General features: G+C 35.6%; 9 protein-coding genes across 11 annotated transcripts in view; 4 read left to right on the forward strand and 5 right to left on the reverse strand.

Moving 5' to 3' along the window:
- The first annotated feature begins 4,123 nt into the window (after positions 1-4,123).
- LOC134844338 (uncharacterized) lies at positions 4,124-14,991 on the forward strand. Of its 3 annotated transcripts, XM_063860973.1 has the most exons (4): positions 4,316-4,715; positions 5,078-5,152; positions 13,891-14,103; positions 14,529-14,991. In XM_063860973.1, exons 3-4 carry the CDS (start codon positions 13,907-13,909, stop codon positions 14,950-14,952), a joined length of 621 nt encoding a protein of 206 aa, XP_063717043.1. In that variant the 5' UTR covers positions 4,316-4,715; positions 5,078-5,152; positions 13,891-13,906; the 3' UTR covers positions 14,953-14,991. The 3 variants fall into 3 exon arrangements, with proteins under 3 accessions (XP_063717044.1, XP_063717042.1, XP_063717043.1); XM_063860974.1 differs by lacking the exons at positions 4,316-4,715; positions 5,078-5,152 and adding an exon at positions 4,124-4,285; XM_063860972.1 differs by having other exon boundaries at positions 4,315-5,152.
- Positions 14,992-31,022: 16,031 nt separating this feature from the next.
- LOC134843543 (protein PFC0760c-like) lies at positions 31,023-37,804 on the forward strand. The gene is made up of 4 exons (XM_063859651.1): positions 31,023-31,167; positions 36,361-36,619; positions 36,941-37,126; positions 37,302-37,804. Exons 1-4 carry the CDS (start codon positions 31,107-31,109, stop codon positions 37,696-37,698), a joined length of 903 nt encoding a protein of 300 aa, XP_063715721.1. The 5' UTR covers positions 31,023-31,106; the 3' UTR covers positions 37,699-37,804.
- Positions 37,805-37,819: 15 nt separating this feature from the next.
- On the reverse strand, positions 37,820-68,541 carry LOC134843540 (transient receptor potential cation channel subfamily V member 6-like). The gene is made up of 18 exons (XM_063859649.1): positions 67,730-68,541; positions 65,789-65,921; positions 65,111-65,313; positions 59,404-59,502; positions 58,961-59,107; positions 58,080-58,214; positions 46,590-46,759; positions 45,525-45,737; positions 45,244-45,306; positions 44,477-44,647; positions 43,945-44,004; positions 43,563-43,670; positions 42,811-42,965; positions 41,428-41,662; positions 41,142-41,189; positions 40,768-40,884; positions 38,080-38,340; positions 37,820-37,995 (listed from the first exon to the last, which is right to left on the reverse strand). Exons 1-18 carry the CDS (start codon positions 67,902-67,904, stop codon positions 37,945-37,947), a joined length of 2,544 nt encoding a protein of 847 aa, XP_063715719.1. The 5' UTR covers positions 67,905-68,541; the 3' UTR covers positions 37,820-37,944.
- A 172-nt stretch (positions 68,542-68,713) lies between these two features.
- LOC134843541 (ciliary microtubule inner protein 2B-like) lies at positions 68,714-75,911 on the forward strand. Its single transcript, XM_063859650.1, has 8 exons — positions 68,714-68,905; positions 72,107-72,300; positions 72,390-72,465; positions 72,663-72,816; positions 73,627-73,854; positions 74,429-74,606; positions 75,194-75,312; positions 75,558-75,911. The coding sequence occupies exons 2-8, from the start codon at positions 72,197-72,199 to the stop codon at positions 75,695-75,697; spliced, it is 999 nt and encodes a 332-aa protein (XP_063715720.1). The 5' UTR covers positions 68,714-68,905; positions 72,107-72,196; the 3' UTR covers positions 75,698-75,911.
- A 10,310-nt stretch (positions 75,912-86,221) lies between these two features.
- LOC134843896 (beta-hexosaminidase subunit beta-like) lies at positions 86,222-88,131 on the forward strand. The gene has a single exon (XM_063860234.1). The coding sequence runs from the start codon at positions 86,370-86,372 to the stop codon at positions 88,068-88,070; it is 1,701 nt and encodes a 566-aa protein (XP_063716304.1). The 5' UTR covers positions 86,222-86,369; the 3' UTR covers positions 88,071-88,131.
- Positions 88,132-91,264: 3,133 nt separating this feature from the next.
- LOC134844448 (clathrin heavy chain linker domain-containing protein 1-like) lies at positions 91,265-99,480 on the reverse strand. The gene is made up of 3 exons (XM_063861143.1): positions 98,833-99,480; positions 97,915-98,127; positions 91,265-92,742 (listed from the first exon to the last, which is right to left on the reverse strand). Exons 1-3 carry the CDS (start codon positions 99,335-99,337, stop codon positions 91,646-91,648), a joined length of 1,815 nt encoding a protein of 604 aa, XP_063717213.1. The 5' UTR covers positions 99,338-99,480; the 3' UTR covers positions 91,265-91,645.
- A 438-nt stretch (positions 99,481-99,918) lies between these two features.
- Positions 99,919-104,402, reverse strand: LOC134844452 (integrator complex subunit 13-like). Its single transcript, XM_063861149.1, has 6 exons — positions 104,310-104,402; positions 103,291-103,375; positions 103,142-103,218; positions 102,747-102,898; positions 100,795-100,944; positions 99,919-100,337 (listed from the first exon to the last, which is right to left on the reverse strand). The coding sequence occupies exons 2-6, from the start codon at positions 103,370-103,372 to the stop codon at positions 100,013-100,015; spliced, it is 786 nt and encodes a 261-aa protein (XP_063717219.1). The 5' UTR covers positions 103,373-103,375; positions 104,310-104,402; the 3' UTR covers positions 99,919-100,012.
- Positions 104,403-122,058: 17,656 nt separating this feature from the next.
- LOC134844952 (uncharacterized) lies at positions 122,059-136,529 on the reverse strand. The gene is made up of 6 exons (XM_063861778.1): positions 136,437-136,529; positions 136,284-136,383; positions 135,421-135,504; positions 123,698-123,832; positions 122,815-123,311; positions 122,059-122,378 (listed from the first exon to the last, which is right to left on the reverse strand). The coding sequence occupies exons 1-6, from the start codon at positions 136,527-136,529 to the stop codon at positions 122,259-122,261; spliced, it is 1,029 nt and encodes a 342-aa protein (XP_063717848.1). The 3' UTR covers positions 122,059-122,258.
- A 4,849-nt stretch (positions 136,530-141,378) lies between these two features.
- The window catches only part of LOC134844449 (26S proteasome regulatory subunit 4), a 3,689-nt gene continuing 888 nt past the window's right edge, over positions 141,379-144,179 (reverse strand). The window contains exons 3-4 of the mRNA XM_063861144.1: positions 143,383-143,895; positions 141,379-141,893 (exon numbers count right to left, since the gene is read on the reverse strand). Of these exons, the coding sequence (XP_063717214.1) occupies positions 141,549-141,893; positions 143,383-143,895 (858 nt within the window). The 3' untranslated portion in view covers positions 141,379-141,548. The remainder of the gene's footprint in view (positions 141,894-143,382; positions 143,896-144,179) is intronic.

Below are 144,179 nucleotides of genomic sequence, written 5' to 3' on the forward strand. Positions count from 1 at the left end.
GCTAGCGTTTCCATACACTGTTGTTTACGAATTTCTCCATTCCGTATGTTGAAAATAAACACGTCTCTCACTATAGACTCCTCTTTCGGACCAAAGTCTCATCCTCGGAATAAATAAGTTAATGCTCCAAAGAACTGTTCCATCCCCTCGTTTTCTCGTCGTTTTATTCCGAATAAGATAAAACTATGGTTTGTGACATTTGGTTTTTTTTTGACAAGCCTCCACCGGCAACATCCATAACTCCGTGAAGTTTATCTTCACAATCGGCTTACTGGGATATTTCTGGTAAAAGCTTCCTTCTCCCTGTTTTCCCAAAGACTTCAACGTTTTGTCCGATTATCCCCTGGTACTTCCCTGAAAAGTCTTTACTCTTCGTGAAACCTACGGGTTTCTCCTTCTCACCATACTCGTGCAGCCGTTTCAATCGGGCTTCCATTTATGTTCTCACTTGAGCTTCCTCCGTACCAATAGGTTCTTCCAAGGTCAGGTAAATATGTTCCGGCAACGAATTTTCAGCGAATAGATCGTCAATATCTATTTATGCGCCAAATTTTCCCAGGGTAGCTGCGGATCTTGAGTTGGTCCGTTCCAAAAAACATCTAGGCTACGATTGTTTGCTTCCGTTTGTGACTGCGCCATCTAGAAGTATATTTATTGGTTGCCTACCGACGTACGTTGTTTACAAAGAAACGTAAATAAAACAACTTGAATTTTTTTTAGGTCACCAGCACCAATGGCTGAACACACAGCACAGTTCACGACCTCTACCATAATGACCTTGATAGCATGAGTTAATAATATAATACAGAATACGTAATGAACATAAGTTACATAACACTCTCCACTACAAGGTCAATTATGGAACTCAAGGTACCTGCATTCTTGAGAGAAAACGGTTTCTCGATTTAAAAATCGACAATGATGTTATTCGAAAAAAGCTTCTTAGTTTTATAGCATGACTTTTTGAACCGCTCAGTAAATTAGACTCATTCATTTTTCGTCTACGAAAACCCTTTCTTCTGCAGCAATGGACCCAAAAAGGAATCATGTCCCAGATTCTTCCTTTTTGGAAGACTTCTGTAGTGGAAAACGGAATTCGACATGTGACACTGAATCTGTCATTCGCCGAGAAAGGCAAAAACTTTTTTAGATACAAAACTTGAAATAATTAAATGATTTGCTACTTCGGCAAAGTGAACAAAAAATTGTTGTATAAACTTTGATTTAATTTTTTTGTGTTTACCTCAACATGTACCTGATCTTTCCTCTTAACTTCAACGCTAAATAATTCTCTAAAGCTTACGCAAAAATCAATTGGTAAATAATTTTTTGATAAAATTTTTTATAGTTCTTTCGAATTCATGATAACCAGTTTCTGTTTTCGTATCGGACTTGTTCAACAAGCATTTCTTAGCAAAAACTACGACTAGTTTTCTTTGTTCTAACATTGACCATTCTGCCTATAAAATCTAATTACTCTTAAAGTTATAAAAAAAATCAAGAAAGCAATAGAAAAAAACGGAAGAAGTAAAAACGCATAACTTTTCAACTACAAATCATGTAGAAAAATTCTGTTTACAAAAGGACTTTATAAAATCGAAGGAGCCTCAATGATTTTTGGTCTGATCGTCAAAGATGACGAGAATCTGAAGAGAATTTTGGTATGTGTTATGTTTTTTTTGTCAAGCATAATGAGAAACTACCAAGGCTTCTCGTATAAAGTTGAACGACGTATGAAATGAAACCTTTACAGTTTATTTGATACCAATTCGAGCGAAGGTGGGCTTGAGCAAAGAATTTGACTAGCGTTAGATATTTTAAAGAAATTTTTAACAGATGTTTTTTTTGAAGCAAACACTCTTTATTTTTGCCGAAAGAAATGCCGACAATGAAAAAAGTTTGCTTGGATCTGAATCAACCGTAGGACTTGAACACAGGTTTTTCAGAGTTCCCTTTGAGGACTATATAATTTGATTTATTGGCAATAAAAAAAATGTTTTTTTTAAGCGAGTTAAAATTCTATATCCTATCAAATAACTTCTAAAACAAAATATTCGATGAATTTCTAAAACGCTCGTCATTTAACAATTTACGGGTAGAAGGGATAGGAGGGGGGAATCTTCTTGGTCTTTTTGTGTATATATCAGGAGGTCTGAAGTGAATGGAAACAACATTGACAACTCTTGTTTTCCATCATTGTGAGGAAACTAAGGGTTAGTTTTTGTAAAATAAAGGTAAAACAATAATAAAAAAGATTGAAATGGACCATCAAGTACCTGCTATTATGTTTAATTAAGTGATTTTACTTTAGATCTGACAAATAACAGCAATACAGATACAGGACTGTTCTTAGTTAGTTGCGCATTTGCAAAAACAAAAGTATTTTGACTCACTTGATAACCGCACTCAAAATTGCTTTGAAATAGTTACTCTTTAACAAAAAGTCTCAAAGACAAACAAGGATAGCCGGTTACTGTGCAAGTAGCGCAGGATATACCGACCATAATCTTAAAAAACACAATTTTTTTTTCAAGTTAGTGTCGTTTAGCGCTGCTTAGTGTGATAAAAGTAGCCGAACGAAAAACAAGAGATTAGGCATTGTAAATTTAGCAAATTGAAAAACAACTTTTGTAGAAAAATGAGTAGAAACACGAACAAAAATTAATTTTTTTTATTTTCTTAAAAGTTTTTTTGAATTTTTGAAGTTTTTGATTCCAAAAAGTCGCTAAAATACTCATAAAAAACTAACTTTACTTAAATAAAGCCTAAATTTTTACGTTTTAAATTAAGCTATTGTAAGCTTTCAAGCTGTGATACTGCTACTGCTACTGAGAATTAAAAACTCCTATTGTTATTATAAATTATTCCTACATTATCGAAAAAAAATTTCACTCGAGGTGGTATGTGATACTTCTACTGCAATAGCAGTAATGTGATGTAACCTTCAGTGAACTATTCTATTTATATTATACCATTGTCCAAGGTCACGGTATCTAAGACCTTCTGTACACCTCTGAGAGATCAGACGAACATAAATCTATGTAGATCTCAGCAGTTCTTAAAAAAGAAAACTATTCATTCAAGAACCAATTTAATTCTTTGGAATTACAAATTAATTTTCCATCAAAATACCTCGTAGAATATCACACAAGCCATTAAAATAAGCTATTGTAAGGCTGCTCGTTCGCTATATTTGCTCGAATTAAGACGAAAAACCAAAATTTTTAACCAAATTTCAAAAAAAATGCTTTCTATAATATCTTACTTTCCAAAATGAGGTAAATTTGTTTTGTTTTTGCGATCTTCTGCAACCCGTAATGTGATCAATGAACGCATGTTGATAAAAAATAGTTTATGGCAATTAAAAACTTCTTTCATAGCTGAAAGGGATTTAAAATAGGAATATGTGTACTAAAATTGAGGAAGAGTGGGCTTAATTAAATTCATTTGGAGAGGAAATAAGGAAAAGCAGTAGAATATTAAAGACTACTTTCTCTAATCGCATCCTTATCATGAGGTATAGAGAGCCGAAAAATTATCTTTAGACCATCAGTCTTCTACATCATTATTGCATTATTTTTAGACAGATAGGAAAGAAATCTGTTCTTCCTGGCATTAAATCTGTGCTAGAAAATCGATTGAATTCAGCTGAGAAATCTGGCATTTTGTTCACTTTAAGCTTTTAGCTTCAAAACCGAGCAGTGTCAGTGTGCGAAGAAACCACAAGCCGACACGAAAAAAGCGCAGTCGACAATTAACAGTAGTCAAGCAATCGGAAAATTCCATGTTAAATCGTTTAAAAAACAGATAGCGTATGGATTGTATGATTAAAGGTAGAAGAAAGATCGTGATGTATTGAGCACAGCTGGATGCTTTTTGACGATTAAGGGGGATGCTTTTTAGAAATCTAAATTTTGCAGACGGCTTCGATCAATTTTTCGGTTGGTCAGCCCCCTTTAAATTTATCGCTTTAATTTATTTATGTCTGAAAACCCTAGATTTTTTTGTGCTTTTGTTTGGTGAAACTCATTGAGACATTTACTATTTCTTTTTTATTGGCGCTTACCTTAGTTAATTTCCCACAAATTGCATTCTGTGTAAGGCAGTTAACCTTTATTTTTAATCCCACGCGCTCATTCGTAGCGTCTTAATTTCCCTAAAAAATTTACCTAATTCCTCTGTTATATATTTTATTAACTGTGCATATATGCTTTCCTGGGGGATTTCAGGCGCTGTTGTTGTCACAGGTTCCCAGGGGAAGGAAAAGTAAAGAAAATCTGAAAAGGTGAGCTAGATTCAATCATTATACACCATATAAATAGTTTTTTCTGGCCCTCACAAAAACAAACCACCCATTTCTAAACTAACTGAACGGTGACTGGAGAAATGCATCCCCGTAGTGGTAAACTGAGCGTAATTTCTTTCTTTTTAAAAACCGGATTGTCTTGAGCATACCGTAACTAATCTGAAATAAGTGAGTGGGAGCAATTTTTGTTTTCTGTGGGTTGTTCATTTCAATTGCGGTTGTCTTTCGATTTATCTTCATTCCATTTTTCTTACTCCTGTTATCTGCTTTCCTTCTTAATATTTTGACTTCGACCGGCTTGGAATACTTTATGCGGAGGTCGATTTAAATTTGCCTTCCAAGCGAAAAAAAAAACCTTTTTAAATTAGTTCTCTTTCATTTTACCGGTGTGATTTTTGTACTGAAATCGGTGACATTGAAGGGAAAAAATAATAGCAATAACAATACTGAAATACTGAAAAAAATAATACTGAAAAATCAACACGCCTTCTATAAATAACGAACAAAAATTAACACCAAAATAGAGGAAAGCTTTAAAAGGCAATCATTCATTACGTCAATAATTAAATAGCTTCACTATTGACGCAGGTAGTTTTAAAAATAAACTTAATCATGACGAAAACAACGAAACGCTCTAGCGCTAAAAAGGTTCAAACGTCTTACAAGTTAATATGTCTCTAAATTTTCTTACTTAAACATAAGTGGGTTTCGTTTTGCCCTGATTAATCCAAATGCATTCCCTTTGATGACAAAATCCTTTCATTTGAGTAGAGAAAACGACATCGATTATAGTTTTGAGTCAGAAACAGAGAGTGAAAACCAAGTATTGTTGCTGTATTGTTGCAAGTAAGTAATAACGGATGATTCCGAGCAGTTACATTTTAAAACAAATTTTCAAGTATACGAAAAAAAAACTAAAATGTGACCTTTCCAAGCAATTGTTCATTGTTAACAAATGTTAAATGGGGTGATAATAAATTTGTTTTTTTTTCAAGTGTTTGTTTTATGGAATATTTTCAGTTTAGTTAACCTCAATTTAGTCTCAATTGAGTTCTTTCCAAATGCAGCTTGAATTGTTGCTTAAAATTCTTTTGAAATCAAGGCTCTGGAGACCAGCTCAGCATTTTTAGTACATTAAATCCAATTTCGGAATAAAATTTTTCATTTCCATTTTCCATCATTCAGGAAAGCATAACCTAAAACGACCGTTTTATGTAAGATATCAATTGATGGAAAAGGTACTAGAAAAGAACCAAAATAATTTTTTCATCAAAATTTTATGAATGTTAAACAAGAATAGCCGGTTGCTGTGCAAGTTGCACAGAATGCTTTGACTATATTCATTATAATAACTACAAAATTTTCTTTTTTCCCAATTGTATCTAAACAAAAACCTAGAAATTTGATAGTAGAAAAATTGACTAAGTTTGATGACAATTTTCCACATAAAAATAATAAAATTTAAAAATCAAAAAATTGTAAATTCTTTATTTTTGGAAAATGTTTTCAAATTTTTGCCGAAAGTTTTTTGCTCGTTCTCAAAATTTTTATTTTCAATACCTCGCTGAAAAAACCTTTCAAAGCAATTTCACTGGAATAAAGTTAAAATTTCTTGGCCTATCCTTCTATAAAAATCTGCCCGTTTGCTTTACTCGCTCGAAACTGAATTAAGGCTCAAAAATTTCAAACTAGTTTTTCTCGACACTGGGATTTTTTTTGGAAACTTTTTAATGTCATTCGAATAAAGATTTTAAAAGTTTTTATATGATATATCACTTAACACAGTCAATGATTGTTTGTGGTACATAATTTTGTGTGGAAAAAAAACAAGAAAAAAAAGAAAAAAAAACACTAAAACACACCTGAATACAAAGTTCCTACTCATTTTCAATTGTGGGGACAAAACGGGCTCTTACGGTTGAAAAAGTACTTAATTAAGCTTGGTTTGTGCCGAGTTCAATTTGATTATGCGCTAACATCATCGAAGATCGAATCATGGTAAAAGAAGTTTTACTCAATCCTTGAAAGGAATTAAGCCCAATCTATCAATCAGGTCCTTAGGAGATTTCGCTGTAATAATTGAATTTATGTATATAAAAACACTCCAGGTTCCAAAACGTTTTCATATATCAGGTGCTCTGAGCATCAAATAAAAAATTTTGGGCCGTTTTAGAAATTATATTGAAAAAAATGTTGAATTTTTCACGACATTTAATTATTGCGAAACGTTAGGCGCTGATATTTGTTATATAAAAGAAATTTGTCATTTCTGTTGAAAATTTTAAGTGCAATTGGAAGTTACCCTGAACGATTTAATACACTTGTGCGAAGGGTTCAATTTTTCAATACAATAATTTTTTTTGAAGTTTGCTTAGTAAACGTGACAGGTCGTGTCAAAATAAAGAAATTTTCATAACTGTTATTGATTATGCTATTTACTGACTCAAATTTTTGACTCTGGGAGTATTTTGTGGCAAAAGAAAGTTGAGTTTGTAAAATAGCTCATCAATGTTTTTGACGTTTTTGAAGTATTCGACGTTTTTGACTCTTTGTTTTGAGATTTTTTTTTTGCGAAGGCATAATTTTTATCAAGTTTTATGCAAAACTTTTATGCACTTTTTTCACTCAATTTTTTTATTTTGGGAGTATTTTTTAGGAAAATAAAATTGAGCGCCAGAAAAAATACAATTTTAAAGGCTGAATTTTGTAGCAAAAATCAACATTTAAATTGTTCCAATTTTTCTGTTATAAAATCTTCAAAACTGCGTCTATCCTTCTGAAAATATACCGTGAGGCGAGTTGGAATTCTTGTTTGATCCTCGAGCTTAAGTCAAACATGAAATTCAAAAAGTGCCCATTGTGATTGACTAAAATTGAACTACAAAAAACTGGTTAAGTTTACTGAAAACAGGTCATGTCGAAGTCAAGTTAAAAATAGGTGAGACGCAAAGGTAGGATTAGGCTTTTTGAAAAAAAAAATTGATCGACTCTTATTGACTCTTAACCAGTTTTAGTCTACAAATTACCCTCAGAATTCAAAGTTGTGCTAAGCAAAAGCAGAATTAACCATTAACAAGACAAAGCAGAATTAACCATTAACAAGACTGCTCGTATCAGGGCAAAGCCCTGAATGTTCCGACTGCATTTTAAGGTCTATTGAGCAGTAATAACATGAAACAAATTGAATGTAATGTAATAAAATAATTTTGTTTTAAATTGAGGTTTTTGTGAAAATAATTTCGCTACACGCCATTTAAAGTACAAAGTGAGAGATTTCGCTCCCATTAACTAATCAATTTGGCAAATAAGCTTCCTTTAACCAATTTGGAACGATTTTTAAGATGGATTAATTCTCCGCTTACGCGTTAATAGCGCGAAATATATCGCGCGTTAGTTGTCCCAACTCGGCCGAAATGGCAATATTTAAACCCCCCTAACTTTGCGAAATAATTTTTTCAAATTTAAGCTCAGGACAACAATACCTTTCGAATGATCTAAAAAAGTTCCGTCAAAAATGGCTAGTTAAAATGTCGAAATTTGTCTGAAGAAAAAAAAACCCACCCGAGCACAAATATTACTTTTGTTACGAAAGTCGAAACAACAACAAATTTAATGTTGAATACTGGCAGTTTTTTTTCTTTGAGAAAATTATTACAGAACTTATTTTATGCTAAATTCACCTGATTTTGACAAGCTGGACAAAATATGAGTTCGGTTTGCATACAATGGTATGTAACGAATCAAAACTAGCTGTATTTGGACTGTGTTTCAAATTTACTCGAGAGAATACTTGCGAACTCCCAGTCGCCCAAGTGCAACAGTTCCCAAGTGGAAACATTTTAAATCAATTATCCGACATTCTGAAAAAAACTGTTTTGAATTCAAAGTTCAACAAAACTGCTCGTACCAAGGCAAGGCTCCGAATGCCGTTGTTTTTTTAATGTTGTAGTTTGAACTCAAACAATTGATGAATTTTTCAAAAAAAGAAAAGTTTCAAGAAAAAAAAATGTCAGTTTTTTTTTTGAAAATCATCCTCTCACACGCTATGGAAAGTACAAAATGGTACATTTTGCATATATCAACAGAACTGTTTGTATCAGAGAGAGTGTTCCAATTGCAATATAAGGTCTATGGTGTAGTGTTCGTTTTTGAAAAATGGGTGAAATTATTTAAAAAAATGAAAAAAAAACTCAAAAATTGCGTTTTTTTAAAATCATCCCCCAATTTGAAGCACAAAGTGATATATTTTGCATGTAGCAAAGCATGAAATAGACTAAATATGATGCATTAAATTAACTTGGAATGGTTTCTAAGACGGTTAAATCTCCGTTCCGCTCATAGCACAAAATATATAGCGCGTTAATTATCCAAAATTGGCCAAACTGGCATTTTATAAATTTCCCCAACTTCACAAAAAGATCACAGGTGAAAAATCTTTTTGTATTGAGCTGAAGACAACAATACTTTTTGAATGATATAGAAAAAAAATCAGGCAAAAGCTGCTTGTTTAAAGTCGAAGTTTGTCTTGAGAAGAAAAACCGCCCAAGCAAAAATATTCCCTCATGTCTTCAAAAGTAGTCAGAAAAAAAAGCTTAAGTAGAGGAAACAGCATGCCTCTATCCAATTTTGGTCGAATGTTCAAACGGATTATATCTCTGCATACGCGCCAAATCGCGTTAAATAGGAAATATATCCAAATTATATAAATATAAACATACTTTGAACCCCAAAATTTTTCGAAAATTTATCTAAGGTGAAATATCCACTTAATTTTGAGCTCAAGACAACAGTACCTTTTGAAAGATTTATCAAAATTCCATCTAAAATTGCTAGTTTAAAAAAAAATTTGTTTGAAGACAAAAACCACCCGAGCACAATTATTCTATCTTTTTCTTCGAAAATAGTCGGAACCAGGGGTGGATTTAGGGTGGGGGGGGGGGGCGGAGTATGCGGACGCTCCCCTGGCTCAGGCATTCGACCCTCTACCGACCCAAAGGGTCCCCACTTTGTACTATTTTGAGATATCCATTTGGTGACGTACCCTAAAAGTTTTTTAAAGGCCAAGAAATACTAAGCGCGCGCCAAAAAAAGGGAGAGCGCGCGTCAAAATTTTCGAATTTTTTTTGAAAATCCGCCCCCTCGAGAAAATCCTGGATGGGAACAATAAAACTTGACGTCATTGAATGAAAACAAGTATTGCTGTTCTTTTTTCATTGTGCTGAGCTCCGCTCGTATTAAATTTTTCTTGCTGCTGTGAAACTGGATTGAAAACAATTTGCCGAAAAAAGCGAGCAATTGAAATAAACAAGACATCAAGAGGAAAAAGGTTAGACGAAAACCTAACTTTACTGAATTTTTTTATTATTAAAAGTCTGCTGTAACATGTCCCAGCTGATCAACTTTACCTAAACTACCTATTTACTTTTTTAAAATTCTATGCTGTTTTTCAAGAACTGCTATTTTTTGCGCTTTTGTCAATTTTTTTTGTCAGTTGAATCTATTTTTTCCTAAGCGGTTCTAGGCAAGCCTGAATTGGAGTAAAATAGGATTTTGGGGCGGTTCTGGAGTTAAACATAGGCGCTACGCGCAATACACCGAAGGCATAGAAACTGAAGCAAAAACCAAACAACTTGAACAACTAATAATTGAAGAATAACAGTTCTAGAACAAAAAATCGTACTAATACATGTATACACCAAAATTTTGCTATATCGAGAAAGAGCCTGAAATAACAGTTCTAGAACTAAAAATCGTACTAACACATGTAAAGGTTAAATTTTTGATATATCAACGAAGATCATAAAATAACACTTCTAGAACTAAAAATCGTACTAACACATGTATACACCAAAATTTTACTATATTGACAAAGAGCCTGAAATAACAGTTCGTGAGCTAAAAATCGTACGAACACATGTATACACCAAAATTTTGCTATATTGGCAAAGATCATGAAATAACAGTTCGAGAGCTAAAAATCGTACTAACACATGTATACGTCAAATTTTTGCTATATTGACAAAGATCATGGAATAACAGTTCTAGAGCTAAAAATCGTACTAACACATGTATACACCAAAATTTTGCTATATTGACAAAGATCATGGAATAACAGTTCGAGAACTAAAAATGGTACTAACACATGTATACAATAAAATTTTGATATTTGACAAAGATCATGAAATAACAGTTCGAGAACTAAAAATCGTAATAACACTTGTATACACTAAAATTTTGATATATTGACATAAATCATAAAATAACAGTTCGAGAACTAACAATGGTACTAACACATGTATACGCTAAAATATTGCTATATTGACGAAGAGCCTGAAATAACAATTCTAGAGCTAAAATCGTACTAACACATGTATACACCAATATTTTGCTATATCGACAAAGAGCCTGAATAAACGTTGTAGAACTAAAAATCTTACTAACACATATATACACCAAAATTTTGCTATATTGACAAAGAGCCTGAAATATTGACAAAGGACCTGAAATAACAATCGTAGAACTAAATGTCGTACTTACGCATTGTAGATCAATTTCTATAGCTATAATAAAATACAAAAGATTGTGTTTGTATGTGTAGCAAAACGCCTCCTGTTTTACACCTAATACAAGTATACACAGACCAGTTAATTGAAACTACAGTGTACCTGTTACAAGTATACACAGATCAGTTAAACTAAAGAAACTGTGTACCTAATACAAGTATACACGATCAGTTGATTGAAACTACAGTGTACCTAATACAAGTATACACAGCAGTTGAAATAGAAAAACTGTGTACCTAATAGAAGTATACACAGACCAGTTGATTGAAACTAGTGTACCTAATACAAGTATACACAGCAGTTGAAAAAAAAAACTGTGTACCTAATACAAGTATACACAGACCAGTTGATTGAAACTACAGTGTACCTAATACAAGTATACACAGCAGTTGAAATAGAAAAACTGTGTACCTAATACAAGTATACACAGATCAGTTGATTGAAACTACAGTGTACCTAATACAAGTATACACAGCAGTTGAAAAAAAACTGTGTACCTAATACAAGTATACACAGACCAGTTGATTGAAACTACAGTGTACCTAATACAAGTATACACAAAAGTTGAAATAGAGTAACTGTGTACCTAATACAAGTATACACAGATCAGTTGATTGAAACTACAGTGTACCTAATACAAGTATACACAGCAGTTGAAAAAAAACTGTACCTAATACAAGTAAACACAGACCAGTTGATTGAAACTACAGTGTACCTAATACAAGTATACACAAAAGTTGAAATAGAACAAACCAAAAATAAATAAACATAAAAAAATAAATGAATAAATAAATACATACATGAATAATAAATAAAAGCAAAACTAAATGAAAGAAAATAATTAAATAAATATAGCAATAAATATCAACGAATAAACAAAACACACCTGATAAATAAATAAACAATAAAAAAATAAATCAATACATAAATAAATAAATACATACATAAATAAATAAATAAATAAATAAACGCAAAACTGAAATGTACAAATAATTAAATTAACATGACAAAATATATGTCTCATGAACAAATAACCAAACAAACAGACCCATAATATAAATAAATGAAAGTAAATGAATTAAATAAATACACATACATAAATAATAAAAGCAAAACTAAATGAAAGAAAGAATAATTAAATAAATATAGAAATAAATATCAACAAATAAACAAAACACACCTGATAAATAAATAAGCAATAAAAAAATAAATCAAAACATAAATAAATAAATAAATAAATAAATACATAAATGAATACATAAATAAATAAATATATAAATAAATAAAAGCAAAAGTGAAATGTACAAATAATTAAATAGACATGAAAAAATATATATGAACAAATAACCAAACAAACAGACCCATAATATGAATAAATGAAAATAAATAAATGAAATAAATACACATACATAAATAATAAAAGCAAAACTAAATGAAAGAAAGAATAATTAAATAAAAATAGAAATAAATATCAACAAATAAACAAAACACACCTGATAAATAAATAAGCAATAAAAAAATAAATCAATACATAAATAAATAAATAAATACATAAATAAATACATAAATAAATAAATAAATAAATAAAAGCAAAAGTGAAATGTACAAATAATTAAATAGACATGAAAAAATATATATGAACAAATAACCAAACAAACAGACCCATAATATAAATAAATGAAAATAAATAAATTAAACAAATACACACGCAGAAATAATAAAAGCAAAACTAAATGAAAGAAAGAATAATTAAATAAATAAGCAAAAAACGTGATAAAAATAAACAAAAATAAATATGTACATACATAAATTATAAATAAATATAAGCAACCTAAACATAATTAAATAAATAGAAGAACAGATAATTAAATAAATAAAGGTGAACAAATAAAGAAACAAACATACGCAATCACGTGACATAGCGCGATATAGTCCAGCCCACATGATAATTGATAACTGTGGACGTTATTTGTCGACACTTGACAACAGACAACATTAAAAAAAAACCACGTTACACGATACCATAACACCTTGACTAAAGTCTTCGGTGTAACTAGAGGAAAAGAAAAGAAGACTGCTCGTATATCGGGGCAAAACCCTGAATGTTCCGACTGAACCTGAAGCCAAATGGAATGTTTTTTTTTGGTGGAATAATTGACAAAATATTTGAAAAAAAAAATGTATATATATATATTTTTGTTCTTATTTTTACCCCCCCCCCCACATGCTGTGCAAAACACTAAGGGTCTGTTTCGCGTCTCGAGTTGTGATAATAAGATTAAATTGCTGGTCTCAATTCAATTTGGAACGCATTAACTCGCTTCTTACGCGTATTATAAGTACGCAATGTAACGCACTTTAATTATCCCACATTGGCCAAATTAGCAAGTTTCAAACGCCCGTAACTTAACGAAAAATGATCACTCACAAGAATTTTGTTTTAATTTGAGCTTAAGTTAACAATAGCTCTCAGATGGTATAAAAAGCTCCGTCAAAAACGCTTAGTAAACAAGTCAAAAATTGGCTGAATAAAAGAAACCACACCAAGAATAAATATTCCTCATTTTCTTCGAAAGTTGGAACAATTATATGTTGATTTTAAATGCTTCTTACAAAAATTTTACCTTAATATTCATTTTGGCATTTACTAGCTCAAATTTCAGGGAACGAACGATCGTTTTGCCTCTAATTAAAAAGACTTTTGGTGACTTGAGGGCTAAAATGCTCGCTGACTGAATGGGAGGCAACGGTTTTCAGCGCATAAAATATAAAAAAAAATTGCATGCATGTTTTGAATAGGGATAAAAACTGTTCTGTGTAAGAGCTAGGCAGCTAGTATTATGATACTTTTTCATATAGATCACCAACGTTAAATCACCAAAAAAATTTGTTAATTTCAAGAGGCCAATTTTAGCAATGAGCACCCTAAATTTGAAAATTTGCGATGAAGAATCTAGAGCCATTTTTCAGTTTTCACTTTAATGTTTATTGCCAAAAAATACCAGACGCTGGTTCTTTCAGGCCTCCTCAAAAAACAATGTCGCGAAAAAATGTGCATTCGAAAACCAACTGCACCAATTTCTTCGGGGTAAAATCGTATGTGCACAAGTTCTACGAGAACCAAAGTGCGGACCTGGATGACTCGGAATACGAGAGCACTCACCCGAATGGTCTGGAAGACGAACACGTGACCCTTACTCCCCTTCCAAAATATCCATGCGCATACTCAAAAAGGTAATGCTGGCATTCTCGTTCTATGACAATCCACATTGCTTTACAAAGTGAACTTTGCCGTAGTCCGAAAACGAAATAAAACGACCAAGAGTTCCGAAAAGAAACGAAGAAATTAGACAAAAATTAAAAATTAGGAGCAATAACTAAAGAGGAACAAAAGTTACTATGTCGAAGACAAGAAATTCGGCTATTTGCAAAACTGCATTAAAATTTTTTCCTCGCAGAATAAGATGCAAGTTGTGAAGTTGAGAAAGAAAATCGATAATTCCGAAAACCTTTCTTTTTTGATATTTGATAAATCCAATAATGAATACATTTTTTTGATTGTTTGCTATAAAATGTATTGGCTCATCGCCAAAAACAGGACTAAAACTGACTATTTAGGACTGCTATTTCTACGGAAGTTTAAAAATCTTTCATTTCAGGTGGAACAAATTTGTCTATTTTGGGACTGTGCTGTTGGTTCTCGGAATCCTCTTGTTGATTTTCACTCACTCAATTCCACTCAAGAAAGTCATCGTCGGATACCAAAACGGAGAAGCTCTTCAAGACAACAAAGCTGCTTTTTTCGACCGCGAAGTAGAGCTAGCCACCATAATCGGCCTATCCGTGGTTCTGCTAGGAGGACTCATACTCGCTTTTTCGATATTGCTTCCCGCTTTCTTCAAAGACGAAGACGAATACCCGCCCGATTACGTCATCAAAGTTCCGGCTGACAAAGTAGTCTACAAGAGGTTGTCCAAATCAGGAGACCAGATTATTCCACACAGCGGAAAAATAGAAAACGTGCAACCTGCACCGGCTGAAAATGCTGGCATAAAATTTTCAGTGAAAATAGAAGAAAGATAAATTGTTGAATACAGGGGCGGATCTAGGATTTTCTCGAGGGGGGGGGGGCGGATTTTCAAAAAAAAATTCGAAAATTTTGACGACCTTTTTTTTTTTTTAGGCCGACCAAATTGATTTTTCGAGCTCTCCCAAAGCACTGTTTTGCCCCTGTTTTGCGCCGCAGGCAAATTTTTCAAAAAACAGTCAAAAAAGCCGTTTTTGGGCACTTTTTGAAAAATGTTGACAAAAAAATCGCGTTTTTTTTTTGGCGCGCGCTCCCCCTCAAAGTTAGTATATATTGGCGCCAAAGGCGCCTTTAGAAAAATTTCAGGGTCGGTCGGCCAAAAATGGATTTCTGAAAAAGTATCAAAGGGGGAACCCTTTGGGTCGGCAGGGGGTCGAATCCCTGAGGAAGAAGCGTCCGCCCCCCCGCCCCCCCCCCCCTAAATCCGCCCCTGGTTGAATATATGTTAGTTTAAATTGATGTGACTGTTTACTACTTATTGCTTTTTGTTCCGCCTTCCGTAACGATAGTAACGGAATATTTGTGCTCGGGTAGGTTTTTTTTCTTCAGACAAGTTTCGACTTTTTAACTAGCCATTTTTGACGGAATATCAGTCAAAAGGTATTGTTGTCCTGAGCTTAAATTTTAAAAGATAATTCACCTGTGATCATTTTTCGTAAAGTTATGGGGGTTTAAAGATTGCCATATTTCGCGCTATTAACGCGTAAGCGAGATTTAATCCGTCTTAGAAATCGTTCCAAACTGGTTCAAGGAAGCTTATATGCCAATGCCATAACTGATTTGTTAATAGGAGCAAAATCTATCACTTCGTACTTAATATGACGTATGGGGGGATGTTTTCACAAAAAATTCCAAAGTTTTTTGAAAACATTTTTGAATTTTAATTTATAAAATTTAAATTTTTCATGTTATTACTGCTCCATAGGCCTTAAAAGGCAGTCGAAACATTCAGGGTTTCGCCCTGATACGAGCAGTCTTGTTTATTCTTTGTGTTTTTAATTTATCAGATTTTTGTTATTCAATTTGTTATTTCTATCATTACCCTGACACTAACACCTTTATCACCTTTTGGGGGAGCTAGCGTAAAAGTCTCTTAAATCGTTCCAGATATTCAATTCGCGCGTGCAGTTTGATTGCTTAAAGTTTAGAAATGCTCCTGCAATTTCTTATGAATCAGAAAAATTATTGTTTCCGAAACTTATGTGCTAGAAAAATAATCAAATCTTATTAGGGCAGTTCAGAAATCACTTTTTAAATTTATGTTCAATCAATCAATGGAAAAAAAATTAAAAATCCGTCATGGTCCAAGTTTTTTTCCGGTAGTGCCCTGTTTTTTTTTCGAATGTCCATAGTCTTCGACTGAATTTCGAAACGTCGCAACCCTATTTGGAAACATAGCAACCGAAACTGTAGCTTGGAATTGTGAATAATCAATAGCGAACGCGTCATCGTGTTTTATGGATGGATGATCTTTCAATATGTATTTGGGATAAGCTGAGTATTACAAACATCGCCTGATGTTATTTTATTGTAACACAGGAGACGAATGAGCCCCAAATTGCTATCTAATATTATGCCATCGATGGAGGTGAATTAGCTCGATCTCGAGGAAAATCGGGGCCTACTTTTCCGCGAACAATATAGGACCAATTGCCGTAAAATTCGGGCTGCTTCAACCCACTGAAAGATGTAAACAACAATTTAGATCCACAATATTGCAATTATGTTATCCAATTCCAATGATATGCAGGCTGTTGAGAAGAATATGTAACAAGAATGCTCGAATATCAGGGGGGAGCCCTGAATGTTCCGATTGCTCTATAATCCATAGCTATGAGTTTTTGGAAAAAAAATTCTCAAAAACTTTAAGCTTTGGACAATATCAAAGATTAATGTAAAAACTGAGGCGTTAAAAATTAAAAGGACCGATTAGCTAGCCTCTATTTAATTTCGAATCAATTTTTTTGTGCGGGAGAATTAGCCACGCATGATTAGTTCGAGTTACGCTTTCAGCGTTCTGAACAAAATCTTCAAATTAAGCCAGAGCATGGCTAAACTGGCAATTTTCAAACACTCAGAATTTTGTAAAAAAAATGATCGGAGATAGAATATGTTTTTGAGTTTGATTTCAAGGAGTCGATATCTTCATTGGGGTAAGCAACTGATTGTTAAAAGCTATTGCTTTGATTGCCGAAAATTGACTGAATTGAAAAAAAAATCACCCAACGCATAAATATTCCGTTTTCTTTGAAACGGAACAAAAAGACCTCGGGCATAAACAGGCAGGGGCAGATCTAGGTTTTTCTCGAGGTTTGAAATTGTCGAAATTTTTGTCGACCATTTTTTAGGTTGACCAAATTGATTTACTGAGCTCTTTCAAATCAAAATTAAGGACCCAATTTGCCAAATTTCCTGCACCGCAGGCTAATTTAAAAAAATGCCCAGAAAAATGGTTTTCAGGCACTTTTTGGAAAACTATGACCGAAAAATTGCGGTTTTTGGCGCGCTATCCCCTCAAATCTAGTATATACTGGCGCCAAAAACGCCTTTAGAAAAACTTTAGCGGTCTGTCACCAGAAATGAATAATTCAAACTTTGGGTCGGTAGGGGGTCAATTCCCTAAGGGGGATGGACGTCCGCCCCCGCTTCCCCTAAACCCGACCCTCGGCAAAAAACATAGCAAACGAACCATTAGAAATTGTCATTAAACTCATGAAAACAAAAAAAATTACAGTTGATCTTCAGTTATCGGAGAGCGCAAGTCGTCTCTTTTTCAGCATAAAAATTGAATTCAAATTGCAAAGTAATCAGAAGCCAAATAGCAAAACAATCGAACTTGAGCATAATAATTTTGAAAGACAATTCCTAGAAAAAAAATGAAAACAATGGAAATAAGTGCATTCACAACGTTCATTAACGTTTTCCTAAACAGGTTTAAGTGTGAAAAAAGTCAAATTATTGAACAGAAGTGTGGATGGATGAATTGACTCACGAAGAAATTATAGATCTGTTTTTGCTATCCATTCTTATTATTGCTACTACCATTGAGTTTATTGTCCATTTCCCCACTATGGCGTAGTTGAACATTCCAAAAATGCATCAGCAATGGTTCAGAAGAGGGAATTTTGAGTAGGATGCAAGCTATTCAATGGAGAATAACACGTTTTTCCATGCCATTCGATCAAGGCAGTATATGGGTTTGAAGCCTTCAGTTTTCAGGTTTGGTTCAACACAATCGATCCAGGGTCTTCTAGTCCTTCCCGCATGTCTTTTGTTGAGATAGAAACATGGTCTGTTGATTTTAGCGCGCAGTCATTTTCTTTTCGATGAAAATGGCTCAGTCATTGTAGCCGAGATAGGACTTGTAGCTTGTCCAGAGCAACAGAACCTGTCAAATTAATTTCGGCTTCTTCGGTTACGCTGTCTATATATGTGATCCTGTAATCCTGCGTGAAACTTTCCTATCAGCACTGTTAAAAGAGCTCGTTATTGCCGTGGTCTGCGCCCTATTTTCAGAACAGTACTTCAGAAGATCCGTTGATATGACACCTTGTAATCAAATCAGTACCTTTGTTCAGCAGCACAGGCGCAATTTGCCAAATTATGTCCAGAAAGTTGCTGTTCTTATCCGTGATGCATGTATTGCGTCTTTTCATGCGAAATCATATCACGCAGACAGCGAAACTCTTGACAGTTCTCCCGTATTTCCTTCAAAACTTTGCGTTTTTGACTGCATTTTTGGCCCAAAATTGACTGAATTGAAAAAAAAAATCACCCAACGCATAAATATTCCGTTTTCTTTGAAACGGAACAAAAAGACCTCGGGCATAAACAGGCAGGGGCAGATCTAGGTATTTCTCGAGGTTTGAAATTGTCTAAATTTTTGTCGACCATTTTTTAGGTTGACCAAATTGATTTACTGAGCTCTTTCAAATCAAAATTAAGGACCCAATTTGCCAAATTTCCTGCACCGCAGGCTAATTTAAAAAAATGCCCAGAAAAAAGGTTTTCAGGCACTTTTTGGAAAACTATGACCGAAAAATTGCGGTTTTTGGCGCGCTATCCCCTCAAATCTAGTATATACTGGCGCCAAAATCGCCTTTAGAAAAACTTTAGGGGTCTGTCACCAGAAATGAATAATTCAAACTTTGGGTCGGTAGGGGGTCAATTCCCTGAGGGGGGATGGACGTCCGCCCCCGCTTCCCCCTAAACCCGTCCCTCGGCAAAAAGATAGCAAACGAACCATTAGAAATTGTCATTAAACTCATGAAAACAAAAAAAATTACAGTTGATCTTCAGTTATTGGAGAGCGCAAGTCGTCTCTTTTTCAGCATAAAAATTGAATTCAAATTGCAAAGTAATCAGAAGCCAAATAGCAAAACAATCGAAATTGAGCATAATAATTTTGAAAGACAATTCCTAGAAAAAAAAAGAAAACAATGGAAATAAGTGCATTCACAACGTTCATTAACGTTTTCCTAAACAGGTTTAAGTGTGAAAAAAGTCAAATTATTGAACAGAAGTGTGGATGGATGAATTGACTCACGAAGAAATTATAGATCTGTTTTTGCTATCCATTCTTATTATTGCTACTACCATTGAGTTTATTGTCCATTTCCCCACTATGGCGTAGTTGAACATTCCAAAAATGCATCAGCAATGGTTCAGAAGAGGGAATTTTGAGTAGGATGCAAGCTATTCAATGGAGAATAACACGTTTTTCCATGCCATTCGATCAAGGCAGTATATGGGTTTGAAGCCTTCAGTTTTCAGGTTTGGTTCAACACAATCGATCCAGGGTCTTCTAGTCCTTCCCGCATGTCTTTTGTTGAGATAGAAACATGGTCTGTTGATTTTAGCGCGCAGTCATTTTCTTTTCGATGAAAATGGCTCAGTCATTGTAGCCGAGATAGGACTTGTAGCTTGTCCAGAGCAACAGAACCTGTCAAATTAATTTCGGCTTCTTCGGTTACGCTGTCTATATATGTGATCCTGTAATCCTGCGTGAAACTTTCCTATCAGCACTGTTAAAAGAGCTCGTTATTGCCGTGGTCTGCGCCCTATTTTCAGAGCAGTACTTCAGAAGATCCGTTGATATGACACCTTGTAATCAAATCAGTACCTTTGTTCAGCAGCACAGGCGCAATTTGCCAAATTATGTCCAGAAAGTTGCTGTTCTTATCCGTGATGCATGTATTGCGTCTTTTCATGCGAAATCATATCACGCAGACAGCGAAACTCTTGACAGTTCTCCCGTATTTCCTTCAAAACTTTGCGTTTTTGACTGCATTTTTGGCCAAAAATTGACTGAATTGAAAAAAAATCACCCAACGCTTAAGTATTCCATTTTCTTTGAAACGCAATAAAAAGACCTCCGGCATAAACAGGGGCGAATCTAAAATTTTCTCGAGGTTCAAAATTTTCGAAATTTTTGTCGACCAATTTTTAGGTTGACAAAATTGATTTACTGAGCTCTTTCAAATCAAAATTTCCCAAATTTGCAAAATTTCCTGCACCGCAGGCTAATTTAAAAAAAAACAAACAGCCCAGAAAAATGGTTTTCAGGCTCTTTTGGAAAACTATGACCAATATATACTAACTTTGAGGAGGAGCGCGCGCCAAAAAAGCGCGAATTTTTTGTCAACATTTTTCAAAAAGTGCCCAATTACGGCTTTTTTTGACTGTTTTTTGCTTGCGGCGCACAAAGTTTTACCAAAATAGGGGCAAAACAGTGCTTTGGGTGAGCTCGAAAAATCAATTTGGTCGGCCTAAAAAAAAAAAAAGGTCGTCAAAATTTTCGAATTTTTTTTTAGAAAATCCGCCCCTCTCGAGAAAATCCTAGATCTGCCCCTGCCTGTGATCATTTTTTGTTAAAATATGGGGGTTTGAAGATTGCCATATTTCGCACTTTTAACGCGTAAGCGAGATTTAATCCGTCTTAGAACTCGTTCCAAACTGGTTCAATGAAGCTTATATGCCAATGCCATAACTGATTTGTTAATAGGAGCAAAATCTATCTTTTCGTACTTAATATGACGTATGGAGGGATGTTTTCACAAAAAATTTCAAAGTTTTTTGAAAACATTTTTTTGAATTTTAATTTATAAAATTTAAATTTTTCATGTTATTACTGCTCCATAGACCTTAAAAGGCAGTCGAAACATTCAGGGTTTCGCCCTGATACGAGTAGTCTTGTTTATTCTTTGTGTTTTTATTTGATCAGATCTTCGTTCCTCAATTTGTTATTTCTATCATTACCCTGACACTAACACCTTTATCACCTTTTGGGGGAGCTAGCGTAAAGTCTCTTAAATCGTTCCAGATATTCAATTCGGGCGTGCAGTTTGATTGCTTAAAGTTTAGAAATGCTTCTGCAATTTCTTATGAATCAGAAAAATTATTGTTTCCGAAACTTATGTGCTAGAAAAATAATCAAATTTTATTAGGGCAGTTCAGAAATCACTTTTTTTAAAATTTTGTTAAATCAAAAAATGGAAAAAAAATTAAAAATCCGTCATGGTCCAAGTTTTTTTCCGGTAGTACCCTGTTTTTTTCGAATGTCCATTTTCTTCGACTGAATTTCGAAACGACGCAACCCTATTTGGAAACATAGCAACCGAAACTGTAGCTTGGAGTTTTGAAGAATCAATAGCGAACGCGTCGTCGTGTTTTATGGATGGGTGATCTTTCAATATATATGTATTTGGGATAAGCTGAGTATTACAAACATCGCCTGTTGTTATTTTATTGTAACACAGGAGAAGAATGAGCCCCAAGTTGCTATCTAATATGCCATCAATGGAAGTGAGTTAGCTCGATCTCGAGAAAAATCGGCGTCTACTTTTCCGCGAACAATATAGGACCAATTGCCGTAAAATTCGGGCTTCTTCAACCCACTGAAAGATGTAAACAACAATTTAGATCCACAATATTGCAATTATGTCATCCAATTCCAATGATATGCAGGCTGTTGAGAAGAATATGTAACAAGAATGCTCGAATATCAGGGGGGAACCCTGAATGTTCCGATTGCCCTTTAATCCATATCTATGAGTTTTTGGGAGAAGAAAATTCTGAAAAACTTTGAACTTTGGACAATATCAAAGATTAATGTAAAAAAATGAGTCGTTAAAAATTAATAGGACCGATTAGCTAGCCTTTATTTAAATTCGAATCAATTTTTGTGCGGGAGAATTAGCCACGCATGATTAGTTCGAAATACGCTTTCAGCGTTTTGAACAAAATCTTCAAATTATTCCAGAGCATGGCTAAACTGGCATTTTTCAAACACTCAGAATTTTGCAAAAAAAATGATCGGAGATAGAATATAATTTTGAGTTTGATTTCAAGGAGTCGATATCTTCATTGGGGTAAGCAACTGATTGTTAAAAGCTATTGCTTTGATTGCCGAAAATTGACTGAATTAAAAAAAATCACCCAATAAATATTCCGTTTTCTTTGAAACGGAACAAAAAGAACTCGGGCATAAACAGGGGCAGATCTAGGTTTTTCTCGAGGTTTGAAATTGTCGAAATTTTTGTCGACCATTTTTTAGGTTAACCAAATTGATTTACTGAGCTCTTTCAAATCAAAATTAAGGACCCAATTTGCCAAATTTCCTGCACCGCAGGCTAATAAAAAAAAATGCCCAGAAAAATGGTTTGCAGGCTTTTTTTGGAAAACTATGACCAAAAAATTGCAGTTTTTGGCGCGCTATCTCCTCAAATTTAGTATATACTGGCGCCAAAAACGCCCTTAGAAAAAATTTAGGGTCCCGTCACCAGAAAAAAATAATTCAAACTTTGGGTCGGTAGGGTGTCAATTCCCTGAGGCGGGATGGACGTCCGCCCCCGCTTCCCCCTAAACCCGTCCCTCGGCAAAAACCTAGCAAACGAACCATTAGAAATTGTCATTAAACTCATGAAAACAAAAACAATTACAGTTGATCTTCAGTTATTGGAGAGCGCAAGTCGTCTCTTTTTCAGCATAAAAATTGAATTCAAATTGCAAAGTAATCAGAAGCCAAATAGCAAAACAATCGAAATTGAGCATAATAATTTTGAAAAACAATTCCTAGAAAAAAAATGAAAACAATGGAAATAAGTGCATTCAGTTTTAGTGCATAGAGTATTAGAAAATCCGCCCCCCTCAAGAAAATCCTTGATCCGCCCCTGCCTGTGATCATTTTTTGTTAAGTTATTGGGGTTTAAAGATTGCCATATTTCGCGCTATTAACGCGTAAGCGAGATTTAATCCGTCTTAGAAATCGTTCCAAACTGGTTCAATGAAGCTTACATAACAATGCCATAACTGATTTGTTAATAGGTGCAAAATCTATCATTTTGTACTTAATATGACGTATGGGGGGATGTTTTCACAAAAAATGCCAAAGTTTTTTGAAAACATTTTTTTTTGAAATTCAATTTATAAAATTTAAATTTTTCATGTTATTACTGCTCCATAGACCTTAAAAGGCAGTCGAAACATTCAGGGTTTCGCCCTGATACGAGCAAACTTGTTTATTCTTTGTGTTTTTAAGTTATTAGATCTTTGTTACTCAATTTGTTATTTCTATCATTACCCTGACACTAACATCTTTATCACCTTTTGGGGGAGCTAGCGTAAAAGTCTCTTAAATCGTTCCAGATATTCAATTCGCGCATGCAGTTTGATTGCTTAAAGTTTAGAAATGCTCCTGCAATTTCTTATGAATCAGAAAAATTATTGTTTCCGAAACTTATGTGCTAGAAAAATAATCAAATCTTATTAGGGCAGTTCAGAAATCACTTTTTAAAATTATGTTAAATCAATAAATGGAAAAAAAATTAAAATCCGTCATGGTCCAAGTTTTTTTCCGGTAGTGCCATGTTTTTTTCGAATGTCCATATTCTTCGACTGAATTTCGAAACGACGCAACCCTATTTGGAAACATAGCAACCGAAACTGTAGCTTGGAGTTTTGAAGACTCAATAGCGAACGCGTCATCGTGTTTTATGATTGAATGATCTTTCAATATGTATTGAGGATAAGCTGAGTATTACAAACATCGCCTGATGCTATTTTATTGCAACACAGGAGAAGAATGAGCCCCACATTGCTATCTAATATGCCATCGATGGAAGTGAATTAGCTTGATCTCGAAAAAAATCGGCGCCTACTTTTCTGCGAACAATATAGGACCAACTGCCGTAAAATTCGGGCTTTTTCAACCCACTGAAAGATGTAAACAACAATTTAGATCCGCAATATTGCAATTATGTCATCCAATTCCAATGATATGCAGGCTGTTGAGAAGAATATGTAACAAGAATGCTCGAATATCAGGGGGGAACCCTGAATGTTCCGATTGCCCTTTAATCCATATCTATGAGTTTTTGGGAGAAGAAAATTCTGAAAAACTTTGAACTTTGGACAATGTCAAAGATTAATGTAAAAAACTGAGTCGTTAAAAATTAATAGTCATTAGAAATAGTCATTAAACTCATGAAAACAGAAAAAAATTTACGTCTGATCTTCAGTTATTGGAGAGCGTAAGTCGTCTCTTTTTCAGCATAAAAATTGAATTCAAATTGCAAAGTAATCAAAAGCCAAATGGCAAAACAATCGAAATTGAGCGTAATAATTTTGAAAGACATTTTCTAGAAGAAAAAAAATTAAAACAATAGAATTAAGTGCATTCACAACGTTCATTAGCATTTTCCTAACCAAGTTTAAGTGTGAAAAAAGTCTAATTGTTGAAAAGAAGGGTGGAGGGATGAAATGACTCACGAAGAAATTATAGATCTGTTTTTGCTATCCAGTCATAATGTTGCTACTACCATTGAGTTTTTTGTCCATTTCCCCACTATTGCGTTGTTGAACTTTCCGAAAGTGCGTAAGCAATGGTTCAGAAGAGAGCATTTTGAGAAGGATGCAGGCTATTCAATGGAGAATAACACGTTTTTCCATGCCATTCGATCAAGGCAAAATATGGGTTTGAAGCCTTCAGTTTTCAGGTTTGGTTCAACACAAACGTTCCAGGGTCTTTTAGGCCTTCCCGCATGTCTTTTTTTGAGATAGAAACATGGTCTGTTGATTTTAGGGCGCAGTCACTTTCTTTTCGGTGAAAATGGCTCAGTCATTGTAGCCGAGATAGGACTTGTAGCTTGTCCAGAGCAACAGGACCTGTCATGTTAATTTCGGCTTCTTCGGTTACGCTGTCTATATATGTGATCCTGTAACCCTGCGTGAAACTTTCTTATCAGCACTCTTAAAAGAGCTCGTTATTGCCCTGGTCTGCGTCCTAGTTTCAGAGCAGCACTTCAGAAGATCCGTTGACATGACACCTTGTAATCAAATCAGTATCTTTGTTCATCAGCACAGGCGCAATTTGCCAAATTGTGTCCAGAAAGTTGCTGTTCTTATCTGTGATGCATGTATTGCGTCATTTTCATGGGAGACCATATCACACAGAACTTTTATAGGGCAAAATACATTGCTCTTTGATCTATCCTAATTCGAATTACAGTCGCCTACATAAACCCAAAATTGACCTGCCATAATTAAGCGCTCGCAAGTGAAACTTCTTTTAATGCCAATAAGTTCGAAAAAAAAATACACAAAAAGAAAAAAAAGATACAAAAACAAGACTGCCCGTACATCAGGGTGAAAAGCTGAATGTTTCGATTGAATTTTAGGGCCAAATAGAAAACTTTTGCTTAAAAAATAAATTCAGTAACTGATTTTTTTTTCATTTTATCCCCCACACCTTTAAGTTAACTAAAAAAGTAGGACTCTGTTGGTTCAAATTTTTAAAAATAAGACCAAATTATTCGCCTCAATTCAATTATGTGTTATGAGATTGCAAAGTATAGCTTATTTATTAACCCAAAATTGCCAAATTAGCCGTTTTCAACCCCAAAACTTGCCAAAAATTGATCACCATTCGAGCTCAAGACAAAAATTGAAAATTGATTTTATAAACAAACAACCACACCAAGTATAAAAACTTTACATTTACTTCGAAAGTCGGAACAATAACGTGTCACAGTAAAATGCAAGTAAGGCAATGATCTCGCGTGATAATACAAGTTTCCGTACTTTTGCGTCATACTGCCTCACCTAGATGAAAAAAAAACAGAGTTGAGCTTCTGTGACAGACTGCTGTTTTCTTATAATAATGCGACCGGTGTTTCAAAATGAATTACTACTTTTTCCAAACTGCTCTAAGCAGCCAAAACTTTTTTCAAAAATTTCATGAGTTTTATAGGGCAACAGAGCGTACTTCAAGAATGAAATGTATTTTCGACAAAACTCGCTGATAACATCTGGTGCCACTAAAAAAAAATCCGTCTTAATGAATTGTCTCACTCATTTTAGCTGATTGCTCGAAGTTGAAACTGGCTAAATTGTCCCGAGAGTTTACTGTTGCCATATTCATCTTCCGAATATTTAGAAGGAAAAAAAATGTTTTTTCTCGCAAAATTATTAAGTTGTGTTTTTTCTCCTTTTTTGCATTGCAATGAAAAATTCTGACACAGATTTTGTCATTGAAAAAAATGATTTCGAAGCATCAACCACGAAACGCACCTAGAACTATCACATCCTGTGCAAGCAGTTAAGCAAGGGAGAGGTAAGGTAAACCAAAAAACATAGGGTCGCCAATCGCTGTGCAATCAGTCAGCGCAGAATTTTTACAAGACAGCTGAAATTGCAAAATGATAATTTTTGAATGACAACATTCTCTTTCAGTTGACAAAAAATAACGTACTAAGACCTAAAGAAAAAGTTTCAAATTGACTTAACAAAAAAAACACCCAGTAATTGAAACAGTAATGTGTCACAGTAAAATGCAATTGAGGCAATGATCTGAACGGGAGCTGTTCCATTAGCATGCGTACAACGATGAAAAGCTATCCGATTTTGTATAAAAAAAAAAACCGATGACTCATTAAGCCGTTCTTTATCCACCCCGACATCAACAAGTTATGGCTTGAACGAACTTTGATCACCGCGTCAATAGTGACCAGGCCGACACTGATCTGCATTTGCCAGGACCGATAACTGGCCAGCATATAGAGAATATGTGCAATGCTTAACAACTTGATACGGTTCTCTGATACTTTCTTAATCAATGCAGATATTTTCATAAATATAACTTACTTTCGATTTTATTTCCCATCTTTTCACGCTTAACTATCTTGTTGTTCGAATGCCGTTTTTTTCTTGTTGTTCTAATGGCAATTTTTCAGGTTTTGATAATCCTTGAACAAAAAACTATCAACTCAACAAGTATGAAGTTTTCCTCGAAATTTTCAAGCTGTTTAGACACCTCAGCCACATCAGTTTTGGCGAAGTTCAAATAAGGACTATTCTCCCTTGAAAACTTGAACAATTCACCACAAAACAAATCGGCTAACTTAGACTATAGAGGCTAGATACAAATTTTTTTTTTCATTTGTTTAAAAATGGGAAATTTCAATGATCCGTATTTATCTCAAATATCAAAACATACAAACCATGCATAAATTTTTGTGATAAGTGCACATTAAAGGCACAAAATAGAACGAGTTTTTGTCTCGATGTGGTCATTCGCATTTTCCACCAGTTTCCCGTTAGCGATTGAAATGTTGGATTTCAACTGTCTAATCGGTTTTCCGGCCATCATTTTCTCTGTATAATTTTTGAATTTTTGGATTTTTTCGGCTCCTTTTTAAAATTAGCAGAGCAAAAGAATTCTCTGCAGAGCACCAGAAAAAAAAGCTTTCCAACCGGCAATGTCAAGTTTTGTTTTAGTGACAGGCACAAGTGTAAGTGTCTTTAAATTACTTTGCCAAAAAATTGATTGACATATAGGCAAAAAAACTTTGTTGCTCATGTGCTTGTGCAATAATTCATGTTTCTGCGCCTTACAGCCCGGCTTATAACAGAAAAAAATGGAACTTCTGTATCAGCCTACGTTTTTCTATCAAAAGGCATTACGAACTGCAACTTCGAAAACAATTACTATTTTTTCAAACTATTCGTACGAGCCAAAACGTTTTTCAGAAGTATCAGTATGTTTTTGAGCAGCAGATCGTATATCAAGTACTTCAATTTATTTTGAATTACACCAGGTTTGAAACAAACTTGGTTAAAACATCTGGTGCCTCTAAACACTTCCGTCAAAACGACAGATGTCGGTCTGAGAGCACAGGAAGGGTTTCAAAAACAAATTTCTACTGTTTAATTTACTAGAGTTGTGGTTTCATTCGAGAGGTTCTGGAGTTTCATCGATGCTCTCCAGATGTTTTTGTTTAGGCATTGTTTCACAGCTTACTGCCCTATCCTATCTATAGACCAAAAATATATAAACGTTTTTTTTTCGGCGCCGCCTACAAGTTCATTGCGCGCTGAAGGCAAGCTATCGAGGAACGTTGAGAGTGTTCAAAGTTTTTTCTAGAACTTCGTTGACAATTTTTTTAGATTGAAAGTTTGATGGGCTTGGTAAATGAGCACGCTCGATTTTGAGGACGAAGTTCCGTTGCTTGTCCAAATAACCCACTCCTCTACAGTTTCCGAATAAACATTAAGGCCTCTGTTAAGCTGGTTTTTCGTACAGAAACTGTAGTCATTCAGACAAAGATGCTTTTTTGAATTTATTTTGTTATGTCAGCGTTTTGTGAAAGTGATGAACGAAAATGATTAAGTTGATCAACAAAATATGCAAACGTAGTTGTTAAAAGGAGTTATTAGTTACCGTTTGGACAAGCGTTGAAACCGAATTAGTTAAGCTTTTAGAGAAGCTTAAGTTTCGATTAAAAACTTTAACCAATTTCCTAAATTATTTGATATGCGGTTGCACCATCTCCTGCCAAAGGCTCGCTTCTAATATCAAAGGAACTGCGAGGCCAGTGCGTGATAATGTGAGTCAACCCTTTAACTGTACGAAAAAAAACATCTCCCAATTTTCGCGACCACGGCGCAGTTTGACGCGGGGTTGCGATTGACGCAGAGCTGGCAAAGGGAAGGCCAATTTCTGAAATTCTGATTCTTTTAGATTTGGATAATTTATGCAATTTTTTTCTTGCAAGCTACAGACGTTTCCTAATTTGGCTTGTTTTTGTTGTTTCAGTCTTGATTCCTTATATTTTGAGAAGTTTCATGGTCAGAGTTGTATATTGCTTCTCAGAAATTTGAGTGAAACTAGGTAATCGTTTTCGGCCGGGCTTTCAAAATCGCACAGGTTTCCCTCATAGCCCTTCTTAGGATCATGCAATCGCAATTCAGTCAAAATTTGGCTATTTTTGTTAGAGATTTTCGGTATATTCCAGAGAGGCGACCAAATTGTGTTTAGTCAAGACTTTAGCTACCCAATTTGCGACCTTCGCAAACGTAAAATCTGATCGCAACTATTCAACTTGGAGGTATTACCTGAAACCAGACTGAAACACAGAGGCTAGGCGGAGCTTAACACCACTTTCACTTTTGAAAACTGGCAAAACAAAATTTTTGTTTGCCTCGATTTTTGCCCCTAGTTGTTTTCCTAGTAAAATTTGTGTGAAGAGCGAAAAACTTGAGATGTTAGAAGTACCCAAAAATGTAAACTTTCTTTTTAAAAAATAAAGAAGTAGCAGCTTCTGCGGGATAACTTTGAGCAACCGCTTCTTTCGATTGCAATTTTCATCTCAATTTTGTTAGGGTCTTTCTTAAGAAAATTTAGTTTGCAAGAAAAATAGTCAAAGAAGATTCGCAAAATCGGCTTTCTTGATTGAAGACTTAACCTAAGAATTGGCACGGTAATTTTGAGTAGAGACACAAAAACTCCAAAAAACGGTCAAAAATTCAAAACTTTTACTGGTTTGAAGATCTCAACGTCATTCTTGAAAAAACTCGGCATATAAAATTAGAAAGGTAAGCTTCCAACAATCTGTTCTGTTGATAAAACTTTTGCTATCAGATTTGGCAGGATAGTTATCGAGAATAGACCAAAAAATGTCAATAAATCATGAAAGTTAGCATTTCCGAGACTTATGGTTTTTTTTAGTTTAAAAACAAACTGAGCGTAGCCGCTTATGCAGAAAATATTCACCGAACAAGATTTTGATTAAATTTTGGCAGGATGGTTCTCGAAACCCAGGTTTGGCAGGATGGTTCTCGAGAAAAGTAAAAAAATATATAAATCTGTTCAAAAAATCAAAACTTTGATTTTTTTGAGGGCCATTATTCTTAATTGTCAAAAATGTCTTGGCGTAGTTGCGGAGCTTCCCACGACCATTTCTTTGGATTGAACCCAAAATCTCAGATAGTGGAGGATAGTTTTTGTTAAAATTGAAAAAATTTCAAAAAAACGCTTAAAAATAAAAACAAATGACTTTACCGAGGCTTATAACTTTTGATTAAAAAGATTTTGTGTGACCGCTAATGCGGAAGACCTTCGCACAACCCGTTGGGAAGCAGTAGACTTTTTAGAAGGCGATAGACAAAGGGTAAAACAAAAAGAGACCCGGGGACTATGCAGGTACACAAGACTGTAGGCGGTCTTTCTATGGGCATCCCTTGTTTGAAAATCGGTAGAATGGTTTTTGAGAAAAAAAAACTAAATTTTATGCAAAAAATATTAACATTTTCCAAAGCGTCGCAAAAAAATAAAATAAAATTCCCAATCCCATACACTATCATAACACCTGTTTTTATCAAACAGGAGTTCTAGGCAAACGTGCCAAGCAAGACCTTTGAAATTCAAATTAGCAACACTGAACAAAATTTACTAAGCGGAAACAAGGCCGATAAATTTGAGCAGACACCAGTTGAGCCGAAAAAAAAGTGATTTTGTAAATTCCTCTGAAACTACCCTGTAGTAACTAGTTCCCACCTAGAAGTTAAATTTTGTTAAACTAGTTGTAAACCCGAAAAAATCTACATTCCGACCCGAAAAAAAATCTACATTCCGCAAGCGTAATAATCAATTGTTAATTTTACTTTTGAAATCTGCCTTAACTAAAATGAAAAATTAAAGAAAGCTCAAGCGCAAGTGTTGTTGCCTGCCGAGTGCTCACTTCTATTGGCAGGATGCAGCAGATTTTATTTCATTTTTCCACAGCGAGAAAATAACAAAACTCTTTTGGGATAACCAAGTTGCAGCGCATTCTATTTTAACCAAATCATATCATTGTGAACTATTTTACTCAAAATGCGCCGGAAAATTTTATGCTGGACAGTTCTAGCACTATGGATTTCAAGTTGTCAAACAGGTAAGAAAAAAAATATGCATTAAAGGGCGACTTTTTTTCAATTTGCCTTGAACACGACGTGCATTGAACAAAATAGCATGAACAGATTGTTTACAGAATGTTGACAAAAATGAGAAAAAAAACATGTTATTCAAAACTTGATTTTTTCTGCAGTCACAATCGTTTTGAAAAAACTGATTGATTTTGCTATGATGTGATGAACTTTCACATCGCGACGATTACTAATTATCAACTCTTGCTAAAAGTTTTTTGAGGTTGAAAATTTGAGGTTGAATAATAATAATAATTCTACACAACTCTAAAGTTCATTGATTGAAGATCAATCGCTATTGTACTCAATTCTTGATTGTGAATCAACAATTCTCAGTCCAAAAAAAAACTAATATGATTGCAGGTCTTGATCAGAAGTTCAGCTGCAATTCTGAACAGCTTTTTTTCGTCCTTTCTCCTGAGCGTAAATGTTCAAACAATTGAACGGAAAGTATCAAATGGTAGAAGCCAATGAGTTTAACAAGATTCATTTCTTTGGGTTTAAAAGTCAAAGTAACAATCAATTTGACATTAAGGAGTTGTACGAATGCATTTCACAAGTGAAAAAGCATCAACAAAAAATCCCATCACTGACCATAAAACCCTGCTCTAGCAGCAGAGCAAGAGGAAGTTAACACAAATTAAATAGGGTAGCCAAGTGCTGGGCAACTAACGCAGAATATTCTGAAGACAGCTGAAATCGCGCACAAAATGGTAGTTTAAAAATTTCAAGTATATCTTCAGTTAGTGTCTTCCAAAATTAGAATGAAAACACCTCAATTCAGCCACTTCTAGTCGCAAGCAAACTATCTTGAATCTAATTGGCGTGTCTACGGATATTTCTTAATCATCTTTAGCTCCTAGTTTTCGCAAACACAAGCGACGAAAATGCAAAAAGTGCTTCAATCAGGTGCTTCAATCAGGCAAAATAAAGTGAAATTAGGAAAACATTAAGAAATTTTTTTTGTTGAGATTAGGAGTATCACGTTCTCATATCTGCTCCACGACTGCTAGTAGTTTTACTACACAGATGCAAAGCCGCACTCTGCAAGCACTAGCGAGAACACGACAAAATTCAGCTCTATAACTTCAACATGAAAAATAATTGAAGACAAATCTATTTCAGAACCTAATTTTTTCGATATTGCGCCTGATGTTTTATGTTACCATAATAATCTACCAGAGAAAAAGAAGGAAAAAACTTTTTGTTTTTCCTCGCAAATTTTTTTTTGTTTCTCCTCGCAGAAAAATAATTAATTAAAAATGAGCGATATGCTCTTACACACAAAATGAAGCCCTCTCGGCCTTTTTTGAGACTACAAAAAATATGACTATATTTTTGTCGCATTTAATGTTTGGACTTTTTCGTCAAATTTTTGGCTTGTCCAAAGTTTTGCAAACTTTTTTGGCATATGCGACCAAAACCTAACGTTTCCACACTTTCATGGCTAAAAAGACCTCTACCAACTTTCGCGACCATAGAAATCAGTTACCTAAAACTTTGAAAGGATTCGGACTACACAAATTTCATTCATTTCTCTCTCATAACAAGTAAACTGGAAACAATGAGAAAAAAACTTGATCAAATGGTCTAAATTTTTTTGATTGAATTCAAAAACTTTGCTTAAAATCATACAACCGAACAACCTGCATGTCCTACAAGCAAACTTGAGGATAAGAAAAGTCCCTATATGCTATCTGTTGCTTGCTATTAACTAAGATTAAACTGAAAATCGAAATCGGAAAACCAACATTGCAAAAAAAATCTGCAAATATTCTCACTAAAAAAAGTTCCAGAAAACCTAAAACAATTTTTAACATCTATAAAAACATTCCAAAGAAATCGCACTTGCCAAACATGAAAAGTTGATAAAGAAGATTACAACAAAAATACGCCCGTTTATAAAATAAAAAACACGAAGGTTTTTTTTTGATAAAAACTTAAGCCAGAAAAACAAAACTTCTGAGAAGAAATGGTACTTTGTTTTTTAGACGAGCCAGTCATATCAGAGTTGCAAAATAAAACGTTCTAGAGATTGATGAATTATTTCTAAATTAATGAATATTTTTCGAAATTGATGATTTTTTTTCGAAAAACTTTGTCAAAACAATACGCTGTTAAATCTATTTCAAATTAAATTTTATTTACTCAGAACAAGTCATATAAATGAACTAAAATTAACTCGCATTTTTGGCATAAAGAGCAGAAAACACAAACCCAAAACACTGAAAAAAATTTCCAACTAAATTCTAACAGATAAACTTTTAGCTGTAAAATTACCAGAAAACGATGAAATATATAACGCCTCTTGAAAGTGATATAACAAAAATTACTAATTGTAGAAATTGTTTGCCCAATTATTGGAAAAATTCTACTGAAAAAAGGCGATGAATTTGGTCGAAAAAAACTTCAATGAAAACTTTACATTATAAGTTTGCAATTTTAAGTTTGGAAAGTTACTTAGGTTGATTACCTCTATTTTTAACATTCAAATAAGCGACGTAATATATTGCAAAAAAAACAAAGCGGAAACTAAGCCGACAAAACATAAACTGAAAGCGACAGAGTCGAAAAATCAAAAAGTACCAAAGAAGCATTATTTAAAAATGTTGACCTGCGTTTTTTGGGAAAACACTAATAAGGATGCAGAGTGAAATTAAAATACCAATGGGCGCAAAAAAGATGAACGTAATGCATGCATGGCGTTTGTATTGCATGCATGTCGTTCATGTACTGCCTGTAAATCTGTGGATTATTTTCGGGAAAAAATTCGAGTTCCCGATTGCATTATCCTTGCTTTATGCAAAGATAATAAAGCAGAGAACAAAAACTACGAAATTACCAATGTTACAGATCGTGATTATAGGAAAAATACCACCAAATACTGATTACCAATTAATGAAGACATTTATTTGCGAGCTAGATTTAAAAAAAAGAATGTTCATACAAATACAGTAACGCTCGCAAGCTCGCTTGTGTAAACTCTAGCCACCAATAAAGCAGCTACGGATTCTGTCAAACTGCCAATGCTGTGCAGAAAAAATTCGACCAAAAAAAACTATTTAAATGTTTCGGATTTGAACATCCGAGCTGTTCAATAGTTGTCTCACGTCTTCGCATCTGCGCCGGGGTTGCTTGGTAGTTAACAAATGGCCCAGCTAATGCGGTATCTACCTGCTCTAGCATGTGTAAATCATATTTTGTCTTTATCCGGAAAATGCGTAATTTTAAAAATTTGAAAAAAATGGACTTTACCTTGAACCCTAGTGTTTCTCTGCTGAAGGATAATAGCCTCTTCATAATATTATAGCAGGATAAAGCATGGTAACATATATGCTAAAGCATGAAAAAAGCCTCTTTTTTTAACACTCTGGTTTTTAGATTGAAGATTTCCGCACACTGATTTTTTGCATTGAGCCCTTAATATCAGGTTTAGCTAGTACTTTTCTTGACAAAAACGATAAAAAATTAAAAAAGAACATTTTCGAATTTCATATTTATAAGTTTCTAGAAAACGAGCAAAAAGCAAAAATTAGACATTTTGTAAGGTACTGTTTTTGCAAAATGCAAGGTATAGCCGCTTGTGTAGATAAAGTTCGCATAACTTTTTTTTCGGTTGAACCCTTAATCTTCAATTTCGAAGGGTAGTTTTTTAGAAAAATCAAAAAGTTTTAAAAGTTAATCAAAATTTCGAAAAGTGGACTTGTTTGAGGCCATAACTTTTTTTTACCAATTTTAGAGAATATCCGCTTGAGACGGTAAGATCCTCATAATTACTTTTTGATTGAATCATTCATCGAAGATTTGTGCATTAATTTTTTGAGAAAATGAAAAATTCAAAACAAATAGGCCTAAAATCCCGTCTTTGAAACTTTCGAAGGCCGTAGAACGTGAAATAAAAAGAAAAGAGGCTAGCAGAACACGCAGGCACATAAAAGAGCTGCCAAATTTTCCAATGGTACTATTTTTTTTGAAATTGCAGTTTCTGCAAAAAGCGAAATTTTTTCACTGTCACAAAAAAAACGTAAAACAACAAATCCCATTCGTTTTCATAATACATGTTTTTCTCTAGTCAAAATTAAAGCAGCAATACACTCCATTAAATTTCTTGTGCTTTAATAAACTTAAATATGATTAAATTGATATCTAGTGCATTTAAATTGCACTTTTATTTGCGTCTTAGTTCAGAAAAAATATCTTCGACATAATACACTACGTCTTGTTGTGTAAAAATGGGAAAGAGCTTTGAATAAAAGTGTTTTTGAGTTTTATTTTTTAACGCAAATTTAAATACTAAAAAATATCATCGGAACGGGTTGAATGATATATCTTATAAAAGCCTTTCAGTTTTGATTCGAAAAATATTAGAAATTTTTTTTTTAAATGTCTCAATGTCGAGAAAAACGCATTTGAAGTTTTTAGTTTTTTGTTTAATTTTGAGGAAAAAAAGCAAGCGAGCAGGCGTATTTTGCGCAATTCAAGCCGGTTATAATAATTTATTACTGCTTAGTTTTACACAAATAAAATTAGTTTTGGAGTTTTTTAGAGCCATTTTGGAAATAAAATTAAAAAAAAAAATTCAGTAAAAAAATTGATTTTACAAAAAAAATGTTTTGTTGGCTAGTCATTTAAAAAAAACTGTTGTTCACTTTGTTTATATTACTGTTATTGACGAATATGCCAAAGCTCTATTTGTTTCAGGTCTTTTTTATCACACCACGCAGAAACAACGACAATAATTTGAAAACAAAAAATTTTTTGTCCCCACAGTTAAAGCCCAAAGCAGTTAGACTGTCGTAACACTGAAGCTAGAGTTTAAGTGAGAACTCGTTTTTGCAGAATTTCTTTTCAATGTAATTGAAACACTATCTGACAATCTCAGATGATTTTTCTGGATTTCTTGACTAAATTTATGTTTTTTTTCCATTCTTCTATGTTATTGGCAGTAAATTATTAAAATAGAAAAATAATATGCCAAAATCCTAATTATGTTTCTCCAGAGCATCATTAAAAATGAAGGAAAAAAATCGGCATATAAGGACAAGAAGTATAAAGCAACGCAGTTCATGTGGAACAGTTTTTTTCAGTGTTTTCAATGCAACTCGGAAAAAGTCAAAATTTTGTAAAATTCTAGATCCGTTTTAAGGCTAAGCGTTCTTCAGGTTTTAGTAGCCGGGAAACTGACTTAGATGTAGATAACATTGACTCTGATAACGAAACATCCGACGGAAATTACTCAAGTTTCAATGAAACTGAGGACGAGGAACCATTGAACGAAACTGATTACGAAATTCTTGATTTGGATGAACTCGAGGATTCTTTGGATTATGGAATTGATGATTTGGAGAGCGATAACAGTACCAATGGGACTGATTTTGAGTACGGAGACTATAACGGAACAGAACCTGAAGATAGCAGCGGGTAATTAAGTAAAATTGTGGCTTAGAAAAACTCAATGTTTATGTAAAAAAGAGTTGGGTTACCAAAAAATAAATAGTCGTGCAAAATGGATTTTAAACTTTTGCTATAACAAAATGGACTTAACAAAATTTTTTGGAAAAAGCGAAAAGGAGTCAACGATTTTTTTTTTCATAATAAAAATATCTTGAGGCTTTGATTTCTATGTGCGATGCACATAAATAATTTGTGAAAAAATTTGAGGAATGGGTTTTAAGTTAAAAGTCAGATTATTTAATATCCGCGATTAGCCATAGTTTCTAAATTTGTTCTTGACACTGGCAGAAACGAAACTGATATGTTTGAATCATTGAATGAAACTGATTATGAGATGCCTGATTTGGAAAACTTGGATGAGTTTGAGGCGTCTTTAGATTCTGGAGATGAAGATTTGGAAAACAGAACTGATACTAATGGGACAGATTACAATTACGGAGATTATAACGAAACAGAAACTGACGAAAATAGCGAGTAATACTTTAGATCTGTGGCTCACAAAAAATCAAGGCTCAAAAAATTGCAGGTGAAAAATAAATACCAAATAATTAAAATATATAACGCGTCTGCAAAAAAAAATAAATAAAGGATTTAAGCATTTGCCTTTAGTCTGAAGCCACATAATCTAAAGTTTTTCTTGATCGTTTAGCGACAATGAAACTGATATTTTTGAATTTGACGACGATTCAGATTCCAACTCTTCCACTTTTGAAATGGACGAAAGTGAATTATATGACAATGCGACTAATTCGACAAATAACGACGAAAATGAAGGTGAACTTGAGATTGAAAATTTCATTGAGAATGAAAGTGATCTGGAAAAAGAGCTTGAAGAAATTTTTGAGAATGGCGATCTGGATGAAAAATGGCTGAACAGTTTGAATGACAGTGAACTTAATTCGGCAAACTACAACAAAGATGATGATCAAGGTGTGAATGAGACTGAACTCAACGACAAATTAGAAGACGACGACGAAGATGACAAAGAAGAAGAAGAATCTCATGGATTTTTTGAACACTTCTTTGACTGGTTTTCATTCTTCTAAGGTATTTACGGAAATGGTTTATGGGACTAGAAATTGATTGGGTTTGGGTTTAAGCAAATGATTCAATTGAAGCAACTATTTTTCTAACAAAAAATTATTTGCCAAGCGCCAATTACTAGCTACCCAGAAAAGGTTTCGCTGACCATCTAAGCTGATAGCAAATTAAGGATTGTCTTTATTAACAGAATAATTAGCCAAAACTTTAACTACTATCAATAACTATTACATTGAGCTAGTTTTCCGATATTATTGCCGTGGATCGCCATTGGGAAGAATCTCACCCACGCTTTTCCCATTCTGAAACAAAAAAATAACAGAGACTAATCAAAATTTAAATCGACAATTAAAGAAGTAAATAAACTGATCAATTGTTTTGCTCACCCTGAAATAATGTTTCACTGTGACTTTTCTCTCCTTGGGTCCAGCTTTCTTGCTTTTGGTGGAAGAAATCTCTTCAGAATTACTCTCTGGGTGCACTTCATTTTTGTCACCGCTAGAGGTCCGTTGTCCTGCTGGTACTTGGGAGGGTACGACGCTTTTGCTCTTCTGGGGTCTCTTGGCCAGTTGGGAGTACTGATGGAGAACCTTCTTTCGACACAGGTCCGTCAACAGATACTCATACATCACAACCAGTCGGGTTCGCTGCGCGAAAAAAAAGAAATTTTTGTTGTAAGTATAAAATTCTCTTTTCTTTTATTTTAATTTCGATCAATTTTCAAAAATCCTTGAGCCTTTGTGCAACTCAAAGGCCGAAGTCAGGCTGACTCATTTTGAATAGTGGATCTAAGATCTTATTTGATCAAATTTTCTCAATCTAGCCATAATACAATATCTGACAAAAATTGCACAATGTTTCGATAATGAGGAGATATCAGTTTGGCAAAAACAAGTCAGCAACAATAATGAAAAACAAATACCGTTTTTTCACAAACCACGGAGAAAAGATGAGCAATATAAGTTTGGGCGCTTTCCAATACAAAACTGGAGATTGGGAAAGCGTGCCAATTGCTATTATGTTTTAGACATTGAACAATTTTGGTAGTTTTGGAAACAAAAATTCAAAATCAAAAGTTCAATTTGCAATTTTTTGTTACTTTGCTAATTGGGCTTAACAATAAATTTAGTTTTAGTTATCTTTGCACAAATGAATAATTTTTTTTTCTTTCAACCTTCATTGAGAACCCAATCTGGCTATTTTGTGAGTTGTAAGCTGAATCTGAAACTAGTCAAAAACAGATTGGTCGCGGAATCCGCAATATTGCTAACTTTCTTTGATTTTCTTGGTTGTCTTGGATTCCACGAACAAGTAGCTACAGTTGTATATAAACGCATAGTCAATAAATACATCTATCGTAAAATTATTATTCGCAATATGAAAGAGGAATCTGCAAATTGTAAGCCCAATCCGCAAAATGTAAGTGGAATCCGCATGCATTTGCGTACTCCGCTTACTATGTGTGGAATTCCCTCACATTTTGTAGATTCCGCGGTTAAAGTAATGTGCCAACAAAAATTAGGTTAAACGTATTTGAGCACGGATTCCGCGGAAATTTTGTCAGTGGAATCCACTAACATTTTGGAAGAAGTTTAAAGACTTTTATAATTAATCGTGTGATATTACTCCTGTAATAGTTTTAATTACTCGTGTGATATTTTTGACGCTCCCGTCTTCAGTTACCATAGTTACTCGTGTGATATTTTTGAAAAATACTCGTGGGATATTTTTGACACTCCAGCTTTCAGTTACTAAAAAAAGTCATTTAATTGATCATTTAATGGTTACATAAAAAATCATTTAATTGATCAGTTACTAAAAAAGTCATTTAATTATTGAACGAAAATTTCTAAAAAAAGCTTTAAAAGTTTATGCAATTTTTGATGTGTTATAAGCTGATACCGTTTAACTCACTGGATAACCCTCTGTATTTCTCAAACGCTCTTAATTGAATTACTGAAAAAATGCATCAAAAAATCTAAAAGGCTTTATTTCTAAAGCAATTTTTTTTAAAACAAAACAAAACAACTCGCAAAATGTCTAAATTGGTCTGTTTTTCAAGGCGATTAGTTTTATTAAATTGCTAGATTAGGCCAAGCAATCTTCATGATAATTAGCACCCTGTTTACCCATTTAATTTCTTTAACTCTATTATATGATTCGATTTATTCTAAATTGCCGAGAATACGTCGAAGATGACAGAGAAAAAGAAAAATTATTTCGCGGATTTTTATAGAGAAAGCTTCCTTGGCTGTTTTTTTTCTAAGTCTTTTTTAAGGATATGAATGTATGGGGACCAGAATATTATTTTGAGTGATAGCCGGAAACAACGATTTTTTGATATTTGTTATTAATCGTGCAACACTTTTGACATTCACCTCCTCAGTAACCGATATAAAAAAAACTATTCTTTTGTGAAAACCTAAACCTAGAAAAAAGTATGAAAAAAACTTAAGATCTTTGAGCTTTTTTTCACATCAACAAATAAAGCTCGTTTTCTGCAAAAAAAAATCTAATAAGCAAATAAGGTTAAAATTTCTTAATTGATACACATGAAATGATCCAATATTTCTCGATAGAACGCAAATTATAACACCTCTCACTTGATTTTATCTGCACGGCGGGAAAAAGTTTGAAAAATACTCAGGATCAATAAATTTCCTGAGACCAAACGGACACTCCGGAACTCTAGGCTTCATTTTGATATCAGCAGTGTTGTTAATCTTTATTAATCATTACTGGGGTATTCATGAAAACTAAAACTGGAAGACTGAAAGACTAGTCAAATGGAATTTTTCTATAAATTTTGCCGGCTTTTCATGAGGCAACCAAATAAATACGTTTTTCGAACTCTTCCTTTTTAAGGTATTTCTGATAATTCCTTTTTGGGGCTGTTTTTGATAGTTTTGAATAAAAGTTGCGGTTTTTACTGCGCGTGCTCCCTTTTCTTCGACACAATCACCAGCAACAACAATTTATTCAGAAGCCATCAAATTCTGCCCTGTAACTTAGGTGGTTGCACATAATAAAATCACTTTTAGTATAAAACTAGTGTAGGCCGGAGTTAAACTTACTTCTTTGTACCACTCGTGGTGGGATTGTTTGTACACGTGGAATGTCTCGTATACCATCGCCACTAACACATTCACGAGCAACAGATGAGCTAACACAAAGAAGATAGCCCAGTAGCACTGAAACACATCAGCGTTGATTACACAAATGCTACTTCAGAATTTTCAATGCAAACAGTTATGAAATTTTTCGTTTTTTTTTTGCGAACAATTAACAATTATTCTCTCAAATTGTCTGGAAAATAGCGCTTTGAGCGAAAAGCTCTTGATTTTGATTGGCTGAAAATTGCAAATGGGATCAAAAAGGTAGCAGCCTCCCGCCTCCAAAGTGTAGGATTTGGGCTGTTGATAAGAATGGACATTTAAACTATGCTCACCTGGGTAAAAAACGGGTAGGGACTTTCCTTGATTGCATCGTAGATACTCTAAACATAATCAGATCAACTTTTGAAGCCTCCGACATTTGGTCCTTCCTAATCCTCGTTCATAGAAAAATTGTTACTATGAGGATATGGCGATAATTATATGCAAAAGCTATGGCAACTATGCGAAAGCTATGTTATATTTATTGTAGCAACCTCAACCTCATAAAGTTGTACAAAAGAGCTTTTAACAACAAACTAATATTTGCAATTTTACATCAAAATCTATCAGTATGCGTACCGGTTTGACCTCCCCCATGACCATGCAGAAACTGAGGTAGAGAGTGAGGGAGAAATTGTGGAAGGGGGAGGGGGAGGGGCTTCCCGATTCCCCCTCCTGTCCCGCCTTGAAGAGGACTGTCATTCCGAGGGAGTATGCAGTGAGGAGGATGGAGAGAATGATGGAGAATCTTCGGAGGTCATCGGTCACTGCCCTGTACATCACTGTGATCAGGTGGCCCAGACACTTTGTACTCCTGGAAAAAACCGGGAAACCTAGTTTTAATTTGTCGTCCAGGTTTATGTATTTGAATATGGTACTAAAATAGAATATGCTTAATCCGTGACTTAGCATTTATCTTTTGAATTAGTTCTCTGTCGATAAAGGCACAAAAATTGCATATGCTTAACCGTTGAGACAGCTCATTATAATGTTGGAAACAGGGGCGGATTTGGGGGGGGGGGGAATCCCCTCTTTCCTCAAGGATTCGACCCCCTGCCAACCCAAAGGGTCCCTCTTTGGTATTTTTAAGAAATCCATTTTTTGGCGACCGACCCTAAACTTTTCGGTGCCAATATACACTAACTTTACGGGGGAGAGCGCGCCAAACAAAACGCAATTTTGCCCAAAAAAAGTGCCCAAAAACGGCTTTTTTTAACTGTTTTTTCAAAAAATTTGCCTGCGGCGCAGAAAATTTGGCCAAAGCAGCGTCTTGGCTCTTTTTCCTTCCCCCCCCCCCCACCTCACACGAGCTTAACGAGGGGTTTTACGAGGTTGAGTATGAAGACCAAATATGTTTGTCGTGACCTTATTAGTCTGTATGTAAATTTTCATAATAATCGGACAATGTGGTCAACAAATTTACATGTAAAAATTTGCAGGTGGGGGGGGGGGGGAAGGAAAAAGAGCCAGCGTCTTTTTACTGCTTTAGGAGAGCTCAAAAAATTAATTAATTTTTTGAAAATCCGAAAGCCCCCCACCCCCTCGAGAAAATCCTAGATCAGCCCCTGGTTGGAAATATTTTACTAGAGTGTGTATAACTAACAAAAACCCAGAAGCTGATTCCATTTTTAGCTGACTGACCCTAAAATTTTTCTAAGGGCGCCAATATATACTACTTTTGAGGGAGGATCGCCTGCCAGAAAAAAACTCAATTTTTTGGTCAAAACAGTCCAAAAAGGGTCTAAAAAATTTTTGGCCTGTTTTTTTTTCAAAAAATCACCTGCATATTCTCTGAAAATCTTTCATTGTAATATTTAATGTTCTCGTTGTCTGTGTGGTCCTTTTTTCATTAAATTTGCTTCGTGTGAAATTGCATGATTTTTTAAATGAGAAAACACTATTATTAAATAACGTTTATAATCGAGATACGAACATTTTGATTCGATACATGAAGTATAATACCTGATGTAGAATAGTATGTGAGGTGTGATGCAGAATACAGTCAGCATGCAGACGTAGTCTTCTAGTTTGGACTGGCAGATGATCCTCAGCATCAGGGAAAGAGGGATGAGGAAGAATACTCCCATCAGAAAACTGATCTTGGTTGGAGCCAGCACCTGCGAAAACAAGGAAATACCAAAATTGTTGCCTACGATGATGACTACGACTGATTGAAACATTCTGTGCAATTTGCAAAATAATTGATTTTTGCTAGATAAACGCTTTCTTCAAAATTTGCTGGGGATAATTTGGCATATTAATCAGCCTCTCAGTCAAAATAGGGTAAATTGGATAGGGGTTGACATCGGTCGGATAAGAGACAACAACTTTTTTGAAACAATTTTCAACACGAACAAGGGTAATCAGATCCTCTACAAGCTACACCGAATGTAGCACTTACATTTATCATTGTAAAAAAGTGGGAAAGGTATCAGTTTTTCTTTTGAAATCCGAAATCATACTTGAACCATATGAGTTTTTTTCGTAATAAAAATTGCTTGCAAAAAGGTTAGTTTTTTATACCTTTTTGTGAAGTTCTTTTTTAAATTCTAAGGAGTGGATTAGTTCTAATTGCAATTTTTATAATCAAATTTTGGATAGAAACTACTGCAAGAAGAAAAAGAAAAAATAACAAATAAAACTTAAAAAAAGTAGCTTGAAATAGAAATCATCTACTTTTAATTCCAGCGCATCCAGAATGTTCTGGAACTTACTAGATCACTAGACCATAACTTCCATCCAAGTGTGCGAAACTGTCTGACCTCGACCACCACTCTTAACAACAACTGTAAATAAGTCCACACTTCAATCCCAGACAAGACCTAAAAGAAGCAAACATGCATTATAGGATGTGAGTTTTTACAACACTGACTCATGAAAAAATAATGTGCGAATAGAGAGCTTCAAAGCTTCTGAAATAGACTAGATTGTAAAAGCAAAATCATCAGGGGCGCAACTAAAATTTACTCGAGGGGGGGCTGACTTTCAAAACGTTTTCGAAAATGTTGACGATGTTTTAAAATTGATTTCGAGAGCTTTCCAAAAACACTAAAACGACCCTAATATGAAAAAATTTTCATGAAACTGGAAACTAACATAGTCGGTGTGGCTCTCTACTTTTCGGATGTAGCAGCTGGACGAACTCTCCGAGCCACTCTGAAACAAAAACAAAGTTCAATTTCAGAATACAACAGTTACCTTTAGTTTTCTAGGCCTGTTTAGGAAGCATCACAAAAAATAAATAATAGAAAAATCATGTGACATTTGGTAAAAGATGTTCTGAATTTCTACTCGCCCCAAAACCCGGAAATTATTTTCGAAATGGATTTAAAAATGAGGTATGTCTAAGAAAGCATGTCCGTCTTAACCCGGATGGAAACCGTCCTTTCAACTATTTTGGTATCCAGTGTTTTTCTCAAGGAATATTAATTTAATGAATGGACAGTTTTTGATAAGTTTGTTGACCAAAAATCTCTCGAAAAACAGAGCATCATTGTCAGGTTAATGAGTATGAAAAGTTCGTTTACTGTGTTTGGTGGCGAAATTGAGGTTGCTGTTCTTGAAAGGCCTGGTTGCCAGAAATGCTTCAACAAAAACTCAGTTGAATGTGTATAAAATATTCATTTACGGCGGTGGGAGGAGCCGGTTTGCGGATGTACATGCCAGTGAGGTATGAGATGAGGAAGAGGAAGTAGACGAGGAAGTTCGCCAGCAGGATCTGGCGTCCGAACAGATCCCACTTCCAGTCCACTAGTTCCCGCATCACCCCACTCAACATGTCCAGGTGCTGCGGAGAGTCCTAAAACATGGGCAGCATTGGAAGAGAGTCCGGAAGCATGGCAGAAGTGTCCTAGCATCTTTTTAAGATGAGAAAATGATGGGGGTTTGAGTCGTGTTGAAGGAAAATGCAGCCTGTGTTTCGTAAGTATGGCCTAACTGGTGCTGTCATGCATCTAAGTCGATGATAAGCTAACAGACGTTTGAACCTCGAGGCATCAAAATCATGCTCATTAATAAAATACTGAATCAAATCTATAGTTGATATTTTTATTAATAGTCAGTTTCTTAAATTAAAAATATAAAAAATTAGTTTTTAATTTATCGAAGGGGCTCTATTTATCAAAGGGGTGGATTCTCAAATAAAAACTTGAGAATGCTAGAAATATCTTTTTTTGCGTTTTTTTTGATAGGCGCTATTCGTATATTTGACCCGCGAGGCGTCTTTTAAAAGTTTTTAGGATCATCTCATAATCTCAGATTGAATCTCATAAAGCAGTACCTTCGTGTAGAGAGAGGGGGTCAAATCTATCGGAACCGAACGTCCGCAACCAAGACCCCCCTTCCCCTCTCCCTGAAACCGCTTCTGCTTTTAATATTAACCTTTCAGAGTCTCACCTTTGAGTTCATGGCGATTATATGAAGTGCCGAATGTTTGTTCAAGGATCCGTCTGGCCTAATCTGAAACACAAAACAAACCCAAATATGAAACAGAACTCAGGTGCTTTGATGACAGCACAGAGTGTTTTAGCGACAACTTGGCACTTCTGACAGCAAAAAAAAGCTGAAACAAATTCCAGACAGCTGGAATTTTTTATGTTTTTTTTTTCTGTGATTGAAGCAAATTTAATAAAGGTCTTGTGATATGATTCTGATTTAATTGAATGACTATGACTCACAGTGTCGAGGTCTGTGAGCAGATATTCGACGGCATGCAGATCCCCGTAGATCCAGAGCACCTTGGACTGGTAGGACAGGATGAGTTTGAATATCTCCTGTCTGCCACAGAAGGCGGCCAGAGTTAAGGGGATGTAGTCTTGTCTGTTCCTTTCGTCCATCAGTTCACTCAGAGTCTCGTCTTCCAATAGCTCAATGCAACACTTGAACATTTCCTGGAGGAGAAATGTCAAGGTTTACTGCATCAAATTGTGCGAAAAAGTTTCCTGAAAGTGGACTTATGTTTGGCCGAACTAAAAATCAGGGGCGGATCTAGGATTTTCTCGAATTTTCTCGAGGGGGGGGGGAGCGGATTTTCAATAAATTTTCGAAAATTTTGTCGACCTTTTTTTTTTAGGTCGACCACCGAATTGATTTTTTGAGCTCTCCCTGAGCACGTTTTAGTCCCTGCTTAGGCCACTTTTTCTGCGCCGGCCGCAGGCTAAACTTTGAAAAAACAATCCAAAAAGGCGTTTTAGGCGCTTTTTGGAAAATTTTGACCAAAAAATCGCGTTTTTTCTGCGCGCGTTCCCCCCTCAGAATTAGTATAGGTTGGCGTCGAAGGATCCCTCACCAAATATGGATATTTTTAGGGACCCTCACCAAATATGGATATCTCAAATTTTAGGGTCCTTCACCAAATATGGATATCTCAAAATAGTACAAACTGGGGACCCTTTGGGGTCGACAGGGGATCGAATCCCTGAGGGGGGAGAAGAGGCGTCCGCCCCCCTTAATCCGTTACTGCTAAAAATTATAGACGCTGCTCATTTGGCTTCACTGAACTTACCTTGAAATGTTCTGAATCAGATTCAGTTTTAAAAATTTTTTTTTTAATAGAGATTGTTCAAGCGTAGACCCTTTTTCTCTTTTTAATATTTGATTATGCTTTTAGATTAGGTTCTTTGGCTGATGATGCCGTCTCATCAAATGACTAACTGCACATGTGGGCACGTTCGCATTCACCGACAGTTTTCATTTTAATTATCACGGGAAATAAGGATAATTATCAAAGACGAGAAGCTAACCAGTTTGTTGTGTATGACTAGCATGTGTAGGATGTTGTTTCCGTTCAGATCCGTGGCCAGTGGAGATGCCCCCCGGTGGAGTAACCAGATGAAGGCGTCTTCTAGTCCCAGGCAGACAGCGAAGGAGAGGGGAAACTCGCCCCAGTAGCAAGGACCCGCATAGCTTGTTCCTAACAGAAGATAAAGCATTTATTACATATTAAGAAAATGGTACGTTTTTTTTACTGAATCGCATGCTCTTTTGCCTATAAAAACTTTGAAAACAAAAAAAATTGAACAAACAATTTTGAAACTACTCACAGGGGCGGACCTAGGATTTTTTTGAGGGGGGGGGGCTCTTTTTCCAAAAAAAAAAAAATCGAAAATTTTATCGCCCCTTTTGTTCGGCAGGGGGTCGAACCTCTGAGAAGGAAGGGCGTCCCCCGCCAAACCCCCTCCCCCTAAATCCGCCCCTTGGTACTCATACGATTACTCTTTGAGAGTTGGCCAAACGCGAAATTTTTTTATAGTTATCTGTCAAATAAGACGTAGCAGCTAGCTGTTAAAGCAATAAAGTGTTCTCATCATGGCAATTTATTTTTAAATATAAAATGATAGTGCAAACAATGTATACAAGTTTTCAAAATTTTTCATGCAAACGTTTTTGAAACTTTCAAAAACAGGAAGCAGAAAATTTTGATTGAAGCAAAAGTTTTTTTCGCTACTATTAAAGCATTTTGTTGTAAGTCATCCTGACAAAAATTGTTATCGGTTAAAAATTGTACGTCAAAAAGTCAATAGTGGCTGATTGCTGTTCAAGAAGCTCAAAATGTTTCATCTCTGGCAATGTATATAAACGGTAACGAACAAACAAGTCGTCTCCCAATGAAGCTTGAGAAAAAAAAACGGGGAAGTTCAAGTAGATAGAAGTTTTTTTTGCAGCTATCATAGTTTTCAGCATAAAGTTTTATCGGCAGCCAAAAAATCTGCCACAAGAAAGAGTAGCCGGTGAATTTTCAAGTAGCAAAGAATGTGAATTACAACAGCAAGTCATACAAGAGGATGAAGCAAAATAAAAACGTGTATTTTCAGATAATGAGTGTTGCAATTTGTTTCTGTTACAGCATATTTTGGACCAAGTAGCTCACTTCAAATCAATTCGGGTAAAATTTCATTACAATGCCAAGCTCGGGTACTTTGGTAGTGGTTCGGGTTCCGCATACAATGTCCCTGGAATCCGCATAATTTGCGTCAGATTTCGCAACGTTTCCAAAAGTTTTTGAAATCGGAAATCTGAAAGAATCGAAAGAAAAAATTTCAAGCACTAAATGCTAAGACTGAGAACTTGCTAGCGAGCAAAGGCTGGAATTCAGTGACAAGGCGGATTTTGAAGACAAATGCTGAGATATGCTTTGCGTTGGATCCCGCGGCAAAACGCGTTTTTGCTGTACTAGTAAATTGAAGCGAACTGTTTGTCAGTGGATTCCGCACTCAATTTTTTTCGTTTTTGGACTTCAAAATTTGTCTGTGGATTCCGCAGTCAAGTTGTTTTTTGCTCAGTAGAATCCGCAAGCAATATTTTAACTGTTTGAACATGTATCGAAACCATTTTTTAATCACCCGATTTTGTACCTTGAACGTACAAATGTGTTGAACGTATATTATAACTTAAATAAACGATCATCCCTTAATTCAGTTTACAAGAAAAAAATATGTCAAACAATTAACCCTCTCATTCCGCATAATTTTCTTTTAGCTGATCGGTTGAGCGAACTAAATAAGTGAGACAAGTTCCTTCAGGTTGACCCCCCTTCTCCAGCAATTGTTGTAAATTGTGAGGGGGGGGGGGGAGCATGATGCGCAAAAAGAGGAAACAAAATTGGGGTCTTTATGACTTTTTGTGGAAAAATTGTCTCATTCACTGATATATTTTTACTTCTTAACTCTACATTAAGGGAAACCACAACAAAAGTTGAACGAGTTACTTTCTCACAATTTTTTTTTTTAAAATAGACCATACTTGCATTCAAACAATCAAAACTGAATCTACTGAAAACTGGTGGCGTCTAGCGATCAATGGAATCCATTTCACCTGCAAAAACATGTTTGTCTCCGGAATCCACTGCCAAAAAATTCTAAACTCTACATTAAGGGGAATCGCAACAAAAGTTGAGTGAGTTACGTTCTTACAAAATTTTAACAAAAAAGACGATACCTGCATTCAAACAATCAAAATTAAGATTATGGAATCCAGTGACTGAAAAAAACAAATTGAGAAGACTGCTTGATATGCTCGTCGGTTTCTTCTGTAACGATCACTTTTTTGTGAAATACAGACAAAAGTATTCGTGGACTCCAGACGTGCGAAAACCTAAATATGTGCCGAGTTATAAAACCTAGCTTGGTGTCCTAATGTTTGATAAAGTTTAAATCGCACTGAAGGTTTCTACAGAAAAATGAAATTCTAAGTGAATCAGTTATGCAAGTTTGGTCGAAACAAACTTTCATAAGGAAAAACGATGACAGGTATATATTTTTTTAAGTTTCGAATTCAAACTTTGAGAAACAAGATTTAATAAAAAAAATTTATCATACACAATTGTAACTACCAATTGCGATTTAGCTTCTAGTGGAGCATTGAAGGAATCAACAAGCTGTATCTCAACTGAAAGGATTTTTTAGCAGTTAGGTATGCAATTTATTCCTTCGTTATACTAAATAAAATGGAATGAAGTTCAAAACTCTTTACAAAAAGGGTAGCAATAAAAATAATGTTCTTTTTTCCTTTTTGAACACAACTCCTAATTTTGAAAAAAATTTCGTCGAAAACGGATATTTTCATTTTCACAATATGTTTGAAAAATAGGTAAGCCACACAGAGACGGGTCCACTGTAGACATTGAACTAAACCAAAAATTTTGAAAAACCAATGAAAAAAAGCAAAACTAATTTGACCAATTGATTGCAATTAATCGATAACTATTAACCAATAATGTTTTTACTGTTTAATAGAATTAGTGAAACAAGGTTTAGCTTCGTTGTTTGCCGCATATTTTGTTCAAGTTCCCACCAAATTGTGTTCACTTACTTCGCTTTGCTTTTTAAATTGAATTCAGAGTCTAAAAAGACCCCTCTCTTGGATTTTTACCAACAACTACACTGCACATTATGGTTTAGTACAAAGAGATTTTTTCAAAACTAAAAGCAGATGAAGCCGCAAAATCTAAGTTATTAAAAGAAACAATGAAAATTCTGTTATAGTTACGGGTATCAGTTACCGGTATCAGTCACGCATATCAGTCACGGGTATCAGTTACCGGTATCAGTCACGCATATCAGTCACGGTCAGGCGCGGAGTCACGGGCAGTCGAGAAATTTCTCGAGGGGGCGGATTTTCGCAAATATTTTGAAAATTTTGTCGACCTCTTTTTTAGATTGTCTTAAGCAAACCACTATAAAGACCCTAATTTGACCAATTTTTTGAAAAAAAAAGACAAAAAAAGCGTTTTCAGACATATTTTGGAAAATTTTGACCATTTTCGGCGCGCGCTCCCCCCTCAAAATAAGTATAGATTGGCGCCATTGGCGCTTTGAAAAATTTTTAGGGTTAGTCAGCCAAAAATTGATATCTCAAAAAAGTACAAAGAGGGACACTTTGGGTCGGCAGGGGGTCGAATCCCTGAGGAAGGGGGCGTCCGCGCTCCGCCGCCTCCCTAAATCCGCAACTGGTCACGGGTATCGGTTACCGTATCAGTTAAAGAAAATGAACTGCCCCTAAATTGCCGTCATAATTTTTTGATTGCAAAAACTTACAAAAGCAGTTAATTAAATTGTATTGAAAGCATTTTCGAAGCTTAATTCTTTGAAAAGTGGAAAAGAAGTCCCTTCAAATCGTTTTTTGTTTTGGACACTTCTATTTTAGCTCCCAAAAATATGTTTAACAACGCCCCCAAAAATAATTCAAAAACATGTGAACGCCACCAAAAATGTTTGAAAACAGAAAAAACTGGAAAAGTTAGCTGGAAAGATTATCACATACTAACAAATCATATTGATAAAATGTTACTTTGTTGTAGCTAATTCTAAGTTAAAACTATTAAAAAGAATAAGAATTAAGATGAATTAGTCGGTAAGTTAAAACATTAAAACAATGAACGATCATTCTCTCCGCCGGAGAGAATGGCCAATGAAGGTCATATAGGAGTGACCAGTTAATTAGACTAAATACGTTTTGCAACAGATGCAAAACATGGTGTAAATGACAACATTCCTCTAAGCAGGAAAAAAATTTAAATTACGTTTAAAAGTAAAGAATACGAACTAACTGAGTCAGAGTCTTTTCTCCCCCTTTAAGGACGAGGAAAAGAATTTAAAGCACCGCAAAATGGGTAACTAAAGCACCCCTAAAGCACTAAATACTGCTACGATGAAAATGGAAAAATGGTTATCCGGTTATCCGACGGATAAGAGAGAAGTAAGATAAAAGATAAAATATGACGAAGTTATCACCGGGTTTTAAATGAAAGCACTGAATTGAATCGCGCTAAGTAGATGTAAATCCGAACAATAACTTATGAGTATGGTATGATATTTCCAAATACTGATAATTTATCCGAATGAATTGATTAGTTGCAGGGATTAATGTACTCAAAAGCTTTTCAGTTCCATGTAGATTAGCACCGGTTTGTAAAGTAGGGAATACTCAAGGGTAAGAAAATTTAGCGGTTGGAATTGTGCTTGGTGATTACAAAATTCTGTATTCATTTAAGAAGTTTTCTAGTTCTGTGTTAAAAAGTTCACTGTCGAGCTCGGAATGCTCTCCAAAATTTTCTAGTTCCATCCTCAGTGATTTGTCAGTTGATGGGGTGGATGTTTGGTCTGGAGATGGTGGATCGGAATCTAGCACAATTAATTCCGCCGGAGCCGTGTTGTTATCAGTCTCGTGAGTATCATCTATTTCTATCACGATGGGATCGGCCGCTGAACCAGAGGTTTCTTGAGAAATTTCTACGGCATCTATAAAATATCTTTGACCGTAAAATTTTGGTGGGCCAACATTTCTACTAGAACGGCGGATGGTGGGAGGAATTTTACCGGGTATGTTGGTGGGATTGAGAGGTGGAGTGCACTCGTCTGTTGAATCGTTTATTTCGTAGACCGGAAAGTCTGTGATTGAATCAAAGTCCGTTGGATTACACTCGTCTTGTAAATCCCGTTGTTTGGTGGTACGTTCGTCCTCTCCCTGGGTCGCGGTATTCTGTTCCGTTGTACTAAGGGTTCGATGAGCCGGGATAATGCTTATTGGGCACTCGTAAGACTGGTCTATAAGTTGCTCTCTATTCGGATCAGTGTCGTCTTCTTAAATCTCAGATTTTATTTCAGGGTTGGTTAAGCCGGAATTAGGATCATTTCTATTTGAGAAATGAGGTGTAAGTGAATCTGAAATAAAGCGCTCTCTGGCTACATCTCTACAAGGAAAACCGCCCGCTATCCATTCCCATTCGCTGGTATCCGAAATATCCGAAGAAATTAGCATAGATTCATCCGAAGCAAGGTAACCTGGAGGGGTTGATGACTTCTTTGAGCGGCGAGTTTGTCTTCTGGAAGGTTTGTATGATGACCCTGATGCACGTGTCCTTGTAAGATTGTCAGATGGGTCCTGTTCCACTTGTCTGCTATTTCTTTTCATGGGCTTTTTCGTCTTTGGTCTTCGTCTTGGGCCTTCTTGTTTCTGACCTACTTCAACATTAGGATTAGGAAAGTACGGGAATGAGATATTACCTTTAAAAGGTCTGATTTTATTTGATGTAGAAATAGGGATCGCAATGTCGGATTTTCGTATTATTTTTCCGTCGGATAGTTCTACTGTCGAGGTGGATGAATTTATGATTCTTTTGTTTAGTTCCTTATAGAAACAGTCTCGGTTGATGTTACCGTTAGTTTTCCGAAGGATTTTACCTTTGAAGGGACTTTTGATTGGTAGTCTATTAGGCGTGATTTTCGAGGATGGGGCGTAGTCCGTATCATAGCCTTTTTCGGTAGGGGTTTGGTTCTTTTTCGCTATCAAACCGTCCTTGTAACCGTCCTATAGTCTGTCATCTGCGTTCCAGTCCTTTGCCCGTTCCTTAAACAGTATTGATTTCCCTTTGTCTAAAATTCCAAAGGAGGGTTTACCAGAAGCTAATTGTTTCCAAATTGTATTTGGTTTTCTGTTATAGTGGATTTCGAAAGGCGAACATTTAATTTTTGATTGGTAAGTTGAACGTAAATTCCAGATAATTTTTGAAACGGCGTTTTGCAGAGTACATTTGTGATGTTCTTTTGAAATAGTCAGTAATTTGATTTTCACAGTGTGTACCAATTTTTCGACTAATCCATTGGAACGGTGGTCGCCTACTGTGCAAAAAATTATTTTGATGTTGTTGGAATCACAGAATAATTTAAAATCTTGGCTTGTAAAGCAAGTGGCGTGGTCTACCCTTATTGAATAAGGTATCCCATGTAAGAATATGTAGTCTTGTAAAAATTCAATAACTGTTTTTGTAGAGTTAGAAGATGTAATTTTTGCCGACGGGAATTTCGAAAATCTGTCGATGCAAAGTAATATATATTTGTTTGACCCCCAATGGGAATCCAAAGGACCAGCGAAATCTAGGTTAAGTTCTTCGTTTGGTTCCGATAATGGAGGAAGTTCACTAATTAATTTGTGAATTAGGAATGACAGTTTTCAAGTTCTTACCCGCCGATGTGCACTCTGAACAATTTATTCCGTGGAAGTAAATTTGCCTGTTAATATGAGGCCACCAGATGTATTGGGCCAAATACTTCATTCCGAATTGACCTGGATGAGTTTCGTGGAGGGTCTTCATCATCGCGTTTCTTAAGGTAAATGGAATAACGAGTTTACCGTCCATGTAGAGTAATCCGTCGGATTCGTGTAGGTCTCGGGTGAAATGTTTGAAATAGGGGGAATTTGCATTAATCTTCTCCACCTTATTTTGAAGTGCTTTAACAATTGGATTCAACATGGGATCGTCTTCTGTCAAGAGGGCTACTAACTTGGCTTAAATAAAATATTTAAATCCAAGGGACGATCCGGCAACTTCAGATTTTCGCGGTATTTTTTAACGAGATTAGCATGATCTGGTAAAAGCGGGTAATCTAAATCTACAGAAATACCGGAAGTGGTGGGATTAATTACAATATTCTTATTATTCATATTAACAGTATCTACAATTTTTTTATCTACAGTTGAATTAATTAGACTACAATTAAGAATTAAAAAATAAAGAAATGCGGAGTTAGAAATAGAGATAATTAGTGTGTTTGTTTTAGAATAATATCGTTGGAATGCAATTTGAGGTACAAAATTCTGTTCTTTTGTGATTAAATGAACAAATTGGGAAAGTCGAGTTAATAAGTTTTAGTGCTGCTGCTATTAGGTAATTACGTAATAAAGCGTAATCGGAATTTTCCAGATTAGAACCAATGGCTGAGCAGGTAATTCTTAGTTTCTCCGACGGATTAAATGATTTGTTAATCTTGTTAATATTTGCTACTACAAATTCCTCATCGTAGTGGGATATTGGGAGGGCTTTTCCAGATGGGGTTCTAGAAATAAGATCAGTGAAGCCCATATCCTTTCCTGCTATATGTTTGATTGAAAAATTGAAAGGTAATAATCTGTCTACCCATCTTGTTAGTCTACTGTGATATGTTTTATTTCCGTGGTTTGGTGATAAAGCGGATAATAAAGCTTTGTGGTCGGTGATCACTTCAAATTCCAATCCGTAAAGGTAATTCTTGTAATGTTCAACGGCCCATACGACCCCTAGCAATTCGAGCTCGTTCGTAGAATATTTTGACTCGTGAGGGTTTAAAAAGCGCGAAGCAAAAGAAGTTGTTTTCCAGTCGTTCCCGTGGAGTTGTTCGAGCGAAGCTCCCAGACCATTATGTGACGCGTCTGTTTTTACTCTGGTTTTGCGTTTTACGTCGAAATGGGTATTCTCTGTTAGGTTTACAATTTCTTCTTTAATTTTTTCAAACGCTTTTGTATGGTCATTGTTCCCTTGGAATATTGATTTCTTATTAAGAAGCGGGCAATACATTTTGGAACAAATTTAATGTATTGGTTTGTAGAACCAAAAAATGATCGTAGTTCTTTCAAATTCTTTGGAATAGGTAGGTCTTTTATAGCTTTCGATTTGTCGAATAAAGGAGTAATTCTTGATTTTGAGATTTTGAGTCCCAACCATTCTATTATTTTTTTGAAAGAACTTGCATTTTGACCATTTTACCGCGAAGTTATATTCAACTAGAGTGGATAAAATTTTTAACACGATATTCTTGTGGTCTAAAAATGTTCCTTTGGAAGCAATTAAAATGTCGTCTAAGTAACAGTTAGTAAAAGGGATAGAACCTAATGTAGAATCCATTACTCTTTGAAATTCGTTAGGCATATCGCCTAGGCCGTAAAAGCCAGTTAAAAATTGGTAGGTACACGTAATATCACCGCCCACGATACTAAAGTTGCATTGGTTACTAGTAAACTTATCTAGTGAGAGTTGACTGTAAGCGTTTTTCAAGTCTAAATTGGTAAACCACACTTCTCCAACGGAATCATTAGTAATTTGTGCTGCGACATTGTCTACTAGTTCGTGGATGTTCGGCATCTGATATTTGTTCTTGTAAATTTGTTTGTTTATAAACTTTGAATCTGAGGCTAACTTGATGGATTTGTCTTTTTTTGCAAGTTATGACTATTGGGCTAATAAAACGGTCTTCGTCACAATTTTCTAGTTTTTTAATATGACCCTCTGCTTTTAATCTATTGAGTTCTGTCTTGACAGAGTCCAGTAAGTGAAGGGGAACTCGTCTTTCCTTTAATTGGATTGGTTTTAAGGGTTCGTGAAAATGAGTGATTTTCATCTGGTTTTTGATTTTTCCAATCCGAAGGAATAAATTTTTGAAAGTTTTTGATATGTTTAGAATTTTGCTATCTTTGTCTGTTTGTAAAATGTTATTTATTGACTTACACTGCTTGTTAGTCTGGAAATGCGGAAAGTGTTTCTGCGAGACTTCTATCCCCACTTTTGGTAGGTTGTCGTTTCCTAGGATATTTCTCTCGTGTCCTTCAGTTAAAAAGAAATGACAGTCGTTGTTAAACCAGCCGTTTGAAAAGATCGGAAGTTTCACTTTTCCAGAAATATTTATGGCGTTATCTGTGAATCCACAGTACAAGTCATTGGTTGCCTTATCCACCGGATAAATTTTTAAGTAAGGATCGCGTAATTTCAATTCGTGTAGTACATTTTCTTTAGGAAACTCTCTGGGCTAGCCGAATCCACTTGGATATTTAAAATTACTTGGTTTTCTTTTCCAAGTCCGATATTCAATAGTTTCTTCAATTCCTTTCCATCTTCGCCGAAAATCGTAGTTACATTTAATACAGAATAATCGTCGTTTTCACTTTGTCCAGATTCCGACCATGCGTTTATGACGCCACAACATTCTCTATCCATGTGGTCAGTATTTACATCCGGAATATCCGACGGATTAAAATCTGTATTATCTACAATTTGAGTATTTACAATGTTTACAATTTTACGACGAGATCTACAAAGTCTGGTAAAATGACCTTTGAATTTACAGGAAGTACAGGTCGTGTCCTTTGCTGGGCAAACTACTAAGTGTCCTTTTGAGAATGTTCCGCCACACTTCATACAGTTGTTACTTCGTTCGATATTGAGGGTTGGTTCTCTTTTGACATTAAAATGATTGTTTGATTTATGTACGGATGGTCCGTTGGATTTAAAATTGTTTGTCAACTTCAGGTGATTTAAAATTCCCTTTTCGTCTATGAGTGCTACATTTAGTGCTTCACGTGGAGGAAGGGTTTCTGTTAACAGTTTCCTTTGGATGTCGTAATTTTTCATGTTATTTATGAAAATGTCTCGTATCCACTCTTCTTCTCCTGCGGTTATGTCACACTTTTTTGCCATTTCAGCTAGAGCACCCCAAAATTGTTCGAGCGATTCTCTGTCGCGTTGTTTTCTGTTTAACAATTTATGTCGTTCAAATGTGACGTTTGTCTTTCTTACGAAAGCGATCACTAGGGACTCCCAGAATTCTTTAAAGGAAATTTGTAAAACTTTCACCTTGGTAAATTTTTGTCCGAAGATCCTTTTCCCTTCATTTACCAGTGCGAGATATAGAACCGAACGTAATTTTTTATCAGCTTCTTCTAATCGCATTCCGCCGAATTTCTTGGTTTCAGTTTTGATTGATGCTGATTCCTCTTCATCGTATCGTCTTTGTTCCTGGTTATTTCTCTCCATTCTCGAGCGTCTTTGGGTATCTGTTTCTCCATCCGTTGGGTTTTCCAGATTTGGAGGTTGCGGATGATGTCTCTCCGAAGGATTAAGTAAATTTTTTATGTCAATGTTCTCTTTAGCAATTATAGCTAATTGAAACAGATCACTCCAGTCTTCCCATGGAATGGGGGGTCCACCGTATGGTTTTGCCAAAATGGAGGTATTCCTCTCACGTTAGATTCGTTAGTTGACTGCGCCATGATAAAATGTTACTTTGTTGTAGCTAATTCTAAGTTAAAACTATTAAAAAGAATAAGAATTAAGATGAATTAGTCGGTAAGTTAAAACATTAAAACAATGAACGATCATTCTCTCCGCCGGAGAGAATGGCCAATGAAGGTCATATAGGAGTGACCAGTTAATTAGACTAAATACGTTTTGCAACAGATGCAAAACATGGTGTAAATCACAACACATATTCTATCTCTTTGTCAAGGTAAATCTCAAAATACAAGCTGCAATTCAATATTTCTTTGAGTCTGTCGAGACCAAGAAAAATTACGAGAATTCAGAACCTTTACTTAGTAGACCTAGGAACGAACCCGCCCAAAACAGGGAGTAAAGCATGCCGAACTCCTTGCAGAAAAAAACACAATTGTTAGATGAGATACACTCAGAGCCACCAGCGGATTTAGGGGGGGGGTGGGGATTTGCGGACTTTTTTCCCCCAGGGATTCGATAACCCTGCCGACCCAAAGGGTCCCCCTTTTACTATTTGAGATATCCATTTTTGGCTGACTGACCCTAAAATTTTTCTAAAGGCGCCTTGGTTGCCAAAGTAGACTATTTTTTTCTGGGGGTGGGGGGTGGTATGCCGAAAAAAAAACTATTTTTTGGTCAAATCTCCCAAAAAGTGCCAAAAAACGCCTTTTTTGCTTGTTTTTTTTAAAAATTTTGCTTGCGGCACAACAGAAAATTTGGTCAAAATGGGGTCTTTATAGTGATTTGGGAGAGTTCAGTAAATCATTTTGGTCGACCTATATAAAAGGTCGACAAAATTTAGAATTTTTTAAACCCCCCCCCCCCCCTCGAGAAAATCCTAGATCCGCCCTGCTCAGAGCAATTGAAATTCAATTAATAAATATTTCAAAATAAACGTGTTGACCATAGTGTTGTTAAGAAGGGCGTAGCAACTCACTGTATGACTTGAGTATGGGCGTCTCCCCCATTTTCGGGTTGAGGTTGATCTCTTGCTTGAGGTCTATGGGCATGAAGAAACTGCCATTGCATCTAGCAGACAGATCGGCGAGCCTCTCGTTTGTAGAACTGTCTCCTGCATCATATTTTTATAAATTAGAATAAAAAAAGATTATTTCAATTAGGGATTGATCCAGTATTTTTGCCAGGGGCTGGGTTTCAATGTTTTCCGAAAATGTGAAGAAGTTTTTTAAGACAGCCCACCAGCGGATTCAGGGAGGGGGGCGAGGCGCGGACGCCCCCCTTCCTCAGGGATTCGACCCCCTACCGACCCAAAGGGTCCCGCTTTGTACTATTTGGAGATATCCATTTTTGGCTGACTAACCCTAAATTTTTTCTAAAGGCTCCTTTGGCTCCAATATACGTTAATTTTGAGGGGGGAGCTAAAAGTGTCTAAAAACGCTTTTCTGGCCTGTTTTTTCAAAAAATGGCTAGCGGCGCAGAAGATTTGGTCAAAATGGGGGCCTTTATAGTGATTTGGAAGAGCTCAGAAAATCAATTTAATCGACCGACCTAAAAAAAAAGTCGACAAAATTTTTAATTTTTTTTTCATTAATACAAATTGCACGAACATCCGCAAATCCGCCCCTTTACACAAAAAGCTTTTCATGCATTTTTCATTAATACAAATTGCACGAACATCTGCAAATCCGCCCCTCTTCGAAAAAATCCTAAATCCGCCCCTGGGACAGCCCATTGGCTTTTCCGAGATCCAAAAAACACTACTCTGTCAAGAATTTACTGCACCTTGGGAAACTTACAGTATTAAAGTCTTTTTATTTTCCTAAATTTTTGACGTCTATTTAGCAATAGTTGTCTTACTTATGTCGAGCATCATCTTGAGCAGTGCGAGGTCTTCATTGACCAGTGCCATGTGTAATGGAGTCTGTCCATAGTAGTCATGACCCAGATAGATATCCACCACTAGTGTCGGAAATAGTTTTAGAAGTCTCAAGGCCACTTCCCTTGCTGTTAGACCACCAATTAAACTTTATCTTTATAAATTTAAGAAGAGGTGATTCAAAAGATTAAGAGTGGAGCATGTTGAATGGACACTATTTTCAAAATTTGTTTCTATCCCAAAAAATGATATACTTTTTTTGATCTGAATTTCTGAAAAAAAACAACAATTTTTGACATCAAGAGCTGAATTCGCGATAGTTCGATGCCAAACTTTTGAAAAGTCTAGATGTAATGAAATCAAGTGCAATTGTCGCAAACATAGTTATGAAATTCTTATCATTGGACTCAAGTTTAATTGATGCCTATTTTTGAGCCGCAGAGCAGACATACGTGCAGCAGAGTCTCCCCCATTGAGCCACGGCGCCAGATGTCCCAGCAACAGAACCGGTCTCCGGATGGGTCTGAAATAATGACCAGATTACATCGACGCAGCCAAAATAGCAGCAGAGTGTTTTAATCATACAACTCCATTAATTGAGAAAATGAAAAAAAAATGCTAAGCGCGTTTTTTTTCTATACAAAAAGCAATTTTTTTGACGATTGATGGGACATCATACAGCATAAAGCGGCAATAAACTTATTCAAGAAACTTTGAAATAAAGATAACAGACCTTTCAAAATTTCATATTTTTAGAAAAAAAATGCTTTTCAAAATTTCGCATCCTTAGAAATGCTTTTCAAAATTTCGTATTTTTACACAAAAAGCTTTTCATGCATTTTTCATTAATACAAATTGCACGAACAGTATTTTTTCAGCGCTACAAAACTTAGAAAAAATCTTTAAACTTTGTTATTAAAAAATCGAATCAGTTTATTGCTGCTTTTTGCTGAATGACAGCCCTTCAACCGTCAAAAAAAATGCTTTTCGTAATAGAAAAAATACTAAGCATTAAATTTTCATATATGAAAAAAACTGTATGATGCGCATTTGTTCCGCAAAAAACATCCCAAATTCAGGGAACAAATTTTTTAGTACTCATTTAAGTTCTAGCTGAATCAAACAAATAATTTCCAGAAAAATGCTCGCAAAAACTTCATTTTAATCTAAATTTCATTCTGTCCAAAATACAAGTCACAATTTTCAGCCATTGACGTTTTTGAATTAAAGGTTCTATAGCCCTATTCAAACAATTGATTTTTCGTTAGACTACTGAGTAAAAACTAATAGCTTAGTTACTTGGCAAATCTCAATATGCCGATTAATCATTGATTTTTATGCGAGAAAATTTTTAGCTGTTGTGTCTCAGAACAAAACACAAAAATATCAAGCGAAACACAAAAAGAATATATGTTTCATGTACAGAAAAAATTGATACTCATACAATTACATTCATGAAAAAAGCTAGTCTTACAATTCTATTAAATGAAAAAAAAAGCCCATCAAGCAATTCAAATAATGGAAAAACGCTATTCATGCTATTTTCATACAAAAGTTTCTGCTAAGAAACTGTATGTTCAGCAAATTTTTTTAATTTAAAGGGCTTCTGATACCTAATTCAGCGACAGAATTTATCAAATTTCTGAGCTAAAACCGAAAACAAAAAACAGCCTTTTCCATGATATTTTAAAACAGAGAAATGAAACTGCTTTGTGATTGGGGAGCGGTGGTGAAGTGGTTACGTCTCCGCCTCGCAATCGAGAGGGTGAAGATTTGAGACCCACAAATATCCGTGCTCGTTGCTTAAAGGTGAGGCAACATTACCCAGCCCAGAGAAATAACCAGAAACACTGCATGTTTTTGTTAAGCAGGGGAACAACAGCGGTTCTCCTTGAAGACCTGAACAGCTCATGTATTGGACCTTTCCCTGTAAGCAAATTGTCTTAAAATTCATGAAATAAATGAAATTCTGGGTTTTTCGACTTTATGAAATTTTTCGACTTTATTGGTCGCCGATATGTTAATTTCGCGGCCGAAAATCCATAATCTGGACAGGGATTTAGGTCGCAGTCAATTTCAGGAAAACCCGTGTTTTGGTCGCAATGTTTGAAAAAAAAGCCGCGGACTGATTCTTGAAACAGAGTATCTCGCTCGCGATGGTCAACAAATTAGTCGCGGCATGGTCGAAAAATTAGTCGCCTTAGGACTTTCGAGGAGTCAAGCTCGGGTCCACTGCGTCGAATCCTACCATGATAGCCATTATATTTTTTTCACTCTGCTAACGTGGAGTTTCATTTTTACTTAGTTCAAGCTGTAAAGTAGCCACATACAAAAAATAGGTCGTGGTGTGGTCGAAAAATTAGTCGCGGCGGTCAAAACATTAGTCGGTCAAAAAAATGGACGCTGTGGTCAAAAAAATAGTCGTGGCATGGTCGAAAATTAGTCGCGGCGGTCCAAATATTGGTCGCGGTGGCCGAAAAATTAGTTGCTGCAATGTCAAAAAATTGGTCACGGTGGTCAAAAAAACAGTCGCGGAATGGTAAACAAATAAGTCGCGGCATGGTCAAACAATTGAACGCGGTGGTCAAAAAACTAGTCGCGGCTGTCTAAAAATTAGTCGCGGCGGTCTAAAAATTAGTCGCGGTGGTCGAAACATTAGTCAGTCAAAAAAATGGACGCTGTGGTCAAAAAAATAGTCGTGGCATGGTCGAAAATTAGTCGCGGTGGTCCAAATATTGGTCGCGGTGGCCGAAAAATTAGTTGCTGCATGGTCAAAAAATTGGTCACGGTGGTCAAAAAAAACAGTCGCGGAATGGTAAACAAATAAGTCGCGACATGGTCAAACAATTGAATGCGGTGGTCTAAAAATTAGTCGCGGCATGGTAATTTTTTTTGCGGCAGTCAAAACATTAGTCACGGCATGGTCGAAATATTTTTCGCGGCGGCAGAAAAATTAGTCGCTGCATGGTTGACAAAAAAAATGCGTCGGTAACAATTTGTTTTTTGACCGAAGCAGGTGAAACACATATCAGAGTTCGACCAATACCATAGTCGAGAAGTCCCCATTGTCGAACTCAATGTCAAAACACAATAACAAGTCGGTCGAAACAGTAAGTCATGAAGTCATCAAACACCAGGTCGAAACTTAAAGTCGAACAGAAATTCGAAAGTTAAAGTCACACACAATGTCGATACTTGAAGTCTAGTTGGTCGAAACATAAGGGTGAAACAGTGTAAACACACAAACACACAAACATACATACATACAATGCATACACACAAATTTACATACATACATACATACATACATACATACATACATACGTTTTTCATCGGTTCAACTCGGTCGAAATGTTTTCACTCGGTCAATCTTGGTCGAAATGTTCGTCCTTGGTCGAATATAGTCGAAACATATCTAGCCTGGGTCGAAACAAACCATTTTTTGGTCGAGTCGGTCGAAACATCAATCTCAAACTCGACCAGGTCGCGCCGATTGCTGTTAATTTTTCTGTGGTCGTGCCGGTCGCGGTCAATTTTTCTTTAACGCCCCTGTCGCGGTTAGCTTTCATTCGGTCGTCCCGATTGCCGTTAATTTTTCTTCGTCGCGCCTATCGCTGTTAGTTTTGTTCGGTCATCCCGGTCGCATTTAACTTTTCTTTGGTCGCGCCGGCCGCGATTAATTTTCGTTTGGTCGCAACGGTCGCGGATACATTGCCTTGGTCCGCAATCTCTGGACATACCAAATTTTGGTCGAGGCGGTCAGATCACAAAACAAAAACCTCGACCCGCAACTTGAGAGAAATTTGAACTATCTAACCGGCAAATGAAAACCATTTGAAACTTTCAGATTTTTAAACCATCCCACAAGCTATATTAAGCAAAAACAAAAAAAAATCTTTTTTGCCCGGAAATTTTTGCCTTAATCAGACCACATCATTCAAAAATTAGTCGCCTTAGGACTTTCGAGGAGTCAAACTCGGGTCCACTGCGTCGAATTCTACCATGTTAGCCATCATATTTTTTTATTTTTGGAGTTTTATTTTTACTTAAATCAAGCTGTTAAGTAGCCAAATACAAAAAATAAGTCGTGGTGTGGTCGCAAAATTAGTCGCGGCCGTCGAACCATTTGTCGGTCAAAAAATTGGACGCTGTGGTCGAAAAATTAGTCGTCGCATGGTCGAAAATTAGTCGCGGTGGTCCAAATTTTAGTCTCGGTGATACTTGAAGTCTAGTTGGTCGAAACATAAGGGTGAAACAGTGTAAACACATACATACATACATACATACTCACATATATACATGCATACATACATACATTCCTTCACACATTTATACATACATACATACATACATACATACATACATACATACATACATACATACATACATACATACATACATACATACATACATACATACATACATACATACATACATACAATGCATACACACAAACATACATACCTACGTCCAAACATATATATATTGATACATACATAAATACTTGGATACAAAGGTACACACATACATAGATACATACGTACATACACACACATACATACATACATACATACATACATACATACATACATACATACATACATACATACATACATACATAGATACATACATACATACATACATACATACATACATACATACATACATACATACATGTTTGAAAACATGCACACCTACATACGTACGTACTTACATAGTTAGATACAATCCTTCATACATAAATACAAACATACAAACATCGATATAAACAAGAAAACATGAAAATTTAAATTCGTACATATATAAAAAAAACATGCATACATACAAATATACCTATAAACTAAAATACCTAATTACGTACCTAAGTACTTACAAACATGCTCACATCGAATTTTGGATACATAGGACACTTCGTTTTTCGTTGAATTTTTTATGAACTTACGAAACCTTACATACAATGCATACACACAAATTTACATACATACATACATACATACATACATACGTTTTTCATCGGTTCAACTCGGTCGAAATGTTTTCACTCGGTCAATCTTGGTCGAAATGTTCGTCCTTGGTCGAATATAGTCGAAACATATCTAGCCTGGGTCAAAACATACCATTTTTTGGTCGAGTCGGTCGAAACATCAATCTCAAACTCGACCAGGTCGCGCCGATTGCTGTTAATTTTTCTGTGGTCGTGCCGGTCGCGGTCAATTTTTCTTTAACGCCCCTGTCGCTGTTAGCTTTCATTCGGTCGTCCCGATTGCCGTTAATTTTTCTTCGTCGCGCCTATCGCTGTTAGTTTTGTTCGGTCATCCCGGTCGCATTTAACTTTTCTTTGGTCGCGCCGGTCGCGGTTAATTTTCCTTTGGTCGCAACGGTCGCGGATATTTTGCCTTGGTCCGCAAAGTCAGGAAATACCAAATTTTGGTCGAGGCGGTCAGATCGCAAAACAACATCCTCGACCCGGGATTTGAGAGAAACTTGAACCGTCTATAGCTACCTATAGATTTGAGAGAAACTCAAGCTACCTGTCTATAGATAACTAGTTAACAGCGTCTTTTAGTTTTCCTAGCCTGTTAAAAATTGCAATTTTCAAACCACCTTAACTTTGCAAAAGAAAGTCAAAGAAAAAAATCTTTTTTTAATATGAGCGCAGCACTTAAATATTTTTCTAAAGTTAGATAAAACACAATACTGTAACAATATGGTAGCCTGAGTGATGAATGATCAAAACCGGTTCGCTTCAAAAATTATTCAAAAAAGTATTAGTGAAAGGGAACCGAACGCGTTAGATACGCCTATTTATATTATTATTGTAGGATGGAACCTTTTTCTCAGTCTAATGTACAGAGAGGAGAAGTTGATCAGGGTAATTGATCCAAAAACCATAATTGGCCCAGAATTCATATTGTGGTGCCCTGAAAACAGATGACGTCAGGCTTAAATCGCGCATGCGCTGCAGTTTGCAAGGTGGGCGCTTGCAAGATACCCACAGCGTAATAAGCTCGTCATGATTAATGAGCTTTAGTTCAGCCTTAAATAATTAACCTCAGGGTTAGGCCCGGGCTAGCCCCCTAAATCTTCCGGGCTAGTTGACTGAAAATTTATAGCTCAAAAATCAGCCCCACCTTGATTCTGCTGGTAGAGTTGGTAATACACACTTTCTTCCTGTTCTCTCTCCCGAAACTCCGGCCGGACAGAGGGGGAGGAGGAGAACTTCTGTCTGGGCTGGTCTGGCTCCACCAGCTGGCCTATCTTGCGGTGCTGCAGATTGGCTACTATCACTGCATGCTCCCCGCCTATCTCAGTGATACGCTGTGACACCAAGTGACTAAGCAAATTAGGGAACTATAATTGATGGGCATTAATGTTCGTATAGTATCCTCGATGCTGTAGATTTTGTGTTGAACAATTTTGTAATTTTGCTGTGAACAATTTTGTTACTGCATATAAAAGCTCAACGGTCAAATCAGACCGTTTTAGGAATCAGCAAAATAACTCAGTCTGGAATTTGGAAAAATACTTTTAAAAAACTATTCATTGACAAGCCTGTTGATCATACAGATGGCTCTGCGGTTGCAGGAACCAGAAGTATTGTTTTCGAGAGTCGAGTTCCGCTGCGACCCAACGTTGAAAAAAACATAAGACCAAAATTCTTCAAGTTAAAACTGAAAAAAAACCTTATAAAATCTTTATAGAAAAAAAATAAAACAGGAAAAAGCCTTGCAATAAGCGGGAATGAAAAAAATGGCGTTTGATTAGGACAAATAAAAAACCCAGGTAAACCGAATAATCTGAATACAAACTTTTTGGGAATCCATTTTCCCTTTCCGTTGTTGTACAGATATGGTGTGACATGTTCCTTGATTGCAGAGTCAATGATTTCCTCGTTGAATTTCACGAGCGCTTCTTCCATTTTATCCGCCAAGAGCCCACGACCTGAAAGAAAAAACTCCGCTTTTAAATGATTTAAGCCTTATAATTTCAAAGAATGAAACAAGGATCTTTTTTCATTTTACTAAGCAGTTTTTGTAAAACTTGTATGATCAAAAATATTTAGTTTGAATTTGAAATGAGTAAAATGATTTTCTTTTTCAGTGCGCATCCAAGTCCACAAAAATGAGATATGATATTTTGAGATCCGAAAAGCTCGATTTCAGTACTTACGCAAAATACTTTTTTATTTGAACAGACTGCTGAAGATATAAACTTGTGATTTAAAGTTATGCAGCATCAAAATGATACAAAATTGTCACTTGATCTGCGACACAAATCAAACCAAAAATGCTTCAAAACGACAGCATTAAAATCAAAAATTTTAGTCCTGCAAGTTTCGACTGCTTTTCAGGTCTATGAAGCAGTAAGAACGTGAAAAAATTAAATTCAATAAAAAAAAAAAATTTGAGATTTTTGTGAAAACCATCCCTCACACGCCATATTAAATACAAACTAATAGATTTCGCTCCTAGTAACACATCAATTATGGCACATACGATTCATTCGATCAATATTTAAACCCCCATAATTTAAAAAAATGATCAAAGAAAATATCTTTTAAAATTTAGGCTCAGTACAACAATACCTTTTGAATGATTAAACGAAAATTCCGTCAAAATGGCCGGTTAGAAAGTCGAAATTTGTCTGAAGAAAAAAAATCACCCCGAGCACAAATTTTCCTTACTTTCGTTAAAAAAGTCGGAACAATAAAACAGATGCTATTAAAATGCTAATGTTATGAAGCTAAGGGTAACCAAAGAAGCACTTCATCTTTGAAAGTTGGGTCAGCTCGTATGTGTAATTAAAACTTTTTTCTAGGATAGGGAAAAGACAAAACTAAAATACTAATTTCTATGAGATACCCTAGGAGAAACTCCAGTTTTTTTTTTCCATGAGAAAAGCAGTGAATTGAAGGGTGAACGAATTAATGCTTGAAATTGAAGGGAAAACGAAACAACTAATTTTGTGTCTAAGCGTGTTTGTTGTGATCCCATACGCCCGACGGCCGGTTTCAAATACTGACTAGAGACAAAAAAACTCTACACTTAATATTTTTCAGCTCGTTTTTATTGTAGAAAGGGAAAATATTTCAATTGTTTTGAACAGATAGTTCACTGGTTAAGTGTATCTCCCATACTGAGTGGGCAGATTCGAATCTGTATCTAAAAGAAAAAATTTGTCTTGTTTTCAGATAAATACTTAATATACGTTCCGTTTAATTCAAAATAAAACATTCATATCTCCAAGCTTAAAAATGATAAGTGCATGCCGTTTTCAATAGTATTACTTATTTCATAAGTTGAATCGAAAACAATGAAATTCGAGGCTGCTCAATGTGCTCAGTGTGATATCATGAAACTTAATTTATCACACTTTCGTGTACATTTCATCATTGATCTTTGTAATGACTTTATCTGAAAACAATTTCACTTTTTTTTTCAGTTCGTTCTTACCATTCAGTTAGTCTATTCCAGAAACTGGCAGTGGAATGGAAAAGAAATTGACCAATTTACCAGAGGTGGCAGTTTGAGTCCCATATGAACCAGTTTTTTTTGGGTTCATTTTTTTGGACAGTTTTGAAAAAATTGGGTGCAATTAGCAAAAGCCAAAAACCATTCTCGCCCCAAATAGTAGTTTTTTTTCGCTTGTATTTAATTATTAGTTTCCCTGACACTCAAAAAGAGCCACTCAAAAAGAGCCACTCGAAATTTTCTGCTAATGTACTGAAGAGCTTATGGGATATAACTCACCTCCCAGGTCAAACAAGGAGTAAACATGCGACTTTGAGTGAGCATGTTGGTCTTCACTACTGTTTTCAGAGTGATGACTCATGAGACCAGATCTCTCATCGTTAATGACGTCATTAAGTCCGTCCGAGAAATGTCGGTTCAAACCGCCAATTGTTTCTTCGTCCAACGATGTCATGTCAATTAAAGAATCTTCAGAGGGTTCAAAGGGCTCAGCTGGGTTCACAAAAGTTCACATGTAACCCGCGAAATTCGAGTTTTCATTGGGGATAAACAAGTACAATTAACAGTGTAACTTAAGTACAATAAATTAAGAAGGGGGCCCAAAAATGGACATCAAGCCTTTTTTGTTCAGAAGTTACCAAAATGTGTATTTAATCAACATGTCGAAATTCTGGATTGCTAATTAACAAAATTAGATTGTAATTTGTAAAGTTTTTAAAATACGCCAGAAATTAATGAATTGAATTAATCTATTCAAAACATGATTTCATAACATTCAAACAAATTTAAGATCTACAAACCAAAACGATGTAGATAGAAAATAAGTAAGCAATTTTTCTTAGCGTGGAGACTTCGAATGTTTGACCAAAAGAATGAGCCGAACCTTTTAAACATCACAAAGAGGTCTAATGAAGAGGTCTTCTGATTTGACATTCACCAGACAATACTTCTTTTTACGTGTTTTTTAATTATTCTACCTGAGTACTTTCACATATATCGATTGCCGATTTTACAGCAAACTTGATTCATCTCAATTGTATTTTTCAAATACTTTCATAACACCACAATAAAAAATTTTGAACATCGAGTTTTTTTTAATGAAAGACTCCTGGCTTCATACTTTCAATGGTACGTTTACGTTTGTTTGCATTGTTTTTTTTCAAATATGTTCAACTGACTTTACTTAATAAATCATAAGCCGGTTAGTTATGATTTTATTGTGGCAGCTCTAGCCAGAAGTAAATCTCACCATCGCATATAATATCTATAATTTATGCACGTGCACCTGGTGTGGAGTAATTGATTGGAATCACGAAGCAGAAAACAAGCATTAAACTACACCACTTAATTATTCTGGTATCATCTACAGACAGAAAACAACGGAGAACATTTATCCCTCACCAAGAGAGCAAATTTTAGCCAAAAGAGAACAGAAGCTACCTGTCGTTTTCTGAAGTAAGTTTTTTTCTTTGAAAGCAGGAAAAAAGTGCGATAAAAATATTCAATTAAACATATATCTTCTTGAAAACTGCGCTTCTCCAAGTTAATTTCTTTATTTTTGTTTTGGATCTTGTTAACTATTCCCCCCCCCCCCCCATATATTGTAATAGTGGGTTGAAATAGTTAACAAGGTACAAAACTCGTATATGTTTAACTGCTAAACTCTTTCTTAATAGGGGGGATATTAGTTACAAGGTACCATAGGGGGGATAGTTAACAAGATCCCTTGTTTTTGCTACAGAAAGAAACCGATATTGTAGGTTTTTTGACTACCGGTTTCTTAATTTAAAGGTGATTTACAGCTGTTTTGGAGCTTTTTTAAAAACCAAGAATTCAGCGTTTAAGTGTAACAGCGCGGCCATCAATCAAAGGAAACGATCAAAAACAGCAAAAACGTTGCAATTTTTGGATGCTTTGAAACCACAGCAAATAATACCAGGCGTCTCCATTTCCTTTAACAAAAAATGTAAGTACAAAATTGATTTTGCATTAAGAAAACGGGTTATTTTATTGTTTCCCGCCACCTAAATGGACTTTCAGCGCGAGCTTTTGATTTTACGCGGTTATAAAAATGAGGATGACTTGTGTTTTGAAATTAGGTAGTTACTATGCACATTAAACTTTGGCTCTTTTCCATTTACCCCATCTTTCGATTTCAATTTTAAAAATTTTTTTTACCGTCGTCATTTTGCAATGAAACTTGGCATGAACAAACTAACAGTTGTGAACAGATTTGGGTTATTTTTCCTTCCTCCCCTCCCACCTGCAATTTTTATAAATAATTTTTTGACTTGCATTGAAGGATTGTTTCCGAAAAATGGGTTGCTGACTAATTAGGCCTTAATAAAATAATTGGTCTGCATACTTGACCTTGCAAAAACCTCGTTTACACCAAAAAATTCATGCTCTGGGGGTGGGGGACATCCCAGATTTGTTCTTCATACCTTACATTCTTACATCACGCATTTACCCATGGTGACATGTAAAACAACTATAAGAATAGGTCGCTCTTTTCCACTCCCCCACTTTTCAATTTTTTAAAACTACTTCAACGTTGTCTTAGGTAACTTAACTTGGCATGATGAACAAACCAACTGATATAACAGATTTGTTCTTCATAGTTTACATCGTAACATCACGCATTAGCCACAAAAACTTGTAAAACAATAACAACAATAGATGCTTGAAAGGTGGGGTGGGGGCCAAATTGAAATCTTGAATATTGGGGAGGGTGTGAAAAAAATCAAATTTTATAACGAGCCAAAAATTGGAACATTATGATGTAAAATAACTGTAAATGGCAACATGATAGTGAAAGAATCAAAAAAATAAATTTAAAGTTTTTTGTATCGGCTTCAATATTAATACTACGAATGGGGGCTCTATTCCACTTACCCGTTGCATTTCAAATATTCCACTTACCCGTCGCATTTAAAAAATAGACAATGTAAAGTTTATTTTTCAAACTGAAATTCAAATGCTGGTGTGAATTGTTAAAGATCGCAAATGGGGAATAGCACTAAGTGAATGGGATCTTTCTTTTTCTGTTTCGACCACCTCACATGAGGATCCATTCTAAGGTGTAACGAGTAGGTTCACAAAATTAGGCATGAAGGCCAAATATGTTTATCAGGGCCTAATCATTTCACATTCCATTTCGTCATTTTCCAACCCCCATTTGATCACACGTTTCAAAGATGAGCAAAAAAAAGCCAAAAAAATGTAGAGAGACTCGTGTTCGGTGATATTAATCAAAACTGAAACCCATATATTCAATCGTCAACGAAAAATTCGTTCAAAACGCAAAAAACATCAATCGAGACCATATACAGAATATTTAAAATTTTGTACGTTTAATGTACATATATCCTAAAACATTACGCATAGCAAGTTTGTTTTGATCTTTGAAATTTGTTATTTGATGTTTCACGTTTCTTTGTTAAGTGTTGGACAACTTCTGGCTCTTTTTCCTTTTCCCCCCACCTGCAAATTTTTACATGTAAATTTATTGACCACATTGTCCGATTGTTATGAAAACTTGCATACGGACTAATAAGGCCACGACAAACATATTTGGTCTTCATATTCAACCTCGTAAAACCACTCGTTACATTAATATATTGAAGCTCGTGTGAGGTGGGGGGGGGGAGGAAAAAGAGCCCAACTTCTGATTATAATCAAATTAGAAAAGTTTTAATTGTCCAACTTTCGAAGAAAACGGAACTTTTATGCTCGGTGTGGTTTTTTATTCAGTCAATTTTCACCGATCCAAATAACATTTTTGAACAAAATTTTTTATATCCCATTGAAGATATTGACTTCCTAATTCAAATAAAAAAGATATGTCACCTCCGATCATTTTTTGGAAAGTTCTGGGGGATTGAAAATTACCAATTTTGCAATATTCTGGACAAAATTATGCACGCTTTGAAGAGTCTATTTGTAATGCTAAGAGCGTAACGCGAATTAGTTATGCGTGGCGAATTATCCCGCACAACAAAGTTGTTCCCAATTGAATTCAGGCTAGCTAATTGGTCGTATTAATTTCGTACGACTCAAAATTGTACACTTTGATACTGTCCAAAATGTATAGGTTTTCAACATTTTCTTTTGCCAAAAACTATTCGATATGAATTAAGGACAGTCGGAACATTCAGGGCTTTGCCCTGATATACGAGCATTCTTGTTTTTCCTTTTATCTAGTCTCTTTAATCTAAATTGGCCGAATTATCTGAGTTTTTTTGGCTGAATTGTCTGTATTTGAAATCAGCTGAATTTCTGCGACTGAATTGTCTCTGCTCCAAAGTGAAACTATATTAAAATGAGCTTCTTAAGCAACCAAAACCAGTTCGTCGAAAGTATATTCTCTAAAATTTTTCACCAAGATTTATTTCCGATATATGTTCGTTAATCTAGTTTTTGTAATTTTAATATCAAAACAAGTCTCATTTGCGCTCTTTTTGGAAAGTTAACTCTTCTAAATGTTGGTCTATCACTTATAAGGACTACTATGATACTATGGTAGATTTTGGCGCGCAAAGGTTGAAAACAAATTTATCATTCATTTATAAGCTAAAAATAATTAGGCATTTCGAGTTTGGATTTGCCAAAAAAATATCTCTCTCGACCAATACAAAAAACATTCATTTCTTTTAGTTACACTAAGAGTAGAACAATACACGACATCACCAGAAGAAGAAGAATATTAGGGCTCGCAGTTAAATTGAACTATCAACAGTATAAAAGATGACGAGTACTTTGGACCTACTGTCTACTAATCCGAAACATGTCCTCACAGTCAATGACAGATCCCACTTCGCCGACCTCAAGGAGGGGTCCATGGTGCCCGGGTGAGTCATATCATCTCCGACATATCACACTTTTAAACTAGTTTTAACCCACCGACTAAAAGTGTTTTACATCTTACAAACTGTTTCAGTTACCGTGGTTACATTCCAAAATACAAGTTTCACGAAGGCTACACTTATGGACAGGGAACACACGAAATGTACAAGGTGAGACGTCACGTGATTCATTTTATTCATCGACAAAAAACTTTTTTGCCAACATAGCCAGTGCCAATTATAAATTACTGAGGGCAAGCATCAAAACATGATTTTTTCACACTCTGAAATTACCGAATTCAAATCATTTTTACTCGTTAAGTTTATTATATGTAAAGAAATATCAAAGTTATTTTTCGATTCTCCAGATCCGGTTGGATGACCTGGCGAAGGATGGCCTGAAGCACACGGGATCTCTGCTACCTCCGGTGGGTGGCATCACCAGACTGCAGAGGAGTGTCACTCTACCCCCCGCGGATGGAGTGAACAAATTAACAGAAGACATGAAGCCAGGATACACAGGTAGATTTAGAACACTTTGTTGTTTGCAGTGAACTTTCGGCTAAGGCTCCTAGACATAAAATAAGGTCGACGCATAAAATAAGGTCCGTATACAAGATCTAATGGATCTCCTCGATAATCCCTTTATTTTACAAAGGTACCTTGGTAACGAATAATCACGAATGGTGCCTGAATTTCTTCTATAAATATCACCCCCTCAGGGATTCGACCCCCTGCTGACCCAAAGGGTCCCCCTTTGAACTATTTTGGGATATCCATTTTTGGCGGACGGATCCCAAAGTTTCTCTTAAGGCGCCTTTGGCGCCAATATATACTAATTTTCAGGGGGGAGGGCGCGCGCCAAAAATACGAGATTTTTTGGTCAACTATTTTCTAAAAAAGCTTAAAAAAAGCTTTTTTTTTGGCCTGTTCTTTTAAAATTTTGTCTGCGGCGCAGAATCTTTGGCCAAAACAGGGTCTTTTTAAAATTTTGGGAGAGCTCGAAAAAATTTTTTGGTCGACCACCTAAAAAAAAGGTCGAAAATTTTTTGAAAATCCGCCCCCCCCCCCTTCGAGAAAATCCTAGATCCGCCCCTGATAAATATAAGTAATGATTCAACGTTTAAACGTACATAAATACTGAGCCTAGTAACAATTTGTACGTTTTCGTATTTTTTACAATCTGATTTTCAAATCATATTTGTGAAATTATCAGTTTCGTTTTCTTTCTTTTTGCAAATTAGCTTATGCTTGCAGTTGATATGGGTTGCTTGTTTCTTAAAACAAAAAAACATAATGTTTCAATTATTTTGAACGTCACCTACATTTTAGGCTACGTGCCTCGTCGGCCATTCATCTTCGGCGGCACCTACAGGAGCGAGTGCGACGACTGCGTGGAGGAGTTCCTGGGGACGAAAGGGGAGAAGACAGCAGAAAAGGAGAGACTGGAGGCGGTGGTGAAGTCCTACCCCAAACTGCACCCAATCACCCGGCCGGAACTGGTGGTGAAGAAACTGAACCACCTCAAAGACCACAAAGAGGGCGCACCGGCCATTGCAGGTCAGTTGCCAAATTTATCCAAATTTAACCCAAAACATGCAAATCCCAAATGTCATACATATCCCGAGGATATTTTTGCTCAAAGCGTCTAATGAAGAGACAAGTTTGGGGCGAAAACTAATTGCAATCAAATATTTTAGCACTGGCTTCTGTTTCGAATAAAAGGTGCTTCAAAAAAATTTTGTAGGTGTCAATTGTACTATCATAATAAATTCCTATTGGTTGGGATTCCGAGTAAAAAAAATTGAAAACATTTGTCGTTTTGTCGGTTATTCGGACTAATTTATGCGGAGGTGAAAGAACTTCATATCTTAATTTTTTTTACTGCTTTTCAACGCTATTTTTGCGAATCATTAGCTAATGAAGCATCTCCCATTTCCTAAAAATGGAAAAAAATAGATCAAAAGTTTTTAAACTAAAATTTCTGTGGTCTAGGAGTCCTTTTTTTCCAAAGAACTACTCTAACATGAACATTCAGTAAATGTGAATTAATCATCCTCCATTTTAGTGCCTCCGAACTTCCTCGTCTCAAAACATGTTTTTTAAAAGTGAATTTTGGTTTTTTTTGTTGCAGAGGACAAACGGACTGGAACTGAGGCACCAATCCCGGGCTACACTGGCTTCGTGCCCCGCACACATGTGACCGAGACTGGCTTGGGTGGCAGGTACCACGTGACTAGTGAGAAGGGATTCAGAGACTTCTTCAAGAACTCGATGAGTCATGCGTCCACACTCGGGCTGCCGATCGACAAGTGCGTTGATAACCTGTTTTTAATCACAGGAACTTTTTTTCACTCTTTTTTTCTGAACAACTTAATCGGGGATTTTCTATAGTGATAATCATTTTTGGCCGGCAAAACGGCAAGGAAAGTATTACGATTTCCGACTTTTTTCAAGGACTTTGTTACTTGATATTAACCGTTATGGATAGTAGTTTCTGACATATTTTTTGACATAACTATTTGTGCCGCTCGTAATGTTTTGGACAAAAAAACAGGCGAAAAACGAAAAGTCAAAAACGAGGTTTTGACAGAACAGCTTTTTACTGGTCTGGTGCTTCTGATAAGCCCAATCTCTGAGGAAGGGGAGAATGCGCACCCACTCAATGCGAACCTTGCTACGATTTCAAAGAATCTCTGTAAATTTTCGGCTTATGATATCCAAAAGAAGAATATCCTCAGCTGATAAAGAGTAATTCATCGTCATCCTATAAGCGTGTTCGAGTTATGTAACGACTAGTGATTGCCATCAATCTGTTTACCGGCTTTTATAATGAGGGAAGGGGGTAATTTTAAAGATATCTAAACTAACTTCATGTTTGAGTGTGCTGTTTATATAGGAAGAGTCTGTTGCCTGGGGAGAATGAAGTTTTGAGGATGGGGGTGACAGGAGAGGACATGGACAGGAGACTCTACCACCAGACTGGCATGCTCCCCAAGTACACCGGATACCTGCCACGTAAGAGTAGACACACGCCCTATTACTCACCATCACACCCCACACCCTCCTTGCACCCACCGTTCAAAGTTATATAACAAACACCGTGAACAGAATTATAAGTAACATACAAGTGTAACTAAATGCTCGACTGAAGAGTCAGTTTCTGTGAACTGTGAAAAATTAAAAGTGACAAGCAAGAAAAAGAAATGTTTGAAAAAGAAACCATGATGACCACTCATGACATCCACATGTAATTTGTTCAGATGGACCATACGCTTTTGGAAAGACTTACGGAAACATGAGTAGGAGTCTATCAGTATGTGGACACGATTTCCCCACCTACGGGATGCATAAGGCCAACGAGAGACGCAACAAACCCACCATCAAAAGTGCCAGACAGTAAACGAAGTATGACAAAAGTCATGACGTCATCACTATCACCCACCGACGTCTGAGAACCCTTTGAAGTCCGTACCGTATCTTAGCAACCCAAGATACACTTCAAAAAATTAAGAAAACGTGAAATTAGTTATTTGTCTATACAACCTGTGATCTTTAATACCAGAGTAAAGAACCACTAAGCTGTAATATTGTACCAATTGAGAATGATTAACTGATGAGTTTTTCCTGCAGATAAGTTAAGCGAAACCAAAAGTTCACAACGTTCCAAAACAGGAGTTTCGGTTGTTCGATAAAGTATATCTCATTTTCTCATCACTTTTCCCCTCATTTTCTCAACACTTTTCCCCTCAGGTATTTGATCCCCTGTCGACCCAAAGAGTCCCCCTTTGTACTGTTTTGAGATATCCATTTTGAGATGTCTTGAGATATCCATTTTTGACTGACCCTAAAATTATTCCAAAAGCGCCTTCGGCGCCACAATATACTGATTTTGAGGGGAGAGCGCGCGCCGAAAAAACGCAGTTTTTTTAAAAAAATTTCCAAGAAGAGCTCAAAAACGTCTTTTTTGGCCCGTTTTTTCAAAATTTTGGCCACAACAGGGTCTTTTAAGAGCTGTTAGAGAGCTCAGAAAATTGATTTGGTCGACCTAAAAAAGTTGGTAAAAAGATGAAAAAATTGGAAGCTCGGAAAATCAATTTGGTCGATATAAAAAAAAGTTGAATTCTTTTTTGAAAATCTGCACCCCTCGAAAAAATCCGCCTCTGTCAGTAACAGCAGAAAAATTATCAGCAGATTATGAGAGCAATATCGATTGTTTGAATCGTCAAATAAGTTTGGGTGAAAAAGTTTGCTCCGTGAGAAAAGTTTTATAGATTACGTCATCTACAAAAGTTGGATAGATTCCGTTGAAAACAAAACATTTCCTGCAGATTCATCATGACAAAAAACTGCTTCATGAAAGGCTTTGATCTTGTTTATTTATATCGGGGACTCGTTTCGTTTAAGCACGCTTTCACTCAACTTAAGGGCCGCAGAGTTTCTCCCCTTTATACCGTGTAATAGCGGGGGACACTAAGACACGATATTATCGACAATCCCGGTAAGGTTATGTTGGTGATCAGACTAAACCGGCCGATCAAAGAATTACGCAACTTCCCCCCTTGATTTATGCTTTTTTCGTCTCTCCCCTTGCGTTTCTAGCTAGTTCAGCGAATCGTGGGAACAACAATCAATTTTTCAATCACAAAGCCAATGAAGGCAATTTACAATGCCTTTAATGATCTAACTATTATTTAACAACTTCTATAGTAAACCCAGCGTTTCGCTCCGTTCAATAGCTTCGTTAACTATATCGTCAACCCTTGCTTGACCCATTTCCAAACTCGCTTCCTCCAGCACTGCAACTAGCTCACAAAATTACCTCAACCCAGTAGTAAACTCGGGTTCAAATCAGCTAAAGTAGTTACCTAACAACGGCGAGACACAACTAGCCTTGCTTCAAGTTGTAGTGTCATCCACGGACAATTAGTCTTCTCGGCTTGCTCAATTTGTTCTTCTCTTTACCTGAGAATCAACATTTCGATCTCTTAGCGTAGGTGTTCTATTTCGAAGTCTCTCCATTACCCTCCAGTTCCTTATCTTTATTTAGTTGTAATTAGGTCACATCCTTCCCTATCAGCCTTGGCATCCACTTAATTCTTTCATTCGCACAAGTTTTAGGATTACTTCCATCCCCCTGTCAACCTAGCCATGCGCCAATTCCGGCTTCTTTTATCAATACTTTCACGCTTATCAGATACCCGGTATGTAGTAAGAGCCACAATTCGACCGAGCAATTAAATTTTATACGTTCCTAATCAATTAAATTTTGACCTCCATGAACTTCAGGACTCGAGTTCAACTCAGGCTTCAAGGCATGTTATGTTTACACAGTGATCCTCTGCAGGTCTTTATTTAATTTTCCCGTTAAAGTTCCGACCTCACGAGGGTAAGGGGAGACACTTTCTATAGATAGCAAAATTATTCCAAGCATCTAAATTTTCCATCTATACTCCATTCCAGTCCCGACCTTCTAAATATCAGGGGAAAGTAGTTCGTCTACTAGGGGGTCAAATTCAGCCAAAAAGTCACCTCCGAGGAGCCAAGGAATTTCCCCGTCCGTTCAAACTTTTTAGGAGACTTAATTCTCATGCCGCGGTGCTACTACTGCCATTTTCCTCTGGGACTACTTTTCTGTAGTCTAGTTCAATTGCAATTATTAAATCATTCGCCAAGCTAAGTTGAACCCAGTGTTTATCAAGTCCAATTTGAATTAACTCTTCTTTTCCAAGGCTGCAATGTAAAAGCTATTTCGCTATCAGCTTCTGCTTTAATTCCTAATTTACAAGTTTCCTCCCAATTAATAAAAAGGTTCCTTTTTCCAGGGGTTGGGCTGGAGAGTACGTCACTTTCCGGTGTTAATCCCGGGGTTTCCAATGCCACTTTGGGTTCAAAACGCCCAAAAATCAACAAAAGGTCACCCAGGGGTCAAACTTCTATATTTGGGTTTAGAACCCCATGGGGATCCTGAATACCCAGTTCCATCCAGTTCCAATTAATACTTCACAAGTTATCCCATTTCTAAGGTCCATAAACTTTTCACTGTAATTGGCTGTTATCACCTGAAGAAGTCGCCGGATGCATTTTACTCACCAGGGATATTTTTCCGTGATTCGTATCTTATGTCTATTGCCGCATTAAAATTTATATTTTCTTGCTCATTATTTTGTATAAATTGCCTATTTTTCGTGTAAGGAGGAATTTTCCGGTCCTCCCGTTGGTAATGATTCAAAATATAACACAAGATATATCTTGCCACTACCTACCATCCCTCCAAGTTTCAGCTCCTTGCGTTCGTTGGGTGCCGAGAAACGATTTCCGCGGGTTAGGGTTGGGTCTGTTTATTTAGGGCATAAAACAGGAAAACGGGGTCCTGGGATTCTGGGCTTCAAAACTTAACTTCCCTCAACTGGGCCTACAACATTTTAAATTGTGAGCTAAATACTGCCGCCAGTTGCCGAGTTCTGATAGGGCCGTTTACAAATCCGGAGATCGTTATCACTTGCCACCTTTTTCGTATGCTCGAGTCAAATAATCTCTAGTACCGCCCCTCTGAGTTTCATGGAGATAGCTTACTAAGTTCCCATTTGGGGGTGGAAGTGTTCGCCGATTTTGTTGTTTTTCTATTTTTTGGCATAGTAGTGACGAATTCTTCCAAACTTTCGTTTGCTGTAATACCTAATTTAATGACTAATCAATCTTACGCTCAGGTTACTGTAGCATATAAAAGAGTAGAATCGCCAATTCTACAGATCTGATGGTCAAAAAAGTAAGTCCTCGCCAAAAAAAACACGCTGAAATATTGCAAAAAACGGTCATTAAAAACCAATCGAAATAGTGAATATTGGGATATGTAAACGAAAACTACTCGTCAGAGTGTCCGATAGCTAGATAACGAACCAATCAATGAAATAAAATGTCTCAAAACTTGAGGACGAACAAAAAGTCAATAAAGCCGAAAAAAATACCACATAGATAACTATTGGTGGTTTTCAATCATGTCTATTTTAATACCTAATATAGCTCAGTTACATTTGTTTCTTTTTTAATTTAGAAGTCGGCATGGAATGATTTTACTTCCTGGGCTGTTGATTTGCATAATTATATTGTAAAGTAAGCATAGTGTTACTGTCGGGGCAAGTTAAAATTATCAGGTCAGGTTGAAAAATTGCTGCTTCCGATGTTCTAAGCGAACCATTCTGAATAAAAAAAAAATTTTGACAACCCGATTTTTATCAACACACGCAGATTTTTAGACTTTTTGTATTTTCTGTACAATAAAAACAAATCCGTGAAATGAGACATATTTTAATCCAAAATTAATGTGAAAATGCACTCTTTTGAAACGTTTAAAATATTGAGCAAAAAGCGTGCTCACGTATGATCATTGTTTCAGAAAAAGTTAGACCTAATTACCCGTCGAAAAAATACTTGTTTTTAAATGAAGTGTTTACTTGCATCGTGCATCAAAGAAACGCTGAGTTGTGTCCAAAAACCGATGATAACGATAAGCAGTTGCTATTATTATGCCCTAAAATATCCTTGAGCAAACATCGCTTCAATGGTCAAGCGGCTAAGACGACGCCTCTCAATACAAATATTGACGGCACGCGGATATGTCACAAAAAATTTCACATGATTTTCAGATTGCAATGCGGATTAAAATTTTAACATTCCAAGCAGAATGGAAAATTCTCATTGACAATTGGTTCGCAATGGATGATTTGCTTAAAAAATGGGCCATATAACGAAAAAAGATCATTCCTGAGAGATGCTTTAAATTGAAAATTTTATGTGGTTATAATTTTCAAGATAAAAACCGAATCGCAATTATGAAAAACTTTGAAAATCGAATTTTTTCTATTATAGAACATTTTAAAATCAAATTTGCAAAGCAGCACCGGTTAAAGTTGATTTTTAAAATACTTTTTTTAAATGGGTTTTCAGTTAGAATAGCTTTTTTGTGTGTTGTTTGAGAAGTTAATTTCAAAGCTTCTTAAATTTCTTGTGAGAGTTTTATTTAACGGCAGTTGTCTTAGCAAAAACAAAGTTAAAAACTAGTCCACTAACAAAAACAGAAATAAATTCAACACAAAAAAATGAAAACAAGGATAGCAAGTTGCTGTGCAAGCAGCACAGAATGTTCCAACCAGATAAAAATACAGCAAACGTTTTTCAAAGTAGGTTCGTTTTGTTTCTGCGTGATCTGATAAAAATATTTGAATGAAAAATAAAACTAAGGCAGATTCAACAGTCATAGTGAAATAGGCCAAGTGAAAACAGTGTTTCTTGAAAAACGAGTAGAAAAACGACCAAAACAAACCTAATAATTTTTATTTTCAGAAATTTCTTGAAGCTTATGTTTCTAAAATAGCTCTAAAAATTCCAAACAATAACTTTACTCAAGAAAAACAAAATTTTCACGGCTTAAATAAGGCAGAAATAGGCTATTGTAAGCCTGCACTTACTATTATTATCTCGAAATTGGACCAAAAATCAAAAAAAATCAAACCAGTTTTTCTCGTCAATATGACAAAAGGGGTGTAATTTATGTCTGAAAAGATTGTGTAAGATTTGCTTTAGTGTCCTTGAACATCAGGCCACCGGTCCTCCTACCTTAGTTTACTTGACATGCAGTTGGATTTACATGCTGCAATTAACATTTACTTAGATCATTTTTAATACTTCATAATCGCGCAGTCGGCAGTTAAATAAATGGGAAACCCTTTGAACAAAACTTCATTCAGGGTATCGAGAAAACATTACCCTCCAGCGTACTGGGATTAGTGGATCGTAAGATTCCATCGGGAAAAAACCGTACGGAATCGGAGAAACAGCTCAAATCGACTCTCTATCTGTGCATTGGCGATGAGGCAGAAGGGATATTCAAGGCGAGGATACCCGGAGATTATATAAACGTAATGGGGTACCTCAGGGTACTGGACAAGATGGAGCGCGCTTTTAACAAGAAAAAATTGTTACGCACAAAAAGGGGCTGATTTACGGACACAAGCAATTTAAAAACTAAACATTTGAAAATTTTTACGTGCAGCTCAGTGCGCTCGCAAGAAAATTAGATTTCACAAACGCAGCGGAAAATGTGAGGGATATATTTGTAAAGAATGTGCAGGAATCGGACTGTTAACAGGAATTGTTTCGATCAACCAAGAAGCCGGAGGAAGTGTACCGGGTGGCTTTTTTTTGTGAGCGAGCTGATCGGCCTTACAAATCACATACAGTTGAACCAGCGTCAACAGCGCTTCACATTACATAAAGCAAGTGCCGGTAGGAAATATAGGACGGAGTTCAGGCTATTTCAATCAGGTTATTTAACTTGTAAGGCTTGCCAAAAAATTAGCAACTTTGAGAGAATATCTCGGGCAACTAACCAGTGGAGGGGTAGAGGACGAGTTGAAAATGGTGCAGGATTGACAGAAGCACCACCCAAGCACTGAAAGCATGGCAAGCAGCAGCCAGGACCAGCAGGTCAGATGGGTGAACCCAGAAGTTGAAGAGAATGCAATTCGTCCACGCGATCGAGCGACAATATAGTGATGGTGATAAAAAGTTAACAGAAATTGAGGAGATAAAAGATCCAAGGGCTAGAGTAGTGGCAAACGTTTGCGGTGAGGGCAAAGGACTGTGCGTCCCCCATAACAATTGTCAGCTTAAAAATAGTTAAAGCACACCATCGGCAAAGCGAATACTCTTCTACTCCCAGGAAAAGTTGAGTGCTTAGACTATAACAACAACAGAATCCATATACTCGGAAAAGCAGAAGTAGCAATTGAGTTGAACAGGTGGGTCACGCTAGGAAAGTTATCGGTCTTCAAAGGAAATCATCAGTCAATAATGGGGCGAGATTTAATGGGATCCCTGGGCTTCGAACATGCTCAGAGGGATCGGCTGATGAGCTAGAAGGATCGGGTGAAGGGGCGCTAGCAAAGAGGAAGAGAAAAGACTCGATGAGTGGCAGACAGACTTCTGAAATTTGTACCCAATTTTTTTCGAAAACAGTTGCGGTACGTGCAGTCTTTTTTGACGTGTGAAAACTGGTGCGTCAAAAATCGTAGGGTTCCCAAAAGTTTACAAGACAAGATAGATAGGGATACCACACGAAGATACAGGAGGTACATTTTGTTAAACTTGAGGAAAGTTAGGACGAACGTTTCGTGTCTCCAATCAAAATTACTGTAAAGAAGGACGGAAGTATAAAAATGGCACTAGAACCCAGAGAACTGAACAAATAGGTACACAAAAACAAGTACTAGATGCCTAACATAGATGAGTTAATCAACGAAAAAAGTCAAATATTCAACAAAAGAAAAGGGGAGACGTCTATTTCACGACGTTCGAGCGCTTAAGCACAAGTAGCGTTAGAAAGAAAATAAGCAAACAGTGTAACTCTTCACTATTTGGGGGAAATGGCACCGGAACGTATTTGTTCCAAAACGGTTTTTGAGGCCTAATTATGATGTCCTAATTATGGAACTAAGATTGAACAAATAGTACTGATCGAGAAAAATTATGAAAAAGTTCGAGTTAGTGAACGCCTCGCTAAAGATCCGAAGGAGCTAGTTTGCAAAAATCAGCTGCACATGACTAGTATTTCAAATAGGTAGCTCTCAAAATACTCCTGTGAAAGGGAAAACTAAGGCGATGGACGAGTTAAAAGCGCCGCGAACAAGACAAAAAAATGAAAGCTTTACTGGGAATTGAGCAAAACTTAGTCGAAATGAATGCATTCCTGAGGCCGTTGCAAAGTCAGAGGAAGGCTTCGATTACACACGAGAATGTGAAACGATATTGAGCTTTCTGAACGATCAGTTGCCAATGTAACCGAATTCAAACATACACCGGGCGTCACGTATCGAACAATATGAAACAACATAGTCAGGAGGGGTAGCGTTCTATTTAGCCTGCAACGCAGTACCTTAATGCGACCAAACAGAAGTACTAAACGAACCAACTCGAGCTGCTGCTAAATTCATCACCGAAAGGGTACAAAACGTTCATCAGCAGGGTTAACTCGCTGGTGCGACAGAAACCGAATGCTACCGTAAGATTTTAAGGCATCGACGAAAAAACAAAATGTGAATGATCGGTTATCTGCAAAATAACACTCCCCCCACAAGTTACTACGATCCTCTCGCTCAGATTAAAATGAGTAGTAGCTCACTAAATCCGCCCAGGGCGACACCAAAAAAAGCCATGGGGGAATAGAAAATTGCATCAAAAATTTAAATAACCGAACGGTCGAGAGCGACGAAATTCGTTCGCAATTACGTTTCAGCTAAAAAAAGAAACACGCAATTCGATGAGTATGCGAATACAACAAGTCAATTGCATCAACTGGCCGAGGATTTACTATCATGCGAGCAAAGTTCAGCCAATGGCAACAGAGCGTTTTGTATGCACTCAAGCAAGCGTGAAATCAGACTTTGTTCTCAAGGATACAATTTAAAATGCTCATACTCTACTTGATACTTTAAAAGTTCCGAAAAAACGTCGCAAAAAATGGCAAAAATTTTTTCTACTTCTACACTCGATAAACTACTGTAGCACTCCAAAAGTTTTTCCCCCAAGGTGAATTTTTCCCCCTGGAAAAGGATCCCATCCTCAAATCATCCGATACGCCATACGGGACAAGATTCGAGGGCAAACAAAAATAGTGACGAATCTTGGCCAGAACTATAGCCCACAAATGCCTGACTGTGCAGTGCAACAAAATTGCCTCTGATTGGATATGAGAGAGGCAATCTCCAGCGAAATCAATATTCCACAGGGAAATATATATATTCCAATGAAACAAAATGAAGTGGCTCAACTAGACTTCTGGGGACCTGTAAATTGAGTAAAAAGAAGACAAAAGTATGCGTTAGTTGCTTTCCAACAAACTAAATCCAAAACTTCTGCAATATTGACACCACGGAACTAATAAAAAGTACCAGGTTGGTAATACAGTGCGACTGGAATGGTGGAAAAGCTGGCACTCAAAAACTGTGTCATTAAAAAATTGAAGGAATGTAAGGAGCAAAAGTTCAAACCACTGGTACCTAGGTCGTTAAGCGCCTGAGCTTTTGTCCCACTTAGCAAAACAAAAATTATGCCATTCGAGGCTCATTATAGACGAGAAGCGAATACGGTGTTATGAAACCCTACAAAAAGTCCGTCGCTGAAAAACTTTAACTGGAGCAATGTAATTAACCACAAAATGTCTTGCTTAGAAGGGGCAAGAGGAAGAGACAACGACGGCACCATCTGTATGGAAGACTGGGAAAAGCAAAGTGATCCCATAACGGCCTCACAAAACCGACGCGCACCAAAATTCTGGACGAGAGTGAATTAGTGGAAAATAGAATCGAGCTCCACCACCCCAGGGCCACGTCAAAGCTGAGACACAGAACGGCAAACTGCCAACGAAAACATACACGATGTACCAACAAACCGAAAGAATCGATTCAAAGGATCCAATTAGGTATAAAAACGTATCAAACAGACCAAAAAAATTGTAAAATACCACCACATACCTTAAAAATGAAAATAAGCTACTTGTTTTGAATAAGCGGTGTCGGGTTTAGATATGAGCCAGAGCCGGAAATAGCGGGACTGTCAAGAAGTATGGCGGGAAAAACGAGCGAAAAGACTTGAGCAGATACACCAAGTGAGAGTACTGGCAACTTATTGGTGGGCGCGAAAAACCATCGGTTCAAAACGAATGAAAATCAAAAACAAAACGCGCAAAAACGCCAACGGAAACTACTAGCGAAAAGCCAAAACAAACGAAAAAGGAAACCTGAATCGAGCGTCGACGATAGGGCGGATGAAGCACTGAACACAGGGGGAGGCATACCAACCAAGACGGGAACAGCGCCCCGGCACACGCCATACTGGGAAGCGAAGGAGGACGATGCCGGACAGGAGACGCCAGTTGTAAGAATTAGTGCACCAAAATGCCACCACGATGATCAACAAAAGAATAAACACACAAGGCAGAAAACCTAGCGAGAGGGTAGGCTAAAAGGGCCTAAAAAATTCATTTAAAACTGCACAACAAAATTAAACTGATTTTAATTGTAGGTGTATAAGTATTATTTATTTATATATATCATTCAAAATTCTAATTAGGTACATCTAAATTAGAACGCAGTTTACCTAACCTTACTTGAAATAAAGTTGGTTGTACTACTAATTGCAATTAACATTTATTTAAGATCTTTTTTCATAATTTAACCAAAAAGAAAAGTTATTTAGCTTCGTTCCAATCATGACTGCAAAGGGCTTAAATATGATATATCACTAATTCCATTCAGAATAATTTTTAAGGTACCTGATTTTGTGAGAAAAAAAAACAAAAAAAAACTATAAAAAATCACGATTACAAAGTTTCTCTCCATTGTCAATGGTCGTATTATTATTAACTTTTGCAATTGAAACTCTTGCATGAAAACTAGGAAATTCGATAATTATTTTCTCACACCAAAAACAAAAACTTACTCAAAATGAAACTACAACATTTCAGAAACAACAAATTCTGTGCCAAAAAAAATCTGTGTTATTTTTTTGCTAAGCCACAGTCAATTTTTGTTTTAAAATGTTCTGTTCTGGAAACATCGTTTTTTGTTTAATTCTTCGCTTCCAAATTTGACTTAAAAACAATCATTTCAAATCAATTTTTTTCGACACGGAGAAAACTTTTTAGACTTTTCAAAAATCAATTGAATCATGACTGAATTGAGATACGAATAAATACAAAGTTCCTCCCAATTTTCAGTGGTCCAAACAACAAATACTATAGTTTCAACGAGAACGCTTTACTTGACTTAATAAAACCGAAAGAGTTAAATATAACAGCTTTTCTGAATCGACCTCTAACACTTATCATTGGGGCTTTTCGTTTCCAAATTTGAACTTGGAATATTTATTCAAGCGACATATTGCGATATACCAATCAAACAGAAACTGGAGTCAAACGCCTGTTCACTTCTGATGATTTAGTTTCAATCAAAGATCAAAACATAAGTCATCTAAAAATTCTCGTAAAGTTACTCAAATAATTTCAAGGTGGCGTTAAAATGATCAAAACTGTGCTGATACCAGCGTCACTGCTTGCTTTTTTTGCGTTCAAAAATGTCGCTTGCGTTACCACTGTTTCTCCGTCCAGGGGCGAAGTTTGGCCAAAGCCTCAGCAGCAATCCAAGTCCGACCAAGTCCTTCAAATTTCTACCTCATTCCAGATGATAGTAGCTGGAGATTACTGCGAAATTTTGGAAAAATCTGTCCAGCGACATATGGATATAATAATGGGAGGAATGAGCTACCGTTACCGACAATCAGAAAAAGCTGAGCAATTTTATTCGGACAGTGTTCTGAAAACTCTTACAATTGATGTTGGCGCTGGTTGCACCGACGCTTACCCAACATCAGAAATGGATGAATCCTACGATCTGGATGTCAGTTCGGGTACAAGTACATTAATTAGCAGCGAAGTTTGGGGCGCTCTCAGGGGCATTGAAACTTTTACTCAACTCATGTACAAGGACGTGAGCACTTCAATGAGAGTCATGAACAAAACGTCGATTCACGACTACCCTAGGTTCAACTTCCGGGGATTTTTGATTGACAGTTCGAGACACTTTCTCAGTTTAGAGAACATAAAACTTCACATTGATGCTATGGAAGCCACGAAGTATAACGTTCTTCATTGGCATATAGTAGATGATCCTAGTTTCCCATTTCAAAGTAAAGTCTATCCTGATCTAGCACGTGACGGTGCTTTCAACGCATACACTCACATATACACATACAACGACGTTATTGAAGTTCTGGAATACAGTCGACTCAGAGGCGTTCGGGTAGTTCCCGAATTTGACACTCCTGGACATACCCTCTCCTGGGGTGCCGGATATCCGCAACTTCTAAGCCAGTGCATTGATGACTCTGGTACTACGACCTATTCTGGCCCTCTGGATCCCAGGATCCAAACGACGTATGATTTTGTCCAAGCGTTGTTCACTGAAATCAATTCTTTGTTTCTGGACGAAACATTGTTTCTCGGTGGCGACGAGGTTGCGTATGACTGCTGGGAAAGTAACCCCATTTACCAGGAGTTCATTGACCAATATAACTTGACTGATTACGCCGGTCTGGAAAGTTTTTACATTGAAAAACTCCTAGAGATTGTTCAAAACCTTCCGCTTAAGAGACAGGCAGTTGTGTGGCAGGAAGTATTTGACAACGGTCTTAACATCTCGAAATCAACTGTGGTCAATGTCTGGAAATCAGGGGGATACCAGGATGAGCTCTCGTCTGTAACCGCACAAGGATTTGACGTCATTCTATCCGCGCCGTGGTACCTTAACTACATAAGCTATGGTCAGGACTGGAAGAATTATTACCAAGTCGAACCAATGGACTTCAGCGGGACTGAAACGCAAAAAGACCATTTTGTGGGCTGCGAAGCATGCATGTGGGGCGAGTACGTGGACGATACAAATTTTTTAGCCACAACCTGGCCGAGAGCAGCAACAGTTGCCGAACGGGCTTGGAGTAACAAAAATACGACGGATATTAACGACGCTCAGTCAAGATTGGACGAGTTGAGATGTCGGCTGATCAATCGCGGAGTTCCTGCAGAGCCGATTGCGCCCGGCTTCTGCGAACAAGAGTGGAACGTGAAAGGAATGAAAAAAGAACACGAAGAGAAACGTTCAAGAGGATTGAAATTTTTTCATGACCATAAAATAAAGATGAAAACTTTGCGCCTCATTCATTAGAAAATCATATAAAATATTATAATCAAAATTAGAATGGAAATTTACAATAAAAATTACAATAAAATTTTGCTGAGCCCTTTAGAAATATTGTGCTGCATGCCAGCCACCATGTTACTGCTCGAACAATGAAGACATGGTTTAAGAAGTTGTCACAAACCGTTAAAAATAACTATAAAGAGCTCTTCACGGAGAACCGCTGTTGTGCCCGTGATTAGAATTTTTTTACTGGTCTATGTTTTGGCAATTTTTTTTCCATGCTGATGGCAAACGAAGGAGGTATTGAAAAGCATCAAAAATGAATTCAAACCTATCCAATGGAAAAATAGAACGCGAAAAACATCAATGGGGTTTTGTCAATTCCAATTAAATTGGCCTGAACTCTGAAACCACCAGTCGTTCTGCTTCTTCTTCATTCTATTACGACCCGTGACGTCCTAGAATTGGGACATTAGACGCTGTCTCTTTGGTCTAAATGGTGTTTCGTTCTCTTAATCCTTGTCAGGTTAGTCGCACTCTGCTCGATGCCGCATATGTTGCAGGTGGCACGTTTACCCGGTTTTTGCTTCTCTTTCGCTTCTGTACAAGCTCTGACGTGATTTTCCCATGAACCCTGGTCCTTGGCCGTTCTAGATGGATTTTCAGCTCGTGTTGTGTTCTGCGCTCTTGTTTGCACATATGCGGTCACATTCCACCTATTGGCACCTGTAGCCTTGTGTTGGCAATTTTTCTGTCGCGTATTGTGATTTTCGCGGTTTCTGCTCTTTACTGCTGGATCCCGCACATCTGCGACTCCCACTTTTCTAAGAAGGATGGTACGTATTTTTATCGCCTTATTCCACTTTTTCCGGTCACGGGTAAGGTTCTACTGGTATGTCCAGTTTTTGCACATCTCGTTTTGCAGTCTTCGCTAGTAGGATATCAGTCCATTGTGCAAGCCTCTCTTTTTAATCAGTTTTTTCTTCCAATGTCCTAATACGGCTTTTCTCACTGTCCTGGTGCTGGGCATGCGCAGTACGTGTGCGATCCGTTCCAGTGCCCTCTTCTCTAATTTGCTCCGCATTGAGGTTTTTCTTAGCTCATTTCTGATCTGGTAGCTGTTTGTTCTGGTTTCTTGCATGCATTTTAGGGCAAGCACTCGCCCTCCGTTCCATATGAATCTGTAAGCTTTGTCCGCCACACTCTTCATTTTTTAAAATTTCAGCGGAATACCATAGTCTTACCGCCGAGTCGAACAGCATCGTTGATTCTACGTTGCTTGGATTATAATTTCCTCACTGCTACTTGTCGATTTTGATTTCCGAAGCCATCATTTAACTTTAAACAACGCGCAAAGCCCACGCTTAAGACATGCGGCCATATCGTCATACTTGTCGATTCTGGTCCATGACATGCGGGTTTTACTAGCGGCTTCCGTTGCAAGGGAGATGATTTCCTCTTTGCAATTATGCCCCATTTTTTACCTGGTGTCTCCTCGAGTATCTAGGAGAAGAGCACCCACCATCTCAGCTTTTGACTTCGCCACTTCTCGTAGGATCTCAAAACCTTTTCCTTCTCGGAAAACTTACCCATGCCTTTCTGACATTCTACGTCCAAATTGTGGTGAGCTAATGCTTCCCCAGGGTTTTTGCGGCATTGGTCAATTTTTAGTCCTGTAGGCTCTGTCCTCTTTCTCTCCTACGTTTCGGCAGGCGATGCATTCTCAGATGTTTACCTACTGGTTCACCCTTGGGAATGTCTTCTCGCTCGTTCGGTTGGTTGGCAGCAATCTCCTAGAAACTCCCGGGACCACTGTACGTCCTAACCTAGTTTCGTGCAATACCAGTAGAGCCATTCCTTGCATCCGTTGCACTTTACAGACCAAGTCTTCCTTGAGATGACAACTAGGCATTTCGTGCATCTCCACTTCTTTGGGCCTGGGTTTGTTTCCACGCCATGCATCAAGGCCCATCTCATTAAGGTTCCAGCATGTCTCCGTCCCATTATCGTCTGGTGTCTTCTCCTGAAGTCAGCTACATCCCCGTAGGATTTGATAGGGATCTTCGGCTTCATAGTGTAGCCCAGGCTGAACCCACTACCGAGCCTCTGTATCCGCCTGGTTTGCCCTTTGTTCTCTCATTAGGATCTGCGCTTGTTTCCTGCAAGAAAGAACTATCACCTTCAATATGTGAACTCGTCACAAGTTAAAATGTTTAGCATAGTCAAAAAAATATATTTCTTTGAAGTTTTCCGTAACGAAGAATCCTCGAACATTACGAGGCCAAAATGTGCACTGGATAGGAGCACAAGTTTGTGTCTGTATGTTCCTGGGTTCCAGAAACAAGTCTTTAAACATGTTAAAATTTTGTCGGAACGATCAAAGAGAAGGAAAGAACAAAAGAAGAACAAAAGGAGCGTCCTTGTTGCGGAATCCGCTTACAATGCACAAAACGCTCAGTTTGGCCTCGTAATGGAAGAATTACGAAGATAATTTTACAATTCTAATGATATCAGTGTTTATAAAATTTGTCAGTTTAATTTTGCGTATTTAATATTTAACCGTAAGAGTTTGTCCACTGGCCTTGAAATTTTGAAATTCGATGATATGAAATTGGCTCCGAGCTTTGTAAAACAAAATTAACGACCTTGAGGCTCTTCTCAAACTTTCAGTTTAAAAAATTTTACAACATTTTTTTCGGCTCTCAAATCAACTTGCATAAAACACAATCAAAAACGTTTAAATTGTGTCTCAAAATCAAGTTGCCCAATTACTTCTTGTATCTGGGTACAGAAAAACGGACATAAGGCGCCCATAAATTAGTCAAATTTTTAGGACATTGAACTCATTGTTTCAAGATTATCAATGTAATAAGCTAATTATTACTATACTAGCTTATTTATTTTCTCTAGCTTGTTAACCTTGTTCAATCATTCTTCAATTTTTGTCATATTTTTGCGACCAGCACATCTTATGATGGGCTTCGAGCTGAATTTTTTTATTGAATTCAAATGCGAGCTACTAGCTGCATGAATGCCACCCTCTACCTCTAATTAAAACAACAAGTTTATAAAATGAAATACTGGTTTTCTATTTACCTGCAAAAATAGTTAACATAGCCAATCGAAGATTGGCAAAGAGTAACGAACGCAAGTAAACATAAAACTTTCTTGAAAAAATCTCAACTTTCGAAAATTCAAAGAAAAAAATAGTTGCCCTTTAAGCTATTTGAATTTCTAGAACAATTTATGATTGGCGCTTTTTTGATAACATGAACCCAACTTGAGAAAACTGGTTCAACAGGTAAAGTTTTTATTCCGCTGAGAAATCTTATAAATAAATTCCACTTTCGAAACTAGAAATCGTTCACGTTTTTAGCGCCATTTCTACGTTCGTATTTGGAGAGTGCTTTTGACGTCACTTTCAGCAGATGAATTTCAATTGAACTCAAAAAGTGCCTTATACCTAAGTGCATCAATATTTTAAGACTTTTCCTGACAAAAAAAAACAAAAAAAATCAGCAAGACCTATATAAGAGTCTTCACTACGTTCATTACTCTTAATCGTAAATTTAGAGATATTGAAACCATCTGAGTATTCATCAAATGGAATTTGACAAAGAATTGGTAAGAGCATCATTCACAGATAGAGCAGTCACAATTTCCACTCCTAAGTCTTCATACACCGTGTGTTCCAACTGCTTTACTATGTGCAACCAATCTTCTGAACTCGTTTCCTTGTCGCTGAAAATACAATTTGGCTCAATGATAGCCTGGCTTGAAGCTTCTTCTAATTTCGCCACATTTTGAGCCAAAACAAGAAGTGTAAAATCCAAAGTGCGTAAAAACTCGCCAGCCACTTCGATATTGATGTCTTTCAGCAGAAGTAACGCAATCTGGCCACAAGGTAATAACACTTGGTCTTTTCCAGGGTATTTCTGCATTGACAAAGCTCGAGCTAACTTGACCGAAGGCACAGAAAGCAGAAGGTCAATGTAGTCTGCACGCTCGAAACAAGCAGTGTCCTGGGCGAATGAAATAGCAGCTGGTATGTCGCCTCTGAAGGCCATACATCTTATAGCGTCATGGTACAACCCCAAACGCATGTAGATGTTTTCTGCGACCACTGAACCATGGACCTGGTTATGCTTATCGCACGCCAACAAATCGGCAACTTGTTTCGAAGTACTTAACCAACCGTTCTGAAACCACTGATATACTAGCTTTTGTTCACCGGTTTTGACCATTGCTCGAACGAATTCGGAGCTCATTTCGTCGTTAAGAACAGTCGTCGTTCCATTTTGTTGAGTTGACATGATAGCTTTTGCGTAATGGTACATTATCCTCTCATTGGGGTTATTGTCTTGAACTTCTTTGAACTTTCGGAACGTCTCTGCATTTCTCATCACGCCTTTGGGGCTATCAGCCGCGTGCCAAGCTGCTTGTTCATACCTCTTTTCATCAAACAGAATGTGGAAATGTTCTACGTGATGAATAATATTTGATGCTTCCGTTTCGCCCAAGAGCTCATCTCTTGAGTTTTCGTCAAGCTGGTCTGCAAACTGAACAGATCGCATGAAGGCCTGAACAAGTGACTCGTAAACATGCTCGGCAATTGTCTTTCCTATTACTTCTTTTTCGTTGTAGCTTTCCGCAGCTTCGTTTGCCACCGAAATTAAGTACAATTCCTTCTGCAAGTCTAAATTCAAAATATACTTTAGCTATAAAACCTTTTTCATAATTATGCTAAAAATGATTTGAGGTTCACATTGAAGGTTAAAAAGCATCAATTAGTGCACTTGGCTGTAATTAGGCATAAATCATTTTTTGATCTCATAATTCAAGACACAGAGGTGCAGTTGCGAGTTGCATACGCCAGCAGAAACAAGGCAAATAGAAGACTAATTCAGATGAAACAAAATCATTTAGCGCTTGCTCATTAAAGTTAATAAAAAATTTCAACTGGTAGTCGAGTTCCTAGGGCGGATCTAGGATTTTCTCAGTAGGGGGGGGCGGATTTTCAAAAAAAAAAATTCGAAAATTTTATCGACTTTTTTTTAAGTCGAGTAAATTGATTTTTTGAGCTCTCCCAAAGTACTAAAAAGGCGTTTTTAGGCACTTTTTGAAAATTTTTGACCAAAAAATTGCGTATTTTTGGCGAGCGCTCCCCCTCAAAATTAGTGTAGATTGGCGCTTTTAGAAAAACTTTGGGGTCCGTCAGCCAAAAATAGATATCTCAAAATAGTTCAAAGGGTGGACCCTTTGGGTAAGCAGGGGGTAGAATCCCTGAGGGGGTGATATTTATAGAAGAAATGCATGTGCCATTCGTGATTATTCCTTACCAAGATACCTTTGCAAAAGAAAGGGATTGTCGAGTAGATCCATTAGATCTTGTATACGGACCTTATTTTATGCGTCGACCTTATTTTATGTCTAGGAGCCATAGCCGAAATTTCACTGCAAACAACAAAGTGTTCTAAATCTACCTGTGTATCCTGCTACACACTTATATCAAGAAAGAGGAAATTAATCAAACGATAAAATCAACAAAAACTGATAATGAATTTCGAAAGATCATTCTGATCAACATTTAATCTATACCCATTAAAATCAATGGATCAACTAAGTTTTCCAAGTCAAAACCAAATGAACTTAATCTTTTTTAATTAAGTAGATAGGAAAACTACACTCTGAATAAAATGTGACATCTGAATGTCAAGTAAATCTTGAGAAAATTAGTTCTCTCAGATGAAGAATGGAAGCTGCCCACTCAGTATGGTAGTGCGCGTGATAGATAATAAAAAAAAAATTGAAATATTTTCTTCTACGATATAGCGAACTGCAAAAATAAAAATATTTTTTTTTGTCTCCAATCAGGATTTGAACCTGATCATCCGGTGTGAGAGACCCAAACATATACAATGAGTTACGAATGTAGTTAAAGTAATAAAATGAATAGCTTTCAGACTTAAATCGTCCTCCTTTTAATTCCCTTGTCTTTCCCGAAAAAGAAATCGAATATCCAATTTTTTTTCCGTAGCTTGGGCAGCTAGTCACAACGAAAAAAAAGAGGAAAATCTTAGTCAATTTTGACAGCTCGTCGTCTTCCATACTAATTGAATCACGTTAAAACTCTCACGGTTGCTCGTTGAAAGAAGACCGAACTCGCGCGCTCGAATTGGTGGCGAAAAAACGCCGAGGAGCCAGCCGGCGCATAAAGTGAAATATAACTATAAGTTCAAATTCAAAATTTTGACACAGACACGAAGCTGCGCTTTGCAAACACAAGCAAAAAAACGACAGAAAAGTAGGTAGCTCCAAAAATGAAATTTAAAAAAAAAAGGATTAAAAAAAGCATTGAAAAGAAAATCCTTCGCAGTGGCGGAATCGATTCTAAGACCAGAATATTTATATTCCCCTGTGCTCGGATCTGCAATATGCGCCGTTGATTTGTAAACACTAGCCAAAAACAAAGCAGCATCATATGCTAATAAATTGCCAATCCGATGAAGAAAAAGTGGCACGAAGAACAAATATACACAAATTTGCTTGAAATAAATTAGAATAGAGCAAGCAGACATCCGCACTAACTTTGCTTGAATTAAATTTGAAAGCAACAAGTCAAACTTTTTTTCATAAACTATTGCGAAATAGAAATAACTATATTGCGAGATACTTTGAGTTGAAAAATTTCTGAAATCGAGTTTTCATTTTTGTACTGTTGTTTGAAACAAAATTTTTTTCGGTTCATTTGATTCACTTAAATACTAATCAAATGTCAAATCACATGCTATCAAAAAGCCGTAACAGCCCCGAAAAAGGCACCAATATTTGCAACTTAGGTTGGAAAAAAAGAATAGTCGTACTATAACTTATCTCTCGCTTAAGTTAGCAAGTGTAATAAAATAAATCATTGTTGATACAAACAATTGCGATACAAACAAATGCCCATAGGGTGTCAAGAATTAAATTATACAAAATAAAATTGGCTGTTAATTGATTCCAAAAATTTTTTTTAAAAAAACGAGAAAAATTTTCTCAGTAACAAGAAAAACTGGTCTGCAATTTTTTCTGTTTTTCAGACTCATTTAGGCGAAACTTGATTGGAGGCCGACCTTCTTATTGTAATTTAACAACAATGGTTATTTTATTTCGACTAAAGCTACCACTATTTTCTGCATTTTTCATCTTAATCAATTGCCTTTTCTTGAAAAAAAAAACCTAGGAAAATGAAGACAACAAAAGTTGCAAAAAAGCGCTTAAGAATTTTTTCTTTACTCAATTTTAGGTCTTAAATTAGTTTGGTAGGTACATTCTGGCCTACTTGTACAGCAATCCGCTATCCATGCTTTAGTTGAGCATGAAACTTGTCTGAATGTCAAATAAAAATCTCGAAACTTCAGTACACTTGTATTCGACATTCCTTGAAACGTTTAAAGTGAAATGCGTTTGCGCCGCAAAAAAAAGCTTGGCTTCCTATTTTCCGTCTTAACAAAACTAAAATTTCTTGGGTTTCGAAAACATATGCACCCATAGTTTTATCCAATTTTGGAAACAGAAGTGGTCTGCACTACAATGACGCGGAGCTGAACTTCGCAAACACAGGCAGAAACAACGAAAACGCTTTCAATGTAAGGAAACGCATATAAATCTTTAAAAGCAGCCCTGAAAAACCTGCCGCACTGGGAAGCCCTCAATTTACCGCAACCAAATTTAAGATTCAACGACCAGAACACAAGTCCTAATAACTGGGGCTTCCATACATACCAGACAGCTGTGACTGTACTTTATCGATGGTATCGATTCAGAATTTCTTTTTTGTTGATTGTATATTTAGCAACTCCAATTTTGCATAATTTCTATTTTTCACTTTCAGCTCAAAAACTCATTCAGCTCTATTTAGCTTGTTATATTTTGTAACTCGCCTCATATATTGTTTTTTCAAGTGCGAATTGGTCTGTGTGTGTTTTGGTGAGAGGAGGGGAAAGGGGAACAAAACTTTGAATTTTTTTTGGCTTGACATTTTTTTCAGTCAAAATTTGCTGCAAACAATCATCAGAATAGATCGAGTGATACATTATATTATAGTTGTAATTTGAATGAAATTTTGAAAGTTCTACAAAAACTCGCGCCGTGAAAAACCTGTTTCAAATTTTTGCTTTTTATAATTATTTAGAGCAAGTGAAGCGTTCGAGTAGAGAACGTAAAGTATACATTAAGCTATTAAGAAATTTTTAGCTTAAATAAGCGGTTTTTGCAGTTTCAATTAACACTTAACTAACACAAAAATTTCAACAACAAAAAAAACATTTAGGTTTTGATGTTTTTTGTTTTAATTTTGCAAAGTTTAATTTTTAATTCTGTTTTGAATTGCAACAAAAATTCAGTTGAATGAAGTCAATATTACGATTCTGAACAAACAATTCTAAACACGATTTTGAACAAAAAATCATTTTTTTGTTACTGTGGTCGGCATTTTCTGTGGTACTTGCACAAGAACCGGGTATCCTCATTAAACATCGTATGTATAGTTAGTGCTTCGTGAACTTTCGTTCTTTTGAGCAAAATTTAAGTTACATTCGAGGCGATTCAAGTCGACAAAAAATTGGTAGATCAAGTTTTAAGTTTTCTCCGAGATTTTTCTAACATTTTTTGTGAGTTCGTGGCTTTCGCAGCTTTCCCTTTCTGCTAGCATGCCATGCTATATTTTTGATGTAACACACAAAATCCAAGTCTCCCTTTTGGTGTCAACAATAATGTTTACCTCTTGAAATTTTTATTAAGCTAAGAGGAAAAACCGACAAAATGGGCCAATTTTTGAACAATTTATCAAGAGCTTTCTTTTGCGCAATAAAAGCACATACGCAGCTATATGATTCATATAAAAATAATTCTAACCTTAATTGACGCAAAAAGGTCCAAATAATGCGCGACTTTTAGACGTAACTTAATGATTTACGACTTTAATTCTTTCCATAAGCAAAATAAGAATGTTTTTGTTTTATATACCTCTGGACTATTTTGAACTAAATAGGCGCTGTTCTTTTAACCTATTCCCAAACATCTTAGACAAACAACTCATATAAGCTAGTTTGTATAGACAGCGCAGACAGTTCGAAAAAAGTAATAAATTCAAGAAAACTGAAAAAGAGTGACCTGTTTTTTTTTGAAAAAAAAAAACTTCAAAGTTCAAGTTCAAGCTCTAAAGTTCTAAAGAAAACAATAAAAAAAAAGTGAAAAAAGCATCTGCGACCTACTGCGACCTAGGAATTACGAGTCTTGCGCACTAACCGCTCAGCCACGGACGCTTAATCCTTGCCAATCACTAGCCACACATAAAGCCGAGACTAGATGCTATGAAATTTCCAATGCTACAGATTGTGATTCTAGCAAAAAGCGCAGAAGCGAACACTTTTAATGAACACATTTATTAGCGAATTAGGTTAGAAAAAACATTACTCGCTATCTTATAAACTGGATCAATAGGTAAAACTTATATTTAGCTGGGAAATCTGATAATTAATTTCTATTTTCGAAAAAAGAAGCCGATCACATTTTTCGTGACCTTTACATTTTTGCTGTTCAATAGTGGATTTTGCCTTCTTTTTAACAAAAAAAATAAAGTCAACTGAAAAGAAATCAAAAGTCATACAGCGAAAAATCAGTTTTGAGCGAGAACAAACTTAAGACTTTTTCCAGGAAAAAACCACCAAGACCTTTATGAAAAATTTCACTACGTTTATGACTCTTAAAAATTTACTAAGCTGATTTGCCTTGTGTAACATATGTCAGCTTGTTTATCCGCCCACTGCACAATTTGGAAAATAAGCAGAAATTCATCACTCTTATTTAAAGTCAGAATATGACTTACCAAAATAAGTGTTTTCCAGCAAACTTCTCTGATCCGTCTTCTTAGCATATTCCTCCCAACACTCGTCGTGGTCCTCTTTACTTATGAACAGATTCCTCCGACGCTCCTCCAACACTTCCAATTGCGAACTCAGACTCCTTAGAGTATCTCTCAGTTTTTCTTCATCCAGACACTCGCTCACCCCGAGCTGGTCGAAGATTTGTTTGCTCGAGCCTGCAAAGGATTTTTGCAGTTTATTTACTCTTTTCTCAAAAGCAACTTGCATCAGTTCGAAAAGTGATAAAGTAAATTTTTTAGAAGTTTGACTTCAGTTTCAGAAAAACTCAGATTTAAAAGTTTGCTCTTACTAGAAAAGTAGGAAAAGAGTCAATGGACGCAAGTAAACAGAAAAAAAATACAATTTTTTTTTGAAATCTCATCTTTCGATTTTCCAAAAAAACATGGCTTTAAAACTCTTTGAATTTCTGGAACAATTTATGATATACACATTTTTGATAAAATTAACCCAATTTGAGAAAACTAGATCAATAGGTAAAATTTTTATTTCGCTGGCAAAACTCGATAATTGAATTCCACTTTGGAAACTAGAACTCGATCACGTTTTTCGTGACCTGTACACTTTCGCTGTTCGATGGTGGATATCTTTTTTTTAACAAAGGAAATGAACTGAACTTAAAAAGATATCAGAAGTCAAACCGCGAAAAAGTAAGTTTGAACCTGGAAAAAAGCGAAAAAAAACCATCGCGACCTATATAAGAATCTGAACAACGTCCATCGACTCTTAATAAGTATTTCAATTTTCCTGGTTTTATTTGAGGGTGTCAGAACACATTTTGACACGTACAATTTTTTATTAGAGAAGCTTATTTGCGATGGTGAAAACAAAGTTGCATGCTGATTTTACTGGAAATCACCTACCTGTTCGGGCGCTTTCAATCATTTGTGCTTTCTTGCTTTTGGGCGCCTTTTTCGGAGGCTCTCTTGCAAATATCTCAAAATTCTGACCAGTAGACGAGTGTTCGGATAACTCCATGTCCATGCTTAACATTTCCTCTTTTAAATACTCATTCTGTGCTCTTAGGCGAAGCAGGTTTTCTTCCAATTGATCTCCACGTTTTCTCAAATTTGACAACGTTGTCGTGCGCGCCGCCATGTTTTTCAGTTTACTTGACAAAGTAATGGAGCTGAAATTTGACTCCTCGAGGTGTTGTAAATAGTCATCGTATGACATTTTTATTGTTTTCAGAATGTCTTTGTAAGATTTGGACTCCTCAATTATTTCATCAAATGCTAGCTGCATCACTCTATATCGCTGTGCTATCTTCATTTCGGGCGCCAAATCCGATGCCTCAATTTCTTCGACTTCTTTCTCCGTTTTCTTCAGAAGATTTTCTGCGATCGATTTGTGAAATGCAAAATCCATTTTTTAACGGTCTAACTTAGATAATAGAGTGGCAAATACAAAAAGTGACGGTACAATATGAGACTACGTGTATTTAAAAACACGCTTTAAAACCAGCTGCAGAATTGCATTATACATACTGCGTTGTCAAACACACGTTCAACGCTCGCCTGAGACGATATGAAAAAGAAATAACAAGAGTAACCAAAACTCTGCAAGTCAGTAGCAAGCGACGGGGAGGGTCTCCTTTTCGGTACTCTTTTATGACAGCCATGATTGTTTAACGAAACCAGGTTTTTCCAATGCACATTACACGTTTTTTTAAACTCAAATTTGCAATTTTCAACATTTTACCTTCAACTGAAATTTCAATTAAGCGAAGAGGAAATTTTTGCTCCCCTATCAAATCAGTGGATTTCGAAATATTTCGAAATTTTAGGCGAATGTTTTTTCGTCTGAAAGCACACCCAGTTAAGGCAATAAACGCATGCTAAAAGGCACACATGATAATCGCTACGCCCACTAAGATTAACGCCAACTAAGATAAGCAGAGTTTTTAAAAGCACTATAGATACGTCGAATTCACAAAGAAAAAGGACAAACTATTTCATAAAAATCAAATTTAAGTCAAGATCCATTTCAGGAAGATGAATTCAGCGCAAAAGAAACAGCATCGATAATGCCAAGATGAAAAGTTCATGTGGCTGTAGGTTTGTCTTCCAAGTTCACGTGGCAGTATAGAGAATAACTTGGGTCGTGTCGCTTCGAGAACACTCGTCTCTTCTTCTCGTATGCACTTCGCATTTGTTCGTCCCATACTTCATAGAGAGATTTCTTCCCACTGAACATATCTGGGGTCAGTTTTATGAGAGGGTACAGAAGACTAGGTCTGTTTCGGGTGATACTGTCTCTATTTGAATTATTATCCCGATCCAATTTTCTTTTCGTACTTCGAATATTCGCATCAGTACAATCCATTTCTGTTTCAGATCCATTGTCTTCTATAGGCGGCGCGAAGTTTCTGAAAAATTATCAATTAAATTTTCATTAGAAAAATCGATTGACAGAAATCGATTGGCCGAAGCTTCTTAAAATTTTTCCAAAAGGAAAAGCATCAGAAAGAAGCAAAAACTTAAAAATTCAATAAAAACATTGGATTTTCAGAGCTGATGATCTTATCAAATTTGGAAAAAGAAATCAGTCAATCAAATTGAAACTAAAAAGAAAGGCTCTTCCCCTTCCACATTAAATTCATAAGTATCAAATTTATAGTGTAATGAGAGTTTATGGGGACAAATGTATTTATGGGGACATATGGATTTGGGTCATTAGTCCACATGCCAACTTGGAATCGAACACCATGAATCATAATTCCATTTGAAATTTTTCACTAATAGGGTGTGGTAAGACGGGAAAAGACTGTAAAACGAACGACGAATGTGTTTATGAAGTTTAAGCCTATTTAACTTTTTCATCACCTGGCGATTTCTTCCAAATTAGTCGGTATCGGTTGTCCGTTCTTGAGGGCATTAACTAGTACAAATATTGCATGATGTCGGCCTGACTGCTGAGAAAAGAGCCTCGTCATTTCTAATAACTCGCTCCACATTAGCTTGTACTGCTCATCTCTGAAATAGTAATAACATGCATTGTCTACCATTCAACATAATTTCAAATACATAAGCCTTTCAGCGCCACAATCAAACATCCCAAATTCAAACATAACCTTATTTCAAATCTCACATCCCAAATGCATTCCCAAATATAGTCAACAGACAGCTATAAAAAAAAAGTAAAAATGAAATCGCGAATTGCGAAGAAAAAAATATATCACGTTGAAGCTCAAGGAATTTCAAATATTGTTTACGAATGGCAACTTTTCCGTTAAATCATCCTATTTAGAAAAAACTGGATCGAAAAAAAAAAACATTTATTTACTCCACTGATGATTCAGAAAAGTAGCTCATTTTTGAACACAAAGGCGAAGCTTCGCTTCGCACACACTACCGAGAACACGACAAAAAGCAGCTCTAGAAAATGCAATGAGAAAAAATAGAAAGAAATAAGCCTCAAATGAGTAAAATTTTGGCTCGGTCTAGGATTCGATCTGCGCCCTACTGCAATCTAGAGATTTCGAGTTTCACGCACTAACCACTCAGCCACGCACGTTTAACCACCGACAAACACTAGTCACGATAAAATTACACCAAATACTGATGAAAAATGCCTCCATGAAACTTATCGTAATAAGTTGCATTACAGAGATCAGATGCTCCTCTAACGAAATAAAGAATACAGTTTCTGAGCAATTAGCACAGAATGTTCGACCATGATGATTGAAGGAAAAAATTCAAAAGCAAAAAAAAAACAAAAAAATGATATAAAGAAATTAAAAAAAACAAAAAAATGATTTTTTTTATTAGCCAGATTAAAAATCGCAATTAAGTTTTATTAAACTTAAAATCACAAAGCAAGCCACGAAAAATCAAAGCGTAATCAAAGTGTAGAGTTAACAACTTTAAGACATTTTCCTGAACAAAAAAAAACAAACAACAAAGACAGTGTCAATGAACAGAATAAACAAAATAATGACAGAAAAACAAAACAAAATTCGAAATTCAAAAAAATTGATGCCCATTAAGCTCTTTGAATTTGTAGAGCAATTTACGAATGATTGAAAAATGAATTAAAGAAAAACAAGTAGAAATATGCCGCGAAAAATAATACTTTTGCTATCAGCAGGAATTTTACGGTCGACCTGAGAATACGAATACACAGCATAATACAAATACTTTTCTTTACGAACTTAAATTGAAATAAAAGGAAACAAGAGTTTAAAATCGTATTAAACTAATCAAACTTTCAATTTTTGCCAAATCTCATAAAAAAGTTGTCATTGATTTGAGATAAAAACAAAGGACAAAATTTCTGCAGTTCCTCATAATTGAGAAAGAAAGTTCAGAAAAACTTTTAATTGCATTTGCATTGTTTGCCTTGCTGTCTCAAAAACATGCCGAAACTTCAATACTTCCTGCTCTCTAAAGAAAAAAAAAGAATCAACAATTTTGAAAAGCCCGTTTATTTTTGAAAAAGGTTGTTCCGATGAGCTACATGAATTTTCCAAAACTAAACTTGTTATGCCACTTTCTAGGCGCTTAGGGGCGCTTCAACTGTTAGCATTGAGAATCTCATTTTTCCAAACAACTCATTTTCTTTCGAAGAGTGATGAAGCTCGCACAAAAAGTTCTGTCCATTGTCCAATGCAAAGATTTTATGAAGGAGAAAAATACCTTCTAACTAATGCAGGTCGAGGTCAGCTTTAAAAAAAGTAATTAGACAACGAGGATGCGATCATTTTTACTACAGCAAACTATCTTAGTTAGCTTCTAGTAACCTTCTTGAAATAAATACTTTTAAACAGACGTATTACCTCTTTGGTGGTCTGTTGGCGTTGTTGGCGATGGGAAGGGACACATTCTGCTTCTCGAGGCCCGCGAGAGAGTTGATGAGTCTGACCACCTCCCCGTACTCTCGCTCACTCATCACACTCTTGCTCAGTCCATCCAGCAATAGAGGAAGATACTATCATCGAAACAGATAATCAGAAAAGTTTAACTTGTTTCGATTTTTCTTCTGTTCTGAGTACCGAATAATTTTATGTCCAGAAAAATGCGAAACCAAATATAAACTTAATTTTTCAGATAATTTTACAATTTTTAAACAAAGAAAAGGCATGATTCTATTATTCAACGCTAATTAAGCCGCAACGGTGCATTAATTTTTTTAAATAACAAAACAGCACTCCCAATAAATTCTTAAACGTACCGCACTCAGATTCGTAAGAAGACACTGACTTGAAGTGAGAGGAAAGAACTTGGTTTTCCGCTCATGCAACCCACGGCCTGGCAACATTTCGTTTTACTTGAATCTAATTTTTTCTTCAGGATAACTAATTTGTTGAGATAAAAACTTACGTAATTTGTTGAGATTTATACCTTCGAGATTCGTTTCAGGCTTAATTGGTGCCAAAAGTGAGCTCTTGATAACCTTCACCATGTCCTGAAAAACCAAAAACCTCAAGAATCGAGAGAAAACTTGTTTACTAAAAATAGATAATGGAAAAATTTCAATGAAGCGAATGCAAACATCTTGAATGAAGAGATCGGTTCAAAAAATATCAAAAAATCAAATGTTTCACAAAATACGAATGGACAAAAATTTAGCGGAAAACCCATCTTTGAAAAAGATTAACTCAACGATTGAGTAGAATATTTGTGGAGGTAATATTTCATTTTTCCTTAGCTTAATTTGTTCGATACACAAAACGATCTAATTTTTGTATATCATAACTTTACTATATATTGTTTAACATTGTATAACTTAACATAACTTCATATAAAATCAAATATTATCATCAGTGTTCCAACACCGAAGGTGAGGGGAAATTTGGATTGGCGTGGGCAGATTTTTCGGTCAAGATTTTTCGAAAAATAGGCATTAACGTCATATGGGGTCGATTGAGACTGATGTATCATCTAGAAGCGCTTATTTGGTTCCAGCTATAATAAAAAACTTACAAAAAAAAACATTTTTGGTTGTCGATAAAAAGCGGTCTGAATATGTCAGAAGAGCTGGTGTAATTTTACGCCATATAGTTGATAATTTTATTTGCTGTACACTTGAGTTGATCTGACCTTATACGTTTATCAATCTGCAAGTTAATAGGTCCCAAAACTTGAGCTACCCCGTCCACCAATCAAAAAATTATTATTCAAAACTTCAAAATGACAACTGTGTTCAGAACTTTATGATATACAGTCACGGGACATAGACGTTAAGCCCTTCCAAATAGTTTCATCTAGCATATGTCAAAATTTCAATCTTATATCCTAAATATATGCAAAGAACACGGCAAAAACGTTAACAAAAATTTCATTCATTTGCTTGTTGAAATCAAAAAGTAGCAACTTCTATGTCCCGTTACTCGATATACCTTTTACAGCAGCCGATAAATCCAAACATTATAATAATTAGTCTGTCATTTGAGTGAACACACCGGAACTCTGTAGTCCAGCAACTTTCCCCCTGGACACTCAGTGATGGAGGGCATGCCTCCGTCTTCTAGGGGCGCACATGGTCTGGGATGGGCCAAAATGTGCAAATAAATGACCCCCGAGTGACAGGTCATGATGTGGGTGGCACTGAGAGGTAGACTACACTGAGACTGAGAGGGGGTGGAGGGGTCTCTTTGACTCTGTTCCAACGTCACAGTTCGACCTAGGAACAAAGATTCTTAAACACGTCAAGAGAAGGCTCAAACAACAGCACATATTGTCTAATACAAAAAACCAAGAAAGGCCAAGGCGCAGATATGTATCGTCTCCCCCGCTAAAGGACACAATTTAACTTACAAATACTAACCCAAGCTTTTGAGCTTCTAAGATTAAAGCGTGATTACCAATTTTTACTTTTTTAAATCAGGCCAAAGTTTTGCACAGAAGATCGCCCATGGAATTCGCACACATTAATTGAGACTAAAGTTTTGCATGTACGCAAAATGCTGTGATGATTTTTAGATATTCTTGCGTTGCTAAATGAAGCCCACCTTTTAAAGCCGCTATAGTGTAAACATTACCCAGTGGTGAAGCTTCGCAACACTTGCGATACAATTAAAACATTTCATTAAAAGATATTAATAAAAAAGGAAGTAATTTTTTGTAAAAGTAAACCTGAGAAAAATTACTCAAAAAAACTGCGCATACAAAAATTTCATGCCTTTGGCTCGGATTATGCTCATAAAAAGACTTAATAAACATTGAGAATCAAGGAACGAGCGTCAAATAAGGCGAAAAACTTATGTCGACCCTCATTCAGCCCAAAACGAAATTGTACTCATTAAAAATTTTATAGGTTAAAGTTTTTGAGATCATTTTTTTAAATCAAACCCATGAATGCGAAGCCACTAATACTGAGGAGAATCCCATAATCTGTTTTTTCCACTGAGCTCTAATCTCAGATTTACCAGAGTAATTTTCGAAAAGGTTGAAAAATTTCGAAAACGGCGAAAACTTCAGAATGTGGACCTTTCCAAGGACATGTTTCAAATAAAAAAAAATAAGGGGTCGACGCTTCTGCAAGAAAGAAGTTGGCAACCAGTTTCATTGATTTGGTAGTCTTAATCTAATCTGATTTGGAATGGTACTTTTCAAGAAGAGTCAAAAAGATTCCAAAAAACGCTCCCAAAAACAATCAATTTTGTCTTTTCCGAGTGTTACAACTATATCTTTAAAAATAGGGCATACCGTTTTATGCACCGAAGAATCCCACAACCTGGTTCTTTGATTGCACTATTAATCTGAAAGTTGGCGAAGTAGTTTTCGAGAAAAGTCAAAGCTTCTAAAAAACTGTCAAAAGTTTTTTTTTGAAAAAATCAAGGGGTAACCGCTTATACAGGGGAGCTTTCCACATCCCGTTATTTCGATTGAATGCAAAATCTGAGATTCAGAACAGTGTTGCTTATGAAACTCAAAAATTTCGACAAACGGTCAAAAAACCATAATTTTGACTAAACCGATTATTCAAATACCGTTTATTCAAATAAAACCGTTTATTCAAATAAACCGTTTATTCAAATAAATTTGGGCGTAGCCGCTGATGCCGATGAATTTCTCATAACCTTTTCTTGAATTGAATCTAAGAATCTCTGATTTGGGAGATTAATTTTCGAGACAAGTCCACAAGTTTCAAAAACAGGTCAAAAATCGAAAATTTGATTTTTCAGGGGAACATAACTTTTTGTGTAAAAAAATTTGAGTGTAGCCAATTATGCAGGAGCGCTTCTAAGAACCAGTTGTATCCATTGAACACAAAGTCTTTGGGAGGGTATTTTTTGAATAAGTCAAACCTTTCGACTTTTCTGAGGGCCATAGCGTTTTGAGGAAAAAAATGCTGGGAAACTTTCTTCAGCCCGTGCTTTCGATTGAGCCCAAAATCTCAAATTTGGGTGTACATTTTCAAAAAAAAAATCCAAAAATGGGTCAAAAATTCTCTGCACCTACTTTCAAGAAGGCTAATTTTTCTATTGGAATCACTTTGTTGAAAATCGGCTAGAAAACTTCTGAGAAAAACTAAAAATTTTGAGAAAAGTAAGAACATTTTTTTGAAGCATCTAAAAAAATTCAAACCCAAATCACATACCTTTTCGTAAGAACTGTTTTTATTGAACAAAAAATTTTAAAAACCCAAGCTTTGGAAACAAACTCCTTGAAAAACGTACCAGATAATATAAACTGCTTTTGAAAAAAGAGATCGGAAAATCAGCCGACAGAACTTAGGACGAAAACCAATTTGAAAAAAATTCAACATTTTTTTTCAATACATATAATTAAAAACTACCTCAAGTGAGGTTGTGTTATCATCGCAGTTGAAAACAATGTGTCCTTAGCGTTAGCGAACCACGTTCCCCTCGCAGTAAAAAAAAACTGGAAAGCATTTCAACGCATTTTTTTTTAAATGACAATGACACCAGCCAATTCAACATAATCAACACATCAGTCTCTGGCCTTACTTACCACTGGTTAGAAAATTGGTCAAACAGGTCGAATGTCTGGCGAGTACATCTAAAGGACTGATTCTGTAGGTTCCAATGCAATTAGTGATGGCCCCTGGACCTCCTTCCAGTTTTGGCGATAACCACTTCAGATTGACGGCTGGTATGCCACCACTGCTAATTGAAGTTATCGCTCTGTATTGCGATTCTGAAACAAACCAAACTCTCGCATAATTGCAAACAAAGTGCAATTATTATTTTCCACTTTGTTTAGTTCAAAAATTAGTTAGAAGTTCAAAATTAGTTAGAAGTTCAAAAATTAGTATAAAACTGTTGAAAAACGCCATGCAATAATTATATTTGTTTGATATCCCTGCAAATGCAGATGCATCGGGCGGGAACAGAAGGATTGTGTTTTCATGATGAGACTACAGGGAACTCAACTTTGCTCAAAGCAACGTCATTTAAAGCAATGAGTCCAGGTCGTCAACGAACGACTGGAGGCTGCTGTTCCGTTTCCAGGAGGCCCAAATGCGCTGCAGCCGAAGAAGACAGAAAAGAAAAAGCGGAGAAAGTCTTCTGCTCATTTCCTCAGTAGCCATAAGACCATGCCATTTGAGAAATCGTCGAACTGAATTAATGGAGAAAAAATTATATTCAGCGACATGGAATACGAAAAATGAGCTTACGATCTGCGAGGATGACGTCGTGGGCCTGACTTTGATGGAGAAGTTCGACATCGTAGTTGACTGAAGTGTGCTTCTGCTGTTCCTCCTGAAAACACCAAAAAAAGTTGAAAGATGCGGAAAACACAAAGAATTTGAAAGATCAAAATTAATATGGAAGATTTAAAAAGAGAAGAAAATATAATCATATATAACTTGCCTTCACAAGAAATCGATTTTCAAAAAGTGTTGAACATCATAATATTTACACAGAGGCGAAGGAGAGCTTCGCGCACTTGCGATACTAAATGAATGACAATCACTACTTGCAGATGAACCGAGAAATCGAAAAATGTGCTTCGAACCTGCGAATGGAGTCTCACGCCCTGCCCTCTCGACTTAACAAACGCCAAACACTGTCGCAAATACAGCAGCTACACATGCTAACAAATTGACAATACCATGCCGCAAAAGTGGCACCAAATACAAATAGAAACAATTTTGCAAGTTATAGGAATATAATAAACTGAAGACATCAACACTAACTTTGCATGTAATAAATTGGAAAGCATAAAGCCACATTATGTATAAATTATGCATTTCAGAAAAAAGCGAGATATATGGAGTTAGAATATTTCTGAAATCGAGTTTTTATGGCTGTTATGTTGTTTGAAACACAGCATTTTTTCGGTTCATCTGATGAATTTAAAATGCCTCAACTGAGTTAACTTATCACTATTCGAATGTCAAAGTACATGCTATCGAAAAGCCGTAAAAGTGCGCCAAACGTGGTACCAATATTTGCGACTTAGATTAGAAAAAAAAGAATAGCCGTATATAAAATTAACGCTCACTAAAGTTGGCTAGTGTAAATAGGCCGAAACCTATTAAGCCGAAAAAAAGGACAAAACAAACAATACAAGTTTAACAAATAGAGTTGAAATAACTAAAACCAAAACAAAAAGCAATATTCGAAAAGAACGGATATGTAACATTCTACCAAACGCAAACAAGCTTAGTATTTGCAACCGAGTGGAGTAGGATTTGGAACGAAGAAAAAGAGGTGAAGGAGAGCAGGAGTGAGTCCTGGGAACAAAATTATTTACGGGAAAAAGTCTTATACCGATTGCAAAACCCTTGCTTGTCGCAAGGGTAACAAGCATCAAAACAAAACTTAAAACGCGGTAACAAAGCCGACGATTGTTGAGCAGACATGTGTTGTGCCGAAAAACAAAATGTTTTCATCTAAAGAACCTAAAAACTCAAAAAAATTTTTTTAAATTCCCCCCTGAAAACATTCAGATAAAACCATTTCGTTTCTCAAACGACTCACAAAGAGGCCTTGAAGCCGATATGTTATAAGCCGAAAACTTTCATGCCAAATAAAGAGAAAATAAAAAACGGAAAAAAAAGTTTACTAAAATCGGAGTTTAACAACTTGCAGGCGTGCGAAGGTACTCTTTGGCAGTGGTAGTGGGACGAGGACATTTAAGACCGGCTATTTTAGATTTTCGAGCTCAGTCAAAACTCAAGAATGGTCATATTTAGCCGCATTAATTTAGTTTTAAAAATGCCGCTGAGAATTCGGAAAAAGAACTTAAAAAGCAACAAATCAAAAAGACAATCAATACCTTCATCGGTATATTTGTGATTATCGTGCAAGCCAATTTGAGATTTCGACACAGGCACTTCATCACATTTTTCCACAGTTTGAGACCAGGCTCACTTCTCACGAGAGAAAACTCATCTTTTCGATTATCCTCGAAATTCGAATTCACATCGGAGCCAATTGCCACTTCGTCATTCGTTAAAGAAATCAGTTCACACTTGACATGATTCAAAAATTTGCAGTCTGCTGATACACTTTCGCCCCAGGTTCTAAACAGTTTTGAAGCACTTGATTGTAATTCAAGGTATCGTACTTGTCAAATGTACATTTTTTTCATTTTCCGATAGCCAAGGTAACTATTTATTCGCAATAATACAGGTTCAATGCGCACTTAAACAAGAAATTTCCCACCGTTTGCTGAATTTCAAAATCAAAACTAATTAGGGCCATAAAATATTGAAAAACAGACTTCAAAGGACATTTACTGAGATTTAAATATTACTGATTATTCGTCAAAACTTTAGGCAAGAAAATATTGTAACAGCCCTAACTAGTAATTCCTGTTAAATCGAATATCAGTGCAACAGCAATACCAGTGCCATCTACTGTTTCTCAGATATCGATTTTGATGATGTCGATGAAATTAAAGAGAAGAATCAATTCACTTCAAGTAGACTAACTTGAGAGAAGGGTTGCGACAGAAGTATCTCTGTGATGCGACACATCGTCTGAACACTTTCTGCAACTGAGTTTTCCGGTCAAAACTGAAATATGATGCAATATTATTAGAAAAGACCACTCGAAACTCCACAAGTAACATATTTTTTAAAATGCACATTTCAGGTCGAGATAGTTTGAAGCGTTTTGAACTGATCGTTTCTGAAATCTGATCTTCATTGATAATATTTTTCGGACAACTTCGCAGAACTCAAGAAAAACGAGAAACTGTAAAATAGAAAACTCTGTTTTTTAGCCCCTGGTCCACTCAATGCAGAACACCATCCGTGTTGGAGGGCGGATGTCATCCAATTAGCCGTAGCCGGTCCCACCTTGAGGAGGCGGATGACACTGGGACCACAACGACCGTGACCGAAGTGAGATTCCAACGCATAACCCTCGTGTTAAGATATGCGTACAACCATCGTGTTAAGATACGCATAAAGAGCTTGTTCAATTACGTATTTACTGTTACGAGTTGTCAATTTCTGTAAACGCTGCGAGGTGTCTAATTTTGTGAGTGCTCTTTTGTAGTGAATGGTCATAATACGGTTTTTGATGCATCTTTTGACAGGTCTCATTTTGATTGATTTGTTCAAATTTGAAGAATTTTGCTATGTGTTTCAAAAAACTGTTAAAACTTGATATACGGTCAAACATTCCAAAAACAAAGGATTGTGCAGAATCTAGAATCATTTCAAGAAATTTTTGGTACTATCGTATCTTTGTGTGATTGCAACTGATTTAAAATTAGAACGGATAACTTTTGCGCAAACTTGGGTAGTTTTTATATGTGCGCCGCATTGTGCGGCGATGAGATGAACAAGACGAAAGCGTATGAAAGAAAAAAAATTTTGAGAAAAACAAACTAACAGACAATTTGCTAAAACGACAAATCGAAAGGGAAATTATAAAAAATGCAAGAAATCCGAAATCGTTGAACTGCATTAGCTATATCCTAAGAAGATTTACAAACAGAGGCGAAGCGAAGCTTCGCACTACTTTCGATACAGCACATGCATATAATGACAACCTAATTGACAGAAGTAAAGATAAAAACCCACGAAAAAACTTTTTGTGGGGGAAAATCGAAAAAAAAAATCCTACTTGGTCTTGATTTAGCCTTAAAAAAACTCCATTCAAGAGAAGATGCTAAATTAAACAATAGAAATTTAAATGAGCATTAAAACTAAACTTCGGAAGCGGTAAAAAAAAGCCGACAATTCTTGTGCAGAGACAAGTTGCACCGAAAAACACGTTGCGTCGAAAAACAAACTTAAAAACTCCCTACATGAAAACTCAATTCCCTCAAAAAAAAAACATTCAATTTAAACCTTTTAGCTCCTCAAACGAGTCAGAAAGACACCTCTAAGCCGATATAGTATCAGCCAAAACCTTTGCGCCGAAAAAATAAAAAGAAAAGAAAAGTGAAAAAAAAACTGATATACTGAAATCGGAGTTTGTAAATATATAATCAAAATTTTAAAAATTAAAACAGAACGGGCATTTAGAATGTAGACATAATCAAAAAATGTTTGTGCGGTGACAAGAAATACAGATGGAGATAACCACCAATTTCTGTTATCCTGCGAACAAAATTATTTACGGGATGAAGTCTATTACCAGATTGCATCTCACTTTTTTATAGCAAGGGTAATGAAGCGTACAAAAGATTATGAATTTTCAGCAAAAATGTTTATTTAATTCGAATTAAAAAGCAGTTCTAATATCTTATGATTTTATCTGTTTAGTGACTACTAGTGTCTTAAATGCTTTTTTACTGAAATCGAAAAACCAATCAAACAATCCATAAAAAAATTATTTTTATGTTTTCTTGTATTTTTGGTTATATTTATCTATGAAATAAGAAATTTTAAGGCGCGGGCTCATACCTTAGGGATAGGCTTCTAGCTGAAAACCATCAAGGCATCATTTTATTACAGGGTGCAAAAAAAATTATTTTTCTAGTTTTTTAAACCAAAAAAAATCTTAATAGGCTTTAAACTGCAATATCAAAAAAACTAAGAGGTTTTGAGAGATCATATCAACACATCAGAACTCAAACTACAACAGCACTTAGCAAAGCATCTACCAAAAATGTCTCAAAAAGATAAACATAAAATCAGTGGGTCAAACTTCTAACATTCTCAGAAAAAACCAAGGAGATTTTTCTCGAAAAAAAAGATTTAAAAAAATTAGAAAAAGATTGAATCACTCTGAGAGCTTCCTCCGAAAGTACCGATCAAAAGAATTTTTGAAAAAATAATTATCACAAGATAAATAGCAATGCAAGATAGTAGAAGAAAAAAAATAATTTAAGAAAATTTATTAGGTTTCAAGTTCACCTTCCTGAACCTACAAAGAACAACACTTGAAAACCAAAATTTTTCAGTAGCAGACAGAAAAAATTATTTCTCAAGTTTTTTATTTTGTTGAAACTACCTAAAATTGGAAAAACTCAACAAATGCATAAGGAAACTTGGCAGATAGAAACTCAACTTGAAATTGCAAAACGATGAACTCGTCTAACAATTTTGATTGAAATTATCGAAAATTTTGAATTTAATACTTTCTGAAACGCTGGCAATTCAGGCTTGTTTGGTTCTCGTTTTCAACTGAAACAGCTAATTTTCAAAACAATATGGACTAAAAAGCTATTAACACATTTTTTAATTGCTGTAGAAAGTTTTCAGAAAATAAAAAAATGCGAAAAATCTTATATTCAATTAATTACACCAAAAAACAACAGGTTTTGGATTCAAATTTTGAAATGAGAAACATCATTATAAGAACATGGTAATTGAAGGCTACGAGTCGACAGATTTTTGAAAGGTCGTAGATATAAATTCGTAAGCTGGCTGGTTATCTGCAAAATAAACAAAGAAACTATCATTTTTTGGAAAAGATTCTAAGCAATATACTTTCAAATAAAAGTATGGGATGAAGAAATAGTGAAAACAACTATTGAAATACATGTTTGATGTAATAATTTTACAATGTTAGTATAACAAACATCGGTACAAGCTGACGCACATTGTAAAACTGTCACAATGACTCCGCAATTTTTACCTTTTTTATGACTTGATCAGCGCAGTTAAGGTTGCAATAGACAGCAACACCTGAGCGTTTATACGAATGTTTTGCACAATTAAAATAGAAGCACTTCTGCATTTATTTAAACTAACAATAGAAGTTTTATGTATACCAGCGTACAAAGCACCTCCAGTGCTTCAAACATATAAATGAAAGTTAAAATTGCTTTCTTACAGAGTGTATGAAAAACAACTAAATGAACACAACCGTAACAATGGACGAGATCATCGAGCAACGCTTTTTAATTAAAAAACTAAACGATAAAAAAAAATCAGTTCAAAGGTTATTTTTAAATTGCAACTTAGAAATCTCTAAAACAACTGGGTTTCAGATTTTCGTATTTTTAACTTAACCTTTAAACAAAACCTTAAAATGGCCGACAGTATATAACTGCTTTTTCCATTAAAAAAAAAACACGTTTGAAAAACTATCTATCGCAAAATCAATCAATTCATAAATCAGATGGTTGTTTACCTTAATTTTTTTTATCATAAGCCCGTACGTTTATCAATGGCTGCCATCAGAAGTTCAATCCAGCGCAAATAATTTAGAAATACCAGACTAATTTTTCTTAGTTTAATTCTTTTGACGAAAATTCTTGAAAGATCATTAAAAAAATTATATTGAAAGCTTCCAAGGATTAAGCCAAAAATTTAGGAGGAAGGCCACACCTGCAAAAGCTGATAAAAAAATGAAAGCACCACATTAAATGGTCGACAGTTTGAAACTTTGAAAAAGTTTTTTTTATATATCGAACTTTTTAAAAATTTTCAAACTATCATTAAAACCTCATATCTAGGAAGGTAAAAGAAGTTGGGCAGTCATATTTTGAGTCTAGATACAAAACTTCTTGAGAGAACCTTGACAGCACCCTGTCAGAGTGTTGAGAATTTCCAACTTTATGAAGTTTATTAAAACTAATTTTTCTGAAAATTTTGAAAAATCATTAAAAAAAACGTCATATCTCGAAAACCAACATGCTTTAAGCAGTCAAAGTTGAATGTATGTTTTGCAACCTATGAGAGTACCCTGATAGTACCCAACTACAAAGTTTAAAAACTCAATTTTTGAGGAAATTTTGAAAATATGGAAAAAGCCATAAAAGAAGGTCGTACGTATCTCGTAAACAAAAGGATTCGTACACAATATCTCGACCACTGGTAGAAAACTGACAGCATCTTACTCTTGTCTTGCTTATTTCATACTTCGTGAAATAAATACTGATTTCAAACTAGAAAAGCGAATAAAAAACAATTTAACTATTGCAATAACGATATAGCTTGAATGTGAAAAAATTCTTTCGGTCAACATGCAAAATTAATACATTGAAAACGTTTGAACAAGGCGAGACAGTGAAGCCCGCATATAAATATATATTAGACACACATCAAGTTTACTGTGCTGTAACCGACGAATGCCATTTGTTTGATCGAGTTAGATGTCTGTCAGGCATCCGCTGCTTGACACAATTTTTGCTTTATTACAGAAAATACTTCAGATGGCTTCGACGCTTAAGGCATATCGTTAATGCATGTAAATTGTAGAACAGGGCCAAGAACTGATACTTGTGGCACATCTAGATTGACTGATTTCCATTCAGAAACAACAGTGCGAACAACCACACATTGATACCTGTCTGATATATAGCTTTCAAACCATCGACAGACAATTCCGCTGACGCCATATGAATCAAGTTTTTCTTTAAGCAGCCTGTGATCAATTGCATCATATGCTTTCCTTAAAGCAACGAGAAAGCTACACTGTACAACTGTGTTTGTTTTTTATCTTAACTTCTCTTTTCAGCTAAAGCATCTATGATCGCGAATTTTTGTCGAAATCCTGATAGATTATCATGAAACAAGCTATATCATTCGAAATACCCATAACATCGAGCATACATTGCTCTCTTAAAAACTTTTCTGCAGCTATTTAGCAATGGTATAGGTTTGTAATTGTTCCTCTTATTTGCTACCAGATATATAATAAGGGAGAAAAAAAACTATTTATTTTTCCAGTAGCATTAAAAAATTTTAGATTCAAATGAGAGGTTAACAAAAAATGTATTTCTCAAAAACTTCAATTTAATTCTTCTCGAAATTGAATACAATTCATTCAGTGGTCGAAGTTAAACTGAATTAGACTAGCAATAAAAAGATTTTTTCTCAGAAGTGAAAAATGAACCGTTAAAATGATATAGGCTCTTCTACTGTGGGCTGAAAACGGTAGAAGAAAATTATTTTGTACTAAGGAGGCGTAAGCTTTCATCTGTTAATTCGATGCAACGAAAACTGAAGTAAATTCAAAGAGTAGACTCATGGGGTTCTTTTTCGTTTCGCATACCATATTAACGCAACAATTATTGCAAAAAAAACTATCGTATCGGCTGCATTTGATTACATAATCAACGAAGATATTGATTGCACGCCTGATGGAGGAGGTTATTACAGCGCGGATTCAAATTAACCGGACAAAACCAACAAGATTGGAAAACTGAAACACATTTTTCTCAAATTGGGTTACGATTAAACAATAAAAGATAAGAACGAAAATTGTTTAAAATTTCACCAGAATCATGGTGCAAGTAATTTTGTGAAATTTGAAACCAAATTATTACCCGAAAAATGGGTCAGTTCGGCTTTTTCAAGTTAATAAAGAGTTACGCTAAAACTCTTCAGTTAATTAATGTAACAGTTATAATTAAAAAAACTCTTAACACAACCCAACAAAGTTCTAGAAGGGTAAAATCTCCAAAAAATCTGTATAGGAGAATATATTTTTGTGTTTGATAGTCAAAAAGGTCATTTACTGTATAAAGGTCAAAAAATTTGTTTAAAAACAAATTTCAAAGTTTTGCGCAAGGAGTTTTTACCGTTCCAGAACTTTGTTCGCATAATTTGGTATGATTCCAGAACTTTGTTGCGTTTCGTTTGGTTTTATCAATTAGCTTTTGATATTTTTTATCAATTAGCTTGTTAGTTTTAGGGTTTTAGAGTAATTCTGATTAAGTAAAAAAAGCCAAAATGACCCATTTTTGGGGTAAAATTTTAGTTCTGAAAAATAAATTACACCATGATAATTGTGGTTAAATTCTAAGCAACATTTGTTCCGTTCACTTTTTGTTTAATCTCCACCCAATTTGAGAAAAACGGGTTTGAAATTTCAAGTTTTGTTCGTTTTGTCCGGATAATTTAAATCAGCACTGTAGTCTCCAAAATTTTAGAGTGTTCGATCTAACGGGAAGTGATGGTTGTTGGAGAGTATAACGATAAGACCGGAAGAAGAAACTTGGGCCAATTTGTCCAGACAACAACTGACAATCTCCTCGAAGTCAAGTTGAGTAACATCTTTTCTGGGGGAACCATATGTACTGAGCTCCTCCAGAATCTGAAACCATCACCAACACTAGTATAACATTGAACTCGGTAATAATAGAAGAGTGTTACCAAATTCAATTAACTTGTAATTAAGAAATATAAATTAGAATTCTGGCAAAAAAAAACATCATTTTTCTTGAAAATCAACTATTTCATGGCATGACTTTCGTCCAATTCTTGAGCGGCAAACAGAGGGAATCGAGTGCTGAAAGGGTAGTTGAGCGCAATAAAAAGACACACTTGTTTAATAAACGAAGGTTCATATTATATCTTTTTCAATTTAAAAGTATATTAGCATAAAAATTTGCAAAACATTTATGATTGAAACTGATCTGACGAAGTGAAGCTAATTATAGCTATTTTTTTAAAAATTTTTAATTCATTTGATGACTCTTAATTTTATCTTGACACCGAGAACCGGAGCTTCGCATCACTTGCGATACAAAATATATACGAGTGTTAGGGCATGAGTTTTAAAATGCGACATATCCCACCCACACAATCCAGCAGTTATCTAACACACTCATGATTCAAAAAATCTGATTCACAGGCTGAACTTCAATAAATCGATCACACTCATGATTCAAACATTCACACAAGTTGTTAAAGTGAAAAAAAATATTACAGGAAAAGAGCAAAGCGCCTTTTGAAACAAATTAGTGAATAGAATTTTTCTTTAAAAAATCTGATTTTTTAAACGAATCTTCCCGAAAACGTATTCGTTTTATTTTGTAAATATGGAGATATAAAATATTTTTCATAGTTTGAGAGAACCGTTTGATTTATTCTCTGAATGCATGAATTCTGAAGGCTTTTTTCGTAAAATACACATGTAGCTCTTCGCTATATAATTGTCATCTTCTAAAATAAGATGCCTAGCATTGAAACACGTCAATTCATTTATTTTAACAGAGCATGAAACTAATGAAAGTTTTGACAAAATTGAGCCTTAGTAGATTTTGAAAAAGGTAGCTAAAATTTTAATATTTGCATATGTTTGTAAATTTAACAGATTACCATTAGCATGAAGAATCATGAGTAATGATAGATGAAAATTTGGAGGGCGAATTGTTTCTAACTCTAAACAACAAACTGTTGACAAACAGCAGCCGATAGTGCAATTCGGTTCCACAAGCGGCCCAGACATCATTTATTACAAAACAAGTAACTTTAAAACCTTTTTTATTTAACAAAAAACTATATAATTAAATTAAAAACAACAATTTGAGAAAGGCAGATTGATAAGCATAAAGAATTCCGCTGATGATTATGCAAAATATGTCTAAGTTTGAAGAGCCTAAGTTTGCTTTCACTTAAAAATTGATTCCCAAAAACGATCTTCAACAGAAATAATGAGTCACACCTCCGACAAAGAAAATAAGCGTCACGTCACAACTTTTTAAAAATTTCTCCTGAAATAAAAACAAGAGCGTTGACCTTGGTAGAAGAAAATGGACAAATAATTTAATTCCAATGCTCCAAAGAAACCCAATATTACGAAGTTAACTGGTCCAACAAGTCCTCAGTATTCTCATAGTCATAAATGACCATCACTGAGAGTTAGTTTCACCTAGAAGCACTATTCTTTGAGGGTAACAAGTTGCCTAGCTACCCACCTTACGAATCCGAGCTTTTTAAAATCACCGGGTATGAGCCCTTCCTAAGACTAAATCATAGGATCCACAGTGCTAAAAGCATTGTAGCGGTTACCATTCATGGCAACTTCGGGAAAGCCCATTTTCCACAAATAGCTTTCTCATCATCAGGGGATTCTATAGAAGACAGTCCCCCGTTTCTGGTCTCCACTAACACAGAAATTTGTACCAAAAGTCGTCTCTATCCGAAGACCTGCGAGACTACTAATGACACTTAGTCTGGTGGCTTTCAAGGCCGTATCGAGACAGGGCAAGCGCAATACAAAAAGGTCGAGTGGCCCCCAAAGGCTTGCGTTTGCCGAAGCAAGGCTCCCCAAGGTTCGCACTTACGTCTTGAGCACTGGGCAATGCGGCGTGTGAAGTTTGCAGAAATGGCCTCGTTTGATGAACCGTCGGTGACATATTGGAAGCACGTGATCCAATACATCGCGCAGGTAATAGGAAGTACAAACACCCGCCGGACAGCACAAAAGCTCAGACCAAATCCCCAGGATACACCGGGGTAGATCCAATTACTGCGGACCCCACTCTAGGAGGTACACCACTCTAGGAGGTGCCACACTAACGCATCCCGAAAAAACAGATACATCTACCAACATTAAACGACTTGAGTTCCACGGCTAAAATTATCATTCACAGAATAGATAGTAAAAAACTATTTTAAAGCCCTAACAGTTATGATTCGAACAATTAAAAACTTTTAAAAAGTTACCTCAGTGGCTGTATGAAGTGTTTACTCTGCTAACTTTGGGCTCATTCGATCGAATCAAAACTGTGCAAAATTTGTATTGATAGACAATCAATTTTTTTAGCTTAATTTTTCTAATAATAGAATTGAAAAACATCATGTTAAACTGCATTGATTTTTTTATCCAGTTTTTCTTATCCAGTCAGTTTATAAAAACAAAAACACAATCATCTTCCCAAAGTCAATGAGAATGCTCCAGTTATTATCAGAGATAGGATATTTTTCACGCAGAGGCGAAGATGAGCTTCGCACCACTTGGGATACAAATAAAATCAATTACCTAAAACATAAGAAGAATTGGGGCTGCACGAAGTCCTTTCATTCCTCTCTCATAACAAAAAGATGGAACCGATAAGCAAAAAACACGGTGAAATGATCAAAAAATTCCTATTGGAATTCAAAAACTTTGCATAAAATCAAACAACTATAAAAAACAGCCAAACAACCTGCAAGTCCTACAGGCAAATTTGATGGCAAGAAAAAACCCTATCCGGTGCTTGCTATAAACAAGAATTAAAATGAAACGAAATTGAAAAACTAAAATTTCCAACAAATTGACTGGTAAAGTTTAAAAAATGTCACAATAAACCATATGAAACCTGCAGAAAACATATGAAAACTTCATAAACCTATAAAAACATCCAAAAGACATCAAATTTGACAAAAATGACAAAGCGATAAGAACAATTGCAACAAAAAACGCCCGTTTATGAAATAAAAAATCTCAGCCGCAAAGAACCAAACTCTTGAAAATCGTATGACGCTCGTCACATTCTTTGAACACAAAAAAATCGTTTACAAATGCAAAAAAAAATCATCCTGGAAACGTGTTGATTTTTTCGAAATAATTGAAATTGTTTTAGAAAAAATTTGACATAGAAAAACAATACACTAATAAATCGACGTCAAGTGGAATTTTATGAACCTGAAAAAAAACATCAAACTAAACAAAACTAAGACAAGCTCCACGCATTTTCGTCGGGTTTCTCGATTAAACACCTAATTTGAGAATTGGCATGATATTATTCAATTAAACTAAAAAAATACCTTAAAAAAGTTAAAACTTTCCTTCGTTTGAAGGCCAAAACCTTTTCCTTGAAGCAACTGGGCGAGCAAACTATAAAAGCGAGCTTTCGCATGATAGTTATCGAGAAAAGTTCAAAGAAAGGTCACACGAATCAGAAAGTTAAATTTTCCGAGAATCATGGTTTTTCTCTAGAAAAAATTGGGCAGAGCCACTGATGCAGAAAAAATTCACATAACCTGTTACCTCGATTGAACCCAAAAACCCAGGTTTTCAAAAAACGTTCAAAAAACGCACTTTTGGCTTTTCCGAATGCCATAATTGTTGTCAAAAAATTTGGCCGTAGTCGCATGAGCAACGCAGCTTTCCGCAACCCGTTCTTTGGCTTGAATCTAAAATTTCAGATATGGCAGGCAATTTTCCGTTAAAATTTAGAAAAAAAGCTTAAAAAATCAAAAAATGACTTTTCCGAGGACGATAAATTTTAGTGTAGAACAAATGATGAAGGGCCGTTAATGCAGGGGAGCTTCCTACTACCCGTTATCTCCATTGAACACAAAACCTCAGGTTTGGGAGGCTAGGTTTCGAGAAAAGTCGAAAAGATTCTAAAATTTCACCATTCCGAGGGCCATAACTTTAGGTGTAAAAAAATAAATTAAGGCGTAGCCGCTCAAAGAGGTGAGCTTTCTAAAAAAATCAAATAAAACAAAATTTTGTTTTTGGTAGGTTATTTTTTGAGAAAACGAAAGAAAAATCAAAAATATTGGTAAATATTCCTCCAAACTTTTTCGAAGGCTGAAACAAAAAGGGTAAAACAAAAAGAAACCAGGGGAAAATGAAGACCCACAAGCGTGTAGAAGATCTTGCTATAGATACTACATTTTTGAAAATCGGTAGAAGGTTTTTAGAAACAAAATTATTTTTTTGCAAAAAAGAGTAAAAATTTTCCAAATCCTCTCAAAAAAAAAACAAAATAAAAAACTCAATCCCATACATTTTCATAATAACTGTTTTTACCAAACAGAAATTTCAGGCAAACAAACCAAGCAAGACGTTTGAAATTCAAATAAATAATTGAACAAAATTTACGAAGCGGAAACAAGGCCGATGATCTTTGAGCAGACACCAGTTCAGCCGAAAAAAAAACTAATTATGTAAAAAAAACTGCTATAAGTTTAAGGTCCTCTAGCATCAACAAAATTGCCTGTATGGCACCTTAGGAATGATATCCTAGCATCATCCAAATCTGCCATAAAGTCAGTATTAATTGAACATGAACAAGTGATTCAACTGATTTTGTTAAACTAGTTGTTAAATTTATAACAGAAACTAGCGTAAAAAATTTATAACAGAAAAATTTTTATTTGTTTTTTTTCTATCAGAAAATTTCGGCGAGCACCTTATTGAAAAAGAAACGAAAGTGAAAAGAAATCAGTTTATTGAAAAGATAAATTTGGTCAAAAAATTGATCAAAAAAATTAAAAATTACAACTTTAAGTTCAAAAGTTATTTAGCCTTCTAACCTCCATAAATAACAATCAAATGAGCAATGTAGTTGGATTGTGAAAACAAAGCGATAACTAAGCCGACAAACAACAAAAGCAAAAGCGACAAAGTCGAAAACTCAAAAAAAAAACAAAGAAATATTTTTAAAATATGAAGCACTAATAAGGATGCAGAGTGTGAGTAATAGACCAAATTTTGAAATACGTCGCTGCAAATAGACGCACATACTGCATGCATTTCGTGTGCTGCATGCATGCTGAAATCTGTGAAAATAGTTGTTTCCGGGAAAAAAAAGTCTAGCACCCGATTGCAATCCCCTTGCTTATCTGAACTCAAAAAATGAAGAAGTAACGCTAAAATTTGGGATGATGTGATACTGAATAAAAAAATGTATTATTACCAATGTGTAAATACAAAACACTAATATTAATAAACTACATCTTCGCTATTTTATTACGCTTTTCTGACAGAATGTCGGCTTGCGCTCAAGAGATGCATCTTGTGTTTAGAAAAATTCATCTTGTGAAGACTTTTTCCTTAAAAAACGAGAGCCACACGAACTAAATAAGTTAAATAAATAAAAGAAATTTAAGAACCTAAGGGCGAACAATCAAATACGTCATTTCAGCTAAAAATAAACTGGCTGAAAAAGCAGGAATGATTCATTTCCATTCAATTCAACTTCAGACCATTACCTGACATGGTTTTCTCGGAAACAAGTCGATGAATATTTCCTGTCAAAAACTATTTAAAAAATTAGGCTGATTCGAGGTTTTAGTTTTGAAGCAATTCAATCACATCCATGCATCTTAAATTCCTCTCTGCGGATATAATGGTTAACATTAGTATACTAATCCTTGTAAGCTTTTCAATTAAGACTCGGAAGTAAAAAAATATCTTTCGCTAAAAACCACTTATAAAAAACCTTATCTAAGCTATCATGTAGTCAAGCGATTGAAAAATTGTAGTTCATATGAAATTGGCATTGATAGTCCAGTAGGATTAGCTTGTTTTCAGACGTTTCTTGTTGGTGCTGAAACTTCCAGTGAGCAGTTTCTTGGCCCAGTGAATATTCATCAGAGAGAAACAGCAGAATAAGAAAAATAGCACTCCAAATTTCACCTGAAACAAAACAAGATTCAGACACTATTAAAAAACATAACAAAATAATTGTAGCACTGATTTTCAAAAAAGAAGTTTCACCAATACAAAACTCGCTCGATTCGTACGAATGGCATACAAAAGTTCGACTGGTAATTTTTACAGGGATCCATAGTTTTCCGGGGTCCATGCCGTAAAATGCAGATTCTCATTGTATTTCTAATTTTATTCAATAAAAAGTTTTTCGATATTAATGAAACAAGAACTAGTTAAGCTTCACTCAAGATAGGATGCGGTGCTTAGGTGCTGTATTTGTTAATGCTGCGGGATCCCTCGAAAGTGCAATGCGGGATCCCTCTCTTATAGTTGGTTTTATCAGGTTTTGTGCTCTATCGCAACTTTGTTCGAACTAAAATATTCCTCGCGAACCACTAAATTGATTATTATAATTACTTACTGGATCAGGATTTGGGTACAGCTTGTGATATGAAAAGGTCTTTTGGAGCACATACGGAATCACACCTAGTCTGAATATCATCCAGGCCAGAAACGAAACTGGCTTCAACACTGACACCGCCATGGTCCATCCTGCGAAGTCAGCCAGCATCTGGACATTTACAAACACCACTGGCAAATACCCAACATAAAACAAAGTGATGAGTGCCGGGAAATGACCCGCAATTCCCATGGACACTCCGACAATCGTTGCCAAATGATGACATACGTACAAAAAACTTCGTGTTTTCTTGTAGAATGTGACAACATGTAAGTCGTATATAGTATATCCGAGGAGGAAACAAGAGATAAAATTGAACTTGAAACTGGAAGGGTGGTTGAAAAAGTCAAACAGGTCCAAGTGGATGAACTCAGTGGCCTCTAGATACAGAGCAAGGAGAGCAGTGATGATCGAGTGACACAGAGACACCTGGTAGTTGGCTCGTTGTACCTGGATGTCTAAAATGCATAACAAAATATCGTTATTTTGAAATTAGAATCATAGAATAGTTTGAATAACTGTTTTAAAATCTCAGCGTTTAAATACATTGATTCAAATTCTACCAATCATTCAATTTTTAACAAAATTTCTATATTATTTTTTTTGCAAATGCTAGTAGTGTTTTGAGCCTATTTGAGAATATAAACAACTAGCTGGTTATTGGGCAAGTAGCACAGAAGGTTCAGACCACATTTAATTTTTTGACCGAAAAAATTTTCTGAAGTATCTGGCGTTTTCTATTTTTTGGGTAACAATAGAGGATTAAATTTAGGCTACACGAACTTTTAGCTACACAATATTTGTTGAGTGCGTCAGAGGAACACAAAATAAAACAATATCTAACCTGAGTTGGGGTATCTTTGTGAGGGTTTTGAGAATACAGTGAATAATGTTAGGTGCCAATAGCTACTCGCAATCACAACCGCCACTTTCCAAGCAACATTCCAACTCCCAGAGGTCCATGTGAGGGTATCGTTCACTATAACTTGCAGATGAGGTGAATCTATTTCCAGTTCAGACATCGAAGTCGGTTCAGAAGAATATACGACTTCAGAAGATTATTTGTGCAGTACTTTTCAAGTTGGTTCAGTAGTTCAGTCTACAACTTCAGATGACGATTTGCAAAAGGTCCGATCCGTTCAGTTAAGGTTCTAAGTTTTTCCGAATGTACGAGAGTTTGAAATAATTAGAGTTTATAGAACTAATCTTCCTCGCTGGCATTTGTTTATTAAACCTCAGAACGAAACAGTTAAATTCATATTGGGTCAATTAAATCATCGCCAGAGGCCTTCTTAACTCCACGCGTGATTTGATTAATATTCTTGCCATTTTCACCTAGATTTCTGCACGGAATGACATTCAAATTAGGTTTTGGGGCTAATTGATACAGGTAAAACAGTTAATCAAAAAGAGGCAAATCATGAATCATTTGAACATATTTTCTTGAGTTGAACAAGGTTCTATATTTTTAGGTTATCTCAAAACTTACATAGATCACCCTTGCTGGATAAACTTCGTCAACCAGTAACAAGCTATAATCTGCGTATTAAAATAATCAACTTAAGCAAGATTGATGGGTGGTAACACGATGTACAGCGATAACCGAAAGAGGGTCACAAATTAGTTTTCAAAGCATTTGCCATAATCTCTGTTGCAAAAGATGTACAAAAAGATTTTAAGCCTGAGGATTTACTATCAAGCAGGTCAAACAGAATACGGAATAACAGAAACAGCAATGGAAAGAGAATGAAATCAATTCTGGTCACACAGCGGTTGAGTTCATTCTCTACCTTCATACACACACCACGTGATGAATTAAAGAAAAATAGGACAAACCAGTGGTACATTATTCTGCACCTTATATTTGTTTCTGTCTTCGCAATTCAAAATGAATAGTGCAGCTACTGAACAAAGTTATTCAGCCTAGCTTGAAAAACATAGTAAAAAATGGCTCAACGGATCTATTCGGCTGCACTAAGCATGAGTTGCAACAACCTACATAAGTAGAAAGAAAAATTGCCACAGATGTCAGAGCAGATCTAGGATTTTCTCGAGGGGGGAGGTTGCGGATTTTCAATAAAATTTTTGCAAATTTCGTCGACCTTTTTTTTTTAGGTCGACCAAATTGATTTTGCAAGCGCTCCAAGAACACTAAAAAGATCGTATTTTGACCAAAAAATGTTGCACCGCTGGCAAATTTTTGAAAAGAAAATAAGTCACACAGAGGCAAAGCTGCCATTTGCGAACACTAGCGAGAACACGACAAAATGCAGCTCTAGAGTTCTAAAAAAGGAATAAGAAAAAGTAAAAATAAGCCTCGAATTAGAAACAATTCGGTGACGTCTCGGGCTCGAACCTACCGCGACCTAGAAAGTTTGAGTCTCACGCACTAACCACTCAGCTATGGACGCTTTGTCTATCACACTAACCACAAATAAAGCCGAAAACAGATGCTTTGAAATTTCCAATGCTACAGATCGTGATTACAGCAAAAAGGCACACAAGTGAACACTTTTATTTGCGAGTTATGTTAGAAAAATAAGAAGGTTCGTACTAAAACACTAGCTGCTCGCTAGCGTAAAAAATGCCGTTTTTCGAAAGCTTTGGCCAAAATAAGCGCTCCCCTTCAAAATTAGTATAAATTGGCGCCAAGGTCACCTTTAAAAAAACTTTGGGTCTGGTCGGCCGAAAATGGATGTCATAAAAATACCAAAGGGGGACCCTTTGTTTGGCGAGGTGGTCGAATCCCTGAGGGGGTCACCCCTCCATCCACCCCTGACATATTTAGCTCTAAAAAGCATATTTAGCCAGACAACTGAAAAAATGTTAATAAGCCCAGGAAAACCAAACAAATGACTGACTTTTTTTCAAGATTCGAGTTCCAAACAAGAAATATATAATTCTTTATGATTGACTGTTTTATGAGTCTCCTTTTTGAATAAACTAACCAATTTGAAAAAACAGGATAAAAAATGTCTTTACTGGATTGCGGCCTGTATTTAGACACGCGCGTATCATAATCGTCAGTAAGCAGACGAATACTATATTAACCAATAAGAATCGAGATGAAATAGCAAACTTACGAAATACATAATTATTAATTTCTTCCTTTTCCCGTTTCTGATTCGTTAATAAAATATTTGTCTGCTTACTGACGAATATGATACTAAAATGTCTAAATAATGCTACTTAACCGTTTTTTTTCGCTGAATAACCTAAAAGTGGGAATCCATTATCGAAACAAAGTCAAACACAATTTTTCGCGCCATTTCCATAATCATAATTGGAGAACATATTTAAGCTTCCTTTTAGAAAATCAATTCATTTGAATTCAAAAAGAAAGCAAGTACAACCACGAAAAAATAAGGCACAAGTGATAGGACCGATCATTTTACTGACCACTCATTTAGCATAGAAAGTGAGAAATTAGTCTTCCAGCAGACCAACGTAAAAAAAATTGACGCACAATTGATTGACAGACGTAATCAGACGCTCAGTCTTTTGTCAAGCTTTCCTAATTAACACATTTATCTCACGATATGTCATTGAAACTGTCATCTCCAAAGCCGATTAGTTAAAATTAGAGGCAAACATATATTTATGCGCACAATAACACTCGTGCCGATTAAAAGCCAATACCGCGTTTGAAGTCAATGTTGACTTGTTAATTGTTTGAGTTTGTTAAAAGATCGTTCTGCTAAATTACCTAACACCTGCAATTGTGATAGAGGGGTCCCAATAAAAAATTAAGTGTGACAAGGGAGTGCCAAATCACACTAATTTTGAGCAAAAACAGTAACAAATAAATCAATATGCGCGGCTGTCGTTTCGACGCTTTTTCTCAAATGTAATTAACCTAGCCTTATTTGCGCTAACTTATGCGATACTGTAATTGACATCATCAATAAATTGAACAATTTTGGAGCACTATGATTACATTAGGTACCCGTTTAGTTTGTTGGGACCTCTCTATCACTCATGTACCAAAATCAAATTTTCAAAAATGACAATGAAAACAAGAAAACCAAACCAAAACAATTTTTTTTATAAAACCAGCCAATTTTTCGGAAAAATGTTATTCTACTGGAAGACTAAAAAGCAAAAACTAAAAAAATTGTGGCACCAAAGTTTGACGTTATCTTCTGCTGCTCACTATTATGAAAGCATAATAACCATTATGAAACCTTTTCAAACCAAATAACAACTATCGCTATCTATCAATAAATCCTAATAATTCCTTTTCATAATTTTCAACTTTTTAACGACCTTTTTCGCCTGTGACAACCAGGATTCAGACACGACAATCGTTTTTCCAGAAACCTTTATTTATATCTAGTTGAAACACCGAAATACGTTTGTTCTCAATAACACAAGAACGTCATCGGTCTTTTTAAAACCTAACGCCGCCTGTTAATACGAATAATTGGTTTCGTAGGTAAGCTTGTGCCTCCTAGGCAATATCGCAACAACGTAATTCAACACAGATCGATAAAAAATATACAAGTAGTTTACATTTTAATAGATATTGATGACCAGTTTGTACTGTAACCCACACTGGATCTTGTTAACTATTTCCCCTCCCCCCTTTTGGACCTTGTCAACTATTTCCCCCTATGCATTTGTTATTTTTGACAACCGTTTCTGTATAAAATATGCATTGCAAAAATGTCAACAATTAAGTGGGTTTACATTTTCGCGCGTTCGTATTTGTATTACTTACTATTTATATAATACCCACTTAATTTTTTTTTATATATATATTTTCTGAAAATTGTTTTAAGCTATTGAAAATGAGGCCGCCAAAGTTGAATTTCTGAAAATCGAAATAGGGGGAGGGGAATAGTTAACAAGATCCCCCACACTGACCAATTTATTAGGTCTAAAATGAACCGCCATGGGAAAACGTAACTGTTCTTTAGCATTGTCACCTTTAACGTGTTCTGATTACTAACAAGCAAGTCTTATCGATTTGATCTCAACTCTAAATATCGCAAAGAGAAGCTGCACTTCGAAGAGACAAGCAAGAAAAGAGCAAAAAGAAGCTCTTAAAGAAATAAGAAAGGGAAAGATTGAAACAAATAAGCATTGAAAAACAAAACTTTAACTTAGTGCCGTCACCGAACGGCAGACCTGTAGATTTGGAGTCTCACGTCCTCGCACTAGCGCCACGGTCGATTGACAAAATGCAAACATTACCACCCAACAAAACCTTGAAAAAAAACCTGAAAAACTTTTGCTGTGCCGGAATCGTACCTCCGACCTATTGTTCAGGAGTCTCATGTCCTGATATCTGCGCCAGTAGCTTCAAAATATACAAAAACTTCCTGTTAATACAGCAGCGATAGATGCTTTCACATTTCCAAGACTAAGTTAGCAAAAGTGTTTAACAAAATGATCAGTTTCATCGCGAGATGGGTTCAAGAAAACTGATTGCGTATCATGACACTATGCTCGCTATTGCTCGTTTTTGTAACCATAAAAAACAAGAATACTAAAACTGAGATTAACTCGTCAATTTCATCACCAAAAGCTGCTGAAAACCTCATCTTAAACTTGAAGCCATTTTCAAGCAAGTGTTACAAATTTATCTTAATAATCGGTATCAACTAGGATGCGCGATGCATTGAAAAAACCAATATAATGAATTGAAATTTAGTCGAGCTGCATTGAATTTTTCAGTTATTTTCAGAGTATCGGACTGCATCATTTGTTACCTGGAAAGATATGCTTCAGACAAACTAATGTGGAAAAAATTTTGCCAGAAATTTTTTTCGGTTGCGAAACATTGCGGACAACGCACTACAAAAACATCAGATCTCTTGTTGTTCAACCCTTTGAGTAACACGAGTATTGAATTGTAATTGAATTGAAAATAAATTTCCCTGAATCACGCATCGTCAGAATCGACAATTATAGCCATACCTCGATTATAGTAAGATTGCGGAGGTCGGGTTAGGTACCTTTTGTAGTTAAAACTTCCCTTGACTGGACGGACTTGTACAGGAAAGAAAACAACATCCATCCCAAACTATTATCACTAATAACCACGCCCAGGTGCAAAAACGCTCGTTTCGATGACAAACTTCTCAACGAAGTTTAAAAATGGCGAAGGACAGATATCATCAGAGCTGGCTCCATGACTAATAAATGAGTACCTGTTCAGTTTGGCCAAAATTTATTACATACATATTTCAGGTGGGTTGCGAACGAACAACGATGGGGAAAATTCGTAATCGAACTTTATGTTCTTCGATCGTTTACAAGCAACAGAAAAATAACTTCATTTAAAGTCGACTAGTCAGTAAATGCAAGATTCAGTAAACTCAGATTCATTAATTTTAGATTCAGTAAACTTAAAAGAATGTAATAAGAATTTTATTGCTTTCGTCATAGTTATACTATCATCAGCTTGGTTTAACATCAAATAAAGACAACTTTTCAACGTTTTCTATCATTACATTATCAAAAGCAACGCGCGTCGCTAGAGCAAGAGTTAAGCAACGTCAGTTGTTTTTATTATTGACTTAATAATACTTCGGATGTCAGAAACAATACTTCGGATGTCAAAGTTGATTTCTTTGATAGTTTAGAGGGGTTCCTGAAGTAGACAGTTTTTTAATAACGAGAAAAATCAAATTGCAAAGGTACCACGGTGATATTCAAGTTTACCTACGTTATCAATTCAAACAAAGACCAGCATTTTTGAACCATGAAACGTTCAAATTTCAATAATTGGTTTCTTGACCTTTGAGATAAAAATAATGACCAAAACTGGAGCTCGTCAAATTCTTCACTTTCAAGAAAGTTAGTAGTTTCGATGAAATCTTGAAACAACTTCAAAATCCTAATTTAAAAGCATTTTTCAGATAGAAACGAATTGCTGGATCTCTTAAGTATTTCCCCCCTTTTGCAAGGGGGGATTTGTTACTAGGTACAAAATGCACATATGCTTAACCGTTGAATTAGTTCATCATAGGGATGGCAATTCGTTACTAGGTACCAAAGTGGGGAAAAATGAAAGAGATCCGTTTTTCTTGGAGATTAAAACGAACTGTATCTGCTAACTATAGAAGTCTTGATGTTTCTTTTAATTTAAAAATCCAGGCAAATGTAAGAACGAAGAAGCGAGTCAGTCACGAGAAGTGAAAAAATTTCATATTTCATACAGTGCTGATTTAAATTATTCAGACAAACGCATAAAACTAGAAAGTTAAAACAGGTTTTTCTCAAACGGAGCTTAGGTTGAAATGATGAAGACAAAGAGGGCCTCTTTTTTTGGCCAGTTAAAAATTATGACAAAGTATTGGTTCAGTTCATAACAAAACTAGATCAAAAAGAGCCTCTTACGTAGCTCAAAAACGTTTAAGGGTGTAACTTCAAAAAATTGTAGATAATTAATATATTTTCAGTTGATAGTCAAAAAAAGGTCCTGTTTATAACTAAATAAAACACCAACTATATATTAAAACTTTTATAAAACAAATTGTCCACGATCACACCCTTCTTAAACTTAGTTGAGCTACGTAAGAGGGTTCACTTTGATATAGCTTTGTAACGAATCGAACCAATACTTTCGTCATAATTTCAACTGACCAAAAAAGCCAAAAGTGATCCCTTTTAGGGGTAAAAATTTGTGCTCGAAATTCGCAAAGAAAATTTCATCGTCTTAAAAATTCTAAGCAAGTTTTGCCTGCATCTTTTTCCACCTAAAATCAACTCAATTTGAGATAAACGCGTTTTAAATTTCAAGATTAATGCGTTTCGTCCGGATTATTTAAATCAACACTGTATACTGGACGAGAAGGAAAACGCATCTTTAAAGTATTGAGCTATCTTTTGTTGAAGTGAAAAATAGCTGCAAAATTGTGAAATCTATTTTAATACTTTTGAAACAATTTAATCACCTTTCCGCATTTTCTTTTTAAATTTTTGGTCTAATTCCGATCTTATAAAGCGGGCAAGCAGGCTTATAATACGGAAAAAAGATGGCAAAACTTAGATTTACTCCAGTTTTTTAAGTTTTTAGAGCCTTCTGGAACGGGCCGAGTGATATATCATATTAACGCCCTTTCAGTCGTGATTCGAATTTTATTAGGAAGTTTTCAAAAATTGTCACAGTAACGAGAAAAACTGGTTTCAAGTTTTTGAGTTTTACTTCACTTCCGAGCGAGTAATGCGAGCGAGCAAGAATATTATAGAAAGACAAGACGGAAACTTTGTTTCACTCCAGTAAAATTATTTTTCGAAGTTTTTTAAAGCTATCTTGAGAACAAAAAACTTCAAAAATTCAAAAAGTGTTCTAGTTGCCTATTTTACTATGACTCTAGAACTTTCCTAAATTATAGATTTTTTTATGATCCTTTTATCACACAAATAAGGTAGGTTTTTAAAAAATATGGTCGTAGTATTCTTAGATACTTCCACAAGAACTGGATATCCCTGTTTGCGTTTGATTTAGTTATTTGTTGTTTGTTAGTTAATTTGACTAAAAATTGCACCGGATATTTACAAGAAATTAGCTAATTTCATCCGCAGAAAAAGACATGATGGTGCATGATCTGTGTTCGATTTTTTTACTGTAAAAACAAAAAACTATTCCAGGTGCTCGGTCTAAAAACGGTAAAAAAAAGTTAGCGCCATAATATGTGTTAGTTAAAAATTAGATTTTTTTTTTTCTACATTATCCTTGCCAAAAAGTTTTTTCATCAATTGATCTCAAAGCAAGTAGTCCAAATTCATGTGACCTATATTTGAACGACTTGCTTTGAGATCAATTGATGAAAGTGCTTTTTCAAAATGCATCTTTTTTAAAATGAACACAGATGCGAAGCTGCGCTTCGCAAACACTAGCAATAATACAAAAAAGCAGCTTTATAAGGTGAAACAAGAAAAGATAAAAATAAGCCTCGAATAAGTTAAACTTTGCTACGAACGCCTAACAAACGGCAAAAACTAGTCACAAACAAAGCAGCTACATATGATAACAAACTGCCAATGCGATGCAGCAAAAATGGTACCAAATAAAAACAAACACAAATTTGCAAGGAGTAGTTAGGAATATAACAAACTGAAGGCACCACACTAATTTTGCAAGTAATAAATTGCGAGATAAATTGACTAAGGAAATTTCTGTAATCGAGTGTTTGTGTTTGTTGTTGTATAAAACAAATAGCTTTTTTTCGGTTCAATTGATGAATTTAAAATGCATCAACTGTGTTAACTTAATACTATTCGAATGTCAAAGCACGTACTATCAATAAGCCGTAAAGATGCCCTAACAGTGGCACCAAAATTGGCGACTTAAGTTAGAAAAACACTAAAGCTCAGTAAAGTTCGCTAGTGTAAAAAAGAAGCTGACGAATTTCTAAATTAATGTTACGTTTTCAATGTTGCCCAATATACATTCGGCGCTTTCCTCGAAAAAAAAAATATCGCATATAGTAAAAACCGATTTTTCAATGGCCTACAATTATATTTTCTAAACGCCCAAAAACACCAGGCATCAGACGCAGAAACAAAACAGCACCTCGAATATATGATGAAAAAACATAGCCAGTCTTTTAGAAAAGTATCAATGAACTCAAAACTATAAAAACAAAAACAACTGAACATTTTCAAAACATTTCTAAAGAAACAAATATTTAGGTCTTAAAGCCATTTCAATTTCAAATATCTTTTATGAATGACTTTTTTCGACACAAATAACCCAATTCGAGAAAACTGGGTCAACAGGTAATTTTTTATTCGGCGGGGAAATCTATTTTGAAAAAAAGTAATTCTAGTTTTTTGGCACCATTTGGACTTTCGTAACTCGAGCTTAACGTGTCTTCCACCTGACAGAAGCATTCAAATTAAACTTTAAACAAGCAACAACGCGAAAAAATCAAATTTAAGCGTCATCATTTTTTGGGACTTTTTCTGAAAAAAAAACACATTAAATCACTTTCATCGTTCAAAATTTACAAAACAAAAGATAACTTAAAAACGACAAAACCTTTTCCATTGGTCGTAACATAATCATAAAAAGCAATCCTTAAATTGAATAAGACTTGCTGAATACTGAGATAGTCTCATAGAATGTTCCTAACACAAATACCATTTGAATTTCAATACTTTTTTCTGGAACACACGACCTGAAGGCACTTCTGTAGTTATTACAGCATTTTAAGTATTTTCCTGAAAAAAATCATCACAACCTATATAAAAGACTTAGCTACTTTAAACGGGTCTTGAAAATGTTAAAATGAACGAAAAAACAAATAGAAAAATGTTAAGCATAAATAAAAACGACATTATAAATGCATCAGAAAGACACTTTAAGAAGAACATCATAATAAAACAGTGGCAATAATATTCTGTTTGAATCCCGTGAACATAACTTTATTCTTCCGACCATTTGAAAATGAGGAGGAACTTTGTATTCGGGTGTGTTTTAGTTGTTTTCTTTTTTTTTTGTTTTCCACGCAAAATTTTGTACCACAAATAATCATGGGAATCGGTCGAGTGATTTACCAAATTGAAGCATTTTCAGTCGCGATTCGAACGACATTAAAAAATTTCAAAAAGTTTTCTCAATATCGAGAAAAACTGGTTTAAAACTTTTGATTTTTATTTCAACTTCGAGCGAATAAAGCGACCGAGAAGGCTTACAACAGCTTATTTATACTTAATTTAAGCCCTGAAAACTTAATTTTAAGCAATTAAAATTAGTTTTGGAGTTTTTAGCGCCATTATATGGAGCAAAAACTTCAAAAAAAAATAAAACAATTTCTGCAAATAAATTTCAAAAAGAAAAATGTTTTTTCAATTTTTTTTAAAAAATTTTTGTTTTTCTAGGCAATTTTCAACAAAACCTTTTGTCCAATTTACTTATATTAGTATTCACTTTCGAATATGACTTAGTTATACTTTTATATCAGATCCTTTTATCACACAACGCAGAAAAAAAACTACACTAATTTGAAAAAAAAAATTATCGTTTTGTTAAAGACTACTGTCGGAACATTTTGTGCTATTTGCACAGAAACCGGTTATCCTTATTTAACCTGTAATTATTGCCTTCCTTTTAACTAGGTTAATAAATAAACATTTTTCAATCATATCCAAGTTGTTTTTTGAAAAAAAACCTCATTTCAATAAAAAAAACTTGTTGATTGATTCGTTTTTGAAGAAAAAAAAATTGAAAAAACTTCTTTTTGAAAAAAAAATTCCATCGAAAAAAAATTATTTGCCCTTAAGGCTCTTTAAAACAATTTATGATGGGCCATTTTTTAGATAAAAGGAACCCAATTTGATAAAACTGGATCAAACGGTAAAGTTTCATTCCGCTGGGAAATCAGAAGTCGATCACGTTTCTTGTGACATTTAATTCTTGATGTTCGATAATGGGATTTGCATTTCGTTTACACAGAGGTTAAACGGAGCTTCGCATCACTTGCGATACAACACAAGCAAAAAAAACAGAAGAAGTCAAAAAAAGTGGAAAAAGCTAGGTCTACCAAAATTTACGAAAAGGAAACAAAGCTAACAATCTTTGAGCTGACACAAGTTGAGCCGTAACAAACTATTGCATACAAAATATTTAGAGTTTTGAGTCCCTCCTGAAACTACAATGAACAACATTTGCACTTTCAGCTACAATGAAACTTGCTTTCAGCACGAATGCAAACATACTGAAAAAACAAGGTCTGGCTGGGACTCGAACCCCTCACTTAAGGATGCAAAACCGACAGCATTACCTCTAGGCCAAGTGGGAAGGAACCTGGAAGATATCAAGGTTCAGTAACAAAGCAAGTTGAAAAAAATGGTTTACCGAAAAAAGTCTAGTCCCCTATTAGAAAACACTTGCTCTCGCCACTCCTAACAAAAGAAATGAACTGTTCTTGAAAAAAAAATCAAAATCAACCAGCGAAAAATCGAATGTGTGCGTGAGCAAATTTTAACACATTTTCCTGAAAAAAAAAGAAAACATCATATAGACCTGATGTAAGACTAAAAGAGTTTTCATTACGTTCATTGACTATTAAAAAAACACGACCTATATATAAGTGAGAAATCACTTCGTTCATTAACACAACAGAGTAGACGACGAAGCTCAATTAGAGTTCAATTCAACTGATTCTCCCGATGCTTTGCCACTGTTACGGCAAACGAGCCATTCTGATCAACTACAGAAACTGTTTTCTCGGACGCATGGCGATCGATCTGTTTACAGTAAAAAAAAATTGACAACAAAGAACTTTGAGTTTCAGATAGGTAAAATTTTTCAAGTAAAAGCCTGGAAACCTAGCCATCTGTCAATGAACTCAAGAAAACCTAAAAACTTCTATGAATTTCTCCTTTTTGATAGAACCAAGCTAATTTGAGAGAACTGAATCACTACTTGAAATTCTTATTCTACGGGGAAATCTAAAATTCACTGCTAAATCTAATACTTAAATTCACTTTGAAACTAAACGTTATTAACATCCGCCATCCGAATTCCAACTATGGAAAAATACCTTAAGGTTGTCACGATGAGTGTAAAAGTGGAATTAGTAAGCTACACTTCATGTAAATTACACTCACCTGCAAAGTAGGTGCAGGTGGTTGGCCAATTGGAGTCCAATCCAGGATGACCCGGGGAGAATCGTCGAAGCCCATCACACACAACTAAACAAACAGAACGCCCATTCACTCACTTTCCAGGAGTCAACTAATTAGGACAGGAAAAAAGACAAAAACACCGTGAGTGCAAGACTCATCAAGGTAGGAGAGTCTTTATAATGGGAACTGGTATATGATATTAGCTTTTAGCTAAGATATCAATAGTTACAACCGTAAGGAGCGTTTAAGCACAATTTGTCCTCTTTCTAACTCATAACGAAATTGAGCAAAATTGATTTTATCATGCACTCTAATAAGTGATCTATAATTCACAGCGTGACTTCATTCCCGGGTTCATCAATTTGGTAAAAAACCAATTTCGTACCACGCAAACCAACTTCTAAGTAAAACAAGGATAGCCGGTTAGCAAATAGCACAATGTTCCGACCATAGTCTTAAAACAATTTTTTCTTCTTCAAATTAGTGTCTTTTTTCTGTTTGAAGTGATAAAGATCTAAGCAAAAGTAAAAATTCAGCATAATCGACGTCATAGTCACATAGGCCAATTGGAAAACAGTTTCTGTAGAAAAAGACTGAAGACGAATTTTTTTTTTTGGATTTTCGAGAACTTTTATTCCCAAAATGGCGTCAGAAACTAACTTTGCTCGAATAAACAATGAAAAACGTTTTATTCGAAATATTTCCAACCCATCGGTAATTTTCGACCCCCCGCAAATTATGTGCAGCATAGTAAGGCACGGATGTTTAGCTATTTAAACTAATGAACCATACGCACTACCATAATGGAATTTGGCACATCAAGGTTAGATTCATCATTAGCTTACATTTTTGGAGGTATAAAATATATCTTGGACAACTCTTCTGATTTCTAGTGCATTCTCCACAACAGAAGTCCAGTAGGATCTGGATACATAAAAGGTGGGACTAGTCGGAGAAGACTGACTATTTGATGACTGGTTTTTGTTCCTAGAAGAGACATCCAGATCTACTCTGCTATTAGGTGGTCCCTCCCTTAACATGTGAGAGGTGTGGTCCAGCAACACAAGTATGTGGTCACACGTTGAAGCCATTGCTAGTCTCAAATTTAGTTAACCAACTCAGTGACGGCGAATGCTTATGAATTTTCAAACTACTTATAAAAATCTATCACAGGTAAAAACGAGAAGTCATTTTCTTCATTTTTCATGTCATGAAACTGCTATTTGTAAATACACAACAAAAATCAAGATGAAGATAATCTCAAAGCAAATGTGTGTTTCAATAGTCCCTAAACTTGGAGTAATGATTCATAACCTTGGAATATGAGCAAATTTAGCATTTACACATTTGCCGAAAAAGATGTCAATTCCTGCTAAAATACCGTTAAAATCCTGTCAAACTATTAAGTTCTAAGTTTTACATAGCAGATTTTGTACCATTTATAAAGTTTCATTAGGTACGAAAAACTTTCCAACAGCATCGCGATTAACACCAGTTTACAATTAACACCAGCTTTTTTACTACTCGCTCAATTCTGAAGAATTTATGTCCACAATCAGGCTGCTGCAAATTGCGTGCTTGCCAGTCCTTTGCGGCCCAAATCCGCAATATAAAGAAACCTGTGCCAGTGATAGAAAACTAATTTTACAGAGTCGATTTTAATTTTTTCATAATGTATTAATATTTTTGTTCCGACCATTGAAAATGGGGAGGAACTTTGTATTCGAGTGTTTTTTTTTTCGTTTTGCTTTCCACGCAAAACCAGGTACCACAAACAATCTTCGGACTGGTGTGAGTGATATATCGTATCAAAGACCTTTCAGTCGCGATTCGAACCAGATTTAAAAAATCCACACGTTTTTTTTTCTAGTGTCGAAAAAAAAATCGGTTTGAAATTTTGATATTTGGTCTTATTTCGATCAAATAAAGATAAGCTATCAGGCTTAAAATAGCTTATTTATGCTTAACTTCAGCCGCGAAAAGTTTTAGTTTTAGTTTTAGTCGAGTCAAATTATTTTTTGGATTTTTTCAGCTAAAATTTGAGAATCAAAATTTTCAAAAACAAAAATACTGCAAGAAATTGAAATTTTTTGATTAAAAAAATTTTTTGTTTGTTTTTCTAATCATTTTTCTAGCAAAAATTTTGTCCAATTTGGCTTTTCTACTATGACTGATGAATATGCCTAAGTTGTTTTTTTTCTTTTCGTTCAGATCCTTCTATCATACCAAGTAGAAAAAATATTTAGTATTTTTAAAGACTTTGGTCGGAACATTCTGTGATGTTTGCTCAGTAATCGGCTATCCTTGTTTATTGATGCAATTACTCAATACGAATCGCTGCCTTCAACAATACACAGAATTACGTATATAATGAATCTGATGATTCCAATTTGATAGTATTCTACCCAAAGCACCTTATCATTATATCTGCTGAAAATCAGCTGTGCCATCAAAACTTCATATTTTACAATCAACGTTCAAGGAGTACGTGTAATTCGCTCATCAGACTCCCGTTAAAAAACAACACTCGATTGAGAAAAAATCTTAAATTTTATGAATGTGGTAGTAACATTCTGTGATACTTGCCACAACCGACTATCTTCTTTTGCTCAAAACAGGGCTAATAATTCGTCTTATCCCTAATAATAATTCGTATTTTGTTTTCATTCATTGACTTATACCGAGGGTGCATTCATGACTGAAATTTTGACACAGGTTGGATGAAACTATTAAAACCCAGAGCGCAGATCAAAAACGAAACAACACAAGGACATAACCAAAGAGTCCTCATTAACAACACAGGGAGTGTGATTTTTAGACATAACAATATTCCTTGAGAGCAATGAATTCAAAATACGGGTCTGATCTAGACAGTGAACTTATCAACGAGCAAAGCAATTCAATTGAGGGCTTTTTGGTTGGTGGAAAACGGATAATTGTTTCCCAATTTGCTTGCCCTTAAAACGAACGTAAAAAAAATACTAACTGCTGTTATAAATAGTGATTTAAAATTTGGCTAATAAATTTCTTTTAATTAGGCGCCTGGCTTCTGATTTGTGTTTGACTGTCTTTCTTATTTGCCTGTCGGTTAAATTCGTTGTCTGGATCAGACGTGTCTCCTTGTCATTCGCCAAGCTGGACCGTTAAATAAGTTTCGCTCATCACAAGGCAAACGTTTTTTTGAATTGTCAAACAAAAATGTTTGTCAAAATCATCTAGTTAAACTAACTAAAAATGACTAAGTTGTTCCGGCCATTTGAAAAAATGGGAGGGGGTGAATTACCTATTCGGGTGTTTTAGTTTTTTCTTTTTGTCTTTTTCATTGTTTTCCACGCAAAATCAGTTACCACAAATAATTATCGAAACGGTTCGAGTTTCATCAAAAAACCCTTTCAGTCGAGATTCGAGTGAAATTAAAATTTTCAGATAATCGTTCTTTTACTCAAGCATAATGATTTTTGTAGTCAAGAATGTCAAGCAGGCTTATTTCAGGAGGATGGGCCTTAAAACTTCATTTTACACCATGATAATTTAGCTTAACTAAAGCGCATTTTCTTTTTTCCCGTTCTATTTGCAATGAAATACTCAGTACATTCAAAAACATCTCTGCAAAAAATGTGAAACTTTCTTCTTTCCTTAATATATCCACGTTTCTCCACCAAATTTTCTTCTTTCCTTAATTTTCCATGTTTTTCTACTTAATTTTCTAGAACTGCAGTCGAGAATGCTTTATTTACTATAATTATGAAAAAAGCCCAAGTTCAAGGCATTCATGCAGATCCTCTCGTTACACCACGGATAAAAATTTACAAATAACGAAACTGATTCATTATTGTGGTCTCTCAATAATGTGTGAAACTGATTGAACTCTCGATACTACTTGCACACCAACCGGCTACCCTTGTCTTAGTTTTTTTCTAAACCAAAATACGCAAAATCAGGTACCACTAACAACCATCGTAATGAATCGAAGAATAAAACGTATTAAAGACCGTTCAGCTGTGATTCTAATGACATGAAAACATTTTCCCAGCAGCCAATAACAATACCTTTGCCGCCAAAGATATTCCATTCGGGATTTGGATAAAATCGAGCCTTATTCGCCCCACAATAAAAGCGTATCGATAGGAAAATATTTGCCGTGATGGTTGTTGAATACTTCGCAAAGACAAAATATCCCAGCAAAAATGAGTTCTAAAACCCTCGAAAGAAAAAAATTGTTAAGATAACTTCCTAATATTGCGGATGATGCATGTAATCTGCCGCTTCAAAGCCAAACAAACACAACATCAAACCACTGAAACCTAACAACCCAATATTTTTGTAACCATTGATACTTTCACAAACACTTAGTTTCACACATACTTTACTGATGAATATCAGTCAGCAATGAATGCGCTGTACTTAGCTCATCTGACTAAAGTTTGTAGAAAAATCTGGATTGCTGAGTGTAAAAAACTGATCAAAAAATGAAAATCATGGTTCAGTAAACCAAAATACGTGACCATTCGTTCTACCATGTATTCATTAGAGTTCCTGTCTGAATTCAGTCGTAAAAACGTAAAAAACGAAATGTAGAAATTACCCAGCGAAAAATAGAATTTCCTTATTGATCCAGTTTTCTTGAAATTGAGTTTATTTAATACAAAGAGTGTCAATCATAAATTGTTCTAGAAACGCAAAGAGCGTTTCTAGGACAATTTACGAAAACGAAATATAGAATCCTCGAATTTTTTTTTGAAAAGATAACTTCCTACCATTGTGGATTATGCATGTAATCTGCCGCTTCAAAGGCAACCACAAAACACATCAAACCACAGAAATCTAACAACCCAATATTTTGTAACCACTGATACTTTCACAAACACTTAGTTTCACACATGCTTTACTGATGAATATCAGTCAGCAATGAATGCGCTGTAATTGAGCTCATCTGACTAAAGTTTGTAGAAAAATCTGGATTGCTGAGAATTAAAGAAAACTGACCAAAAAATGAAATTCATGGTTCAGTAACCAAAAACGTAGCCATTCGTTCTACCGAGTATTCATTATATTTCCTGGCTGAATTCAGTCGTAAAAACGTATAAAACCTTATTTCGAGCGCCAGACTAACCCTTTTAAACCGTTAGGCTCACGACCAGTGCCAATTACATTCAAATTGATTTCCATTAAAAAAACGTCATATTGTAAAAATTTGATATATGTTAAGTATGCTGAGTTTATGTCATTCATATAATGAATAATATGAATAAGAACATAGCCTACAGACTGATGGAAAATAGTCTATGAACGCAAGCAAGTAAACAGAAAAAAAACACTGATTAGTTTTTTTTGAAAAAATCCCAACTTTCGAATTTCAAAAAAAAAACATAGATACCTTAACGCTCGTTGCGTTTCTAGAACAATTTATGATTGACACTCTTTGTATTAAATAAACCCAATTTCAAGAAAACTGGATCAATAAGTAAGTTCTATTTTGCTGGGAAATCTGATAATTTAATTCGAAACTAGAAGTCTATCACGTTTTTTTTCGTTACATTTGCGCTTTTGCTGTTTGATAGTCAAGTTTGCCTACCCTTTAACAAAGGAAACAAACAAACTGAACTTATAAAAGAAATCAAGAGTCCAAACCTCGAAAAAATAAAATTGAGCATAAACAAACTTTAGACTTTTCCTGGAAAAAAATTATCACGAGCTATAAAAGGGCCTCAACTGCGTTAATTAAAAAATCTCAACTCTTAATTAAATGAAGCAGTATTTTTTCATCTCCAGTTTACTAAGCCAATCCACTCATTTTCGGTATACTGATACATCGAATTAATTGCCCGTAAAATTAACTTTCGAAGCCGTGAACAGATTATTTAATCTAGTACATATATCTGCCTTATCGTGTCTCTTCCTAATAAGAGCAAAAAAACGGTATTTCAAATCTATGAAAAAAAATTTTTAAGTTATTTAAATTTGCCACATTTTCAAGAATTGCTAGACAAGCACATACTTATCAAACAACTTACAACTGAAGTCACAAATTTTTTTATACACCAAGAAAGTCTCGCCCTCAATTCATTTCAACATCCATTTAATCGGTTCAGCACTTTTCAAAAAACTATTTATAAATACAAGCCCTCGGGAGTACCTTCAGTCTTTCTGTAAAGTACATTTTCTTTGCTCTTTTTGAAGTCTTCGTTAGTTACTTTCATTCTCCGTTCACGAAGCGCTAAAAGACCCGCTTCGGTGCAGATTGCTTTGATGTCCGCACCCGAGAGGTCATCCTTCACCTGGATAAGTTCATCCAGGTTCACGTCTTCTGCCAAGGTCATACGACTGGTATGGATGTTGAAGATTCGTCGTTTCGTTTTCTCGTCTGGTAGTGGAAACTCAATCTTCCGGTCGATTCTTCCAGGCCTTATCAGTGCGGGATCGAGGGTCTCAATTCTGTTGGTGGCCATAATAACCTAAAGGAAGCATCGAAACTATTTATTTTACGGAGTAAATGGAAAAATAGAATATTATTTTTTTTTAATTTCAATCTTAGCAAAAAATCATATGCTAGTTCACGTTCGGTAACTATTTACCCGCAGCTCGTTCCATCGTAATATATTGCACAAAAACGAAGCGGGACTTAGCAAAAACAAGCAAAAAACGGCAATTAGCTTTAAAATGGTCGACATCAGAAAAAAGCGACTAGCTTTTCAAGTCGACTGCCCTAAAAACTGTGCCACTGACACTTACAGAATCCAAACACTAGGCACTCAAAAATTGGAGAACACGTGCTAATAAACTACTAACCGCTATGCATCAAAAGGGCTACCATCTTTTACACAGAGCTGCCCTTCGCAAACCCTAGCCAGAACGAGACAAAATAGCAGCTTTATAAAGTGAAGTAAGAAAAGACATAAATAAGCCTCGAATTAGGTTAGGTCTAGGATTCGATATGCGACCTACTGCAATCTGAAGACTTTGAGTCTCACACTAACGACTCAGCCAAGTACGCTTAACAACCAGCAAACACAAATCACAAATAAAGCAGCTACATTTGCTAACAAATTGACAATTCCATGCAGCAAAAGTGGCACCAAATACAAAAAAAAACACAATTTTTCGATTTTACTAATTTCGAAATATAACCTGAAGCACACACAATAATTTTGCATGTAATAAATTGGAAAGCATAAAGCCACATTATGTATAAATTATGCATTTCAAAAAATTGAGATATATTGAGTTAGAAAGTTTCTGAATTCAAGTTTTTACACAAAGGCGAAGCTTCGCTTCGCAAATACTTGCGAGAATACGACAAAAAGCAGCTGTATAAATTGCAATAAAAATAAGAAATAAGCCTCGAATTAGTAAAAAAAATATATGTCAACCTCAGAGATTCGAACCAGCTACCTAGAGATTAAGAGACTCACACACTAACCACGGAAGCTTAATAGTTACCAAACACTAGCCACAACTCAAGCAAAAAACAGATGATATGCAATTATCAATGCTACATAGAAATTTCCAAATAAGTGCACACTTTTAATGAAAACTTTTATTTGCGAGTTGGGTTAGAAAAAAAAGAAGGTTCGTAATAACACATTGAGCTGATTGCAAGTGTAACAACTTTTATGTTGTTTGAAAGAAATAGCTTTTTTCGGTTCATTTGACGAATTCAAAATGCAACAACTGTGTTTACTTATTACTATTCGAATTTCAAAGCACATACTATCAGAGGTGGGACCAATATTTGCGAATTAGCGTAAAAAAAAAGAAAAGTCGTACTACAACACAAACGCTCACTTAAGCTCGCTAATGAAATTAGCAAGTTAGTTTGGAAAAAAAGTATTTTTAATTTCTTTTGAATTTGAAGTAGAGTTCGTAAAATGACACCACGCATGCTACCTCGCTGGTGCAATTATGCTCAATTAAATTGAATAAATTGACTGATATATTCCTAACCTTAACATCCGACTTGGAATCGAACCCATCGAGCTGATTCAGCAGTTCCAACATAGTCCTCTGAATCTCGCGCTCGCCTCCTGAGTTACTGTCGTACCTTTTTGTGCCAATTGCATCAATCTCGTCTATGAAAACTATACTCGGTGCGTGTTCTTCCGCAACACGAAACAGCTCACGGACCAATTTGGGCCCGTCGCCGAGGTACTTCTGGATCAACTCCGATCCCACAACTCTTAGGAATGTCGCCGACGTCTGGTTAGCCACTGCTTTTGCCAATAACGTCTTGCCAGTTCCCGGACACCCGTAGAGAATGACACCTTTCGGCGGCTTAATTCCCATTTCCTCGTAATATTCTGGATGAGTCAGGGGGAGCTCAACCGATTCTTTAATTTCTTGGATCTGTGTTTCGAGACCACCGATATCTGCGTAGGTTTCTTGAGGTGCTTTTTCCAATTTCATAACACTTACCATTGGATCGGTATCTTCTCCAAGGATTCCAACAACTGCGTGAACCTAGAAAAAAACATACGCATTAGCATTTATTGATAATTAATCCCCTGCAAACACATGCACTTTTTGGATCACTTTAGCTTTCTGCATCTACAGGAGCGGATATAGAATTTTCTCGAGGGTTGGGGGGGGGGGGGTTGGGTTGATTTTCAAAGAAAACTTTGTCTCGACCTTTTTTCTAGGTCGACCAACTTGATTTTCCGAGCTCTCCCAAAGTACTTAAAATAAGTATATATTGGCGCCAAAGGAAATTTTAAGGGTCCGTCGCCAAATGTGGATATCTCAAA

The sequence above is a fragment of the Symsagittifera roscoffensis genome, chromosome 4, assembly GCF_963678635.1.
Source record: "Symsagittifera roscoffensis chromosome 4, txSymRosc1.1, whole genome shotgun sequence".
In the NCBI taxonomy this organism is placed as follows: domain Eukaryota; kingdom Metazoa; phylum Xenacoelomorpha; order Acoela; family Convolutidae; genus Symsagittifera; species Symsagittifera roscoffensis.

Bases quoted from the DNA above. Each gene is read 5' to 3' on its own strand.
- LOC134844338 (XM_063860972.1), top strand. From the start codon at position 5,052: ATGACAAAATCCTTTCATTTGAGTAGAGAAAACGACATCGATTATAGT. The intron at 5,153-13,890 runs GTAAGTAATAAC...TGGTTCTTTCAG, and splicing joins TTGTTGCTGTATTGTTGCAA to GCCTCCTCAAAAAACAATGT. The intron at 14,104-14,528 runs GTAATGCTGGCA...CTTTCATTTCAG, and splicing joins CCATGCGCATACTCAAAAAG to GTGGAACAAATTTGTCTATT.
- LOC134843543 (XM_063859651.1), top strand. From the start codon at position 31,107: ATGCGCCGGAAAATTTTATGCTGGACAGTTCTAGCACTATGGATTTCA. The intron at 36,620-36,940 runs GTAATTAAGTAA...TGACACTGGCAG, and splicing joins GAACCTGAAGATAGCAGCGG to AAACGAAACTGATATGTTTG. The intron at 37,127-37,301 runs GTAATACTTTAG...TTGATCGTTTAG, and splicing joins GAAACTGACGAAAATAGCGA to CGACAATGAAACTGATATTT.
- LOC134843540 (XM_063859649.1), bottom strand. From the start codon at position 67,904: ATGACATCGTTGGACGAAGAAACAATTGGCGGTTTGAACCGACATTTC. The intron at 59,503-65,110 runs GTGGGGCTGATT...TCATTATTTCAG, and splicing joins ACTCTACCAGCAGAATCAAG to ACCCATCCGGAGACCGGTTC. The intron at 58,215-58,960 runs GTAAGACAACTA...AATATGATGCAG, and splicing joins CAAGATGATGCTCGACATAA to GAGACAGTTCTACAAACGAG.
- LOC134843541 (XM_063859650.1), top strand. From the start codon at position 72,197: ATGACGAGTACTTTGGACCTACTGTCTACTAATCCGAAACATGTCCTC. The intron at 72,301-72,389 runs GTGAGTCATATC...AAACTGTTTCAG, and splicing joins GAGGGGTCCATGGTGCCCGG to TTACCGTGGTTACATTCCAA. The intron at 75,313-75,557 runs GTAAGAGTAGAC...TAATTTGTTCAG, and splicing joins GTACACCGGATACCTGCCAC to ATGGACCATACGCTTTTGGA.
- LOC134843896 (XM_063860234.1), top strand. From the start codon at position 86,370: ATGATCAAAACTGTGCTGATACCAGCGTCACTGCTTGCTTTTTTTGCG.
- LOC134844448 (XM_063861143.1), bottom strand. From the start codon at position 99,337: ATGGATTTTGCATTTCACAAATCGATCGCAGAAAATCTTCTGAAGAAA. The intron at 98,128-98,832 runs GTAGGTGATTTC...AATCCTTTGCAG, and splicing joins GATTGAAAGCGCCCGAACAG to GCTCGAGCAAACAAATCTTC. The intron at 92,743-97,914 runs GTAAGTCATATT...TTTTGAATTTAG, and splicing joins GCTGGAAAACACTTATTTTG to ACTTGCAGAAGGAATTGTAC.
- LOC134844452 (XM_063861149.1), bottom strand. From the start codon at position 103,372: ATGGTGAAGGTTATCAAGAGCTCACTTTTGGCACCAATTAAGCCTGAA. The intron at 103,219-103,290 runs GTAAGTTTTTAT...AAATGTTGCCAG, and splicing joins TATAAATCTCAACAAATTAC to GCCGTGGGTTGCATGAGCGG. The intron at 100,945-102,746 runs GTAATACGTCTG...TTACTATTTCAG, and splicing joins GCCAACAGACCACCAAAGAG to AGATGAGCAGTACAAGCTAA.
- LOC134844952 (XM_063861778.1), bottom strand. From the start codon at position 136,529: ATGGCTTCAACGTGTGACCACATACTTGTGTTGCTGGACCACACCTCT. The intron at 136,384-136,436 runs GTCTCTTCTAGG...TTCTCCGACTAG, and splicing joins ATAGCAGAGTAGATCTGGAT to TCCCACCTTTTATGTATCCA. The intron at 135,505-136,283 runs GTAAGCTAATGA...CTGTTTGTTTAG, and splicing joins TATTTTATACCTCCAAAAAT to TTGTGTGTGATGGGCTTCGA.